General features: G+C 40.7%; 1 protein-coding gene across 1 annotated transcript; it reads right to left on the bottom strand.

Annotated features, from left to right (window-relative positions):
- Positions 1-245: 245 nt before the first annotated feature.
- On the bottom strand, positions 246-89,872 carry kcnb2b (potassium voltage-gated channel subfamily B member 2b). Its single transcript, XM_031749966.2, has 3 exons — positions 89,434-89,872; positions 87,628-88,338; positions 246-6,057 (listed from the first exon to the last, which is right to left on the bottom strand). The coding sequence occupies exons 2-3, from the start codon at positions 88,210-88,212 to the stop codon at positions 4,078-4,080; spliced, it is 2,565 nt and encodes an 854-aa protein (XP_031605826.1). The 5' UTR covers positions 88,213-88,338; positions 89,434-89,872; the 3' UTR covers positions 246-4,077.
- Positions 89,873-118,998: the final 29,126 nt, after the last annotated feature.

Here is a 118,998-nt window from a genome sequence, read left to right on the forward strand (position 1 = left end):
TACATTAATTGCATCGAACGGAACGCATTTCCGTTCAGTAATAAATCATTTATCAACCAGCCAAACTGCTGAGTTGTCCACACTTCTGTATACGGAAAACAACTTTGCTTTCTTGCAGCAAATGCAACATATTATTTTAATTGGTGTCCTGATTCGAACTTAAGTCTTTTTCCCCCTCTTTTTTACTTGGCCTACAATCATCATCTGATATGCAGAGCAAGGAACACCAAACACAAACGCAGGAGTTATACATTTATTTGTTATTCTGCATATGCTAATAGACGTAATGAGGAACAATGCTCTACACAAATGTTGACATACATACCATAACAAAGTGTTCTGTGGTCACATAATTGTTCAGACTACTACATGCATACAAAGATGTTGCTTTGTACAGAAACAGTCTGTAGGTCAGGATGTGTCTTGATGATAATGCTCTCTCAAAGCTGAACAGAAAAAAGAATGGAGGAGGCAGAATATACAGAGATATAAGGACAAACAATGATGCTGTTTGCATTTTAAGGAGCAAGGTAAGCACGTATGAGTGACACGGACAATACCCATTCTCTCAGAGAGGGTAAAGACACGACGTTTCCACTCTGTACAGCATCACAGATGAATACGCCATCATGAGACAGTAAGACAGAGCACAGTCCTTTTTGCTGTCAGTTCACAGAATTAGCTGCAGTATCCACACAAACTTTATCCCGAGGGGATACAGCTGATCAATCCAAATCCCTTGTTTCTCTACCCTACCTGTCAAAATGAAAGATTACTCGAGGCTAACACAGAGACATGATTACTACAAACAAGGGATGAAGGATTAATTGGAGTACAGAAAAAAAGTACAAGCTTACAAACAAGAAGGTTATGATCTAACCTCCCTTTATTATAAAGAAAAAAAGAGAGATGAAAATTCAAACGAAGACCACCGCTGACCCCGCATTTTACTTCAGAGAGTACCAAAGAATCTGAGCTTCTGATGAGGGATCGGTAATATCACAAAGGTAACTCCATGAGGTCTCACATGAATCTCTGAACACTGAGTCAGAATATGCTACTTTGGGCAAATCGTATGTACACAGACAAAAGAAAGAAAATATGGACCACAACTGACACAATGTAACCATTTGGGAAAACCATTTCTTTTCTTGTCCTCGCCTTGTTTTTACCCACTCATAGCTATTCCTGAGGGCATGCCATGGGGTTAGAGCTTCTGAAGCCGGAGGGACCGGAGCACTCACTGGTGTCAGCATGGGAAATAATCAGATGGATCAGCTCAGAGACAGCAGGGATCTCTTCCTGGCTGTAGCCGCGCTCCCTCTTCGCCTCCCTTAATGGTCAGATGTCCATCCCTTTGTTTGTACTTCTTCCTGCCTCTCCGAAGACTGATGGGAGTGGATACTGAATGTGGTACACACATTACTCAGAAGAAGGGAGAAATATTGCAGCTCCCTGTTCTGGAAGCCAAGACATCGAAGTGGATTTTGACGACAACACTTCTCAAAAAGTACAGAAGCAGCTAGCTGACATTAGCTGTTCAAGAAAAACAAAACAAAACAGATAATCTATCCAATCAGAACATCAGAGAGTTATAGAAAACCTGAGAACTCAATATCATTACTTGTTTCTATTACATAAAGACCTGATTTTTCCTATAAAATTAGAATTTTTTTCTGTACAGTGCTATATGAACAAAGCAAAATGACTCGCTACCTTCTCATAAACAGCCGTGTTATGAAAAGGCACGCATCATTTCAACCACCATATGGCAGGAAATTGTGGTCGTGCTCCATTTTGGTTTAGAAAAAATAGACTCATTCTCCACGATAATTCACAAAAAACAGAAAATTGTTTGTTTGTGGCCATTAAAATTAGATAATGTTAATATCTTCCACACATTTGCTAGATTTTTTATGTAAATCTAACAGCAGTATAAAAGGCCCTGGTGGTCAATTTGGATTCTTATTCCGACAGATAATCAAATTTGAGGTCCATTAATACCTGGCTTTAAGGTGCTCAACAGCATTTTGCCAGTCACGCAATATGAAAAAGTAAAAGTCAGATTCTCATTTGCATTGTTTGTGAGATCCTAGTAGTCGTAATACTCTTTTTGCCTCATATTAAAGATATAACATCTGAAAAATACAAGTAAATTTTGCCTGTACACTTACAAATTCCCATAGACATAAAATAAAGTGCCACAATTCTTGGCCTGCATAGATTGCAGTATGCGGTATTGCACATTCCACACCTTTCAGTAAAACAAACAAACAAACAAAATATGATTAGCGAAAAAGAATGATAACAAGAAAGAAGACAACAAAGTAATTCACCCACGTTCCTTCCTATCATTGCCATTCCGGTTTGTGTGGCTTTCACAAACACTTCGCTAGTCTACGCCGACATGTGTCACGCTGAAAGAAATAAACAAATATTCCAGCAATAAATTGGAATCAAAGGCAACGTAGAACAGATATATTTTCAGTCAGTGTAAAACAAAAGCAAGAGAGACGACGAGAGAAAAAAAAAATCCTTTGGGTTTAAGTTTGACTGAAAATTGTTCACAATAAAACACGATAAATTACAGTCCGAGACACCACAGATATACAAAAAAATGCCTTAAACTTATCAGCAGGATTGGGTAAAGTTGCAGTAGTATGGAACAAAGGTCAACATTGACATGAGGCTGCTGAGGATGCAATGAACACAATGCAGGTAAACAAACTATAATGAAAAAAAACTCCAAAAGCATACCTACTGTCAAAATACATGTTATTACCATATATGTTATAATGCAGTTGAGATAGAAGAAAGCTTGTCAGTGTGCTTGATTTGGTCCATTGATATCAGAAGGAATACTGTCATTTTTTGTTGTTGTAATCTACCCCTTTTAAAAAGCCAAAACAGATAATGATAGTGTAACGCATATATCTGTGTTAATGACCAAATCTACTTTGGTGAATAATAAGTCTTACCTCTTTTTTTTGTTGTTTTTTTAAATGGAGTCTCACCTACATATTGTAGACTTTTTCTACAACCAATCTAGCCCTACTTATCACATTTCATTCTTAAAACTACTTTTAGATAGATAGATATATTTATTTATATAATTGATGTTAGAGAGTAAATAAGATCATTTCCTCTGATTTGGATGGAATCAAAAAGCTGAACGAGGAGCATCTTAAATCTCTAACGCCTGAAACTGCGTGATAAATATTGTCAGTAGCTTTAGTGTCTGATAGTTCATCTTCTTACTGGTTTGATAAATACTTGGCAACTACAGGTGTTTTTTGTTTTTTTTTAGAGAATTCAAGGTGTTTTTATCCTTCTTCAAAGATTCAAAGATGCTCAAACTGAAAGTTCAACAGCTGCTATGAAAAACAAATATATTAATCTCAACGTTACAGTTTCATACACCGCTATTCACGAGAAAAAAACCAACCAAAAGATAAAAAAAACGAAACAAAACAAAGAAACAGGGCCATCATGAGAACACTTTGCATTGCCACAAAAGGTAATGATATGTTTCTTTTTTTAAATAGGTCGCTACGATGCAACACCCAATCTGAGGGCTGTCTATCCAAACCCCTACCCCTTCCTTTTTACATTACAAATATTAGTACCCTCAGTGACTGTCTTCCTTTGCCATCTTGTGCATTGTCATTGCCTTAGATGTCCTAGTATTTACAGTGGAGCGCTTTCAGCAAACTAAGCACCGTAAAATATCTGTCCTTTGATTTTTTTTAAAAAGCATGCTTTTACAGTTCCTCTGTGCATTCCCTTCTTTTGCTAAAAAAGGAGACGTTATGTACATCTGGAGGACCTGCGTGTACGTGATTTGATGAATTCTCTGTTTCTCAAAAGTGTCCTCTTTGAGCCCACTGTTTCCCAGGATCTGCACAAAGCACTGCAGTTTCTTTTTCTGCAATTCAACAACAACACAAGTATAAGAGACTTGTCATGCCATGCAAAAAGATCTTTCGCCACTGCTGCACCCTTGACTTTCCTCCCTGCTCTCCCAAACTTCAGGCTGAGGTTGTACTAGGTCTGTTGTCCCTCAAATGTCCCTTACATTCACATGCTGGTTTCACACGTTGGAGAGAGGCTGCCGTCCCCGGGTATCAGGTGGATATCGGATGTAAACATGTGGTTCTCTACTTTGTGTCCACTTTGGTTGCTGTCAGGCTTAACCTCCTCGCCTGCCCCAACCACACCTTGGGTGCTATTTTGTGCTGCTGTCTTGGGTGACAATGGTGCAACCACTGCTCCCGCCACCTCCATCAGGTGCTTCTCTTCATGATTCTCTGTGGATTGTGGATCTTCATCCCCTGGTGGGGTGTCCACCACCAGCCTCTTAGGGGCCAGAGGGCAGACGTCTTCCATTGTGACTTGAAGAAGCCCCTCTGAACTAGGGATGAGTGGTGATGTCTCTCCCACTGGAGACTCATCTTCCAGGATGCTGGAGCTGATGTCTCCAGGAGAAGTAGTACTGGGTGGTGTCAGAGGGCCTTCGGCAGAGGTCTTTGTATAATTGACCTTCAACCCTTTGTTTTTTAGAGGATTAATCCGTCTTGGAGAGCCCTGGATATTCTCCGCAGCACTGCAGCTTTCCCCTTCCTCTATGTAGAGCTCTGATCCATCACTTGGGTTGACGGACTCATAGAGACCATCTTTAAGAAACCTCTGGTCATCACTGGGCCTCAGTAAGCTAAGATTCAGAGGTGGCGGGGCCCTGGCGTGTCTGATCTGACATGATCTAGTATCCTCCTCGCCTGAGTTTGAGCCCTGTTTTTTGATGCCCGCTGAACAGCTTCCAAAGTTTTCCGGCAAGGAGGGCTGGACTTCCTTCATCTCCATCCCCACCTCCTCTTTTAATGCAAATTCAGGGCTATGGGACTTCTTCGGTGATGCCGGGGCAGTCATAGTTGTGCTCAGAGTGCTCATGGAGCTTGTAGTGTTGAGATTGCTGAAGGACTGTGACTTGGTTATCTGACTGTACATCTCCTCCAGTGTTTGAGCACTAAGGTGCTGTGGGGTCCTGCTTGTCCGCTGTGGACTTCCAGTTGTAGTGATGGTTATGTGATGGGGAGAACCTTCCGGCAGAAACTCTGGGTTTCTTTTGTCAGGTGATTTCAGATGGGTTTCAGAGGAGGCATGTCTTGTATGGCTGCCCCAGCGGCTAGGCGACAGGTGGTTGTCAAGAGGCGTCTTGTTTTCTCCTTTATCTACCGCTACATCCATCAGTTCCATACTACGAGCAAAGGCATCTTTTAGGTTCATTGACACAATGCTACCATTCCTTTTGGCTCTCTCCAGAGCCTCCCTTCTCTTGATGGCTTTCTCCTGCCTCTTCTGCTCTTTGTAGAACTCAGAGAAGTTGTTTACAATGATGGGGATTGGTAGGGCAATGACAAGAACACCTGCAATGCAGCAGAGTCCACCTACAATCTTTCCAAGCAACGTCTGTGGGTAAATGTCACCATAGCCCACTGTAGTCATTGTAATGGTGGCCCACCAGAATGAGGCAGGAATACTGGTGAATTTGGTGGCATCTTCATCTTTTTCAGCAAAGAAGACCAAGCTGGAAAATATCATGATGCCCATGGCAAGAAATAAGATAAGTAGCCCCAGTTCGTTGTAGCTCCTTCTCAAAGTAAATCCTAGAGACTGGAGCCCCGTGGAGTGCCTGGCTAACTTCAGGATCCTCAGTATTCTCATGATTCTGAATATCTGCACCACACGACGCACATTTTGGAACTGCAGCACGCTCCTATTCGACTCTGTTAGGAATATGGTGACATAGTAGGGCAAAATGGCCAGCAAGTCAATAACATTAAGTGGACCTTTGAAGAATTTCCACTTATTCGGAGAAGACAGGAAGCGAAGGAGGTACTCCATGGTGAACCAGGCAATACACACGGCCTCCACATGGGCCAGGTTGGGGTTATCATTGAACTGGCCAAACTCATCCTTGTGCTGGAGCTCTGGTAAAGTGTTGAGAGAAAGTGCGATGGTGGAGAGGACGATAAACAGTATTGATATGATGGCTAGAATCTGAAAAGAGAGCACAGAAATGAAGAAAGTATTAGTTTAACAATGGCAGAGGACACACTCTGAATAATCAGGGCTGCCTGATTTGCATTAAGGATTTTAAAAGATGTATAAATAAAGGTCTTCAGTATATGATATGAATCTAATGGAGGGTCTGTCTTTGGTTCAAAGGCACTGTGGGCGTGCTCTTGAATATCAGAGCTCCATTATCCATATAAAGAATATAGAATATGCTAGAGTATTACATAAGGATAGGTCAGCAAGATAATGGAAAATGACACAAGGAACCAATGAGTGATTAAATGAATGAAGCATTGCAGACCTTACTGAGTGAGAAGTTAATTTAAATAAGGGTAATAAGTAGGCCAGACATCTGTTTAGACAATAACTGTGAGCGCGCACGTGCGTGTATGTGTGTGTGTGTGTGTGTAGTCCCATCTACACCAGATAAAAGAATAAAAGGATTTTGGCGCCACCTGTTGGCAAATGTCTAAAACTTCCCCTTTCATTCATTACTTTCACTTTGAAAAATGCACAAAGCTTTAAAATATTGTTTCTTCTTATGAAACATACAGTGAAAATATTGTTTCCCGTATGCTCATCTGAACAGTGAGGGGACGGGTAGGAACATCCTGCATAATGCCATGAGGTCAGCACAGCATAAAGCTGAGTTTTAGCTGCAGCTCTTTATCTCGATGAGGATTTATTGACACAGATTGATTAAATCTGGCCTTAGATGCTCTGACTATGGTTTAATATTTATAAAACAAGTGTGTCATTTATATTTGGCAAAGACATTATGTTACGTGATGAGCTGAATATCTTCCCTCTTGCACTGTAACCACAGATAAAACTCCTTACAGTGCTGCTGGGGTTAGCTGATGTCCTCTTTTTATTCCTCTCCAGTTCAACTCTGCTCAGCTGAGCGTCTCTTCCCACACAGGTGAAGCATGCACACTCGGTGCAACCCTGCATCAAAACATCGACTGAAATCCAGGACATGTGAAAAATTAGCATTCTTTTGTGCAAAGTCCTCTGTGACTCGAGCAATATAAAGCCTATTAAAATCTAATGAAGAGAGATTGAAGCGACTCAGTCAAATAGGAAAACAAGGCACGCTGAATACTAATCACAAATCACATTAAGTTGCAGAACACATTGATGATCTTACATAAATTTACAATGTGTAGTCCAGAGACGCTCACAGTATCTCCGCAGAGACTTCATTAATTTAGCAAATATTACATATTAGCAATACTCTTTTTCTTTCTTGCAGTGGTTAGGGGTCAACCACTTCTGTAGTGCATCCATTAGCCTGTGGCTAACAATGACAAGCTGGAAAAAGTGGTCAGATGGCTAGTGGGATTTCCTGAAGCAAACATATATAAATGCATTTTTTTGTTGCTGGATCCCTTCTACTAATGCAGAGGAAAAATGGAATCATAAAGCAGAACAAAGAAGGTGGTGTCATGGCTCAGCAGAGGAAGTGTTATCGCTAAATGAATGCTGGTACTGATTAGGTTAAACCTATTAGCAGCTAAGTGAGGCAACTCAGGGCAAGCTTGGCACTGAGCTGTGGAGTCATAGTAAGGACGCAGATTGCTTCCATAACCCTCAACTTTTTGGCAAGCGCATTTCAGGCTCACTCCCTGCTGCCAAACAATTTGATCGGAAGACCTTTGCTTGTACTCCTGTTTCTGAACAGCAACAAGGTAGACGAGCAGATAAGAGCATGAGATAATAATTTTGGGGGTATACTGTGTCTTACACAGATGACTTTCTGATGTGGTACAGCATAGAGTGGACTATATGTAAATAAGATTTACTGACATGCAGGCAAGAGGTAAGTCATTCTTCAGAGGTCGATTCTTTATTTAGATTTACATTAACTGCCTCAGAGGACACAGTTAATCTTCTGCTGTTCCACACTTCAAAAGCTACACTATGAACAGCTGAAAGAATGGACATGCGGGCACGCACACAAACACACAGACAGAGACAAACCGATTAATGTTTTCATTGACCCATAGCCCCGCTGTCTCACTTTCACACACCCAAGCAACCTGTGTTCAGCAAATGCCGTATAAGCTCGGGGATAAGAAGCGCTCAGGTGGCTTGCATTAACCTACTGTTATTGAGTGGGAGTAGTTAAGAAGATCAATTACTTGGACTCCTCTTTTCTCATGATTTGCATCCGCGGTTGCATTAAGTATAGCATCAAATGTCATGAGTGGTGGATTAAAAAACAAAATAAAAAAAAAAACAGAAAGCACAGTAAAGCCGGTTGACCTAGATGTGACTGTGAGGACGAAGGGTAACAGACACAGGAAGTGAAAGAAGATTTTTCACAGAAGCGGCCACTTTCTAATCTGTGGAGCTCCTCTCTGACCGTGAGTTCAAACTGTTAGATAACTGAGATTAAACTATCTGTCAGTTCCACCACTGACCGATGTGCCTGCACGCACCTTGGCTAAACTGTGTGTGAATGCGTGTTGTGTTAAAATGAAGCAATTTCATTTAAAAGTAATTAAGAAAGTTAAATATCAAACTACTGGTAATTATAGCTTTATTATATACATAAATTTTATACTCATCTATCAAAATATATTTAGACTTAATATGTAAGAACATTTATATTTTACGTCAATTTATTTTCAAGTACAATTTATCAATTTATTTTTAAAACACACCAGGTTTATGAGTACAATTACCTTATTATTACTTTATAACTGATTTTAAGCATTAGGCTCCTTTTTTGAGTGGACATTAAACTTCTTTCACAGTTTGTTTTAAATTTTTCTCTTCTTCTTGTGAACGACTCGGCCTCAGTATCAGGATACCAGTCAGGTCATGGTCAGGCTACTCCTGATTGGCTTAGACGGGCGGTCAATGCATTGAGATGATTAGCTGGTGTTTCACATACTTTAGCTGCCTGTGACCAATTGGGCTGCTTTACTCTATCTCCACTGGCTCTATAGTAGCAGACAGCTTATTGTGCTCTGAATAATAAGAGCACAATCAGGCCAAATCGTACACACAAGTGGGTCTGTACGGCAGACTTTTGTTGTAATGAAGGATTCCTTCTCTGTGCGTCACATGGACTTTCAGATGTATGCAGAGAAGAGTTGCCTATCCTTTAAAACCCCATAGAGTCCCCATCAATTCACAGCAGAGGAGTTTGCCCTGATGTCACAACATCGATTTTCCTTGAGCTCTCTCCCTTTGATCAGAATTGTCATGTTGCTCCCAGAAAGAAACATTTGAATAATACCTGCATTTTTATACTGCATTCTTTTGGTTAGTATGTCACCCACTCGCCCATGAGGTGTGCTCATCTTGGATCACCTAATGTGCACTGCTCTTGCATTCATACATTTAAGGATTTTTAGCAGATCACCCATGGAGAAAAAAGCAGATATCTTAGCACGGCTGCACTGGGAAGCCGGTTCACTTTGAGATTTACAATCAGGGAGACGACTAACAAATTAAAGTTCTTAGTGTCATGTCTTACTTTTGGAGCTCGACTGATATATGGTAGGACTATCACAGTTATCCTGGTATTTGGAGATAAACTATTTCCTTATATGAAAAGTTAATACATAAAAAGATGTTTGGGATAATTGAAACATGAAGCCATCATGTGGTTTTTCACAACAAAGCAGCTCCAACTGTAGCACTGTTGGCTCCACATGTATAACAGCTGAGCAGAAGGTGCTTCAGTTCAATTCAGTGCAATATTCTTTATATAGCGCCAAATCACAACAACAGTCACCTGAAGGTGCTTTATATTGTAAGGTAAAGATCTGACAACAACACAGAGGAAAACCCAACAATCAGATGACGATGTCAAGAGGTTAAAATTTGGAACAGGCATTGTCACCAAAAAACTAAAATAAGCTGATGAAACAAAGCAAATGCTCTTTTGCCCGTAGCAAACACACTCTCCTCATGATTTAATTCCACAGATCCTTAAAAGTAATTTAAGATATCCTGGGTGGACTGAGAATGGGGAGTGAAGTTGATCCAGAGGAGAAAACATGCAGGAGTCATGGCATTAAGAGCCCTCTTGAGTCGCTCTTCTGTGCCTCTCTTGAGCTTTATCTTCAGCCACCTGTCATCTCAACCACTTCTCCTGAAATTGCAAGAATCACCTTTCTACATCCTCCTCAAGAGGTCGTCAATAGAGGCACTAACTCTTCTATAAGTGCCCTGTCATCAGTGGCAGCTCGTGGTTGCACAACTACGTTCCATTTATTGCGCTACCTCCTCTGCCTGCATTCGCATCATTCTTGACTTTGAGAGGGAAAAGCTCTTGTGAGGAAGAAAAATATTCTGCACCACACCAGTGGCCCACCTGCCAGCTAGGTGGAGGCTATTGATTGTGTACATGTCAAATTATGGACACTGAGCCAAGTCCAGCAAGAACCTATTGATAACCCTGCCCGAAGCTCTTATGGACTAAGATCCACCCCATAAGTCCCCATTGGCCAAACCTCCCCCACTTGGTTCATCAATTTGTGCTTGACAACTTGAGCCTTTCCTCAGGTATGATAATTTTTGCTGCAGAATCAATCCAGATCATTATGGCTATGGTAATGTGGATTGATTTCAGGAGTTGTGTGGTATTTAATCTTCTTGGTCTGTATCTCTTCCAGTGTTATGACCCCATCGAGGAATGTAAGATGTTGGATGGCACATGACAACTTGGCTTTGTGCAAAGTCTACTTTGCTAATGTAATGAATTAAGTTTACATGTGCCCATTGCTCTATTATTCACATTATTAGATGCACATGCAGGATATAGGTATAATCCCCCTTTGTGCATAAATTCTGCTAATTAGCAAATTGACAACAATTAATGGAAGCAGTGAACAAACATGATAAGACACATAGCTGGAATATGACTTAAATACACACACCCATAGAGAGACCAAATATAAATCAGCAGCAAAGCAGGGGGGGGGACCCCACCCTACACCACTCTGTCTGGTTGAGTGCCTTTACTATGGCCAGTTTCCAAGGCATTCACCAAGAGAGGAAGAGCAAGAGAGAAACAGAAAGAGATGGTGATATTTGTTGGCCATCAAATGTTTTGTTCCGTAGATCCTCCAAGGTTCAGAGAGGTTTGGAGAACTGCCCAGCCATTACGATTTCAGCCTCAATTCTAAAGCCATTAGTCTGCAGACAAAATTACCGAGTTCATAAAGCACTGGGGACAAAAAAAAAAAAAACGATGAATCTGATCCAAATGAATTTCTTGAAACTGGTACAACACTACATGTGTCCAAAACTGCTTTGTTACAATTTGCAACAAAATGAGAAAAATAAACCAGTTCAGTGTCCGTCTGGTCTACAGTTTTTAGAACTCCAGAATTGGATGCGTGATAATGAATGCTGATTATTTTCTGAAATCTACTGAGCTATTCATAAACTTTTGACAGCTCAAAGTGCAGTCAATAACTGCACTGGATATGACCACTGTGTCTAAGCATAATGCAGTATCACCGCTCTGTGTCACTTACAATTTAATTTGTTATCAGTCAGCTAGAATATATTATGTGCCCCAACTGAGCTCGGGAGCTTTCGCCAGAAGTCACGTTGTGATTTAAGTCACGTCTTCAGGGTCAATCTCAGTGAGGTGTCTTACAATCAGTGTGAGAGACGATCTCTGCATGTAAATATTTTATCTTGTTGATTGTTTTGCAAAGCACGGCAACATCAACAGGAGATGCAGAACTCGCTGTCACCTTCATATTATCCTTGCTGGAGGCATGCAGCACGAAGAAACCAGAAGGTTTCAGTCAGTGTTTATGTTGAAACTGCGCTGGGTTCATTCAGCAGCACAAAAAATGCTCAAGTGGGCCTGACAGTGTATGAGAAGAAACCTTAATCAATAACCAGGACTCATCTGCCTGTAGGCCACCTGCACGTTTTGTTACCCAAGAGCTAAAGTTAACTTTTAGGCAAAATATGACAGGTGAAAAAATATTGAAAGACCCACTAAGACCCACTGGCTGCAGTGTCGGAACTCTTTGCTAAACTTCACTGTTTCCTGCTTTCGTCTTGTAAAACACACTGTTCTGCGCAAGCTTTTCACACTCCCCCTCAAAGCCCTTTCACTTCTGTCCAGGCTTTATTTATACTGGAGGGATATTTGTTTGTGTGTTTCTTTCTTTTTTTTCCTTTTTTGATGAAGCAGGGAGGGAAGTGGGCTAGTATGAAATATTTATAGAGTACATTCATCCAGTAGTCGCACAAACACGCCTGCACAGAAAAGGCAACACAGTTATGGTGTGTCAGCATGTGGTGCTCGATTACAGCTTAGAGGCAATTTGGACTGAGTGACATGCCCATGATTAGCAGTTTGAAATATCATACATAGAAATTCACGCATTAGCTGACACAATGTGCTGACAATTCCTCCTTTGGTGTTTGTTCAAACGACACATTAGGCGAAGCTCATTAAGACTTTTACTAATTCAATTAAACAACAGCAATAAGAGAGAAGTGCACCAGAGTCTTCTTTTGCCGTGTTGCACTCTCGAGGCATGGATATGCGGAGGGATGGATATTGATAAGCTTTCACTGAAACCAGTGCCATTATTGATTCTGCTTATAGGTCCAATTCTTTTATAAATCACTTCCTTAATGATTCATGAGCAAAAAAGTAGGCCGCCATAAATTTTCCAATATGAGCGTGGCTGTTTTATTATCTCTGAACCCTAATGCAGTGCATAAACAGAGCAGAAAATAGGCCTGCATGTAACTCAGGTGTGCAAAATCTCCAACTGACATGAGTTTGAATCACTGCTTTGCAATGCCAAACTATCTCAAAAGCATATCAACAATGATCAGACAAATTCAGGCATGATCACTGTATTTCACTGCATTTCCATCTGCTAGTAATTTATATTTGCCAGCATGGCTCTCTTCTGGGACCTTCTTGTCCTTCCATGACCTCAGTGACATTAACTAAACCAAATACAATGTAAAAAGTGAAGGTGGGTTGCAGAGCAGCTTGCACTTGTGCTGCAACTATAGGAGAGCTGAAGCAGCTTAAAAAGCTTGCCCTATATGAGACAGCCAATTAGACTCGTAGACGGGTATCTGAGCCATCAGCTTATGTGGTTTCAGCTGCTCTACTGGGATTGCAGATGAGCCTGACTTCGAGGGGTGCCTGAACTAATGTTATGCTCAATTTGATTAGCTTGGAGGCATACAGCTCTGATGGGATGGATGATTTGTGGATTGCTGTCCCCAGAGGAGAGAGCATAGCATTTGGCTAATGGTAAGTGCAGCCTACTTTCAACTTTAGGCCAAAAGATGATTTTTCCACACTGTGGATATAACAGACTTTCTCTGACTCTGCTCAAAAATCGAGATATTTTCAATGACCTACATTTCTATAGTTAGAAAATTATTTACTGTTGGTATCATTGTAAAGTACTGATAGGTTACTGCTGTAGATACTAAATTAATTAGCTGAGAATGCTAACATTTAGCTTGTGCTTTTGACAATGAAATGTAATTTTCAACTTATGCTATCAAGTTAATATCGAGTTAATAAACATTATATTTTATTAATAAGTAAACAGGGAAGCCTATTACAGCAAAGCCGACCGGTGTACCTTCACTAGGTCACAATGTAGCACAGCACTCAGGTAAAATTCAACATTTATGAGTGAAACACATTTGCACACTTACAGTAGCACCATCTTAAGATCATGAGACATCATGAGTCAGCTAGGACAGCTAGGTCATGTTTCTCTCCCAACTTTGAGAGAAACTTTGTAACTCTTCTTTTCAGTTAGGGCCTGAGATGGATTTATTCAAAGCTCAGATAGCATCCTTGAGCTATCTGCTGACTGAAATAGATCCCTAACGCATATTCCATCCTGTAACACAGTCATCTACCTAAGTTATCTGATCTCTACGTCCAGTACAGTCTTCAGGAGAGATATGATTGCACTTGAACAATGCTTCACGAGTCTATTAAAAAAAGATGTCCCATAGCGTGGTGCTATTTTGGTCGTCGACTCAGCAGTTTGGCGAATTAATAGTTGGCTGCAAAAGTGTTTCCCGCAGAGACCGGGCCTCCCAGGAAGGGCAGCGAGGAAAGACATGCAGAAAGCACCACAAAGACTTTAACGTAAAGAACAAACTGAGTTTCAGGTCAATGTCTTAGAGAGATCAACGCTTTCAGCTTTCTCAGTTCTGGCAAACTTCAAAATCGCACCAATCTTTCTTGCACTTTTCGTCTGGCTCTCTCTGTCCTTCCTCTGTAATCAGTCCAACACTGCTGCCCTCTTAGCCACTTTGCAGCCAAACATGGCCCATGACTTTCACAAGACAAATGTCAGGAAGAAAAAGAGACAGAGAGCGAGAGAGAGAAGGCGGGCAAAGTGCAGGCTGTACTGACTGTGAGGCTGACATAAAGTTGTATTTCCTTACACAGTGGAAATTACAAATATAGCAGAATCAACTTATTAAATTATGCCAAATCCTCACAATTTTTAAACCTGCAGTAATAAACAAAATATACTACTTCTATCAGGAGAAAAATCCTATAAAATGAATTCCACTACTCGTAAAATATGTAAGAACTTGCCATGAGCGACGAGACAGGCAGAGCTGAAAGTCTGCATGTTTTTATGCCTTTTGTCTCCTGTTATCATTACTTTGTTGCTGCTATGGCAATTTTTTGTGTGTGTGCATTTCTGCGATGAACAAGCCTTAGGCCCTTATGGTGTGACAGCATTATTAACCTATGTGCCTCTGACATCCTCCCCCCGAGAGAAGAGAGCAGAAGGCAGTCTACAGATAAAGCCAGTACCTACCACAACACACATACACATTTACTATACACGTGATCATTTTCATCTTATCTGTAGGAGCATATGACGGTTTTTCTTTCTTTAAAGAAAACAACAACAACAACAACAGATGACTTTCTTATGTTTTTAATAATTTTCAGCCATGTGTCCTGCTTTCCCTCAGCTCTGTGTCTCTTCAGGGGGTTACAGAGCCAAGGCTGGAGAGAGCTGTCAGCAGGGCTAAGTATAATTACCGCTAAGTGTGCTAGCCCCTGCGCCTGTGTAGTGATCAGTGTGTTAATCACACCGGGCAAGGCACCATAATCAACACTTCCTCGAGGTATAGACCAGAGGGAGGAAGCAGAAACAAACACTTGGACCATGTAACAGTTAATATTCATGATGCGCTGAGTGCTGCAAATAACTTGCAGGGGAGCTTGCCTGTATATATGCAGATAACAACACGGAAGGATCTCTTACAAGCTCCCTGCTCCCATCTTCCTCTCCCCCCGAGTCTCCTGATAACATCATCCATCTGAGTGTGGAGGCTGCGGGAGGAGGGAAAGGCGGGGCGGCGGTGGAGAAGATGCATAAGTGTGTGCGCGTGTGGTGCTTTCTCTCCTGTCACCTCTCCCGGGTGCTTCTCCTTCACAGATAAGACTGGGAAAACCTCGCAGCAAAAACTCACTCTTCCACACACCTCCCACACGCATATGCACACTGGCCAACGCCGCCACACAAACACGCTAATATATACAGTAAAAATGCCTTTCCTACCTCTCTTAAAAAGACGCACAGTGTCACACTGAGCCAGCTCTTATAGTTTAGAGACTACGCCCTCTTATTAAAAAGAAAATCCCTCCCTTTCTCTCCCCCTCCGCCTTCTCCCTCTCGTACCTCTGTCTGTTATCCTCAATGACTACGCGTCACCTTGCTGTCTGAGTCAAACTGTGTAACCATGGAGATCTCTCCGAGCACTACTAACGCAAGTCGAGTAGAAAGCAGCTTTGTGACTTAAACATAGTTTTTCCTGTGATGCTGAGCCTCTTTACCATTCTGAGCGCTCTGCAGAAGCCCTTTGAGCAGCAGGTTGACAGAGACAGATCTCAGGGTAAGGAGAGGTTACTTGGCGCATTGTAATTCAAAGGAAAAAATTCTGACAGCCTGTACAAATGCTATGGTGAATGCCAACAATATATATATAGATAACATTTGCAGTTTGGGGGAAACTTTTTGTTTAAAGTGGAGGTGCTTTAAGGACATTTTTAGGATATTTCAAACTGGAAAGAACCCTGACACCTGGGATTACTAGTCCACTGGTCATTTGCTGTTGTTTTAGTCAACTCAAGAGTGACTCTGCCCATAAGAGGGAGATTCTCCACCATCACGAGCTGTATTAAGGAGGAGAAAATGTTTGCAACTTTGTCTTTTTTGCTGCAAGGAGGTTCATTGGAGTTGGGTTAGAAAGTTTTAAGCTTAATTTTAATGCCAAAAGAGCGAGTTGTGATAATCCCTTAGCTATCCTCTCCATCCTTCACACACTTTGTGTCTGTCTTTCAGTGGGGACTGCAGAAAGACTAGCGGTCACCGAGGAGTCAGCTAATCCCAATCAAGCGTAAGGAGGAAGAAAGAAGAAAGCACAATGCTGAGCCCTAAGTGGCACTCCTCTTCTTTTATATTCCCCACAACATCAGCATCCACCTAAACACCATCATTTCAAAATGTGGACTAGTATGTGTCTACTGGCTTCAGATCTGCACATTATGCCAATTGCAGTTGTTGCTCTCGCAAAGTCTCTTTCAAGTTATATGCTGACACTGCAAAACTCTACACTGCTTCACTCTACCTTGTTGACTTACTGTTTCACAGCTTCACCTGCAAGGACAGGCCAGTGCCTTCATATTTGTCTTCAGCACTAAAATATTCTTAACTTATATATCACACACACACAAAAAAAACCCCCAATTCTGGAGGCGAGATTCAGCACACAGCCTATATTTTTGCCTCATTTTTTGGAATCTCTTTTTCTGCCTTTCTGCTGGGAGTCTGCAATAAATATAAACCAAATTCTGTTTACCACAAGTCAACTGACAACATGGGTTTTCTTTCTAATGAGATGCACCCTGATGATGTTTGCATGAATTTATTCATGAGTGAGGCTGACACGGGAGGAGAAACAAGACAGGCACAAGAGCAGCCAAGTAAGTGAATAAGTAAATAAACACTCAAACAACAGACAGCAAGAGCAACAAACACAAAAGCCAATAAAAAACTAATTTAAAAAAAGCTTGAAATTTGATGAAATTACAGAATACTTGTTTTATGTATCAGCTCTTAATAAAAAATCATCTGGTCCTTAGCAGGTGTTAAAATGAGGTAAATTCAACGTCAGAGGAACAATAGCAAAACATGTCATTTTACACTGTATCATGATATATTTGACAAAGCTGAAGCCAAAATGCTGAAACTGTATGTGACAAACTAAGTACACCATTACTGCTTCCATAGAAAATTAAGAGGGTAAGTAGCAGCCAGGTGCTCATAATGAGATGCACTTAATTAACTGATCATCAGGACCTCTACAAAAGCAGACGTTATGGCAGTTTGCTGGTCTGCAGCATTGCGTGTGGGAAGGGTTATATGGATATTTCCAAAACAGTTGTAAGTCCATCATTCTAAAGTGAAGATGATTAATCACAAGTGGAAAACTTTTACGGCACCCGGAGTGACCATCCCAGCAAATTCACTTCAAGGTCAGACTCTGAAATGCCAAAGAACAAAAAAAGACCAAAGAGCTACATCTCAGGCTCTACAGGCCTCAGTTAGCATCTTAAATGTAAAAATTTATGACATTAGAATTAGAAAAAGACTAAACAAGTATGGCTTGTTTGGAAGGGTTGCAAGGAGAAAGCCTCTAAAAAGAACATGGGTTAGGTTTGCATCTGAACAAATCAAAAGATTTCTTGAACTTTTAAAATTCTAAATAACCTGGCCCCAGCTACTTAACTGATCTCCTCTATCCGTAAGAGCACTAAGATCCTCCAGCCAACTGCTCCTAATGCAACCAAGGTCTCGTTTAAAAACCAGAGGAGACCATGCATTTGCCATCGCTGCCCCTAGACTCTGGAATAATCTCCCAGTCGAAATCTGTACATCGGAATCAATTCAATCGTTCAAATCCCGTTTAAAAACACACTTTTTAACTTAGCTTTTGAAACAAATTAGTTTGACTTTCTTTCGGCCTGCACTACACCATGTAAATACAATTTTAAGTATAATTGTACTATTTGTTCTTTGTTCTGCCTGCACTGCGGTTTTATTGTGAAGCACTTTGATGTACACTATTCTTTTAAATGTGTTATATAAATAAACTTTGACTTGACTTGGAACAATGTCCTCAAGACAAATGAGACCAAAGTGGAGATGTTTGGCCATAACGCACAGCACCATGCTTGATGAAAACCAAACACAGCATATCGGCACAAACACGTCCTGCCAACTGTAAAGGACGATGGTGGAAAGGTGGTGATTTGGGCTTGTTTTCCTGCCACAACAACACCTCGTGACTGCAAAACACCTGGACACCTTGCAGTCATTGAGTTCACCATGACTTCTCTGTATACAAAAGTATTTTGGAGTCAGGTGTGAGGCCATCTGTCTGACAGCTAAACTGGGAGGTGCAACATTTTTGGAGCACAAAGGGATCATCCTTAGATCAGACGACAGATTGTTGACTGCATGCAGACACAGATACGTGTGAAAGTAACACACAAATATCACTAAAATTCTAATCATTAAAACCCTGGCATGCCTTTTTTTTTACAATTAAGCGTGCAGCAGGTGATATTATTTGTCAGATGATTTCATAAAAAGTGCTCCAGAGGGCACCAACATCACAGTAAGGGTTGAATCTGCAGAGGTGACACCTAGTATGGAGCTACTGGGCTAGTTGGCATCTACCTGTTACTCATAACTCCCATGCACCAAATTTAAAGACAGAGGCAGCCTTATGTGACTATATGAACTTCTGCATTGACTTATCTTTGCTGCTTTGCTGCCCTCGTTGATGTTTTCACCAAAGTTCTGGTTTATACAGTACTTTCAGTTTGGCCCAGTCACCATATAACACCTTGACTTTGCTGTCTGCTTCTGGGGAAATAGAGAAGCTTAGCAACCATGGTGTCAATAAGATATTGACGCTTGTCTCTGTAACCATAGAAACTTGTGAATGGGATCTGTGGTTCTCATGTGTGTAATGTCTTCACAAGAAAATAATGGAAATATTAGTGGAGGTTTTGTGCTTTGATATCTTGCTTTGCAAATGAAAGTCTATAACTCAAACCTACATCTGCACATATGAGTACACAAACACACACCTTAGAGCGATTTCCGCAATTATCTAAGCCGGGGCAACCCCTTTTACGAAGAGCAACACATGCTGCTCTCTCCCTTGCAGTTTGCCATGATGTTTGCTTTGGTAATGACTCATACTGGATCATAGTGAGTGGTTGTCAGCAACAAAAGAACAGCCAACAGACCACAATAGAAATGTGATATTGAAAAAAAAAAGTGGTATGAATGACTGAGCAATTGAGCTCAGTGCTGCTTCATGGCTGAGACAAGCAGGGAGCACTGATAAGGGAGCTGTAATAGCAGTCAGACGTTTACCAGCCTTTGTTCCACAGCAAATGAGAGTGATGATCGCCAGGCTTGGGAGCGGCACTGGGTGACTGTTTCCATGGCGTTAGAATGAGGTATGCCTGAGTGTGTGTACATCTGAGTGGGTGGTAGCGTAGGTTGGGGTGGAGGCCTGGGTATTATTGATAAGTTGCTCGTCCTTGAGAAAAGCCAGATTGGGACGCCCCCGCTCTTCACGGGAGATTTCCTTTAATTAATCCAAATGAGGACACACATACACACACACACACACACACACAGAAATGCAGGCACACACAGATGACTGCGAGCAGTGAAACAATGAAAGTGTAGGAGAGAGAAAGAGCAAATTTTTAACAGATGTTATTCAAAAAGTCCCAAGCTAGAATAAATTAATCACATTTTATGTTGTATTTAATAGCACAGATAAAAGTTTACAGCCATCGGAGTTGTGAGGATATACTTAGACAGTGTACCGCTTTGAGTTGCCAACATGTTCACAGTAAAATCTTGTGTGTGTGATGTTTTTATCAAGCTAATTACCACCAAATATAGCGTACACATCAGGTACAAATTGCACTTTTGCAGGTTTTTTGTCAGAAAACAAAGGATTAGAAAAGCATTTTTAATCCTTTGGATAGGATGCCTCATCCGAGAACCATAAACACTTAACATCTTGCCTGCAGCGGTATAACTAATAATCGGTTTTAGCTCAGGAGGTAGAGCAAGTCATCTACTAATTGTAAGGTTGGTGGTTCGATCCTTGGCTTATACAGTCTGCATGCCAAATATCCTTGGGCAAGATACTAACCCCACATAACCTCAGATCAGAGTCTGAATGTTAGACAGAAAGCACTTAAGGATTGGTGGGGTGTGCTGCATAAGGCAGGAAGAAAAGTGCTATATAAGAACCAGTCCATTTACTTAATTTCGAACTTTACTTAACTTTCGAAGTACCGCTTTTTCTGTGTAGAGTTTTGTGTGTATTCTGTGTAGGTTGCTTGTACAGACGTACATTTTTGCATGAAATGAGTCAGTGTGACCATCCAGCTTATGGTCCAGTCAAATCAGTTGATCGCCACAGCTGCATTGGAACAGGTATGGGATTATCAAATCGGTAAGACAATAAGCTTCCACAATAGTCCCACAGCCAAAAGAAGCTGGACGCCTACCAGATTGTGTTTGTATTATTCCTCATGTGGGGGAAAAAGTAACTGCTTACAGCCTCTTTAGATCCTTACCAAAGATAGACTTCAAATCCTATTACAACTATTCTGAATCATACACAGAGAGAATGATGTTAATGCTCGTGCAGATTCAAAAACCCAAACTACAAGCCCCTGCGGGAGGCTGAGGAGGCACAAAAAGGGGAACTTCTGGTGCTGCACGACCACACAGATGGTGAATCCTGAATATTTTGATGGTACCTTTGTAGTACATAGGTTAAGTGCACCACAGCACAGTTTTTACAGCCGAGTGTGTGGGATGATGGTGAGAGACGAGATAATTAGAGGGTTGAAGATACACGAGGAGATGCAGGAAGAGGCAAAAATTAAAGGCAAAAACTTGAAGACAATAATATTGTTAACAGCCCCCAGGAGGCTTGTAGATGCACAAATCCAAACGCATAAAAAAATCTACATGCGGGCCATGAAACTGTTTAGTCAGAAGAAATGCTGCACTTCAAGCGGAAGAGCCATTTTTAACCAGCACGCTGGCAAGAATTTGCCACGCTGAATGTGCAAAGCACAAGCTCTGCGGATGAAGGTGACCTTTGAACTCCCTGTTTAGAAGAGTGCTGTCAGTATTAATAGTACAAACATAATTCCACGTCCACAGTATAATACATGCAGTATAATAACAAACCGGCTTAAATGCTGTAACACTTTAAAAATCTTTAAACTGAGCATTAGCTGAAGCTAATGAGCTAATGAGCTAACTCTCATTAGCTGAAGAGTTGCTACTTTCTCACATTTATATGATTTCATATGACTGAAAATAGGATTCAGTAAGCACAGGAATTCAAATATGACTCCCTGGCCTTTCAAACAAGTGACAAGTGTATTTACTATTTTCAAATGTAGGCCTACAAATTCTTAAATAGAGTAATTTTTGGTATAAATCTGTAATGATGAATAGAAGACTTGTATTACTGCACCCTTGCTAAAATTTATGTGACAAGCATGCTCTTATTTAGGCACAGCAGAATACAGAATAAGGATTTATCCAAGTAAGACAAAATGAAACAAGTAAGAGGGTGATAATGATGCTGGAGTGACAAAGAGGAAGGATAAATGCTATATTGTGCTCATACCAAAATCCTGTAAAGAGCGAATAAACAATTAAACCTTGACTTGTATATAATCCTATTAAAATTGTGCTACACTGGTGTACCAGATGCACACGCTGAAAGATCATTAATTTATTTCCTTAATTAATAACATTGGCTCCTCAGTACTGTTTGTCTTTAAGAGAAAGGAGACAAGACAAAGTTGGGCAGAAAAGACATAATGTACTCACAAGAAATGAGCTCTGTTCAGGCTACTTCTAACACAGCTAACCTGTGAACTTTAATCTGAGGTTTTTTTCAAGTCTATCTATCTATCTATCTATCTATCTATCTATCTATCTATCTATCTATCTATCTATGAGTGTCTGGAGTTGCTAATATATTTAGTTGTAGCTGCAAAGGTTCTAAGTGTCCATTAATCACTGTTATTACAGAGTAATAAAAAGTAAACACTGTCACAGGCTACATTTTTAAAAGCCTAATAATTCCCATGTAGCACAAGGAGAAAACACAATAAAACTGGCAAATTATATCTTGATTAAGAAGGAGCCAGGAGTATTTCGTCTATGGTTGCATAAAGGTTATAAAACAGATATGTTCTCCGATGACCTAATCTTCCCATTTTTCTTTCTTTGATGTAAGGGTCTTAGAAAAAAAGCGGTCCTTCTCAAACACCAGAGTTAAGTTATTCCCTCTAATAAAAGCCCAGTGGAAAAGAAGCTAAAGAGTAAATCTCTGTGCGTAAGCAGTCTGATTTTGCAGATGTCATCAAAGAACGATGTCTTTGTTTGGTTTATTTACGGTTTTCTTGATGTAACTTGGAAAACAAACGGATAGGCTGTATTCTACAAAAGCCGAATCACAGTGTTGTAAGACCAGAGTTGACAACAGAAATCTTTGTGCTCTCATGAAAGCTTTAATGGTCAAGTTTAGCGAACTGGCATTTATAATTCATAACTTTAGATTTTAGTTCTTACTGAGCATGTGAAAAAGTTTGAGAATTATTAGAAAGAGTTTGCAGGCTTTCAGAAACTGCTCTGCTTTTTGAGCTTTTATTTCCTACTTATTTACCCCAGCTCTGCAAAACTGAGTAAGAAAACATTTGAACAACACTTCCCACTGTGATGCCTGCTCCAGCTGCCTATGCTGGAGGAAGTCGAGGTCAAAATAATTGGCTGTATCTCTTACGGTGTCACTGATCCCTTTCCCTTTTTCTGCTATGTCGGCTCTGCTGTGTGGCAGCAGGTAAACAATTTATTACAGTTAAGTTTCCCCAAACAGCAGGGGAGCTCTTCCTCTACATAATTTAAGCAAGGGTACAAGAACATAAGTCCCCTCTGTCTCACCCTGCTAGTGGTGCACGTCGAGCTAACACCAGGCAAAGTGATTCTTCGCTGAGCAAACAAACATAACCACTCTCCACAACACTGCTTAACACGATTGATATGCTTGGGGCAAGTCTTAGGAAATGCAGGCTCTCTTGCACACACACATAGAAAGATGACTAGGCTAATGTAGAATATAACAAGTGTTAATCGCCGCTGCTGGCTTTCAAGGTCGAATACCTTTACATACTATTAGGAAAACTAGCATAGCAACACATTATAGTGCAACAAATACAATTACAGAACACTTCTCATAGGATCTGACAATACTGTATAATTTTAACAGGATGATCATGTAGAGTTAAATGCACAGTATCATCACTGTCAAGTGGGAAGAGAAATGTTCGCTGCTGTTCTGTTAGGGTATAAATGTGACTGACAGGAAGAAACCTGCGGTAAATCATGCAGCTCTTAGTGACTGGCCCATTAGCAGCCAATGTAATGAGGAGCATTAGAAGCCTCTAACTTTCCATGTTGACCTCCCATCAACGTTCGGCCTCGTGCTTCAAAATTTATGGCACTAAAACGGACTGCCGAGGTACCCTGTGCTCTCAGAAAATCCCACAATCAATGTCAAATATTGATTCTCTTTCATTAATTCAGGTCACACGGCCTCCCAGTGTGGGGCTTTTACTTTGAAAAGCCTGTTTGAAATTTTCATCAGAATTAATGGGGAGGGCTTTGCGGGGAAATGAGCTCGCATAAACTGGGAGGTATGTTTGTAATAATGGATTGAGAGGTATGAGCGCTCGGATGGACCAAAGGGATTAGTGGTGCAGCGAGTCAGATTTCTTTGTGCTCAACAAATCGAGTTTAATTCTTCTCGGTTTTCTCCTTTTGCATCTACGTAGTCTTCCTCTTTAAGGATAAAAACACTAGCTGGACTTTGGCGCGATACCAGTGTGACACAAATATCGTCTTGCAGCGCATAAAGACGATATTCCTGAACGGCTGTCTGCTGGTCTTTGTGTAACGTGTGTGTGCATGTCTTGGGTTTAAAAGCTTTCCGGTGCATCTGAATGATGATGTCATCGCTGGCATCAGTAGTTTCTGCTTGACAAACAGGAACAGTGGCTATCGTGGCTGCCAGCAGTTGTGGCTAAATTAGGCTTGGGGACAGCAGACCACACTCTGATGTCACCGGTGGTCTCAGACCAGTTGCCACGTGAACATCAGTGGCTTTAACCTTGGCACCTAGATTACATTGCATTCCATGACTGCATTCCCCTCCGACTATCCCCTCACTTTCTCCGTCTCATTTTGCATGATGAGAAAACAACACTGCTCCCCCCCCCCGCCCCACGCTTTAGCGTTTCTGCTTTCCCTCCGCTTTGGAACTGTGGAAATCCCAGATAAAGTTAAGACCTCCACATACATATTTTTTCAGTGTTTATTGTCAGAAAGAATCACACGCTAAATAAATACCCAGTAACATGCAGAGACAGCACTACAGCTTAGATGAGCCTTTGAAGTCTTGCAGGAATCTGTGACCTTGCTTTGCAAATTTATGTTTCAATATGCTGGAAATTGAAATCCTATGGCTAGATAACGATATGGTTATTGGAAGCTTTTGCAAAACCCTGCGTAACATCAAGTGGCAATCATGAAAGCAGAAAATGAAAGGGATCGAAAACTTCTTAGAGTCACCAGTTGAGGATGTCAATCCTCACAGACTTGCTGAAAAGACCTAACTTTTGGACAGCTACGTTTACAGCTACATACAAAAAAAAAGTCTCTACACAGGACTTTCCTCTTTGTGTCACCCATGAAGGAAGCAACTTAAACTCTGCTTAAAAGTTATGCATGATCAAGGTGTGGCTTCTTCGAATAACAGGTGGCTACAGCTATCATTTATATACAGCGCACGGGTGACATACCACCCCTGCTTTCACAATGTCGACAGTCCTTGTTGCACTTCTAAAAATAATCCTAAGAACAATCTGCAGCATCAGAGAGCATACAATGAGAATCACTCGACACCACACACACACTACAATTTACTTTCCTGACCGACTGGCGTCATCTGGAGCAGACTTGATCCAACTCGGTCTGATCTGTTTTAATTCCAGCAACGCAACTGTAATGAGCTTATTACAGCCATGCTTTGGTTGTCACGTAATGCCCACCCCTATTAATATTGATATTTGCCTTCATTGCCTCTGGCTCTTCTCCTCCTTTCTTTCCTCTCAATTCATCTCCTTATTTCAGCACAAATCCTGAGAGCGGTGTCTTGCACCCATCTAACACATCGTCACTTGTGAGTGAATGACTGACTGGATGGAGAATCAGCGCAGTGTGACGCGGTCTTTGTTTTCTCTAATGTCTCTGTTCAGGGAGAGAAAAGAGACAAGTTGCTGAAGCCATCTGTTGGAGGATTAGGAGTAATCATGCCCGACAAGCAAACTCCCAAATGATTCTGTGTGCCACAGTCAAGTTTATAACCACAAAGCAGGCAGATATTGATGATAGCGAGCGGCACCCACTCGTATGCTGCGTTGCGCCGGAGCATGCGGCGTCACTGTGGGCTGCTGGATAAACAAACAATATTTTTCTCTTATGTCTGTGCGATGATGTTTGAGGCTGTTTTGGGAACACACAGAACATGTGTATGCCTTTAGGGCAAAGAGTGCTGTCATATTTTATGCTCTTGAATGCCTACATACCACATGCGGGAGCAATTATACACAAATGTTATTTGTATGGACACCAAATATGCTTAAACATTAATTTAATCTGTTGTACTCATTTAATTAGTTAAACTTATTTTTTTAAACCCCCCCTCTTGCACATAATGAGGCTTATAGAATTAAAGGGTTAACCCCTGTGGACCTTTAGAGGCTCAGACACTGACCATTAGAGATAAATGACCACAATGCATGACACGGATCGGCGAGGCATTTCTTGCTGAATCAATCTCTCTTAATAATTAATCTGTAACTTTCTCTCTTTGTTTCCCAAGTGTGCCATTGCTTTGATCTTAATGGATCTGCCGACACATAATGCTGATCTGTCTGTAAAGAATTGTTACAAATGCCCTCCACTTACTTTATCTTTATTTGGAGCTGCCTGTTCTGGGTCAGCACTTTGGGCAGGTAGGCTATTTAAAGGAGTGTAAATGTTCAAAGACTTTTCATAGGTCCCAAAAGGGAGGCTGTAGAGGATGGATCAGGTGAGTGTTTTGGGGGGAAAACTGGCCATAAAATTTCCACAGAAAAAACTGCAATAGTGAAATGCTTAAAAAGGAATATATGGGAATATTTGCATTTCACTTATTCGGTTATTGGGTGGGTGTTTATAAGCAAGAGTACACTTATCTATGAATGAAATACACTTATCAGACACTTTATTAGGTACACCTTTCTACTACCAGGTTGCCTTAGTTCTTCGTTTCACCACATACCTAAGGTGCTCTATTGGACTGAGACAGCTGCAATAATCCTCCGGTAAGCAGTTGTATTTAAACAATGCTCATTTGGTAACGAGTGGTTCAAAGTGTGCCAAGATAATATCCCCCACACCATTACACCATCATCATCAGCCTGAGTGGTTGATACCAAGCAGGATCGATTCATATTTGATTTTGTTTACTTCGAATTCTGATTGTACCATTCCAGCAGAAACCTAGACTCATCAGACCAGGAAATCTTTTTCAAATCTTTTACTATTGTCCAACTTTGGTGAACCCATGTGAACTGTAGCCTCAACTTCTTGTGCTTAGGTCTTGTGCTAACCCTAACCCTTTCCCAGGAGTGGAACCTGCTGTGGTCTTCTGTTTCAAAGTTCCTTGTGTTCTGCTTTCAAAGATGCTCTTCTGCATAACTTGGTTGTAACAAGCAGTTATTTGAGTTACCATTGTCTTCCCATCAGCTCAAAAAAGTCTGCCTGTTTTCATCTGACATCAGCAAACTCCATTTCAGATCATTCTCTGTAAACCCCAGAGATGGTTGTGTGCAAAAATAGTAAATAGCAGTTTCTGAAATACCCAGATCAGCTCATCTGGCACCAATAACCATGCCAAAGTCACTTTAATCACCTTTCTTGCCCCATTTTGATACTCAGTTTGAACTTCAGCAGGTCATGTTGACCATGTTAGATCTTGTATTAAAAAGCAGCAGAACATGTGTACCTAATATAGCAGCTGTGAAATGAAAAACAAGTAACCTTTGAATGTTCTTGTGATAAAAACGAAATGGGTGGAAAAAACAGAGCATCAACAAAATGAATCAGAGAAGGACGTAATAAAAGAGAAGGGAAGAACAAAGGAAATAAGGTCACATGTCTGACTATCTGAGGAACTGGGTAAAAATATCCTTTACCACTACCTCCTTCATGACTAATGAGCTGCATTCACACACACTTTCAAACTAGGGGCTAGTAATTTATTTATTTCTTTATTACAGCTTTTTTCCTCTTTCATTTTTAGATTCATTTCCTTTGTAAATTCCTGAGAATTCAGCTACAGGGCCAAAAAAATCTGCATATACAAGAGCTCTCCAGCAGACGTGAAAGATTAGCTTAATTTTACTGTTCTGCTTGTCCTGTCTATGTGCATGCATTCACGTAGACACAGTGTGTGTATGTGTGTGTGTGTGTGTGTGTGTGTTGGTTGGGAGGAGATGGGAGTCAGGCACATTGACACAAAATACTTCAGATGGAAGTAGATGTGGGAGGACCAAGGAATCTCCCCAAGAGTCTTTGCTGCATCCATGCCATATTTGGTGCTTCTCCGCTTCACTGTCAGTCAAGCCAAGTTTCAAGCACAGTGTGTACATCCTGTGGACCTTGGATAAAAAGCTTTTCCAAATAATTTTTAGTGTTTGTTTTATCTTGCTTGTACTGCCCAAAGGTTGGCATTTACGCTATCAGCACTATAAAGATGTGCCAGATGCTGTTGTTCACAGAAAAGTTTAATGAATTGGCTTTAAAATAGTTTTTGCAACTCAAGTCAGTGCTGGGTATGTCTGTGAGAATTCTAACCTATTTAACAAACTACACCAAAGTCAACTAAAGTAAATCATAAGAACTCTTGTGTGACAGTAAGCCACCTTCAGCTGTAAATAAGAGGCTAGTCCAAGCATGCCGGCCTCCCTGAAAGAGCCACCGTCCTCCCAGCTGCTAAAACACCCCAGGCATCATGTACCCTGGCTTATGATCCCTGACCAGAAAACAAGCACAATCTTTTTTATCCCCTTGATAATCTACACTCCTCAAGACACACACACACACATATATATCCACACCCACATACACCCATCTCTCTGTCCCTCACTGCTTTCACTTCAGAGCAATAGCTGAGTGTAGGAGCACAATCTGTATTTGTGCAAGTGTGTGGCAGCTTCTCCTGCCTCTCTCCACTGATCTGCAGCAGCGTTGGTGGGGCCGCCTACACACCTTCCACATCATCAGTTGCATCCTGACTCCTCTAAAGTAGTAAGTCCTGTGAGTGAGTCCATTACCGATGCCAACATTTTGCCACCATAAGCCTTCACAGTGGATGTTTGGAGGGCTGAGAGTAACTTGACATCGGGGGAACTGTTCCATTTTTAGACACTTGCATAGTCACAGGCCATTGCTGCTTTTCATGAAGGATTATTTCACAAGGGGATACACCTATGCAGGCAGGAACTGAAACCTGTAACAGGAACTCCAAGACTTATCTCACACAGCAGCAATGAAAAACATCCAGAGACGGCTACTTCTGCCTTGCGTTATAGCATCCGGTTAGATGGAAAACACGAGATGAAAGATGAACCCACAACAGCAAAGGACAGATTCCGACACAGACACAGACATAGACGGGTCTTCTGTGAAACATGGGATACTAAGGCAGAGGAAACCTTCTATTAACTTCCCTTGGGCCTGAATGAAGACAAAAAGAAATCCTCTTATTATTTCTGTTACCCATCCCAGACTCCTCCTCTTCTTTTCTTTAAGAGACCACCTTTAACCCAACAGCAAAAGAGGATCCATTGTTTTCCTCCCTCTTCCGCCACACCTGTCACTGTTTGTGTGAACAAAAAGGCCTCGGTGATGGGGAGATTGGTGCCTTTCATTTGTCTAGCCCATTGCAGTGCTTACTGTGAAGCTGTAATTAGTGTCAAGAACAAATTTGTTGGTGCTAATAAGGCTCCAAGCTGTGGTGCTAGCAAGCACAACATGGCAACACACAGAGTGGAGGGACCAGATGTATCTGCTGTTGGCTGACAAATAAGTAGGCTGGAGAGCTAGAATCGGAGGAAGTGCCTGGCATTTTCTATCCAAGCTAGAAAAGTGTGGCTGTAAATGTGCCAGTGTTGGTCTCCTGGTGTTTTTGTTGGTTATTTGGTGAATACTGAAATAGTTCAAGAAATAGTGGATGCAACGCTGACTTTCATGGTGCTCAAGAAAGTTTGAGCACCATGAAAGTCTCTTCGTTCCATCGGCAAGTCACATTTTTCTTTCATTCACTGAAGTCTATTAGTATCCACAAGATTGTCATAAATACAGATTCAGGTGAAGTAACCCACTAATCCACTTTGGAGATTTCCCCTGATAGCTCTACCATAGGGCTCACATTTATGGTTTTGTCCTGGATGGATTGATGTGAAATTTTGTAAATACACTCGTAAGAATGAACCTCATCAACTTTGGTGATCCCCGACTTTTTACCTATTACGCTTTGTTCATTCCCATCAGACTTGGCTTAACTTTTAATTTCATGCCAACTAAAAACTAGTGCGAACAACAGAGACAATGAACGATGTAAACACTGTGTCCACTAAAAATCAGCCTGACTGTGATGTTTGTGTTATCACAGATGACACAAACGCATGGCACCTGCACTTTATAAGAAACATGCAACATGTAGGGAGAAAATTTAGAAGAAACAACATGAGGAAAGTGGTAAAGAACAAAGACAGAGACAGAGGGAATAACAGAAGAGGTGTAGCCGCCTAACGAGGACCAGGTGAAACCAATAAAAAGTAATCACAACGCAGGAAAATAAACAAAGACAGGAAGCAAAGGAACTGAAGGCAAACAAGGGAGTTAATACTTTCAAAATAAAACTGGAAAACAACCAAAATCTAAGAAACTGTTGAGAAAATACTGTTAACCTTAGCTTTGACCTTTTCCCTGCTGCAGACTTTTCGTATCGTGATAAAAATTCCAGTTTTCTCATATAACATAAACCTATAGCAGCTCTACTAAACAAAGTGTATTTACAGGTATGTGGTGCCAGACTACACAGAGCTATTCCTTCATTCGGATTTGACAAAAAAATGTGCAAAGCAACAATCTTATCAAGCATAATATGATTGAAACCCCAAAGAGGCACCACAGAACAGCGAATAAGAAATAAAAATAACAATGAAGCCACAGGATGACGCAATAATATTGCTGATTTACTTGATCTAAGATTATACTGTGGCACAGCATAGAAAGCCTTGATGAAAAGATTTATGTACACTGAGATAATCTCTAATCCATAAAATGATCCAAAATGAGAACACAAAGGCTAGCTGAAACCACGCGACACTAATGGAAACCCTAAAAGGAGGAATTTTCCTACAGGCTGGGGCAGAAAACATAATTTCATTTCCTGTAGGATATAATAGCCAAATCAATCATCCCCATTTGCAATGGGTACAAAAATTCTGGATTAATCTATCTCTCTTAAGAGCTACCAGTTCTTTCTACTTAAGATACTCCTCATCCCTCAGTGGAGTTCGCCGAAGAACTAGATCCCCAAATACCAATGCAACACCTAGGCTGTCTCACAGAAGCATGTTATCAAACAGGGTATTACTCCAATATATTCAGACAGAGATAATCCATATACGGTAAGCTCTCAGCAGATATATGCCTATCAGAATTTTATTGCTAATAACTGAAGAACTAAAATCCTTTATTGTAGACTGAGGTATTAGATAAGCTCCTGTGAGCTCAGAGAAAGAGCAAGAGTGTTGGTGCAGCTCAATTCACCTTGTTGTTTAGGAGATGAATGTAATTCATAAGTGAGAATATAAACTCCAATATGGGGAACGATTCTTCAAAACAGGGCTCCGCGTATTGGTTAAAGCAACTCAATTACTGTAGTTCACAGGGCCCATTAAAGTAAATAACAGGGGATTCAGGCAGTTCCTCAAACTGTATAAGCCCACTGAATATTAGATTTGATTGTCTATTCCTTTTGCTTCTCTTCATTCCACCCACCTCTGCCTCCTGTCCTTGCCTCCCTATCTGATGTCCCTGTCAAGACTGTCAACCAGAAATAAAGTTAGCCTGTTTATCAGATAGTGGACAGCATGCCAGTGTTGATTAAAGCGCTGCTGAACAATCTCTATTTTTTAAGAACGCAAATTGAGCTATATATTACAGCAAGACTCCCTGCCAACGAAGAACAGGGTTCCCAAAATATAAGAGACTTCTGCTGTTTGTTAAATTACACTTCATGTCAGAATATAATGAGGATAGAAGCTTCCTACTTTTACACACACAGTGTGACTCATCATCAGCTATTCATCATTACAACATTTTTTCCTCTTACTGATTAAAGTCTGAGGTAATCTTGGCTAGGTGAGGAAATGGACTCTGCTGCTTTGCCTGTGCTTTTTTTGTGGTTAATTGGAAGGCTGAGCACCTAAGCATCTAAAAAGAGGAAGAAGCCTCTTTTTGTTGGGGAAGGTAAAGCAAATGCACGTACTGTTAAGTTAATCAGTTTAAGTTAGAGCACAGAGTGCACTCTGTTTTTAATCTATCTGCTATCAGCAACAGATGCTGAAAAAAATGTTGTGTCTACTATAAATGGGATACATATTATATAAAAGCAAAGACATTGAAAAATGAAGAAAAGGAAAGTAACGATAGGGACAGAACAGAGCTGGGGCAATGGGGGGGATTAAATCTCCTATTATGGTATATACAATCTGACTGGTCTTTAGTACATTTACAAGAGAAACCTCTTTTTTTTTCTTTCTCTCCGTCTTTTTTTTTATTTATACAAATGGCTCACACTCAACATCTGCTAAACATGGACTCATCTGTTTCACCCCAGCTGTTCCCGAAACTAAACATTTATGTTTAGGCAAATCAAAGCACTTGGTGGAAGTAAGATAAGGACCATTGTTAATGTTAAAAGCTGAAACTGTCAGTGTCTGGAGTGCAAGGGTGGGGGAGGCAGACTTCAACAAGAAAAAGCAAGCTCTTAATGTAGGTTACAAACAGAAGTAAAAAAAAAGACACAAGAAAAAGCACAAGAAAACACAGGTATGGACACAGGGAACTTTATGGTAAAAATATGGAATTATAAATTACATTGAGTGCTTAGTCCATTTAAATCAAACTCTGTTTTTTTCCCTCTCGGTGTGGTTAATTTGTGCAGGCGTGAACACAGTGACTGCACTCAGGTGTGGACAAAAGCAACAGGACCGAGACCCTTTAGAGGAGTTGGTATCGGTGCGGTTCCAAATGAACTCCAGAGCGGTTCGTTTATGGTGTGAATGCGATCCGACCCAACTACCATGTGAACATTGCAAGTTTGAGCTAAAAAAACTTAGCTACGCATCATTCAGGGATGCAGCAAGGTACTACAGATGTGCAAAGTCAGTAACTCACCGTGAAATGAATGAACTGATTTGGACCAGAGTAGATGAAAATGCTCTTATATATACACAGAGGACTGATTAAGAAGGAGGATAATGAAACACTGGCGAAGACAATCAGGAAAATAAAACAAACCTTCAAAGTAAAACAGGAAATAACCAAAGTGATAAAGGCATGAATTCTAACACATGGTGAACTTGGAGCAAAGAAGACTCGCGTTAAACATAAACACAGATCAAGGGAACACTGGAGGACAAAAACATTAACACAGAAAGATGAGACAGAGGGAGGAACAGATACACTGAGGCAACCTGAACTACTACTAATAGAAAATAAGACATTATTTCAATGTTCAGCACTTAGGTCAGTGGCTGTGTTTTCAAAGTGCTCTATAAATGAAATTGTCTGGACTTAGATTGGCATGAACTAAAGCACAGGATGCAACACTTAAACTTATGACTGGAATAACCACAAGGTTAACACAGGAAGACTTTCAGCCTATATATCTTATATAGACATCCTATATCTAAATAATATAGGCTATTATGAAATATATCTAAAACAAAATGCACCCTAAAAACTATTGTTATGAAAAATTATATTGACTTATTGTCAAGCTCTTTATGTAATTAAACAACAAGCTGATCTTATGATGCACGCTGACCGTAAGGTGTCAAGGATAAGCTCCAAGCAGACTCTGAGCACTAGCGGCATCACTGGTAAGTTATTTGTAACCCCTGAAACCAGATGGTTGATGTAGATGGGAAAAAAGGAGACCGAAGAAACAGACAAGACAAGGTGGTTGGAAGGGCAGAAAAGATTACGTAGAGGTCTGTTGCGATGAAGTTCTCATTTCTGTTTTTTTCACTCTTTATTCCTCTTGTCTATTTATTGCTCTGACCTGGGCCCTGCTGCTGTCTCTCCACAACATCTGCCCACCGGGGAGCTAAGCAGATTAATTGAAAGATTTGGATTTCTCTTCATTTAGCTTGCCTCACTCTGAGACTCTCCTTCCCACCACACACACACACACACAACTATCCTGCTCAAAATCGCTCGACCTTTTCTCACGCAGTCCTCCCCGCCCGCCCGCCTCCCTCAGCTACACGTATCACTTCTCAGACTGAGATGAAGAAAGACAAAAATAATGTCACAGGATTGTTTATAGCAACATATCCGGCTGCAGTTTTGGAAGCCCTCTTCTGCTTTGCGAGGAGAGTGGTGAGTTATGCTTATCGTTTATGGAGGAGATAAAAACAAGCTGGCAGCAGAAATTACAGGCCTGTGTGTGAGATGAGGACACAATGAGCTAAATAAAAAATATCAGTCGACAGGGACATAAAGTTAGGATCAATCCTCATGTAGGTTTCCACATTTGCTGATGTGCTAATGAGATTTTATGCAACAGTATTACTGATCCTGTTACACAGAAGGGGTACTGGGGTTGCCCCTGCAAAAAGACGCCATTCTCAAGACTGGTATGTGACATACACACAGCATTCACTGAGACTGAAAGATGCAATTCCTAGGAGCAATTCCTGCTTTCGATGATGTGATATTCCCAGACAGCGAGGTGATGGGTTTTGAGGACATGCATGAATTACAGCAGAGGTAGATGGAGAAACTGGGGAACAGGGGAATAAAGAGAGTGGAGGAAATCAAGAGAGAGAAAGCAGTAGGTACAAGTCGTAATCAGGAGTGTTGAAGGTGAACCTTCAAGGTGGCTATTACAGGCTGTGGGTACTTGATTCTTCCAACCTGTACATGTGCACACATGATAACCCCCCTTCCCCCCCAAAACCCCCCCAGACCTCCCGTTTTCCATGAAAAGGTCAAGTTGCTTGCTTGTTTCCGAGTCAACTGATTGTCATTCATTTAGCATTAAACCTGAAAGTGCTTAAACCTGAAATTTGCTGATGAACTGAAGACCAATTTCAAAAAATGTCAAATGTTACGGCTTATAAAAATGACATTTTGCCTGAAAACCCCAATTTCATACCATATTAACAGCACTGAATGTCTTGAAATGTCAACTGAGACAAATCCAGCTTAGGTACCTTAGAGTGCCTTAATTAGATAAGACTATGGTTTGCACGAGCTAATGACTGAGCAAATAATTGCATTACTAAAGATAGGTATAAACATGTACTTAATGTACACACAAGCGCGCACACACAAACACACACACACAAACTCACAGAGCTTGACTAACATGAAAGAAAAGCTCTCTTATATAATAAACTACATCCTGCACAAAATTTTAATCCCGCTGGCCACACACGGACAGACCCAGACAAAAACACACAGATTCTCAAGAGTGCCATAATGCGACTGTCTGATTTAGAGTATTGATCATCTGTGGTAAGAGGGTCCTTGGAGAGCATGGCATCACATAAAAGACAACATTACAGCTTATCAGCAGGGGCCAAAAACAAGGTGACCTTCACTTTACTGCCTCGTGGTTCCAGCATCCACCAGCATCGATGGAGAGATAACTGTGTGTTCCCGGGTTTCTCTGTGCATGCAATTTATGTGCACATGTAAAGTGCGTCAGAGCATTTTCACAAGCCCAATAAGAAATGTCAGTAAACAACAGGCCAATTATAATAAAATGTTAGATGATTACCAAGAAGCCTGATCATTTAATGCAGATTTACCTATTTTAGCCGAAGCCTAATAACAATGGCAAAAATCTGAATAACGAAGGTTCAAGTAAAACTAAAACAACAAAAAAAGCTTTAATAAAAGTCTGTATATTCTTCCATTTTTAGGACTCATTTTTTCCTTTAAAAAATTATTATATTTTTACTTGCCTGCAGTGATTTTGCAAGCAACAGTGAACCATTACACACAAGGAATTTACTGTACGCATATGGTTTTGAACATCCAGCATCATCCCAGCACAGCAGCATTCCTGCTCTTCCGTCGTGCACAGACTGGGCTGAACAGCTTGTCCACACAACAAACAGCATAAAGCAGAATCATTAGCTTGCGACTGCAGGAGGGCTGAACACTTTTGCTTCCATTCTTGTATTTCTAAATAACCATATGGCTTATGCATATTTATGTACTGTATATATTTTGTATTTATCACACCAGCAAAGCGATCCCATTCCTCTTCCACACTGTGAGGTACAAGACTTTTCTACTTATTGAACTTCTCTCTCAAATTGTTGCTGTGTGTGTGTGTGTGCATGCGTGCGTGTGTGTGTGTGTGTGAGACAAATACATTCAATGTCAGGCAGCAGAGAAGTGAGAAAAAAGGAATCTTATATAGACATATAATCCTCCCTGTGTCGTTTATCGCTGAACATCTAGTAACGGACGCAGCTCATAGATGAAAGAAAATACAGGGAGGAGAAATGTATCTCTCTCCTTGACCCTGTGCTCTGACAGGAGTTTGGAAGTGCATCACTTTATAATCCGTCCTCAGGAGATGACAAATCTGAAGGGTCATCAGGAAACAACATTTTGTTGCAGTGTGATAAAATGCTTCTGCTGCCAAAGGGAGTTTTATACATTGAACAACTCTCTTTTTTAAAAATTGCACAATGTGTAAAATGTAAAGAGTTCGTAACAAAGATACTACATGAAATAGGGGAAATGTTTAAATTTTATCATTCTTTTTTCCCAAGTGCTCATTTAAATTAGTTTTCAGCAACGAGTTTTAAAATAAATGGGAAAGAAGAAAACTTGCATTTCTGTTTTAAAGTAACCAAATAAACACTTTTGAATTGAGAAAACAAACTGCTGTAGTTTTGAAAGTTAATTGTTTGTTCGTTCATTCTCATCTCTCTATTGTCTTCTTTTCTTTTGTTGCGCTATCGGGGTTCACTCTAAGATTTTGGGATTTTCAGCTTTAAATATGAAAACTTTTGAGATGACTTTTACAGAGATGACAAATCTTTGTAATAGATCTGTGGATAGAGCCACAGCAGCTACACTATACGGACAAAAGCACTCTCTGAATTCAGGTGTTTTCAGTCCCGTTGCCACAAGTGGATATAATTAAAGCATGCAGCCTGCCTTTACAAACATTTGTGAAAAAAATGGTTGTTCTTAAGAGCCCATAAACTTGAGCATGGTATTGTAATAGGATGCTACCATCAGAAGAAGCTAGTAAGTGAAATTTCTTACCTACTGTAAGCGGTATTACTGCAAAGCGGAAGCACTCAGGACCGGTTACAAGTTACAGAGTGGTGTCGCTCGGGCTCTTACTTCATAAAAGTCTCCAAATATCTGCAGAGATACAAACCTCCTCTAGCATTAACATCAGTAACTAAACTGTGCACTGGGAGCTTCACACAGCTCCTGTAAGTGTAACGTGTTGGTAACCCAGAACTTTTGTCCATAAAGTGTATTTTAACCATTTCCAGATTTTATTCTCACCTATGCTTAAACAGCTTCTTGCTCTAGCACCGTATTAAACACAAACAGATAGAAATAGAAGTATTTGTACATTTATACAATGTTCAGTTTGACTTTTGGTGTGATTTTGAATCAAGCCCTCATAAGGTTCATGATTTTGGTTTCTATGCCTGTTCTATGCAAAATTAAGAATGTAATGGATGTACATATTTCCAACTTGAAAATTTCATTGAAGATTTGAGATCTGATGTGTGATTGTAGTGTTCCCTTATTATTTTATTTACTTTTTTGAGCAGTAGTTTTCCTGGAAATCTCAGCAAGGAAGCTACTAAGCATTATCACTGTTTTATACAATATGAGCATGAAATTCTTCAACTAAAAAAAAGTGATAACGCACGCTACTGTGTGCTAAAGATAACGAAGATGTCCAAATAGAAATTGTATTGCCTTTCCATTGATAACGTGGTTAAAATGCACTGACACATACTGCGCAAACCTCTTAGTAGTTTTCTACTCAGTAGTAATTTTCTTCAGCAAAAAAAAGTTGCAAAGTTTTCTGCTTCCCTATTTGCCCAGAGGGGTTAATTAAACTTTAATCTAACCTAACGTTGGTGAGAAATATAGACATTTCTTCAACCTTCATCCATCTTCATTTCCCAAAGCCATTCAATTATTTATTAGTTGTAGAGTAACTGTGGAACAACTGGGGAGCAGGCTCATATAATGTTGCATCCCTAAAAGAAGCCACAAGTTCACATTAACATACATCAGTCACCTACAACCTCAATGTGTATCATCTGCAGCTTTCACACCAAGCTGACACTCGACTGGTGTAGTCCTCATACAGATGTTAACAATGATGCTAAAATTATTTAAATAATAGGATATATATATCCATTTCTAATAGAAACAAACTAAATGATGATGAAACTGCAGGCTCCTTTTAAGGAACGATTATGAAGGCCGAAGGATGGTATATTGGGGAAACACTTTCTAAGTGCTCTGTCATCCAGAATAAGAAACTGGTACTCCTTGCCAAAAACCAAAGAGTACCATAATCAATACTGCCACAGCTATTCCAGGAACAATGACAAAGTGGGTGTATTGAATTTTCCACATTTTGAATCAAGAGAGATGATACTTTTCCTGAAAAAAAGTAATTCCCTGGAACATTTTAACAAAACTTTTCTTTTTATACGCTTTGAAAAACGCCATGCCGTGGTAAGAGATGATCACCCTGCTTATGATAATATACTCGTTGAATAGTATCCAATTGATATGCGTGAAATATGCCTGACCAAAGGTGACATGGCGGTAACACCACTACTTTCAATATGTTTAACCGCTTACTTAGAATAACTCACATTTAATACTATGGGAGTCATTTATGAACTCTTAGAGTGCTTGTGAGTGTGTAGGTGTTTATGGGTGAGTATGTGAGTATTTTGTAGCGCTGTAATGCTGTCTCTTTTGCCATGATTCTCCTCGCTCTTCCTCTTCTCCTTTAATGAGGTGACCAATGTTATGATTTTCTACATCCCACAGTATGAGAGGATGGATAAGGTGACCATAGCCTAGCAGCATTTTGTATTTTATGAACTGGTGGCCATAGACGGACATTACAGCCTGTAAGGATGACCAAGTATCAGGAATATTGGCTATGGCAGTCATATTTCTTTATATAGTCAACTTTCTATTGCTTTTTCCTCCTATATTGTGCTGATGGCAAGGTATGTGTGACTATGAAGCAATCTACTCTGCTGGGCTTTAAGATTAGGTGCTTTTCTTCCCTCCATACTTTTACCTCTTCTCATTTTAACAGAAGTAAAATGCGCCAACTCCGCTTCGATGTGTCTTTTGGGCTGAGTGGGACAATCTCCTTTATGGGCTCTTGGAGTGTTTGCTCATTTCTCAGGGTGTGGTAGCCCTCAATTTCACTTGGCCCACTGAGCTTTATCTCCTACGTATATTACATTTTACTTTAATCCACAAAAAGGACACCGTATCCTCTGTTCTGCAGTGTAATATTGATTGAACATAGTATAATATGCAATATGCAACATAAAATGTGATGTGAAACATGAATCCTAGAAGCAACGCAGTAAACCTTGCTAATAAGATCATAGCAGATGAAACCTGCCACGGTGATTTAAAAGGCATGTCATAATTTTACCATATCCACAATATGTAACTGTAATAAACTTGCCCACAAATGCCCCACTGTAAAATGGGAGAAGACTGTATCGGCTGGTTCTGTGATAGTCGGCAGAGCTGGATAAGGTGTTTAAAAAGAAATTATGGAAAATGCTGTTACGCAGAAAATTATCAATCTCTTTTAAGAGTGCAGCTGGTGGACCAAAGAATAGGTCAAAAAAGATATTTTTACATGAAGCGAAAAAATGTAAAAAAATAAAATTAAATAAAAATCTTGGAATGGTTATTTTTCTGTCAAAAATACAGCAAAGTTCATTCATCTGGCCAACCTGTGAAAAATCTGGAAAACCTCATTCAGTGGCTCTGCAGAAGGTTTTTAATCATGAGACTTATCTGGCTTTAAGGAGTTGCAAACTGCACACACTGACAAAGTATTTTGTTAAAACCTAACAAAATTTAAGATCCAGTGTGAGCTGAGGCTTTCTGCTTACTTCTTAAGAGTTTAACAATTCCTTGTGAAAATCTACTTCCTGTTAGTCTCCACACTTGTTGGAAGTACTAAGATGCTGTAGTGCCCTGTGCTGCTGTTTTCCTGCTGCCATTAAACTGGATGATGGAGTTTAGTAACATCATATCACTGTGTCATAATGCAATAAGACAGTTATAACAAATGCTAAATTAAGCTATTTAGTTATAATACTGCATCCGTTTCGGTAACAGACTGATAAGAGTACCAAAAAGTAGTGTCTCAAAGTCTGGCCATCTTTTGTTTTACATCATTAGTCTGTCAAGCATGTTGCTTAAACGTTATTAAGCAGTTTTCTAAAGACTATGGTCATAAAGACTACAACACTCCCTGGAATAACCCTTATACACACCATCAGCTTAGCGTCCATCCAGTTTATGTGAGCGTCTGCCCTGTGAGCGTCTGCCCTCTGAGTGGCTGCCCTGAACTTTATAGGAACTGGCACCAACTTGCTTTGTTGATTTTTACAGGGAGTCATTGGACTCAGTCTTAATTCAGAAAATACAGCTTAATGCGGCTTTAAATATCAGAAATCGCTGCCAAGATACATCGTGCCCCCAGGTTCTGTCAACACGAGAGCAGATGGACAGACAAACAGAGCTCAACCCTCAACTCAAGGCCCAGCCCGTCATAACATTATATTGTAGCGATAACAGTCATAAATACAGATTTGTAGCCGTACTCCCTCATATTTTTATATCCTGCTCACAGTATACTGTATCTTGATCAGTGTTTAACTCATGAGGCACCATAAGGCAAAACAAAGCACTCAAAGTGAGCTTGTTTATACTGAAAGGATTTTCTGCATTACGTAACATTGTATTTCTCCACTTGGCACGGTGTTGTTTCAGTTTAAATCAAAAGTGATGGGTTATAAATATTACACGCAGAACTGGCTTTATAAATAGCATAAATATAATGAGAAGGCACAGCTATGACCCCCTCGTGCTAACCTGATTTGCATAAAGTGCTGAATAAAACAGTCTTGCTTAACGATGATATGCTTGTCAAACGAAGCTTGAAACATGAGAAGGAGATTTAAGTGAGGAAAACAGAATTCGAGCTGAAGTTGGATCGATAAAAGAAACAGGGGCGGCTTGGCTTTCTTTTTTAACTTTGCAGGTGTTGAATCCAAATAAAATGACTGCTGGTGGCTTTCCTGAGTGCTGCAGCTTTCTGATACTTGTAAAAGGAGTGCGTATGCTCTGCTGCTGTTACTCAAAAGCATATTTTCACAGATGCCTGTGGAAAAACAGTCGGTGACAGAGGAAGATAAGGAAGGAGACAGAGAGTTGGTGGCAAAGAATCTCAGAGGTGAAATCAACCCTCAGGCCAAGGAGTACATGACAGTTTGGGAGGTCGAGGCAGGTCAGACTGTCAGGGGCACAACTGCAAGGTAGTGATTAAGAAGAAACAGTCAGCAATATGGAAATGGGATTAAGATGACTTCAGCCATGCTGGTTGGGTATCTTTAGGTAAGGGTTACAACAGAGTGGAGGTGAAGAGAAAAGGGAGAATATGTGGGAAAAGAGAAGATACTACACCCAAAGTTAAATATTATAAAAAGAACAGGTTGAGTCACACAGCCTCCTTTCCTTTCCTTTCCTTTCCTTTCCTTTCCTTTCCTTTCCTTTCCTTTCCAAAACACACCAGAAGGTGTCGGGGGGAATTCTTTCAAACATGTTCACATAAAATATTTGGTTTGAGAAGCATTGTCAAGAGTGTGTTTATACCCAACTGTTTTTTAATCACATTGTCACCGTTCACATGAAAAAAAAAATTCGAGTGGAAATGGAGTAAAGTCAGTTTTGTTCGCTTGGCTGATGCAGAAATTTGATTTAGACTACCTAGAGGAGTACTGCACCCACACTGATTTAACACACATAAAGAGTGGGACTTAAATGTTACCCATAACAGATGAAAAGTGGCAGCAGACCAAAACTGTGTGGAGAGGCCAATTCCAGTTTCTGTGTTTTAGAAGTCTGAACTGTTGATTTCTTTTGGGTGTTTCTGATTTTCTTTCTAACTATAATTGATTCATTTTGTGACTTTTCGAGACTCTAACTTGTTCTTAGTCTATTGTTACCTTGATTAGTTTTATAGTTGGGATTTTATTTGTTTTCTTTATTTAACTGAGTATGTTTTTATTTTGCAGAACTAATGTAAGGTGACATTGAAGGTCTTTAACCTCCTAAGACCCGAACTCTTCCACGGCATGCATTTTTAATTTCTCTTTGATATTTGGGCATATTGGGGCCCGATGAATGTAAAAATGAAGAATTACCAGATTTTTTTTTTTTTTACTTTATTTTTGTTTTTAAGAAAAATGAGAGCCACATATGAGGATATTCGTTTAAAATTTCGATAGAACAGTAGCAGTATAATGTCCTCGTAAGTGGATATCAGGCCCTTGTAGAGCAAAATTGAGTATTTTGGTCTAAATAACCCAAAATGTGATGTCCACGTATGTGGACGGCAGGTCCTAGGAGGTTAAAGGTGCTTATAAATAAAATGTATTATTATTACTTTTCACTTAATGTTCACACCGACTATTGGATTTTGTTATATTTCTGCTGGCATTCTGCTTTCACTACAGCAAATAAAGTGTCCCAGGTTGCTGGAGAGAGCTTTATTGTAAATAAGCTGTAGTATATCCCCTGTAATCGAATTGAATTCTGACACAGCTTTGTAGGCGTGTAGAGTGGGACCATTAAAATTCGGCTTACATCCACCAAGGTTTTCAAGGCAAACTTAGAACTTGGAAACTGTGACTTTTACAGGTGTGTTATATATTATAACATACAGAAAGCAGCATGTAAAGACTTAAAATGTCATGTCACAATTGACCTCTGACCTCAACTTCAAGGTCAAAAGATTGATCTGAAGGTTAAATGGACAATAATGCTAAAAGAGCTGTTCAGAACAATGTTTCTTACTGCCATTGACACCATTAAGGTGACATATATGTAAATATCATGTTACTTTGGACCTCTAATCTCTTCTTAAAGGTCAAAAAGGTCAAACTTTCATAACTTTCACTCCTTTGTCTTTAAAACTATGCTTACATTTCTATTGCCTTTGTTTGCATTTGTAAAATTTAGGAAGCAATACTGGTGTATAGTGATACTAAATATATCACAATATAGTTTGCATCCAAATATCACATTTGATCTCTGATGTCACTTTTACATTTCACATTTCTTTCAACCTCAGCCCAAAATGTGTAATTTTTACTGCACTACAAACTTAAATTACATTTTAAAAGAACAAAGAAAACCAAATAAATATGTAAAACATAATAAAATTCTCTTAATGGTAAATACTGGTTTAGATGCATCTCTCAGGTCCTGTGTCCGGTCTTTCTTTTTCCCTTTTTCTTAATAACATGACTTTCAGATAGTGTTCATCTGCTGCAGATAGTTTTAAGCCTGCCATTTCTTTATTTGTCCTCCATTTGTCCAGTTTCCTCATCTTTTTTAATAGCTAAATTTGCAGAAGTAATAGAAGGAAGTGCCTCATCCTGCTAATGTTTGCTATATACAGAAAAACAAGATTGCATAGCTCTTTCAAAATCCATATTTACACTATCTCCTTTTTCATAGCTGTCTGTATGCTTGTGTGGAGCAGTTACTGTGAGACATTACATTAAATAACACCGAACAGTGTAACGTGGCTAACAGCTATGATAACTTGCTTCATTTGGAGCTCTCCCGCTCTCAGTTCCCCTCAAAGGTCATCTCTGGGAAGTCAGCTAGCAATTGATGTGATTCAGGTTGAGTGATCTTGCCACAAAATTTCTGTAGTTTTCAAGCTGAATTCCTCTTTGACAAGTGTTCATTTAAGTTGAAGTATTATCTCTTGTTCACTTTGTTTAGAAACTCCGTAAACTGTAAAATGCATGTCCAGAGAGCACCTACGAACAAACCATAATTTGCTGGGACACACAGCAGATTCCCTCAACCATAACCCAACGGTTATGTGGTTACATTATCTCTCATGTATGAGATTAAATTAAGAGCTACTGTCACTTTAGCTTTGTTTCCTCTGAACTTCACATGGCAGCTTATGAGACTTTGACCTAATAACCAGAGGGTGATTAGCTTTTGTGTGAGGGAACAACGATTTCTCGGAAATCGAGCAAAGGCAAACATTTTCCTCTGCCTCTGAATGACGGCAGGACTGTGATCATGTCACACTGATTTTTTTCCGAGGTCTGAATATAATTTTAGACATCTCATGTTTACCTTTTTGTACTTTTTAATAGTGCAGGGTATAAACAGAAATACATAAAAGAAATTATTTTGTGCTTATTCTCCATAAAATTGACAAATAAATAATTAAACCGCTCAGGATCCAATCAGTGAGCTTAGAAGCTGGCAGAGACAAGTTACCCTGGCTTCCCAAACTGCCACCTTCTAATAACACTGCTACTGTGCTGTGACGTGAAGAAGCAGCGGGAATATCACGCTGTCAGCAAGCACTACTACACACCCAAGTACATTTGCACACACACAGACAGACACAGACAGACACACACAAACTTTCAGACCAGAATTAATGAGGTAAGAATGCCAGCTTAAAGCTCACTTGGGATAAATCCATGAATAGATGAAGCAAAGCTGAGGAAATTCAATCTGTTGTCCTAACCTTTACTGCTAAGGCTAACGCCGGCTTCACACTCCTGCCTGTTTCATTTGCGATCATTGGACACTGTAGAATTTAGCCGATACAGCTTCCATCCATCACGTCCACATTGGCGATGATGATGGAGGGGGCAGCAGCCAACCAAAACAAGTACCTAAAACAGATCTGAATGCATTTAGACATGGCATAATAAGAAGAAAACACCACTCTACATCGCTTGATCTAATTGTAATTATAATATCAGAGTTTAGAGAGGGAGAGTTGTAGCTGAAGCTAAGAAGAGAGCAAGAGTAAAAAGAGGAAGGGAAAAAAAGAGAGAAAATAACCCGCCTGCCTTTTATTTTTCAAGACAGCAGTTCAAGTACACTTCAGGTCAGCTGCATAGCGGGGTCTTATGTAAGTGCCATGTTGTCAGAAGTCAACAAGTCCAACATCGATTTGCTCTTGCAAGAGTACAAGCAGTCAGCTGAGGAGTTCTAGACTACTGAAGTGAATCATAAAGTCACTCGGCCGCTCTGGGAATGTTGAAAATATTAACCCTTAAATGCACACGATCGAGACAAAAATAAGCTATTCTAATTTGGTTCCTGAAATACGATAACCCCAAGTTGTGTGAAAAGATTCAAAACCTTCTCTGACAAGTGATCAGTGTCAGAATTCAGGTTCACACTGAACAGGAAGTGAGCCGATTATTCGAACCACAACATATTAAAAGAACTAAATCATCTATTACATCCTCTCCATCCCAAGCGTCTTCAAACCCCATCTCCCACTGATATGATGTAAAAGTCACAAAGACTATAGAGTATGGTACGGCAGATGAATCAAAGTAAATTAAATCCATGACATTTAAGTCTTTAAGAAGCTTAACGCAACACTGAAATGTTTACATGAGAAATCCATCCTTTCTGAGAAGTTTTCCACAGACATCTGCCCACACCGGGCCAGGAGGAAGGACTAAGCTTTTGCTTTATGCATTCACATTCAGTACGCAAATGCTTGCGTGCAGGTCAGTGGGTACGCAAGCACAGGTAAATGCTTGTGAAACAAACCACTTGCACAGCCCACAAACCCCTCCTGCGAATTTACACATCAATTTACCTCATGCTTTCTCACACCACGAGACAACCCTCTCGATCAACGCTCCGACAATGCAAGCATTACTGTTTAACAATGAGCATTTCATGGTTCCCTACTCCACTGTGGAAACAAAGTGCTGCACAGCATCTCCCATGTTCGGAAATCAATGGTCCTCTGGGTTCATTTCACCAATCACCTTCTTTTCACCCTCCTTACTGCTGCCCCTCCCTGCTGCTGGAAAAAAAAGAAGCCTGCGCCACCAAGCATGGCAACAGTTGCCTGGAGCTACCAAAGCTAAGAATAACTTGATTTTGGAGCAAAGGCTAGAAGAAAATCATTCACAAGAAAACCTTTGTAGATCCAGTTAATGAGTCCCTGCTCTCATACGCACCGTTCATTTTAATGCGATGCGGTCCTTTCAATTTACATAATGATCCCTTCACAACAAAATTAATAACAATTGTGCAGGGAATCAATCACTTCTAATTATGATATCAGAACGTAATTCAACCCCCCCCTTTTTTAATGTAAACATCATTACTTATGCAGGCGGTTTCTTTACAGATGAAAATTCTGACCTCATAAAAAAAAAATCAAAAGCGCCAATCTTGAATTAAAGCCTCTCAAATTGTTTGTGTGCCATTCAGAATTGAAGACAAGCGGCACACGAGCGGCAGACAAGTCCATGAAGCTCCGGACTTAAACACAGCTGTCAAGGAGTCACTGTGTCCTGCAGTCAGTAAATACAGTGCTCGGCCATGGCAACAGCTAAATGCCACAGCACAAGTGGAGCACATTTTACCCACTGGGAACTTACACACAGATCCAACAAGTAAATGTCAAAAGAATATTCATATAAAATATCTCAGGGGAAATAAAACAAACAGCTGTGTCCTTCTTAGCCGTGTTTAACATATGGAATGTGAGAACATCGATTTGGGAGATCTCGTCAGCGTTTTAGGTGAGATGCCACTAGGATTTTTTCAAGAACACACTATTGTGCTGAATGCATACTACGCTGCAGTGACACCGCAGCTAAACTTCAGCTGATAATGTGAGGAAAAACATCAATCCTTCCTTGTTGACCTTTAACCATCTGTCTCTTTCTCTGCCCTTCTTTCCCTTACACCCTCTCTCTTCCTGCATCTTTCTTGTCAGTGTGTGTAGTGCCTTTGCTCTGCTGTTTCCTTATGGCTTTCTACTCAGTGGGATGCTCCATGTGACTGTGGATTGTGTCCCGATGTGCACCGGTGCGAGGAGACTAGGTGGGGACACAGCCGTGTACCTGGCTCTACTTGTGTGTCTGCGGTGCTATCATTAGCGCCAGCGCCTTTCCAAGAGAACTCTCTCTTTCCCCCGCCTTCTTACCCCGCTCTCCTCTCCACTTTTCTATCATTCGCTCACCCACCTGGGAGCGACAATTAGGGAGGCATTAGAGTGGTGAGCCAACCCTCCCTCCATGACCTCCCCCATGGGGAAAAATGGAGGGAGGCGAGCTGTAAAACCGCAAGCGCACGGCTGCACCCCTTCCTCAAAGGCTCTACCCTCTAAAAAGACACCCAGACGAACAGGACGAGAAGCTGGCTGGAACAAGTGAGGAGAAGTCATGACTTTTTGTTTGTCCAACTGTGGAAGGTTAGCAAGTTGAGGGATGAAATATGTTACAGCAGCCTCAGTCTATCTGGTGTATCTGTGAGTACACCAGCTGCAACAAAGCTGACCGCAGCCTCGCCCCCCAGGCTTACGGTTGTTTCATTTTTAGTGTTGTTTAGATCTGGTATGGCAGCATAGCTTTGCCATGATCCTAAATGACAGAAAATAAAATAAAAGATAAGATGAAATCAGTGCAAATACTTCCTTTGACCTTATTCTTCAGTGCTAGTTATAGTCTAATTATAGACTTCATTCATTCTTAGAATAATACCAGTGTGAAAAGAATATATATGGAGCCTGCTGGCAAAAATAGTTACAATCACAGTGTTGAAGTAGTCATAAAACAAGGCTTGAGTCGGTTGCCCAGGTGAATGTGAGGTGCTTTCTGGACACCTAATGGATTAAATGCATTGAGCTGTAAAACCTGCATGATTTGCACCAGGTTACAAACTACCTAGATGCCAGATTTCAGGGTAAAATGCATCCCAGCACTGTTTGAAAATAATAAAAGGGCAGGCCCCAACACACGCAAAACTGCAGAACAATCACAGACCTGGAAACTGTGAGTTAACATGCCAATATCCTTATCTGATAATAACACGTGTCATTTTTGTTCTGCTGTTTTGATATGCACTATTTACCTTTATTTTTCTGCTTAAAATGAAAGGCTCATTTTTTAATCTATGTATTTTTTTCTTTTCTTAATGAAATCAGCCTTGAATGATTACAAATGTATGCTTTCTAATTGCATGATGTTGTGGACCGCGCATCGAGATACGTGTTGCAGCATGCCGGAGTGCTACGAAACCTATTTATAAACAAAAATGGCCATGACTAATTGTCGCAATTAGCACTGAAGCTAAAGCTTAAATAACTGAAAATATAGTGCGGTGAGAGGAACTACTTACTATTCTACAACCGAACGTGGCCCTGGGGCTCATTTTCCTTCTCTGCACGGCTCACCCCTCTATTATTAGGGCAGAATTTGAGCAACATCTAAAGATAATTTCAGCAGAAAGCTTTCCTTATCACCTTGCTTTTTCTTTCAGTGGGGAGCATATGATCCACAGGGATCGTCCTCTACTGCTGTTTTAATTCTCCTCAGTATTACAAGTTTAGCACTGATTGATTTCTGATATTCGCCCATTAAGCTCTTATCAATGATTACATAACTCATCACATTTCCATATTGTAATCAACTCACAACCTTAAACAGCATGTGTAAAAAATCAGTAATCATACATGTGACTCAATCCCCCCATGTCTTTAATAAGCTGTGAGGCACATGTATTCATATACATAAACATGAGCACTTGCCTAGCCATGTGCACACATCCCACTATACAGATTTCACATCCTTTCCAGCCAAGGAACTTGAATTCTCTTCAGCGATTTGGAAACCGCTCAAATGCCCCCTGACTTTTGTGTTGACTCTGTTTGAGTTTGAGAGTGAATAACGAAGACGCAAATCAGCAATAAAGAGGAATCTGAAGGCAAAGAGGAGGGAAAACTGACAGCCAAAATGAAAAGGACGACGATGGGGCCAAGAAATGAAGGACAGAGAGGAGACGAGAGGAAGAGAGAAGTGTAAAAGAACATTGGAGAGTAGTTAGAGGAGTAGAGTGGGTACAGTAAAAGCTCTCCTTTGGTTGGCATCCTGCCAGCCCCTGGACAGAGATGCAGCTCGCTGCTCTCCGCCTACTGACCGCCTCCTCATCTGAACGCTCACTCTGCATTAAGGGCTCCAATCAAATATTCATTCTCCAAAACCGGCACTTATATAACCGATACAACAAGTGCGTCTCCGAGCTGACCTGACTGAGCAGAACAATGTGTTACACCGAGCGAGGAGCAAACAATCAACCGTGCAGCAAACAAAGGGTCGGCAGCATGGGCCCACTCAGAGCACAGGATATTCTTGTGCAGCAGCTAACAACCTTTGCCTGCAGAGTGCTCTGTTGCTGCTAATTAACAAATGGATAATTTCAGAGGAAAAGCAGGAGGCGCCGTTTATGGAGCCGAAAAATGGGTTGCTTTTAATAATTACGGGAGCAAAACAGCTCTAAATAAATGATAAGGACGCAGAGATTAGAGAGTTATTTGCTCTTACAGTACAGGCAAATGTGCTTTCTGTTATGAACTCAAAACCTAGAAGCTAATGCGACTACAAATGCACTGTGTGCCGAAAGCACTTATACAGCAAATTTTAATACACTTACGTCCTTGTCTAACATTTCTTCTTTGCTACATTAGGAAATGTTTAACAATTACAGCTTAAATTGGCTGATTTTAAAAGAACAGACCAGACAAGGTGGAATTTAGACCTACAAAAGGGCATCCTCCTATACTTTACCCAGTGTTACAGTGAAGTGAAGTCATGTGTCTATCACATTCAGCACACATTTTCCTTATGAATTGAGTTTTAGCTCTCCAAATGTTTACTCAGTCATTCTACATCCCACAGATTCAAAGTTTTCTCAAAAGTTTTGATGGCAGGGAAATATATTACTTGTACTTCCTGACCTTGCTTCTTGGCATTTGTGCAAAATGATCCCAAACCTGTTGACGTCACCTATGCAACAATTCATTTTTCTCATAGAGCAGTTCGTCAGCGCAGCGGCATTTTGAATTATGTTTAGCAAACCAAAGCAAAAAGGTGGTGCTTGGAAAAGACAGGAGACGAGAGCGGGATGGGAATATGTTGTCAGTGACTTTGCTGAGCACAAGGCCTGAAAGATGACGTTCTGATGACTAGGTAACACTGTTACCTCGCACATGTTGAAAATATGCAGTACGTGTAAATGATACATCTAAAAGCTGGTCTGCTGGAACTGATCGTTGAATAAGGAAATCTATAAATGAGTGACCCATTCAGTCAGTCTATGAGGATCTTTTCTCCTCTATTCCTTGCCAACAGACATTATAGTAATCACAATAATAAGTTATTTTAGCAAGGCTGAATCTATTTTGGACTTGCAGTTGCCTAGTTCAAGAAGATGGCGTGAGTTTACAGCATAAACTTAAATAAATGTGTCTATTCCCCCCGATCTCTGACTGCAATTTTGCTGATTATTAATTATTATTAATTATTGCTATATATTTTGCACTTATAGTGTGTGTATGTGTGTGTTTGTGAGAAAGAGAGAATATGTGAGAAGCTGTTTTTGCTCCAGTACGAAAAGCATCTGCCCCGGGGGGCGATCACAGAGTTGTTACACCTGTGCTGGAGTGTAAAACACCTCTGGTGAGGTAGTCCAACAGGGCATTGGAACTTGAAGAAGTACACGCCACAGAATTTATCCAATCTTAGCAGTAACATCAGGAACAGGTGTGTGGTAACACGTCTGTGGAGGTTCTCATGTTAATCTAAGGAGCTTGGAAAAAAAGTGACAGGACATCTTAAATTTAAAAGGCGTTAATTTATTTCAAAGAAGTCCAGTAATTTTCTTTCCAGGAAATGGACACTTACCTGATCCATGTGAGCTACCAGGAAGTCGGCCTGCTTAAAAATAGGGAGTCCTGGTTTGGATGGGCTCTGAAGCTCATAGAGACCTATTCACCTCTTTGAAAGTATTGAACCATCCCTGACTCAATCTTATCACCATCCCAGTAATTACACCAAGGGCAGGACTCATCAAGGATTCACTCTTTACAACTCAAGGGCCATTAAATGTTGTCACCATGGTAACTAGCCTTATCAGCAGACACCATCGAATGCCTTTGTTTTTTAGGGTTGTTTTTTGTCAGGTTTTCTTTTCAAGCATTTGACCGCTACGCGATGCCATCTCAGCAGAAGAACACTAACCCAGGACAGGAGAGGCCTGGCTGCACATGACAGCATGTAATTAAGCAAATCATACTAAACGCACTTTTCCTACCAGCTTCTTGCTAATTAAAAATCACAAGTACAGTATGTTTAAAGGGTATTGATGTCAATGATTCTTCTGGTTTCTGATCTTCGCCTTTTAGGCCCTTCTTCTGTGGAATCAGCTCCCAGTTTGGAATCAGCAGACACGCTCTCTAGTTTTAAGATTAGACTTAAAACTTTCCTGTTTGATAAAGCGTTTAGTTAGGGCTGGATCAGGTGACCTTAAAGCCTCCCTTAGCTACACTTCAATACTCCCAAGTTGCTGTTGGCTTCCCACTATGCACTGTTTCTTCTTCCCTCCCCTTTTATCACTCTCCATATGTTTGCATTTAATCACTAGTTATTAGTCATTTCTGGCTCTCTTTCACAGTGTGTCTTTTGTCCTGTCTCCCTCTCCTCATTTCAAACGGGGACAACAGATGGCTGCCGCTCCCTGAGCCTGGTTCTGTCAGGGGTTTCTTCCTGTTAACGGGGAGTTTTTTCTTCCCACTGTTGCCAAGTCCTTGCTTAAAGACATTGTTTTAGCATTGAAGTTTATTTCAACAGTACTGGCACCAAATTCCAAATGTATGATATTGTGGCCTCGGTACCCACCATAGCTTTAGCTCTGATGCTTCCTATGGACCGTCTTCAAGGTTAGTTGATTTACGAAATGAATCAAACCTCCACACTTCATTGAAATGTTTACTGCATTTCTGACTTTTATGCTACATTAGAGAGTTTCAAGTCCCAACAGTAGACTTTGGCAGCTGGATGTGTTTTTCTAAGTTTCCTGTTTCAGACCTCAGTCTCCAGGAAGTGAAATAGAGTGCCTACCATCAAGACTTTCATAACCTAGATGTGACTGTGTGAGGGAATGCCAAAGTCTCCACTGTTAAGTGGTCAGTAATGGCAAAGTAATTCAATCCGAGTGGGTTTTTCTCTTTCCACTCAAAACTTCCGGTACAATCGCTTCTTGTTATGTGGGTGAGCAGCTTTCCGGAAAACACACCAAGACATCTTAGTGACTCTGCCAACAAGCCAATAATGCAATGGCAATTAGAACACAATTATGGCTTCAATTGTTCTTTAATTGAATTGTGTTACTGCCTTACAGGGCTGTGAGAATAAAGCATATAGACGTAATGTGCATGCTGCTACTTGCTGAGGCATCACGAAGATGCTGGGGTTAAAGTCTGAGATTGTGTCTCATTTAGATTAAGGCTGTGTAGGATGGACTCTAAGGCGTGAGAAGAGAAAGAAAGAGAAAATACAGACATTGAGAAAAAGCTCCAAGCTTAAGGAGAAACAGAAGCAACTGTGTTCTAGCACTGATGAAAGGTCATGATGACTCTTCTCTCACTCTTATTTCTCCTGCATAAATCACATATCCACACAATCATCCAACTTCTTTGTGTCCATTACGGTCTGCAGCCGTAATAGAAGAAGCAGTCAGATCATTTATTTAAAGTGGACCTATTATGCTTTTCGTTATTCCCTGCCTTTAGTGTCACATTAGTGGATGCTGGTGAGGTCCTAATGAGGTCAGACCTATGTAGAAGCAATTCCAGTGAGCCAGACTGCTTTGAATGTTCCTTTTCAGACAGTTTTTCTTCTTCTCTAGGATTAGTAACACATCAAGAGAGGGACATTTCAGAGTGTGAGCACAACAGCCAAACGCACCTACTGTTCACAACTCCTGTTTACAATCGGCAGCCAATCAGAAGAAAGTTGGCTAAACAGAAGGTGGTCTTTAAAGAGAGAAGAGCTAAAGTGGATTGTATAAATTATCCGTTGTATAATTTAAATTAGGATATTTTTGAACTGTAAATCATGCAAAGCTACTCTAGTGGATTTTAAGAATAAAAAAATGAGAAAACTTGAATATAACATAACAGGAAAACGTAGTCCTACATTTAATACTTAAAATATCACATAAAAATGACAACAGAAAGTTATTGTAGCTCCATAAAGAGGAGCTGTTTCTATACTTTGGTATTTCCCAAAGTAGAGGTTTGGGTGTGCTCTATAACGCCACAAGATAAATTTAAGGCTCCTGAGTTGATTAATGGATAAGAAAACAAGAAGGAAGCTGTTCAGCTACACACATTTATATTAATGTTCATTTCATTTGAATTTGCTTGCTGTTTCAACAGCAATATCTTTAAGCAATTTGTCATCGTTGCCGACTGCGTTCCAAATTTTAAGGCAGACTGCGAATTTATGGTGGATTCATCTGACTCATATATATTTAAATCAGCATATCATTCAGGTGTTTGTAGCAGAGTATCAAGAGGTCAGCGTGAAACAGAGATGGTTGCTAGAGAGGCACCAAGGTCGTCCTTGTTTGCTTGATAGTTCATAGAGCACAGGTCATATTTGGCTGTCATTAGAGAAGGTTTATTGGGTGGCAAAATGTCACAGCATCACTGACACTTCCAGCTCACTGAGCTGAAGCGTTGTGAAAACCTAGAAGAAGCGGTCGGATATCAAAATTGGTGCCAAAAACTGCACTGCTGTGTAACTACAAAGCATATCTTCCATGATGAGGTTCAGGGGGTAACCGAGCTCAGCTCCCCTCCACTTTGGTTTCTGTAACTGGGGACACTTTACTCCTAGTTGCTGTACCTTCCAGGGAAGCAGGCACAAAACTTTTTAATGGATGAAGTTGCTGATAGCAAACCAGAGAGATTCCTTTATTATGTGATGAAAAGCACAAGAGCATCCAATTACACACTTCACCGGTTACTTGTCATTTATAAATGGTTCCTCAAACAAACAAACAAACACACACAAAAAAACACTCATTAGGTCAGAGTGTTTCTTAAAAAATAAGTCAGCTATGCTGTCTTCTAGTCATTTTTTTAATTATAACTTTTGATCATAAGACTGGCTTCTTGTGCATATTCAAAATTCACAAATAAAGCAGTGGGCTTATGGACTGTTTGTCGTTGTCTGCTGCAAACACCTTTATGTGACTAACACTTAACTGGTGTTACTTTTTTACAAGACACAGATGCACCACACACTGCCATAACTCAGATATACATATATATATATATATATATATATTTGACACATACACTTTCTCCCTTTTAACTAGATTACCCTCTGTCAAACACTCGGTGAACACTGAGTCAAAAAGGCTGAAGAACATCTCTGAACATACTGCTTGTTAAACACGCTCCAACCGTCTCCCTGCCAAACGCAAACAAACACACATGCAGAGAAACCAAAGTGAGTGTCTTGTATATATGTCACAATGTTATGAATTATGTATGTCCTGCGTTGATATCTATAGGTGGAAAATCTTATGCAAGCCAGCTGTGGTGTCATATTCGATGAAGCGGGACAGTTCTTTAGAAAGTCTACATCTTTATTTTGGTTGACGCTTTACTGCATGCACAAGTGTAACTTACATATGTGTGTACCTCAGCTCGTGTGTCGGCACACTAAACACTGCACAGAATGCATTTGGGTGACTTTGTTGCGGACTGTGCACCTAACACTGTTAGGTGTCGCTCAGTAAAGTGATAGGTAGGCTGGATGCCAACATCCATCCAATTATTTACTGTCATTGTTGTGTTTTCCAGGAGGGCATTCTGACAGTACACATAAAAGACATGATGAACTTGGAGACAGCACTCTTCACTGACCCTGCCTCAGCAGTTGAGTCTAAAACGAACGCTGTGACATTTTTATAAACTGTTGAGAGCATCAATAAAGTGAAAAGAACGCCACTTCATAGAGCTTTTAATTTAACATGAGTTGATAACCAAATAGTTAGACCATACAGTACAATCGAGAGCAGTTACACCAAGGAAATAACCAGGTAATATGTATCTAATACTGGGACAATATTGTTTTAATAATATGTAATAACAGCAACAATGAATTTGTCTTTGACTTTTGTTATAGGTAGGAGCCAAACATAATCATCTGGCTTTACAATTCCTTATAATCCTTTTTTAAAATCTACTCCATCCTAGCAACGTGAATTGAGACAAATGGGAGATACGAGCAGGTGATGCTACCTGGAGGGTGTGGATGGAAAAAAAAGCAAGTCTGTAATCGAACATCATCAGGTCCAGACCTCCAGAAACACTGTATGTTTCATACACACTTATTTCATGGTTGTGCTGTAGATCACTTCCTGTTAAAAGGGAGTTCTTCCTCCCCACCATCGCCAAGTTCTAAGGATCACTGACTTGTTGGGGCTTATATATTGTAGCTCCTTAAAGTGACTTGAATTGAATTAATTTAACACTTATTTTGAGTTTACTTTGAATCTCTGAATCCCGTATTTATGTGACTTGGAAAAAACCAAACCAAACCAAAAAAACAAACAGTGCTTTATCTTAGCAACAACAATGCTCAGTGACAACAAGTGCTTACGAGAAAGACATTAAATACCTACTACATACAATTCTTATCATTATCGGCCTCTTTAATTGCTGTATGGGTGTTGTATTACAACCAACCATGGCATGCCTAATTCCACTTTGCAACCCATTAAAATATAAAGTGGGTACAGCTAATGGTATAGTTTTAAAATGTGTAATGCTCCGCATCTATTGAGCTCAACAGGCTCTCTTCCAACAAGTGTATTTAGCTTTCTAACTCAAGAACACGCTAGGGACTGAGGATGGCCCTTTGTGGTAAGAAAGCCTTCCCTGGTAATTGCAGTAATATCTAAGGGCTTTTACCATCTCTATTTCCCATAATACACTTTATAGATGTTTCAGTATCCAACAATTAGTGGCATCCTCCCACAGTTTAACATTAAGGACCACAAAAGCCAGCTAATGTGAATATCGTGATGCTAACGCTTGTTTTACCCTAATGTACATCCTTAAAAGGGGATTGTCCGGAAACCCAACAGGACAAGCTGTATCTGCATTTTCAATCATTTTTTAGTATTCCCAATTAAAATTATACAAAGTTAGGTCCATAATTTGTTGGACAGAGACACAGTTTTTGTACACCCCCTTTGTACACCACCACCGTGGCTTTTTTATTCAAGCGGTCAGGATGTGATTGAACTGCAGACTTTCAGCTTTAAGGGTTTTTACAAAAATGTTGCATTAAATGCTGATTACAACCATTTTTATACACAGTCAACCATTTTCAAAGCCTGAAATATAAATGAGCAATTGACTGACAAGCAGTTTCATGGCCAGGTGAGGCCTATTTTCTTGTTATTTCATGACAAATTAAGCAGACATAATATCTCAAGTTCAAAGAGTTTAAAACCAGTTATACCTACCACTGGCAAAATCGGCAGTCAACAATTTTGAACAAGAGTGATTGCACTGGTAAGCTCAGCAATACCAAAAGGCCTGAAAGAAAAACATCTCCACAATATCTAACCAAGTCAAAAACACCCTTGAGGATGCAGGCATAGCACTATTAAAGCCATCATTAGACGTGCTCATGAATGTAAATACAGAGGGTGTGCAACAAGGTGCAAATCACTGGTTACACTCGAGAAGGGAAAGGCCAGATTAGATTAGGCCAGAAAGTATCTAAAGAAGCCTGCAAAGGTCTGAAAAACACCTGTGAATAAATGAAACCAAGATGAACTTGATGAAGGCAAGAGAAAAGTGTGAGAAACGAGAGAAGCAGCTCATGATTTGAAGCATGCAACATCTGTGAAACATGGTAGAGGCAATGGCATGGTATGGGCTTATATGGCTGCCAGTGGAACTGGGTCACTAGTGTTTGTTGATGATATGACTGCTGTTAGAAGTAGCAGGATGAATTGTGAAGTATACACAGCTATACTTTCTGCTCTCTCCTCAGATTAAACCGAATGCTGCAAAACAAATCAGACATTACTTCACAATACAAATGGATAAAGATCCAAAAAATACTCAGAAAGCAACCCAAGAGTTTCACAAGGAAAAGAAATGGGATATTTTTCAGTGGCCGAGTCAGTTACCTGATCTCAGCCCAACAGAGTACAGTTTACAGTTATTGAAGAGAGATCCAAAAAAAAAACAAGTAGCAACTGAAGGTAAAGTCCTTCCCTAAAGGCCCAGCAGAGCATTTCAAGGGAGGAAACACAGCATTTGGTTTTGTCCATGGGTTTTAAGCTTCAGGCACTCACCGACTGCAAATGATTTTTATTCAAATATTAAAAACAATACTTATATTTAAAACTATGCAAGTTTGAACTATTACTGTTGAGTCTCTGAAAATGGAGGACTATGTATAAAAATGGCTGTAATCCATAAACAGTTTATGCAATATTTTTGGAAAACTTGCTTTATAATCCACTGTGGCATCTTTGTGCAACAAATTATGGATCTAAATGCACACACTTCTTTAAGATGAGTCCTGACGGTAACATCTAAGATAAGACACATTAAAATGTAGTATGTCAAAAACACCGGGGGACGATGCTACAGTAAATGGCAAGAGGTATAAACAATAGCATAAAAGCAAATCAATACATATGATACATGATTTATGAATGCAGGCAGTTACAGGGAGTGTGCCAGACTCTATGCTTGCTGCATGGGTAAGGATAAAGTAGAGCCATGAATCATTTTCACATGGCAAAAGCCATGGATAAATCACAGCTGGCTTGAACTGAGTCATGTGCTGGTGGTGGCTACTAGACTGGATCTGCAAATTGCCAGCGCGATGGACATTATGATGATGGCTTTCTTCTCTAACTTGCTGAAATGAGTCTCATCAGAGCACACGGACAAACTCTCTGTCTCAGTTAAAACAGCCTTTCATGCAATGCCACACCTGCTGCACTGTGCGCTGAACGGGCCGGTGCATCCTATATGTCAAACCATGACCACAAGAAACAAAAAGGAAAGTCATCAAGTCCTTGACACTTGCAAAAAAATAGACCTTCACACACACCCACACACGCACATCTGTGCTCAGTGTCCGTCCCATCCTGATAAGCATCGTCAGAGATAATGGCTTTGTTAATGAAGTGAGACCTGCTTGAGACCAGCGGCTGATGCAGCTGATGGTTATCAGTGGGTGGAGCTGTCAATGGTGCAGTAATAAAGTGAATATTTCCTGAGGCACACTTTTAGGATGGAGATGTGCCTCACTATGTACTAACACGCTTATCTCTGCAATCAGTAATATATTGATCGTGCGTCTGTCTGTTTAACGTTATAATCGGGCATGACAGCGACGTAATGAACATATGGTGCGTGTTCTGTATTTGCACGTGAATTTATAAAAAGCTTTCAAACTGATCCCGCACCGCTTCCTGCAGTCAGCAACATCACTGAGCTGTTAATGATGGCTTTCACATGGAGCCCTTGCAAATTAAAACATGCAACTGTAACAGGAGATCACTGCAGGGCTTTTTGACCATTAGTAAGCCTACCTAACACATATCACACATATTTAGCTGCCATCACAGAGAAACAGCACGTCTCGTAATAGCCAGCAACTTGGTGGTATGTGAGTGTGTGGAACGTTCCATAATGTGTTGGTTATTTCAAGCTCCACATTGATCCTCGTTACATCTCTTCACCTGTTGTTCGCTGACAGAATTGCTAATAGCGCTGGACCGGAGAAACTGTTTACGGGCTTTTGTGATAAAAGAGTGCATCAGTGCTTTCAATAAAAGCGAGCTGGCTCAAAAAAAAAAATTCTGCTCACGTTCTTTTATCCGCCGATGAAACCCTTCAGGTGCGTCAGAGTGTCATAGAAGCAGCTCGCGTTAAATTAGACCAAGGCTAATGTCACCCCAATCTCAACAGGCTGGCTAATTACTGTCATCCTTTCATGCCCCGGAGATGAGAGGTCACAGAGAGGTTTGGGAGAGGGAGTCGGTGTAACTCCTCCAAAGAAGGATCTTCCAAAAACAAGTCAAAGGCTGCCGTCTTCAGAGTAGGAAGATTATCTCGTAACACTGAAGCGACGATCAGCCCTGGTCAGTGTGACAATAACAATAATTTGTATTTCGATTGTGTCAAACCTGAGGCAAACACGGCTTTACCACAAAGCTGAATTACACTAGTAAATTACACTGATAATTCCCATCTATCTATCCTTCCCTTTTCAAGGTGACTGACAGCCGTCTGCTCACACCCACTCCTAATTCCCATCAATCACAAATGTTTCCGGCATTATGCCCATTATGTGTCATCCAAAAAGAGGCAGTGACACAAATCATTCACCACATGCTCGACTGTTTCTGTCAGATAGAACAAGCATAGAGAATTGAATGAGGAGATATGGAAAACGGGGAGAGGAGAGGGATGGAATGAAGACAGGAATGGAAGGAGGGAAAGAAGGAGATCTGCACACCCACATAAAGGCCCCATTAATCAAAGGGCTGTCCTGCATGCCTCGTGACAAATGAAACAGAATAATGGTTTCCGTGACGAGGAAAATATGGGATAGAATGGCCCTCACATAGTAACGATTCCCACACTCTTCGTCTATATCCGGATATCAAATTAATACCAGCGTACTGAGTGCCTGCACGACTCCGTTTGCCACATCAGCCTATCTTCATAGATTAAGCAACTACTAAACACGTGCAAAAGAATTTAAAAATTAATTTACTAGTTTGGGTTTTTTTCCCGTCAATTTCCAGCCTAGATCAACGACTGCATTACTCCCCAAATGCAGGCAAATTGGCGAGCACACTGATGATAACAAATTGCTCATCGCCTCAACTTTTCCAGAGAGGGCTGTGACATGAAGCTATTACAGCAAAGAGGCAGGTTGTACTTCATTTCATTGCAATTCACTGAGTTGTGAGAGGTCTCACGAGATACACAGTGGATCTCAGCATTAATGATGTTATGGCCTTGGGCTAGAAACAAACAAAAAAAATCTACACCAAAGTGAGGTTTGCTTACTTTGAAACACTCAGTCTGAATATGAGGAAGACGTAACAGCACGTAAAGACTACCCAGCTGATGACTTATATAACCTTTGAGCCTTAACTCTAAGGGTAAAAGTGAAAAGTACATTTTTGTGATCTAATTCAATCATATCATTTTAAACAATGCTTTGACATTCATGTCACGTCTGAACTCGAGCCACATGCGTGCACGGTTGTATATCATTCACACAGAGGCAGGCAGTAACACATTAGTTCGCAAAATGTTGCTGTGCTGGTTTGTTTCTTTAGTAACGACCACTGCAAGGTATTACTCTTTGAAGCTGAAATTGCATTTATTAATCCCAGTAATGCAAACATCTTTCAATGTTTTGAGGGGGCTTTTTTTATCAGCAGTTTAAGGTAGTTTTTTATTAATTCGGTCTTTCCGTGTTCACTGGAGAGACAGTCCAGTACTTCTAGCTCGGGGCTAGAGCTCTGTGTGGGGTAGTTAGCTTTTACTGAATGGGAAAAAATAGACAAAAAGTGAGCTTTCACCAACTCTAAAGTTGTTTTATTTATATAATATCTGGGTAACACTTTATATAAAACACACAAACCTCAGTAATGATGATTTAATGCATGAATGCAGGGTTAATCACAGACTTGTGATCGCCCTGAAGAACTGATTAAGTCACTATCATTTTATATTACTGTTCACACTTGATAGATCATCAGTTAAGGGATGTCAATTCACAGTTAGTTCATACATGAAGTGATACAGAGCCAAATTAGCTGGATTAGAGTTACATAACTTGTCATTTCAGTGCCTTTTTTCTCATAATTATAAGAGTATTGTTGTTGTTTTCTAAAAGCAAACTAGTCACCAGAAGCAAGCGCTTACCAAGTAAACCTAAATGAATCCTTTTTAATTAAAAAATAAAGTTTGTTTTGCTAAAATTAAAGCAACCCACATATAAAAGAATAATTGAACTGCATGGTTAAATTCCTAAAAAATAGAAAGCTCACCAAAAATTGCATCCCTTGCTCAGCGATATGCAAACATCTCTTTAGCTCTTTAGCCGAGTAAGTGTGTTACCAGCATAGCCACTGTGCATGTGAAATGCATGCAGATAGTGGTGAAAAAGTTACTGAAATCAACCATGAAACATATAGATATACCCAAGCAAAGTTTTACAATAACAGCTTGTTGTGTGCTGTGTTCTTGGTGCAAAAGAAAGTAAATAACAGCCTTGTTCATGCGATGTTACAATGGAGAGTTGGTCTAAACAGAAAATGAGCTAACAAGCTGGCAGCATTTTGAACCTTAAAAAAGAAAAATGCAGAAACTCTGGGAGCAAAAAACTGGTTGGTCTATTATTTAACAACAAGGCTAAGTTGCATAGAGATGGGAGATGTTGCTCTGCAGGCAATGCTGTGAATGATATTTAATCATTTATTTGTTTATGTGTATTCCTAAAGCAACATTTTAAAAACGACAAATATCCTTGGCTTCCAATGCGACTGACAGAATACTGATTTTTTTTCCTGATTCCACAGTTAAATTCACATTCTTTACATTGCCCCCGAGTTCCTGCACGTGGCGAAACTATATGCAGAGGGGCAATTCCTCCACACCGCCCGAAAGAATAAATTTGCAGATTTTCCTCATCACGTACCATATCCAGCTGCACAGCACCCCATCAAACCCCTGCATTTGTTCATAATTGATGGTCTGCAGTCTGTGGGACTCAAAGGGGAGGATACAATACTGCGTTATTGCTTGCTTAAAGTATGAGGACGATACACACAGCGTGTTTGGACTGTGCTAACACCACAGAGAGGTGAGGAGAGAAACAGTTTCACATTGAATTTTGTATTGGATGAGGAAATAAAAGATATTACTGTAGCCTCACACATGGTTCTCAGCTCAGGGTTCTGCCCTTCATCTGGGGGTTTCACATGAAATGGATGTTATGAAGTTTGATGAGGTAAGGGGGGCCCTTGTGTGACTGCTAGCCTCGATGTATGAACATAAAAGAGAAATATCAAATATGTATTTATTCATGGAGTATGATTAGATGATGTTTAAAGTATATATTTATCACAATAAGTCTCTGTGGAGCATATTTTTCTGCATGGAGGTGTGGGTGTACATACTGTACATCTGTGCATATCTGTGTGTGCATGTGTTTGTTCTGGCTATCCAATATAGCTGTTGTTCTCTGCAAAGTAAATATAAAAGACGGGAATAATCCAAGAGAGACTGCCTTTGAAACCACCAGCATCATCTCACAGAAAACAGGTTTATCCTCTCAGTCAGGTAGAGTTTAAAGACAAGAAAAGCTCCCTTTTCTGATTGTCTGCTCAATTTGTCTTTGGTTACCTCAACAGACTCCCCCCCCCAAAAAAGTGTGAAAACGAGCCAATGATGAGCCAATGATGTTATGATGTTGTAAATGTCACCAAGTAAACAGTGTGCACATCCACACAGATTCCCTCTGAGTGCTTCCTTGCACTCCCACAGAAGTCCATTAGCTTGTCATTCGCTTTCTTTATAGTCATTCAGCTTTTGCACATGGCCCGTGGCAGTATGGAGCAGCATGATCCACATGAATAACAATATCTGATTATTCAGACAGCAGCCAAGTGACTCAGCTGTCTCTACTGTATTCTATCATCTCATCTCTTCCTTCCTTTTCCTTCTGTCGTTCTCTTGCATCTCTGTCCAGCTCCTTTTCTTTCCCTTCTTTCTTCCATTTATCTCCCTCTTTTATTAATCTCCTAGGTTATGGTCCATGTTGTTCATTTCACATCCTGTCTTCTTTTCTCTTCCTCCCTCTACTTGTGTGTGTGTGTGTGTGTGTGTGTGTGTGCATTCTCTTGTGATGTGGAAAGGCTAACTTTGCCAATGGCCATGTCGGCTTGCTGTTGTGTGGGCGGAATCACAGAAGGATGAGGGGGAGTCTGCCACATTCATAGGACAGGTAGAGCACAGTGAAGTTAGTCCTGCTGTCGAGACAGAAATAAACCCTGGGACAGCGTTCCCACAGGGACCCCCTTGTCTGTTTCCACCTTAGAATACACCTCCAACTGGATATATTTAGACTAAACGGTCTTGTTCATATTTCTCCACATATTTCTGCCTTAAACTGTGAATGACTGAAGAAACAAACCAAGTCAAAAATACAAAAAAAACAAAAGCCTGTCAAAAGTTTAATAAGAAATAAATCAACTAAAACAGTGCAGACATGAAAATTACAAGCTTTTCTCAAAATCAGTAACTTTATATTCATAAAGATTTCAAAGCCAGCATGAAGCTGGACGTCTGCAGCCTGCAGCGTGAAGTTCTTTATCCGACCGCTTCTCTTCATCATTACTTCCTGTCATATTTAAACGTATGCATTTAAACAAATCAAAAATACATAATGTTGCTTGGATCTGTAGACATGTTTTTAAAGTCTCTGCAGCCAAAACCTGCAAAGTAGCAGCAGTAGGATATGTTTGGGTGCACTAGCTGTAACTTAATCCACCTCTTGCTGTATGTAAAGCAGGTATACAGTAAACAGAGAGGCTGATCTTAATGAGGTAACCTTACACCATGCTAGAGTCTGCTGCCACCAGTATGAAAACAACAATACGGGCATTATTCAGAATACTTACTGTATAATGGCTATTGACGGAAAAAAAGGATGACCAATAGTACAAATTAATTATTTGTGAAGTCAGTATTTCAAATGCAAACAAAGAGCAGCAACATGGATTTACCGGCAAGTTAACAAAACAGCGAAAGCAGCTTTTGGTGGTCCACGATTGCTATGACGTGAATGGAAATGTGCAAGACGCCCATTTTTTCTCCTAACCATCACTCACAAAGTCAGCCAACATTGCAGTCATGCTTTCTAAAATGCAGTGGCCTTTGATGAAGGAAATAAGCACCACAGAACTCCAAAGAGCTGTCCTAGTCAGCTTGTTTCACATCTGGGCAAAGTGCACCTGAACAGTAAAGGTGGTCCTGTCACACGAACCAAACCAACTCATCAAAAGAACTCTGTCCTTTACTTTGCCTTTCGCTGCCACTCTTGCGTCTTTACTCCCTCCCTCGCTATTTTCAAAGGACTAACTTTTCTTTTTTTCTGTTTCCTACTATCAAGAAGTCCTTTTTTCTCCCCCTTGATGAAATAAAATCCCCTCCCCACTCAAATACTGAGAAGTAGAAGCATTTTCATTAGCATAAATGCAAGGACAGATAATCCCCCCCTTACCCTTCAGAGCAAACCCACATTCTGCCCATTTCTCCCCCAGTGCTTGCTTTCCCATGAGCCTCTTTGTGTCTTTCATTTCACCTCCTCTGAAGCGGGAGACCTGTCAACCTGAAACATAAAGCTTTAATTGTGGTGATGGAGCACTGCCCTGTGATGATAGGGGCCACAGGGATCACAGTTGCAGCAGGGTCACTGTGTTGGGATACGGTGGCACTGATCGGGAACACGCGCAGAAATGCAGGTGCCATTAGTTGCCAACAGGACACTTACTTGGAAACCATTAGAGCGTTTAACAAAGGCTGAGTCAGGATGTGTGTAATTAATGTAGGCACGATAACTTAGCTATCCTACTGTACCAAATGTTGTGCTACCAGTTCTGTGGCTTGGGGCTTTGTTTGATAATTACCCTGTTAATGAGAGTAAGAGGGGAAGCAGATCGAATCAGTGCAGATAACCGGGGTTAAGTGAATTCTAAAGACCAAAATGTCCTTTCGTATTCTTCTGATGTACTAATTACAACTCAACAAACCCATATGATAATCCCTGTTGCTGTTGCTCTTTGCAACAAAAAAAGATTACAATCTGGAGAATTAGGATCTATCTCAAGGAGATCGAATGCCACAGAAGAATAACAGATTCAAATGATGATTTCACTCAAGCCCAGATGAAATTTAAAACACGATATGAAGGACATGCAGTGCCTTCTGCTGTGAAGGATAGTTGGACCTGTTGTCCACAACCTTCCTCTATCGTGTTTGACTGTCACTCACAGATCAAGACCAGCTGGCTGATAACATCATGCCATTCCTCTGGGGAAAGCCACCCTTAATAAAAAGGAACAAGGTGACGAGACTAGTAGGTTAAACAACATAGTTCTGCAGCATAAACCATGTGAGGCTCTTCCCCCTTCGTTTTTCCCCTAGGTTACTTTTCATAGGAGATTCAAAAAAGAACAGATGGAAATCAATCCGGGTAAAAACAGACAGCAGGTGCTCTGGCTCTGTAGAAAGGCCAGGGATTGATCGGGGGGGAAGTGGAGGAGAGACCGTGGGCACGAACCAAGGCCTGGGCCAGTGGCCAGAAAGTACGCAGCTGCACAATTGCCACTGTCCTGGCCAGAGCTGCGGCGAGGCGCCTCCATCTTGTGCTCGGCGTGTCTAACGCGCTTGATCTGCCAAGTGCTCCTTTTAATTAACTACTCCATACAGCTGCATAATTACTCCTCTAACCTCCCCTAATCAGTCGCTCGCTGGTGCATACCATATTTTTCTGCCCTTGTTCATTGTTCATTACCTGGGTGTTGCTCATACTCAGCGCAAAGCCAACAGACAACGCAAGGTTGACTCTTTTGCACAATGGGGAGTGCGGGCTAAGTGAATGTCAGCGCTACTTTGGCACAAACCTTATACGCAGGAAGAACAAAGACCGACACAATCACAAGAGTTATTGTCTGAGTGGGTTACAAGCTGCACGCTGTGTTCCCCGGTCGCTTCTGTTTGGATGTATTCACCAGCTTGTGCATGTTTTGTCTCTATAATCATGCAGCTGTATCACAGTAAGGAAAGAGACATAATTGCATGCTTTCTTTTACATTCAGCCCAAACCAGTGGGAAGTGTGAAAGTATCCACTGTTGTCTTGGTTACATCTTCCGTCTTGTCTTTTCTTGCTCTATAAATAACTCTAAGGGGTATGAACTCAAAGGAAGCCCCCAGTGATATGAGTCAACAGTTGGAACACAGAGTTAGGCACCAAGTAGGAAAAGATAATGACAAAGTGTTAAAAACACTGGAAACAAGGAAAAGTGAATGCAGCCTTACAATGCGTATTAGGATTAGGAAATGAGGTGGACACGGGAGATTAACTTGAACCACACAATCTGTCAGTATATCAATAATCAGGTCATGTTAATGAACATTACCCTCGTGTGCGTATCAGCAGACTAATACACAAAGCAACACAACACAATGGCTTGTGATTCCCATGCTTGTGGTAGCATGACCTTCTCTTAAGCCTGTGTAAGAGCAATCTGACACTGGAACAGAGCCGACGTGGATTCCAGTGTGTTGCTGCTGATCCCGGCTGGCAGGTAGGACTTAGCCCAGAATTTTAACTGCATTTTGTATTTAGATACTCTGTTTTTAGTGGAGGTGTTGATGGTTGCATGTGTCGCACCTGTTTTCTCTGAAACTTATAGCAGTTCGCACCAGTTATATACAGTGTGTGGGTGAAGATACAGTACATTTAAGATGACAAGGTGACACATAGAGGCGACTGTGCACAGAGGGCTTTTTCAAGATTTCTGAAAATTTACACAACTTTTCAAGGCACAATTACCACAGTTGATCCACTGCGCCCCAATTTCAATGATAATCTGCTAAAAAAGAGTAAAGGAAGACTTACTACTCCAGCATCAAGTCAGTAAAACTTCTGGGATATTGAGCAGAGGGGGTTGATAATCAACATTTCCCTCCTCATCTTTTCTGACTGTTTTTTCACTAGTTTTTATTTGGCTATTGTCAGTGTCACTACTGATATTACGAGGCGATGCCTGGACCCTATAGAGGTTGCACAGGTAATCCAACTTCTCCAGGATGGCACATCAATATGTCGTATTGCCAGAAGGTTTGCTGTGTTCCCGGGGCTTTCCCAGTCTCAAGAGCATGAAGGTGATTCCAGGAGACAGCAGTTACTCTAGGAGAGCTGGGCAGGACTGTAAAAGGCCCTTAACCCAGCACCAGGTCCAGTATCTGCTCCTTTATGAGAGCAGGTTCACCGTGAGCAATTGTGACAGATTTGAAAGGGAAGCCATGGAGAACGTTATGCTGCCTGTAACATTAATCAGCCTGATCAGTTTGGTGGTGGGTCAGTGATAGTCTAGGGAGGTATATCCATGGAGGGGTGCACAGACCTCTACAGGGTAGGCAATGGCACCCTGACTACCATTAGGTAGGTCTACCTACATTTTTACCTAGATTCCTCCTGGCACACCACAGTGTCCAGCCTCATGTGACGCGAGTATGCAGGTTTCTATAAGATGAAGGAATTGATACAACTGACTTTGAATTGATGCTCGCCTGAACTAAATCCAGTGGAATACTTCTGGGACATTATGATTCAGTCCATTCGACGACGCTCTAAACTATTTGTATGTCTTAAGGTCTCATCTTGGTCTTCCCCACAGGTGAAACTACATCCGTGCGCAGAAGAGTGAAAATGTGTTTGTGTGGACACTCCTCAACAAGTATTACTCCTGATTTCTACTGTAGGTTTTTCTAACTCACAAGCATGTCGAAAAAATTATCTCACGTGTTCTTCTCTCTGTGTCACATGTAAAAACATGCAAAGGAGCGGTAAAGCACACCTAACCCACAAGCTGTGGCTGTGTCATACTGGCTGCTCCCATCCTTCCCTCTGAGAGTTTTAACTGCCTGTCTGGGATGGCTGGGTGATGTCACTGATGCTTTCCGGTGCACTGCTCTTGTAATGGAGTCAATTTAGCTTCATGCTGAGCCATTTCTGTCCAGCCCTACCCCATGAAGGACACATTAGTCCCCCTACCCCACCCTCCATCCTTCAATCTCTTGTTTCTTCATCCCATCTCTATTTCACTATTTCACTTCCTGCTGCTCCGTCTCCATACATGCCGCTCTGCTCTTTTATATCCTTTACGTCCACATTTACATTTTGTTTTTCACGCTACAGCTCATCAGCTTGTTGCACCCCAACCCAATCCGATAAATGTGCTCCACCCATCAAAGATGCGGCCCTGCATGAGAATATAAACGTAATTGCATTAAAGTCAAATGGAAACTGCAGCAAAAAGTCTTGATTAAATACTAATCAGTGGCACTGTGAGCAGGGATAGGGCTTGTAGCAATGTGTAGCACACACTCAGACAGAGAAAGAAGCTCACACACATATCCTCCATAGTCTGCAAGTGTATTTTGGAATAAAGTAAACATCACTCTCCTCGGGTTGTTCAGCTTCTTGGAAGCAGTTGTGTGGGAGTGTGTTGTGTTTAAACACCCCACTATCTGAGTCGAGCACTCCCGCTGCTTCCTTTGAAGCTACTTCAACTTTCATATTCTCTCTGAACAAACACACACACAAAAACTTTAGCTTTAACCACAAGCATAAAACACAAGTTGCTCTCCATCACTTTCAAAGTCAGTTGTGGTCATTCCCTCTCCACTGTCTCTCCACCTTCCAGTATCTCCAAAAGTATGCAGTATTTTCCTCTAGTTCAGTTTCAGTTTGAGGCATCAGCTTATTATTACGTACTTACACCCGTCCGACCGCTCGCTCCATCCCTTCAATTTCTGCCTGCTGCATGACTGCACAAAGGAGGGATTAAGTTATCAGGATGATAAAGTGATATTCATACACTTCTGTAGCTGCGCTAAATTTAACCTGTTGCAGTGGAGATTGAACTTTAAATAGCCCCCTCTGTGTTTATGCCAGATTAGTACTGGCGCATGCACGGCTCACTTGCTAATTTCCCTAATTTGCCTTGTGAGGTGGCATCAGATTAGCCGGTGTGATGACTTGCACTACTGCCACGGTGAGTTTGCCATTTACAGTCTTCCCAAAGGATACAAGCAGAAAAAAGGCCACATTTAAAAAAAAAATAAAATATATATATATATATATATTTCAAGCACCGGTTATGTTCAACTGAAGTCAGAATATATAAAATAGCATACAATTTGGGCTGACAGGTTATATGTGGTCTCCTTCCCAAGGGATGGGTAAAACACAGGGCTGATTTCCCAGCTGGGTAAAAGAACAAGAGATAGGGGGCAGGCATGTGGGTGGATGCCAGAAAAAGCCACTGTCATCGAGGGGGAAAGGAGAAAGTCAGATAAAGTAAGAGGTTAGAAAGAGGTGAAAATGTGAATAAAAATGGGGAAAAACATCTATTTTTAGCTAACAGTTTTAAACCTCACCAACACATTCCAGATCACAAACTTCCTGGTAAGCGTTATATCCCAAACCAGACCTGACGCGCTTACTAGGGCTTGTTTGTGCTTGTACCTACTGTACATTATGCTCTGTCACAGTTTCTGCTCAGTCGACTAAAACGAAACATGTCCCCTCATGTATAGATATATTTATATGAACAACATAAACTCTGAACTTAATAATACGAGACACAAGTCAGGTCAGGTGAAAAAGTGTTCACACAAAGCATGAGAGACCTCTGTGATGGGAGATTCATGTCAGTTCATTGATAGCTGATGGGGGAAGCTTTTCTACCAAAAGAGCAGAACATATGCTCTGCAAAAAAAAAAGAAAAAAAGTGCCACACTTCAATGCACAGGCTGAACACACAGGGTCATTAAACATTTAGCTCATTTTCCAGTGGACAGGGAAGGGGGAAGTCACCAGCAGCATTGCCAAATATAACATTATTTCATTTGACAGCAATATTGATGAAACTTTTAGATTGAGCCGAACATCAAGTAAACTGAGTTAGGAAATTATTTAGGAGCTATTGATTTTCAGAATTGTGTTTTTCTTCCATAGTCAGTCTACTATGTGGCCTCACAATGAACACTGTGTGAGGCAGTCTGTCTCCAGCTGAAGGCAGCAGCATTAGAGGAGAGGAGCCCTGAAGTTATCAGTAACATCTCACAAATAGGAGATAGCCTTCTGTTACGGGCACAGAGTCACAACCTCAGCCACAGCGCCGTCGCTGTGAAGCTGTGTCGACTCCACTTCTTCATAATAGGCTTTTATCCCTCCAACTGCTGCAGTCTGTTACTGTGACACAGCGTAGCTCACCTCTCGCTCTGTGGCTCTGGTAGTTCCCTGTTGTGGCTCCATATTTCATTTTTTTTCCTCTTACCCCAAACTTCCCATTTATGTCTGCTAGCACTTTGTTGTAATTCAAGTAAATGTCGTGTCCATCAATATTTTATATCAAAGTACATCCTCCTTACTAACTCCTTTAGAATAAGACTTCAGTGTAGCTGCCAGACACAAATGAATGTGTTCTCAAAGCACAAAGCAGATATCGCTGGCTAATAAGATTGGAGACTTCATGATTACACTATTTAAGTTCAGAGAAAAAAAAACTGTCTCAGCAGAACTGGAACTCATCTAGAGTCCAAGTTAAAGAACAAAGGAACTGAAGGGAAATTTGTTTGACATTTACTAGTTAGATGGTATTTAATGTGTTCTTGTGAATGGAGCTCACACTTTCTGCAGAACACTTGAATTGCAATGAGCTTCAAATGATGCTGCCCATGCAATGTTCTACATGACTGGCTGCAGAGTGCTACATTTGCACTCCTACACAGTCAGGCAGGCATGCACACGCGCTATACGCACATGCAAGCAGTGTGCGCTAATGTAATCTGCAGGCTCTGTACACTGTGTCGTTCGGCACAGGCCCCTGTAGGGGCCAATAGGAATGCTCTTATACATCGTCTATTACAGCAGGTAAGTGAGGTACGCCTGCTGAATACAGGCAGAGATGTAACCACGCATGCACGGAAAAACACACTGCAAAAGCATAAAAAGAAATGGACCCAATATATTTTCAAATGACTGCACGTCTGAAGAACCTTTTACAATAATGCAAAATTCACAATTTCTTCAATAGTCAACCACAGAATGCACATAAAGGAAAAACTGTGGTCATAGCAAATAAGGTATGATTCAACATGCCAATGACTCGGAAAATCAGGCAACTCAAAAAAATGTCCATTGTGTTAGTAAATATTTTACCTCTATTCTAGATTCAACATTAACATCAGTTTAGAAGGCTGTTACATCCCATCCATCCATCCATCCATCCATCCATCCATCCATCCATCCATCTTCTTCTTCTTATTCAATTCAGGGTCGCAGGGGCACTGGAGCTGACCACAGCTTCCACTTCCACTGGGCAAGAGGTGGGGTACACCCCAGACAGGCTGCCAGTCTACTGAAGCACTAAGACAGGTGAGAAAAACAACCTTCCCATTCACACCTATGGCCAATTTAGAACCACCGGTTAATCTAACATGGATGTCTTTGGAATTTGGGAGGAAGCTGGAGAACCCAGGGGGAACACACAAACTCCCACTACACAGTATATACTTGCATCAGTATTTACCTACATCAAGCGAAAAAGCCACTTTTATGAATAAATCATAAAATGAGATGTGCAAGTCTTATGAGATATGCAAAGTATGTTATATATTGCATGTAAATAAGCTCTGTTTTACGTTTCCAGTTACTATAAAACCAAACTGATGCTAGAAAGTTGTGCAAAATGAATGATCAAAGGTAAATAGCTGATTGATATTTGCATGTGGGGTTTGACACTACAAATTACTGTTTTCAGATGACTTATGTAAGTCATCCAACCCACTGTTAACATTAACATACAAACCAATTCCTTCTTTAAGTCCACTTTTAACCTCTCCCCTTGCTGAATTTTTCTACAGAGACAAAAACGTTTCCTCCAGATTAGACTGTCAACCTCAGCAACCCATAGCGTCCCTACGCGACTCCAACCCTTCCCCATTAAGCCTCTCTCAGCCAGGCCACACAGGCAATCGTTTTAATGAGTCCACCTATGGCCTATTTGGACTTAATCAGATTTATGTTAGTGATGCTAATTGATTCCTTGCCATCACGAGCGTGTGATTGTTGTGACAAGCAGGCGACTGGGACGTGGCAGCTGATACTACGTAACAGGGCTTTTAATTTCTGCCCTTAGACTTTGCTGTGCCGTCACAGAGGATTAGGGCAGCGGCACATCAGGTTGGTGGTGTGTGTGCTCGTCAGGCAGACACACACGAGGCTGGATTTATACCTCGCCACGCCAGACTTAATCCTCACAAAAACACAGACTTGGGCTTTCAATTAGAAAAGAGTAATTTGTGGAATTTTTTGTGTTCAGTAAGACAAATTACGCCACTATGATTAAATCAGTGTGACTCTTACACAAGGCAAAATGGTAAACATTTTTAAATTAATATTTATTAAACTTTTAAACTGTTAAGCATAAACAACATTCCTCTGGCACAACTTTCCACTGGCAAAGTGTGTTTGCTTCTCCAGACACATTCCTCTAACTCGGAGGAGATCCATCGGCTGTATAAACCTGTAAATCAGAGGGTTACTCATCTCAAGAGGAGAGATGAAGCAATGCTAAAGCAAGCCAAAAAACAAACAATAACAAAAAAAAAATCAAACTAAGTTTTAATGTAAAATATATCAGCATGCAAAATTGAATGTTTATGCTTCAATCTTTGTAGAATCCTGAGATAAGTGTAAAGGGGTTTAGAGAATTGAAATGGAACTGGAAAAATGTTATGTTTTTTTCTTCTTTTTGATCGGATTGAATAGTCCTCAGTCAGAAGTGCCTTCACATACACTCCATTAGGCCACTTTAATAGGTACACCTTGCTAGTACAGCATTGGACCCTCTTTTTCCTTTACTGCCTTAATTCTTTGTGCAGATTTTTGCAGATTTCTCAGCTGGTATCAATGCAAATTTCCTGTTCCACCCCTTCCCATAGGTGATTGACATCTGATCTGTGGAGGTCATTTTTACATGGAGTGAACTCACTGTATGTTAAAAAACAACAGTGAGATGATTTGAGCGTCGTGACATGCAGTGTTATCCTGCTGGAAGCAGCCATCAGAAGATGGGTACACTATGGTCATGAAGGGATGGACGTGGTCAGCAACAATACTCAGGTAGGCTGTGGTGTTTGAATGATGCTTAGGTGGTGCTAACAGGGGCAATTTCCTCCACACCATTACACCACCACCATCAGCCTGAACCAAATTCTAAACCTACCGTCGACATGTTGCGCAAATCAATAATTAATCTAATTAGGCTGATTAGAAATCTTTTTCCAGCTTTCTGTTGTCCATTTTTGGTAAATGTGAATTTCTGTTTATATCTGATAGGAGTGACACCCAGTGTGGTCTGTGCTGCTGTAGCCCATCTACTTCAAAGTTTGATGTGTACCGTATACCTTGATTGTAATGAGTCAGTATTTGAGTTACTGGTCCTTTCTTATCTGCACAAAGCAGTCTGGCCACTCTCTTCTGACCTCTGACATCAACAAGGCATTTTCACCAAGAGAACTGCTGTTCACTGGATATTTTCTCTTTTCTCTGTAAATCCAAGAGATGCTTGTGTGGAAAAAATCCCAGTAGATCAGCAGTTTCTGAAACACTCAGACCGGTCCACCTGGCACCAACAACCATGCCATGTCCAAAATCATCTATATCACGTTTCTTCCCCATTCTCATGCACTGTTTGATCTTGAGCCGGTCGTCTTGACACACTCAGGTTCTTGAATGCATACCTGGATTGCTGCCATGTGATTGGCTGATTAAATATTTGTCGTAACTAGAAGTTCAGCAGGTGCAGTGGCTGGTGAGAGTATGTGCGCATGGATCCGTGCTTAAAAACTGAAAATAAGTATTAGTCTGCAAAAAGCAAAGAAATGCAAGTGAAATTCAAACAAGGTCCCCAGCTCCTGAAAAATTAAATTTGGATTTATATTAATTCAATTCACGATGTACTAATCTTCGACCATCTGCATCTACAGAAAAAGTCACATAAAACATGACAATACTGCACACAAAAAAGAGCTTCCCAACAAATCAGCTGTTCAGGTTCTTAAATGCAAGCTTTAGTTATTTCATCAAGGAAAAACTGGATGGCCTTGAATTTGATCAGAGGATTACACACACTCACAAACAAATCTATACATGCATACATAAGATATTGCCTCTACAGTATGCTCTTATGCATATACAGCCAAAAGGTAAACCTTCAAGTGCATCACTTTGTAAATTGCATTGCCTCCGCTGAAATTAAGTTTAAAGGGCACGGTTTCATCGGCTGTGACATGTGAAGAAAGAGAATGAGTGCGTACTGAAACAATAACAGATATGAGTCATGCATCCAAATGTGGACGAATCAATGCCTTACTTGATCTAATGCTTCACATTATAATCCGCATTAGCCTTTGCCCTTTCATACTGCCGCTATATGTTTAAATGAGACCTCTTAATCTTTCCCCGTATTCCCAACTAGTGAAGAGAAAATCAAGGTTTTAGTGTGTGCTTGATTACAAACGGGTCTGTACTCCTCCATGTGTCGTAATGTGGCGGGACTGGCAGTTTTGTTGGTATTTTTTAGAGATAAGCTTCTCCTTACTTCTCTCTCTAATAACGTTAAAATGTAAAGAATTTTAATACTGAGCTTTATGATGTCCATCTGTTGCGTGGAATTAATTTTATGGCAATATTAATGCAGCTTTTAGGAGGTTAGTGTCACTCAAAAAGGGCAGGACTGTTGATGGTATAGTTGGGGAACGCAAGAAGACAGAAAACGTGAGAATAGCGAGACTGGGAACGGGACAAAGGCGGCTGCTCCTTTGCCTCGTATCACCAGTCATCCATCAACATTAGTATTGTTATTTGCTTTTAGACACCTTATTCATTACCTTGTAATAGGAGGCAAAGCTAAAAATGCTTCAGAGTCTTAGGTGGCCTTTAGATACTGTCATGCTACTTAAGGGGGATTTATTGCAAAACAAGTATACTTTAAAAATCTTTATTTGGGCCAGTGCCAGGGAACAGTGGCCAACGCCAGTAAGTGTGGGTGCGAGGCAGATTAAAGATTTACAGCAGGTTTGGCTTATCCTAACAGAATATGTGGCAAATTCAATGAAAGGCAAAGGGGAAAAAAATGGCTACAAGGTGACATTTCAAAACATAAGCGAGAAATATGCATCTTTTCTCCTCAAATATTATTTCTGCTGAGTCAACACACAAACAGGCTTCATTTACTCTTTGGGGAACTTGAGGAAAATGACCTCTTTTATTTGCACGTGGCACCTGCTCAAGTCACTATTATTACTTTATAAATCCGGGGACTTGAATAGCTCACGTGCAATTTTCTGCTCATGTTTAGAGTGTTATGCACAATCAAATCACGTCTCACACATTTGCTTGTTTGGGGTAATTTTCACGATTTATGAACACCCCAACACAGTTTCAGAAAAAATAAAAAAAAATCTTAAACTCCAAAAAACACAAGTGTAACTTACTAGGTTTTAAGACTTTGTGAGATAAATCTAATAATATCAACCCACCACCTGCTTTTGCCTTCTGGCTCCTCCGTGATTATCAACCTGCCTGCATGCGCACGGCACCAGAAAAGATGAGAGGAGGAGAGGCTGTGCCACCGCTGACAGACCTCACAACACTATTGTGTGTATGTGAGTGTCTTCAAAAAAGATTCAGGGGCTATTTTAGCTCATAATTCATACTTATATGTAAGTAGTAGAAACAAATAACCCAAAAGAGCCACCCCTGTTGAAGCCATTGCATGTATATAACCTTGCTTATATTCACGATGTGCATGTTTTAAAAGAGATATAACACAATATAATCAGATCTAAATGTGAATCTTCACTTTCAATTCAGAGAGAGGGAATTCCAGCAAAATGTTAGAGAATTTGCACTCTAACAGTACTGGGTGCTAAAGCTTCCTGCTATGCTTGCTCTCTATGCAGAAGCAGTAATGTTTATAATAACTCTGAAAGATGGTGGGTACAAATTTTGTAGTTTCACAGCCCAGGCGGGATCCCACCATCACCCTAATCCATCTGAAATCTCATTTTTCTTGTTTTCCTTCCCGCACTTTAAAGGAAACAAGTGATTTGGGAGCAAGGGTGAATGATTGCAGGACACTAAAGTATGATGCAGGGCAGAGAAAAAGAGGCAAACAAGTATATTTTACACAAGAGATGTGGATAATCAAAGGAGGCTGTAACGAGAGTCAACTTAACAGTGAGCCACTGAAGGTGAATCGCATGAATGAAGGAGCTGAGATGCTGTAAAAGTAGCATTAAGTTTGGAAAAATAAACAAAAGGATCTAGACATAAAATACACAACATCGGTCGCAGCTGAGGGAGAGAACCGGCAAACATCAGAAAGGCACACAAGTCTAGAAGCAGCACTGTTTTTGATTGGCCACTGACGTTGCATTGTTTAAATAAAATGAGACTGGTGGACCTTTCAGCACACCGGTCAATACCTGAGAGTCACCCTATCGATTGGCAAGGTGCTGGCAAATGTCAACACCCAAAAGACCAAAAGTCTTTCCAGATCCTGCAGATGGAGAACAGATCCTTCTTGAGCTGGCAGCAGCACATAAAAACACCAAGAAAAATTGTGCTGTTATGTCTCTGACAGCACTTCAGATAAGGCACAGATTTATTGGGCTTTTAGACTTTAAGATGAATGCAGACCTCTTTTAAATGTTTGCCTGCTGACAGTGGAGAGCAGGCATCTGCACCTACACACAGGGACACTGTTAAATGTGACATAGGTCACGTGGTCTATGTGTAGTGTGTGTGTCATCATCCCTGTGTGCACTCTGACCAGCTGGGGTCACTCTCTTCATTGGCACTAAGCTGATTACAATCACACTAGGGAGCCAAAGAGCTGTATCAATGCCTCTTGTCACTTTGCCTCACTAGATACAAACTGTCCATTCCTGCTGAGGGCACATTAGTGATTTGTGTGAATGACTTATTGCTTCCATGAATGGCCTGGGAATTACATAGGAACAAAACCTTGCCATTCCTCTTTGCAACTTATAGAGTCATGCTGTGCTTACTGTATCTTGTTGTGACAGAAAATGGAAATAAAGTATTCAGATTAACTTTCTCAGTAAGATGAAATTTCAGCATTCAAGCATGTAAAGCAAAGGGAAGTTACTGTGGTCAGCAATAAGGCACTCTGGTGGTGAGGCAAAAGATGTGGGAGGCTTGCGTCGAGCACGCAATATAATCATTTCTTCTGTCACTTCCTGGAGTGCGGGGAGACAGCAAACAGCTGGCAGCACTTCCCACAGAGACGCCAACGGCATGATGACACAAGGAAAAAAAAGTGATAAAAAGAGGGAAAGACGGATATGAAAATGGAGGCGGTCCAACAGAGAAGCTAAAACAGGAAAAAGGCAGAAAAAAAGCTTAAGACTGGAGAAAGGAGGAGGTGGTGGAGATGAGAGGGAAACCCGTTTGCCCGGTCACAATCGCTTCTGCTTCATCAAACCAGTATCCATGAGGCAACGAAGGCTACCAGGTTGCTTCAGCCTTGCTCTGTCGGTTTCCTTTTTTTTCTATCATGTCTTCAGAGGCTCCTTCATAGAGCAGAGATTTCTAATACATCTCCCCTGTCTTGCAAAATCAAGCCCCTCTTTTGTTACTGATGCTCTGGAGACCCTGTGATTGCCCTAGATAGGACTTTCACAAAAGCCAATTCCACTGCTTTACTAAGTTTTGAGCAGAGGATAACTAATTTTTAAATCTCGGCATAATTGAAAGGCAGCGTTTTCCCTGAATATGTGAAAATGTGAACTCATTTAAATGCTGCAGTGCAAAATAGGAAATAATATTAGTGTCAGCGAGAACTGTTAAAGCATCTGTTATAAATGATACAAGCAGAAAATTAAGGAAGACACCTAATTGGAAAAAAGAAAATGATCCCAGTGGGGGGAAAAAGTATTTTGAAGGCAACTTTTAATCAGTGAGACCTGAACCGTGCTGATAATGTAGAGCAGAAGCGTTTCCCTTAAATTTGCATCAGGGGTTGGCTGTGGGGGCTGAGGTACCAGCTGCTCTGCCTCACACACAGCCTGTATAGAGATGAATTGCTCCCTGGGTGTCGATAAGTCACCATGGCACACCATGGTCACCATGGAAACAATGCAAACACAGCATTTCTGAGGAAACAAGTAAAATGAAGTTGATTACACACTTCTTTCTGACTGAAAGGGCTCTTCCTCCTTAGGAAATCCCCTCTTATTGTCAGGATTTTCAATGCATATTCGATGTTTTTGTTTTTTTAAAGCAGCGATTCTGCTTTTATGGCACCTCAGATATCCCAAGAAATACTAAGACAATGCACAACTGCAGTTCCTGAAGCAGCCACCTGAGGCTGTTCCCAAAAGCCAAGTCAATCCCAGCATATCTATCTATAACAAATTTTCCCTTCATAACCGCTGAACTGAGCTAATTATTTAAATGGTGTTAAGTCTTAAAGTTATGCATAGGGGTATTGTTGCTTTGAGTGACTGTATCCAGTACGCTACGTAGGTCAGGACAATTAAATCAAATCAAATTTAATGAAAAGCGACATTCAGAACATCTAACTAATCTCACCCACGTTGGTTTCTGTTTCTTTTTTGGTTTTTAAATTGTGTTAATACTTCCTCTGTTATGTAGTCTCACTTGTAAAACATTGTGAAATGTCTCATCAGGTCACTGAGCAACGCTAGCAGTTTCTACCAAATAAAAATGCAGTACTTGGAAACACTTTTGCCAAACAGAAAAACTAAAAAACTAAAATAGTTTCAGAGACCAAAGTAATTCCACAAATCTGTTACTACACACAAACGCCCCAAAATAGCCCAGCTGTAGAAGTTGAGTATTTACAGTACAAACCTACTGAACTAGGAGTGAACTAGCTCTAACTTTGAGCCATGTGTACTGTTTGCAGTGTTTTCGTGCATTTCTGTGTGTTTGATTTTATGAAACGATATAGCCCGTTGTGAAGTTATTATAATAATAATGTATTCAAAAAGTCCACTCTCTGGTTATGCTGAGTAAAATAGTTTTTACTTGTATGTTACGTAGCACTACTTAGAGGGGTCTGTGTTTGTAATGCACCTATACAATCTATGGATGAACCTTACTAGCCATTCTTGCTAAAGTTAGCTGACAACTCTGGATCCCACCCTCTCATCTAAATGCTGTCCAAAATAACATGCCTGGGGTCACTTAATAATATCTAAGAGTCACAGCTGGATTTCAAACAAACAGTAGGCGATATGTTAATTTATACCATACATCTGTTTTCTAGGTAGAACCAGTAGCATACTGTCCCGCACCTCTGGTATTACACAAAAAGTGGAGACACTGATCCAGTGGTCAGGATGCACTTCTCTGATGACTGGTAGTCAGTCACACACATGACGGATTGAGAGCCAAATATAAACACCACAATGAATACTAATACACTCCCATGTCAATGCTCCCAAGATGGAACAGCAAGAAGGATCACAATTCAGCTTTCACGCTGCAGGGAAGCAATGACAGAAATGTGGAAAGAATGGAAAAACAGAGCAGAGAGAGGAAAGGGCGCGGGAGGTATATAGGAGGAAATGGATGATTGTAGGGTGAAGGTGATAAAAAGAAATGTAAAGGGAGGCTATGAAGAGGGTGGGGAGACTATTGAATGGTATGGAGACAACAGCATCTCACTCGCTGTGTTGTGAAGCTCATAGAAAGCTGGCTCAGCAGCATTTGAAGGTTTTCAGATAAAGAGGTGTGTTATTGTGTGTGTGTGTGTGTGTGTGTGTGTGTGCACATAGACATGTCTGCTTGTGTGTTTACTGAGGGCAAAATGCGTGTCTTATTCAATGTATGTGCAGAGATTTGGAAGGCTGGCTGTGAGCTCAGCATACACAATGTGTGTGTGTGTGTGCAGGGGGGACTACTGGAGCACGTAAAAGAGACCCGATGCTCATAGAATTTAGAATGATGACTCTCTTCTCTCCCCTGTCATCTCTCCATCTCTCCCTATTCCTGATCTCTTCTGGGACAAGAAAAAAGAACAACAGACAGGGTGAGCAAACTTCCCTGAGAGACAGCAGTGGAGGAAACAGGGAGGAGATGAGGAAGGCAGGAGGAGGAAGGAACACATTAACCTCTTACTCGGGGCGTCACTCGAGCTGCCAGCACTAGGCAGCGCTAGCCCTCGTTGGTGGTCCATATGCAGCCGCTCCCAGCATTTCAGTGGGGTTTATGTAGGAATTTGATGGCAGTCAGATCTGAGGTATGCCCTGTGCAACGTGGAATATATGTAAGAAATTGTTTATTGCAGAGCTTTACAAAGCTTTGCAGCAGAAGGCAGCTGTTTTTGGCATACAGACTCTTACCCACTGTTGTGCACCACCTGTCGTGTACAAAAAGGCAAGAAGGAAATGCTAATGATGTGAAACATTTGGCAGCCAGAGAGCCAGATATTTTCCATAGCAGCTGGTAGAGACCAAAAATGAAGCAAAAGGGGTAGTAAAAACATTTGGGTCGTAAAAACGATTTAGATTTATTACGACACACACAAAAATTTAATTAGAGCCCAATCAATACAGTGTTTTTAGGACTGATACAAATACTTTTTTATTTTCGGTATTCCAATAATTTTCCAATATTCCATTTTTTTCTTTCAGACACACAAAACAGTTATGTGGCAGGGGTGTGGTCTCTGGCGTGTTGCAGTGGAGGGGCGTTACAGTGAGTTCTCAGGGCAGTGCCGAGGTGTGGCAGAGAGGGCAGGTGTGACCGCTCTAGGTGCTCATTTTCTTCTTCTCTGTATGTTTAAATAGTGATGGCGGGGACGGAGAGGAGGAGAAGGAAGCAGCTGCTCCTGTGCGACTGGTGCCAGAACATCAAAATACAGTTCCTTAAGCGAAAATAAAAACGAACCTTTAGTGCATGAAATCCAGTCTGCGTTTCGGGTCCTTACCACAAGTTATTTATTTACTTGCTTACACTACTCCTGATTTTGCTCAGATCCGCTCTTTGTTGTGTTCCAAACATGGTTTTCCAATGGGAAAGCTGCAGAGTGCCCTCTGGTGGAGAAACTATGCAACATCAACACTCATGATATGGTTGAAGGGTGTTTCTTCCATCTCTTCATTACTTTTTAAATATTAAATGATCAGCTATTATAAATGCTGATACTGATAGACTTGCTAGTAGCTATCAACTAATAATATTGACCTGCTGATAAATCAATTAGGTCATAGTCTAAATAAATTTTTCTTTGTTGTTCAAGATTTTTTTTTACTTTGATTTTAAGTAAATATTTCTCTATTTTTTTTCTTTTTTTGGAGGCAGTGTCCAAGTGGTAATAATTTTGTTATTCTGCAATTAAAGTATAAGATTAGGGAAAATTAATTGAAATGTTTAAATCTTGACAAAGTACTGAACACTCCCTATTATATATTTTACTATTACTATAGAAAGTAATTTACAGGTTGATTGAGTAAATATAAACATAATGGAAGAACAGTATAGCCGTACCAAGCTTGCTGAGTTGTAGGTGAGGGTAAATTGAGGGTATAATACACCATCTGGCCACTCATTAGCTTTGGTTTGTATTGACCTTGTTGTTTATGCTTTAGACCAACCTAAAAAAAGAGGATTTGCTTGTTGATCTTCTCCTTTTCTGTATTAGTTAAATTGTGTGGCTAACATAGTGAGGATTAGACGTGCCTCACGAGTTTCACTTAATGATGTCTTCATTCATGAATCACTACACGCATGGTCAACTGCAATTAGCCGTAAGACAGGCCCCTGGGCTTTTTTGGGATGCCATGGCCACTGAGCTGCATTCAAACTGTAATTCCTTGGCACGCAAAATCCCACTGGTGATCATAACTAAAGAAAGCAACACTGGGTTGTCACAGAAGTGTGTGTCACAATAAACACATACACTGATGGAAGGGAATTTTTGAAATAAAATATACAGCAACAATTTAGTACTGAGACAGATGAACTTTATGTGCCGTCCCCCTATTTGTCTTCCGCAACCTCTTTTGCCTCACTATAAACGTTCCCTCGCAGATACAAGGCTTTGTTTGGATCAATAAAAAACTGCAGTGTCCTAACCTCCCCCTCATTTTAAATATGACCCTGGGATACCTCTGCTGTAAAATCCACATGAGATCCAGTCTGCCTCTTAACAGTGCGGGATAATCTGACACAAGCTCAGTTTTCGGAGCATTTCAAATTAAAAATTGCTTTTACGTGATGAAATGTCAGTGTAATGTTATCCGTGTGTATTTTATGCCACACTTACCTCTGTTTTTGTTCATGTAGCGGTCGATTAAAGCAATCAGAGAAAATCAAACACACCTAAGGCATGAGTGTAAACGCTTATAAATAAATGCAGAGTTACATTCGAGCTGCAAAACACGATTTCACAAGTTTTAATGCAATTTTATTCCTACAGAGCCACGTGAAATGACGCTGTCAACAGATGTCATAGTACTCATCAACGTGGAATGCTTTTGTTAGGAAAGCTGATATTTGCTGCTTGGTAACATAACTATAAATTCAGACAGCACTAACAAAACAAAGGACAGTGGAAAGTACTCTACTGCTTACAGCACTAGTGCCATTTGTTGTCCATGTGTGGAAATTCATGTTTAGAGTGATTAAATAGCAGAACAAACTGGTGAGGATTCACTGTACATACAACAAATCAGCTACTTCTCAAAGAAAACAATAGAAGACGCCATCAAAAAATGCTTTAAATGAAGGAACATAAGCGCTTCTTTTTATAGATGAAACTGATCCAGAGTATATTTTGAGGGAATGAAAATCCATTGCTTGTTATTGTCAGGGCTTTTGCAAAGTTTTTGTTATCCCCAAAACAATATTTAAACTTTTTGATCACTACACAAGTGATCGCAGCCAAAGATCATTTCAAAAATTATATTTTGTTGCAGGTGACAGAGAGAGAAGAAAGGCAGCGGTGGATGGGTTAAAGTTTTTCGTGGAACATCCTGATGACAAATGCTTCTGCCTCGTCTCATGGCGGGACTATAAGAACTCATACCACCTATAATCTAGCAGGTTCTTTCTTATCTGATTATGAATGCTGGGTAAAGAGGATTTAGGTGCTGGTGCCTAAATGCTAGGCTGTACTGATTAGAGGCCTGATGGAAGGCTTATGCAACGAGGAGACTACACGAGGAGAGAAGGTGCGCTCTGCCCAAATGACAAACTCGCTTCGGCTATGCATCCTGATAACTTCTTAAAATGTAACACGATAACTCCCATAGATTTGAGTTACCATTAGTTCCTGTACATGGATGCATTGCTTGAAAAAACAAAACAAAACTTGGAGAGACAAATAGTATTTGCAAAGTCAAGGTCGGTATTAATCAGAGAGGCTTTTCACAACACAGGTAAAAAGTAGCTACAACGCACGTATTTCCCCAACAAGCTGAGTTTTTGTCAATAATATGCCAGCACTTATAGATTTAAACTTCTGAGAACTGACCGCGAGTCAGGCAGAGATGAAAGAATGATTATGAAAGACAGATTAGCGGGTCCACCTGCTGCTTGAAGCTGACACAGAGGCGCATACGTCGGAGAACATTTGACTTAATGCTGACGAAAGGCCACGCTCATTTTTCCTCTCCCCATCTCCACTCATCTTTGACTCAGCCAATATCAGAAACTACATCAATGTACACACAAGGCCAAATGCTCACTTCAGTGCTATAAAAGCCTGGAAGGAAACAGATGGATGGACGGGAAGGGGCTGTCTGCGCTGATGTGAAACAACGGGCGGCATCAAACGCCGTGGAGTCGTGCCACAACAGTATGCTAATTGAATTTGCTCCTATCACATCCAAAGCTACGCATTAATATTGTCACTTCTGCCGTCTCACATGTCCCGTTCTATATGCGATTCTATAAATGAGCCAACAAAGCCAAACGGGCAGTGTGTACTGTGGATTTACCGCACCACATAGAGACGGATGATTATGACAACACTGACATTCACACAGTGGCATTTAGGATGTGTGTTACAGTAAGGTATTTTGTTACAGCTTCCTTATACTGTGTCATCATCATCATCATCATCATCAACAGTGGACCGACTTTGGCTGCTTCCAAGCGTGGGAGGACCAAACAGCACAAGGCTGCGCCCATGCAGTCCCACTGCTTACCATTTCCACTAGCTAGACTAGCTTATTAGATAAAGGGGAGAGTAATGTTGCACATCCACATTAGGAGCAAGCATAGGGCTGGACATGGCCTGTGTGTGTGTGTGTGTGTGTGTGTGTGTGTGTGTGTGTGTGTGGGTGGCTGGCTGGCTGGCTGGGTAGGGAGGGTGGGGGAACAGAAAGAAACACTGATCTCTTTAAAATGCTCTGAATCCTCTGCTATTATTTTCCGGGGCTGCCCATATAGACTTTCTCTTTTAGAGTCACTGGTGTATTAAAGCTCTAATACTGTGCATTACATTATTAATATTCTGAAAGGTTTGTCTGCAAGCACCGCATGAAACAAATCAAGATAAAGAAAAGATGCTGCTCTTGCATACTGCACTATTAAAACTGAGCCCTGTATGCACCCATGTCACGACTAATAGCAATAACTTTTAATACTGACTAAACCGCTAAGATCTGTAGCAACTGTTCGTTAACATCGTGATACTTATTACACAATTTGTTTGTTTTTTTTTTTGCATACCATTGTCTTTATTTGAAGGCAGAAACAAATGCATTGGCGGCATCTAATCACATTTTCCATCTCACTGACAAAAAACACTTCAAGTGGAGAAACACAGGCAGGTTACAAACTGCATGCACAAGTTACATTTGCCATCTTGGCATCATGACTGTTAAAGTGCATTTACACAGAGAAACATCAAGGCAAAGATAAATTCATATTTCCCAAAGCAATCCAGCAATTTTAATACGAGTTCCTTGTGCGAGCTAGTGTTAAGAATATTTGCTGTAGAACTATACCCATGACTCATTATAAACAAAAAAGGTCGGGGCAGCACTAAGTCCTTCTGGCTCAATATCAAGGATGACACGTTCTACCGGATTACAAGAAATTATAGCCTCAAGGAGGGAAAAGATGCAAACACCATCTTAGGTTTTATTTTTCAGAGCACAACCGCCACTAAATTATTATATACAGTATCTAATTGACAAGTAGAGATAATATAAAAAATGTATACACGTGTGTGTTTGTATTTACAAAGAGAGCGCAGTGACAACATTTTATGTAAGAGGTGGAAACTATTATCTGTAATGTAAATCAAGCATCTATACTGATTTACTAAACGATATCAACGCTGACAAAAAGGATCTTTTACTTTTTTGCGCTTGATATTAAAATGTACTGACTGCACATCTGTTTAGAAAACAGCGCAACTTCTTGTAACTCCCCATAAAGCTAACCACAACTATGAGCGCTCACACACATGAAATTCTCGCACGCCAAACACCCGTCAGTGCCCTCCCCTCCCACCCACCCATGAGAGAGGGCACTAAACCAAAAGTCACAGCAACACTAAGAAGCCACCGCACTGCCGAGTGTTCTCTTTCTTTGGACCATTCATAATTCACCGAGAAAGATTTGCAAAGATCCAGCTCAGCATCCTGAGGCGTAACTTACATGACTTCATCTCTTACATCACTCTCTCTCTCTCAGGGCTTTCCTTTGCCACTATCTTGTCCACCGCAGCTCTCCCTTCACTTGTGGCTCTCTCTAAGCACCTTTTTTTTCTGTTTTGGTGCAGTGTGTGCTAGGCTTCTGCCTTTTCCCTTCCTCTGCCAGTGCTCCCAAAGCATGAATGAAATCCTGAAAGAATGAAATCCTAAATTGATTGACCCTTCTGAAAAGGTCGGCCCTCTTATGCGTTACCTTTATTTAAGGGCAGAGCGGGCCAGCGGTGGCATTAAGTGTCAGACTGGGTTCCTCGTAAATCTCATAAAGCCTGCTTTACAGAAAAACAAAGAGAGTGAAGGGAAGGTGTATATTCTATGCCGTAAGACTCTGTGATTGCATTTGACAAAGGGCTCATGTTGCTTTGAATAAAAGCACATTGCTGTGTACCAGGCTTGTAATGGCATTTCCCTGGTAAAGGGCTTTCAAGGCACGCACAATGTGTGCCCCATAAAAGGCTTCCCTGACCTCAGGGAGCTGCCATCTGACAGTCCAGCAGCCCTGGCAGGTTATTTCCAAATGTACTTTCAACTGCAGATAACCTTAGTGAAATCACAAAGCCGAGGCATTAGAGTCACATTCAAGCTCATCTTGCAAAGCAGTCTGCAGAACGTCAGTGCCATTTGAATTAGGGAGGAATTTCCCTTTCAGGTTTCACAGGCTTTCCCCATGCAATAGTGTACAGGTCAGCAATACGTAGACGTGTCTGGAGACTAAGGGACTATACTTGGACTTATCAGTTTAAAATCCACACAACGTATCAAGTTACTACACTGCTATCACCAAGGTTTGCCTTAAATTAAATATTGTCAGCTCTTTAATTAATTTAGGTGATATAAAGCTTCCCCCATCGAGGATGAATGCAATCATCGAGGTGAGGCGGGGTCCTTGTCAGTCACATATCACTAGTTGATGTGTGGGTAAACAAGCTATATGGATATAGTACAGGAAGGCAGGAAAAAAAATAAAACATCTATAGCAGCCTGTAAAATGAGCTGAACTTTATGCATTGAGAGTCATTACCATTTTTTGCCATTTCAAAGCTGAATATTGCACCATAATTTTGGCACCAGGGGTCTAAAATTGAATCGAGCACGAATTCCAAACTGTCCCAGTCGAAGTGAAACAGCTTTTGCTTTAATGGAAAAGGGCTCAGAACAATGCATCATCCAACGTGCACTATACAGCACATCAGACGGGGATGATGTTTCTTGGGTCACGCACACAGGTCCCTGTGTTTATGATCGTCTGACGTGGAATATAATCCCGATGAGCCCTGCCCCGCCTGCACTGCTTGATGATGGGATCAGGATACTAAATTACCAGTGATTGGATTTCATCAAGGCTGACCAACCTAATTGAGGACTGAGTGAGGGTGGAATGAGAAGGTGGAGGAGGAGGAGATGTCATCGTTTTACAAGGAGCAGCCATGACAACATGGCAAGACAGTCACTTGATGTCTGTAGTATTTATCATGTTGATTCAGGGCATGAATGAACACGGGGCTGTATGTGACTGATGCAGCATTTTTTGTAAACATGTGGAAAGGTGGGTAGCAGCTGCACCGATGACTACCTCAGCCCTCAGTCACACCGAATAAAGATGCCTGTATTTATATACAAGTATTTATAAAAAGGGCTATAGAAACTGTATTTATCAATACATATGCAAGCACCTTATGACATTTTCCTGACTCACAGTCTGACTGAGAAAGAAGTACATCTAATCAGTAAGACTTACGCATAATAGAGCCACATGAGAATATATGCTTGTACCGCTCTGTCCAAGAAATGTACCGTTTTACAAGTCATGAACAGATGTGGTCTATTTTATCCCGGCAAAGAAAGCCAGACCAGAAGCTGACACTCCTACCGATTATTTCATCAAAGCAAATGAAGTCAAACTCTTTCTACTCCAGTGATTCCCACTCATACTAGAACTGTGCGTTTTTACTTAAGGATGATTTTTCATCCCTATATTCTGCTTTTCCTCCATCCGTACAAATTGTTATCCAAAGACAGCAGCTTTCGCTACATTTCAAACCGATGAACTCATCAGTATTTTTGTTTTTACAGGATAGATCTGGCCTTTGATAACCATGCCTGCAATGTGTTGTGATCCAGGGAGCATGTTCAGCTTTGAATGTGAACATGAAATGTGAGACGGTGTGATCGCACTTCCAGTTTGGGTTTCCTACCTTGGCAGCCACTGAGGAGTTGGGTTTCTCCAGGAGATCCCACAGTTTCTTCCTCTTGTCCGGGCAGCAGGTGTTATCAAACTCTCCCTCTCCCTCCCTCTCCCTCATTGTCTCTGCCTCCCTCCGCAGTTCCTCATTCATCTGCTCTTTTTTCTGGTGGTAACGGGCCTGGCAGCAAGACTCCAGGTAGATCTCATCAATACCCCAGTAGTCTAACTCCTGGCCAAATGACAGGGCGCACATCTCCTCCATCATGTGCAACTTGCCTGTGCGGTAAAAGTTCAAAATGGAGGTGAAGGCCCCCGGGTGCCGATCGAAGAAGTATTCGTTCTCGTTCAGGCTGTAGTCGTCACAGATTTCCATCAGGGACTCGTGGCTGTTGCACTCTCGAAGCTTGCCAAGCCGGGTCCTGGGTAGCCGATCCAGGGTCCGCCACAGGACTTCATGGTTCAGACCCCCGACGTTAAGGCGGACTCTGCGGGAGCGGGCTTTGGTGCGGATTATGTCGATGGGCTCAGGGGGAAGCGAGGGAGCAGTTCGGATGTTGATGGGCTTAACTCCGATTGGTCCGAGTTTCTCAGCCATGGTGATGGAAAAGGAGACTTCTGGGAAGATGTTACACTGACCTCCTCACCCCCCGAAATATGGGAAAATAATTTAAAGCTCTTATGTCGGTTATGTCGGATCCTCTTTAGGCAAGTCCCTCCATGGCTGAGAAAACAAAAGAGAGAGGTGTGAGATGAGTGAGTGACTGATGGCACATTGGTTAAATCAATTTCAGCATCAAAAGGGACACATTTCACCTCCAAAATTAGAAAACAAATGCGCTCTCTTCAGTTGGGAACAGTCACCTGTTACTTCATATGGTCAAAAAATAGTATCAGCCGTGCAGCGTTATTGATCCCACATTTCTATGAAGGTGTTAGGCAGAATCAATGATTTTGTCAATATGGCTGCTTTGCTTTGCATTCCACTCCAGCAGCGTTGTAGTGAGGAAATGAACTCCTGCTACTTTCTGTGCAGCCGGTCGGCCCAAATGGGTCAAATAAGCCATGAATTACATTCATGTGCCATTATTGTTTAGATGCACCAATCTGGAGGCATGTGAGGCAACAATTTTTAACTTCTCATTATCATATATCATTAGAGTCATATGTTTTCAGTAAAATTTTACTCCCGCACATGAACAAAAAGCTCCTAAGAAAAACAATTTTGACTAAGGTGTATTATATATATATATATATATATATATATATATATATATATATATATATATATATGTGTATATATATATTAAAAAATCAATATTTTATAATTAAAAGTTGTAAATATAGCCCTTTTACTAATTAACCGCACAAGGGTTAAAAAAAATAAAAAAATAATAATGAGAAATAAGTCTATGTAGCAGGGAATGATGGGAGTGCTCCTGGATGCAACAGTTTTTAGTTACATTCCCAACTGCCGTATTATCTGTATCACGAATTTGCCACCAGGAAGCCAATTTTACTATATACATGGATGTGTATAAGAGGGGGATGCACTGCGAAATCACGCGGATAATATAACTGTAGTATAATCTGAAAACATCGCATACCTGTTACACTGCTGTGTTTTTTCTTATCTGTGTTCAGGAAGGTTTTCATGCCTTCACAGTCCACCACCTACCTTCAATCTAAATCAGTCTAACAATCCCTGCTGCTCTGGTAGCGCACATTCGTTTTCGACTCACTTCAAAGTAGAGTTAAAAAAAAGCAAAAGAAAAAAAAAGAAAAACAGCAGAATATATGGTGTAAAAATGAGTCTCACCTTGCCTCGACAAACCACCTTTTGCATGCAAACTCCTCTTGTTCCTGGGGGAGCAGAGGACGAAAAGGGAGCCGGGATCTCCCCTTCAGTCAAGCGGCTATTGCTGTAGGAAGCACTCCGCCGCGCAGAGAACGCGCGCCCCACATTTTGTGTGAAAACGAGTCGAAAAGACAAGAAAAAAGCGTCAACGTCTTTCTCTGAAAATGTTCATCGGGAGAACGGACAGTGTCGTTTCGCCATGGGAACGCTGAGGAAATGAGTCCTGCGCCTTCATCCAAAAGCTTGAAGACAGGGGCTCTGAATCACTGTAACTGCAGACGTAGAGCGCGTAAAAGGCAACGAGAAGGAACGGGATAAGCGAACTGCGGAGTGTCCCGCTGTATACTACATAAGGAGGAGCAGAGGGGCGCACATGGGCTGCACCACATCCTAGAGGTGAAACCAAATCAGAAGCGGGCGGAATATTATTTTTCTAAAACAGAACAAAATGTTCAGTGAGAAGTGTTTGATTTCTAATCACGGAGAGCGGAGATTTTCAAAGTTACTGAGCGAAATCCTGGATCATATCATCCTACAAGAGCAGTCACGCACGGAAAATCAAAAGCAAAATCTTTACAATATGTCTATAGTATATAATACACCACTGGCCCATCGTTGCTGTGCGTAAAGTGTTGGTAGCAAACGATAGGTGCACTCCTTGCCGTAGGTGTGACTGTAAATACTGCGCTATATTTCCTGTTTCGGTGGAGATTTGAAGTTGGATTATCACAACACGCTGCTGTGAATAATCTCCAACAAAATTTCTCAGAATAGCAGTTTTTCAATTTTACCAAACTACTTTCGGTCACTCACACACTAGCATGGCCGCCACCTATCGTAAGGAAAACAGCTAAAATCTCACATGTATTTGGCATTATACACCAGATTGCTCCCGTTTCTCCATCTCTCGCTCTCTTAGTGCACAGGAATATTGTCCAGTGCTGCGGTGATATTTTCTTATAGAGTCTACACATGTGTCAACTGAACATTTCCCCCTTAGCTAAGCACTTTTCCAGAAATTTGATTATACGCTGCATATGTGTAATCAATTTCTCTGCCATGTTCTTTCCTTCCAGTGACAATTGATCAATACTACTGCACTGACTAAAGAGAGCCTGGTGTGCATGTAGCCTATACTATTTCTTAACTGTGTGGGCACAATGTTTGAAGGTCAGTATAGTTTTGGTGCTCTTCACAGATTTTGTACATTCCCACAGCACACTCATGGCAATCACGTATCACCCCGATTAGTTGTTTGAATGTGACCTCAGCAATCTGGCGGTCTAGTGCATAGACTAAGCTGCATTTGCTTTGGGACTTTTTTTTTTAAAAGATGGCAAGAGGATTGCAGGATTTGTGCAAGTCTACAAATGCAAAGAATCTATTATTTTACACCCCAATAGAAGTGTTTACCACTTAATCAGGTAATGATTTAAAGATGTATTCATTTAACCCCTTGTTATCAGGGGTATATTAATATGACAGGCCTCAGGTCTGCTGCAGTGAAGCATGACTATGACCCCTAAGTGACAGATGTAAAATATTCTGCTGTTGACAAGAAAACTGCTGATGACACAGGTTGTTAATGAGAGTACAGAATAATGATTAAGAGTAATCGACTGTGTCCCCTTTCATTAATTATTGCAAAACTGGCAGCCAATCAGTTATCCCACGTGAGGTAGCGCAACAGGGCAACATTGTGCACCGCAGCTTCTACAGCAGTAATTTGTGTTGCGTGCAGTAATGTGTACTTGCTGTAGATGCTTCCAGCCCTGTGCTAACACCACCTGCATGCGCGGGTACTCCAGGGAGTTGAAGGCAGCCTGCATCCATCCCACCATGTGGGTGGAATAATTCTAGTTACCAGCTTGATATCTATAATTACCAACTTTCCAACAGGTTACAAAGACTATAAAATGTTTGTTTTCTTTGGACAGTTTGCTTTTTTTTTCCCTTCTCATTCCTGTGTACTATGTGGGCATTTGTGCTTGTGTGGGCTGTTGCCATAGCAACCCAAATTGTAGCATCATGCTGAAGAAACACTTTGGGCCACAGAGCCAGATAGGCTTGGATATTTAGATAACCAGCATTGCTGCTTTGTTACCGCTGAATGATTGAATCACTTGTTTGGCCAATTAACCTTGGGTGTCTGTAGTCGTCAGATTTCCTCGCACAGTTTGAGAGTGATAGCGGGCTCATGGAAGAATTCAAAAGAAACTACTTGGCAACCTTCCCCCCTACCTGCTCTCTCTGTAACATTCTTATCAATCTCCGACCAAAGAGAAGTTGACTGACTGCACCGGCTGTCTCATCCATGAGCTGTCACTGCCTGCTGTATTTTCCCTTTTCAGTTTGTCATAAAATGTGTCCACTCCATCATCACCACCGTGGACACACTCGCACCCCACAGCTCCTGCCTCTGACGCTGTCAGCACATAAGAGAGACACATCATCGCCCGTTTGTCACACACTCATTAGACAGATACACCGAGGAGCACCACACCAATGATTTTTCAGCTTCCTTTTACTGTACTGGGTTCTGAAAGTGTGAGTGTTTCACATAAGAAGGAAGCACATGGGCTGATCTTAAAAAAGAAAATGTATGTTAAATAGGCTGCGAGTGTGTGCACGGTGAAAGAGAGGAAATATGGATGCTGTAATTTACTGTCAGCTTCTGCAGGAGTGGGAGAGCAAAAGTCAAATCCACTTAAATTACAATAATAAGCATTCAATCAGTGTGGAACACCTTTCTATTAATAGGAAGCTGTCACGGATTTGAATACTTGCGATAGAAAAAACCCACATGGGTGGATAAGGTTAAAAAAATCTATCTGCTTTCTCTTTTTTACTGCTTCCTGATCCTTGCTTTGACAGCTCGGATGTAATGTAATTTTCCATTTTTGTCACTTATTATTCTGCAAAGTTCAAAGTTGGAAAGGTTTTTGGATGGCTCGATGTGAGGCTGCAAAAATGTGAGCCCGGAGACTTTGTAAGCATGCCGTGACACAGTGCAGTGTGCTCAAATGTGCTTGTGCGTGTGGGTGCGACAGCGTCTGGTGCGTGCTTCGTTTTATTTGTGTGTGTGCGTTTGTCAATAAGAGGGAGGAAACACACCATAGCAGCAGCCTGTTTATTCTCTTTTGCTATTTTTAGCTACTGGTCATGTCAAGGTCCACACAAGCACCCACCCACAGTGGGCAGCAGTGGCCTTCAGTGTAACGGTCAGCTGCAGACTGGAATCATTAATCTATGTCATGTCTTCATTCATTCCACAAAACACACCTGTTCACCTCCGATGCTGCCAGCATCACCTAATGTGTCAAAAATACACACAACACAATGAACACGCTTTGGTATTTGGTTGTACAAAATGCATGTATGCTATGTAGGCTTGCCCTCAGGGGTTAGCGGTCTAGGTATGTACCAACTACTAAGTCCTGGTTCAAATCCAACCAAGGACCTGTGCAATATGTCATCTCCCTCTCCATCTCCCTATGTTTATTGTCACTCCTCACTGCCATCAATCAAAATAAAGAAACAATACCCTAAAAAAAAAATGCATTTATCAAAGTGTATGTCCATGGTGCTCTGGTCTCAGCTTTCTCTCTGGAGCCGATGTTAGCTGCGGACAAACAAACATGATTGATCACCCCTCTGTGATGCTGGTTATGTTTGCATAATACATCCAGGGGCATGGATCACTAATTGACTGGGTGTTGTTTTCTTTCTATATTATTATTGGTATCTCTGCAGCAACTGCCTGTCAATTGCTCTTAAAAAAAATCGGCGTGTCCAGCACAGCACAGCAGAGGATACACGCTGCCACATAGACACATAGATCCTAGAGTCTTGTTTTCCCCCCCTTACAGCTCAGCATCACTGTTTTCCCAACACAGAATGCCACATCCGGTGCAGCACAGCTTCTCCAAATTTCAGGACTTTGCACCACACTCATCTGCATTCATCGGTGTGAATAACACTGCCTTGCAGAGCAGACAAGATGCTCAGTGTCCCACCTTAACCCAAAGTGCTTGTGGCAGCATGATAATGTGAATATAATGTACTTGGCATAATTGCTGCAAAAACACCCACTCTGGCAATTTGACCTGCTACTACTGTCAAGAGACGGCTTATAAGGGTAAGCCTTTTTTTTACAATCAGGGCAGGTGTGAAAGCAGTGATCACTGCGTGTTGTACGTTTTAGTGAAAGACAGGGAGGAGAGACCTTGGAATGAATCGCAATGAAGTGGTGTGGCTGCCAGAGACATTAGGCTCCGATGGACAATTTAGCATGTTCAGTCTGCGCCCGAGCGCCGTGTGTCGTTTAACTATCGACTTCTCTGGAGAATAATTCTCTGTCACAGTCTTTATAATATCATGTAAAAAGAACATTAGGAAAACTGTTTTTATTTTTACTTGCAATGCAAGACACTCACCAGCCAGTTAATTTGGTACTGTACACTGCAAATATTTATCATGGCAGCTACTCAGTACGTTTAGGCACGTAGAAATGGTGAAGACATGTTCAAACTGAGCATCGGAATGGGGAAGAAAGGGGATTTCAGTGACTTTGAACATGGCACGGTTGTTGGTGTGAGAATCTGGTTTGAGTATTTCTGAAACTGCTGAATTCTACTGGGATTTTCCTGAAGAAACCATCACTCGAGAATGCTCTGAAGAAGAGAAAATATTTGTCTTGTCGATGCCGGAGGACAGAGGAGAATGGTCAGACTGCTGTGAGCTGGTGGGAAGGCAACAGTATCTCAAGCAATGGTTTCAACTAAGGTATGCAGAAGAGCATCTCTAGATGCACAATATGTTGAGCCTAGAAGCAGATGGGCTACAGCATCAAAAGAGCACACCGGGTGCCACTCCTGTCATCTAAGAACAGCAAACTGAGGCTACAGTTCACACAAGCTCATGAAAACTGGACATAAAAAAAATGTGAAAACACTGTCTAGTCTGATGAGTATTGATTTCTACTGTGGTATTTTGATTATAGGGTCAGAATCTGGGGTAAACAACATGAAAACATGCATCCATCCTGGCTTTTAACAATGATTCAGGCTGCTGGTGATGTAATGGTGCGGGGGATATTTTCTTAGCACACTTTGGGCCCGTTAGTACCAACTGAGCATCGGTTGAACACCACATAGTTGCTCACCATGCCTGTCCGTTTATGACCACACTGAAGCCATCTTCTGATGTCTACTGACAGGAGAATAACACGCTCAAAGCTCAGATCATCTCAAACTGGTTTATTGAAAGCAGTTTGGTAGTGAATTCACTGTACTCAAATGGCTTCTACAGTTACCAGATCTCAATCCAATACAACATGTTTGGCATGTGGTGGAACTGTGATGGATTGTTAAATGAGAGATTTGCATAATCATTGTGCAGTAACTGTGTGATGCTATCATATCAATATAAACCTAAATCTCTGGGGAACGTTTCCAGCCTCTCGTTAAATCTGTGCCACAAACAATTAATCAGAATCACAATCGCAAAAAATATATTAATTCCAGAGGAAAACAGAGTAAGGCAGTTCTGAAGGCAAAAAGGTGTCAAACCAGGTACTAGCAAGGTGTACCTAATAAAGTGGCCAATGTGCAGTGATTTATAAAAAGAATTATTCCACCCAGATGGCTGAGTTGCAAATGATTCTTTCAGAATAACTAAACTTTCAGGTGAACATGGTGAGCTGAAGAACTTTACACGAGCTGAGCTCTCAGTTCAAAGTTTCAGGGATACAGTTTGCAATGCACAGTGAAATCTGCAGTATGAACAAAATGGGTAGGTGAAGACCGTCTCAGATCCTTTCACTTGACAGATCAGTCATTTGTTCACTGATCATCCACAGCTACACAGCTCAAACTGCTGGAATAAGGTACAGCAAGTTCAAGAGTAATGATGAATTATAGAGCTTGGAAAAAAACTTCTAAGTCATTAAAAGCTCTTGTAAACAAATCATAGAGTTTGGTGTGCTTGTAAAAACTGTTCTCAAAGTGATATTGGAATGCAGCATATATCACTCTGCCGTGTTTCAGTTGAACGAGTGGCACTATGTCATTGAACCTTTGGTCCTTTGGTCCAGTTCCTCTCCTTGATTATAATCCAAATTGAGCTACATTGTGAGATATAATCCCAATCTTCTGTCACTGTACTCACATGCCATCTTCAGTTTTCCATTTTCAGAGCTCTCATAATCTGTCTATAGATGCATTTGGTTACAATGTTTTCTCCCTTTGCTGCTTTTCGGCAATTTTGGGAAAGTGCTTGTGGTTCTATATTTATATCTACTCCAATTTCATTGTGATCACCACAGTTTCTGTTGTTTGATCCGTCTCACCAGCTAATGTTTAGCTGGTGTAATGGCAGAGAGACCCATCTACCCCTCTGAGGCTTGCCTGTAGCTCTAGCATACTGCTTCATCTTCAACAGTCCCTGTAAAAAGCTGTATTGGAGTAATTCAGCAAATGGAGTTTAAACTGGAAACTGGATACTGAGTCTGAAGAAGCAGAAAAGCAAATTTAGCAGTGTCACCTAAGTGGGTGGATCAGAATGGCAATTGCTCTTTGCAGTGTTAGAAATTGGAGAAAAAAATAGCCTTTGGCTGGACAACATTATCGAAGGTCTAATAATATGATGCTAATGTTTAATAAAACTTTTTCAGTATCATCAGCTTTGATAAGCTAAGAAGAAATGCATTCGGAGAAAGATTAGGCTCATCTTTTGTATGTTGAGAAAAATACTTATGACTTAACATTTTTCTAATAATGTCTTCTAGTATGTTAAAAACACACTTATGGGTATGCTAATGATGTTAGAAATTTGATTTGCATTGGACAGAGGTGAACTGTTTCTAATGATAAAAGACTGGTTTTGTGCAACAGACTTAGCAAAACAAACACAAAGCAAACTTTTATATCATCATCAGCGGCAGCAGCATTTCATATTGATGCTGGGCTGTGCTAATCCATTTAGATGATTTCTTTTTAATTTATACTGATCGAAGACAGAGGCTCCCGTGCTTGCACTGCCCTAGTCAGGGAGTTGCATTGATACAGTTGTCAGTGGTGTAATTAGGTCCACAGGTAGTGTTGTGGTGTTATGACTCTTTCTGCAAAATAATGTGAAAGATTAATCATTTGGACAGGAAACCAAAACTTTCCCAATCCTGGGAGGGATACCGTGATGGGCAAATCTTTTCCTCGGCTTGCAAATGAGCACATAGGAGAGAAAGCAAAGTGAGAAAGTCCAAAGTCACAGTGAAAAAGCAATGTTAGTTAAATATTTCTAACATTAAAAAGTATAGAAAAAGGAGAGTTTGCTACAGCACCAGCACACATACTGGACTGAGGTGTTATAGCCCATTGTATTATTGATACTGTAGTTAACTGCTAATGTGTTGCAAGGCCAATAAAATTGTCTTTTTGAGGGAGAATCATGTCCTTTATGGCTAAAACAAGCCTAAAAGACCCTGGAGTATCCTCCTAATAGACTACCAGGTAAAGGAGCAACTGCCACAACATATTATTGCACAGCAGCTCATGCATTCCCTATTTGTGTATTAACTTTTGGTTCATTAATATGATGTTTTATCAGTACGTGCTGTGCATTTGTTTGCGTTTCCTGCTTTAAAAAGTTGATAAATACATACAGACTATAATAAGCTAACTGTAAATGTCCACACATGCTCTATGTCGATGTGTGCTGGCACACACATGTGTGTAGGTCAAACTGGGTGATCTTGTTTCCTGCGGTTTACCTGTTGACGTGCATCTGCGGTCACGTTGAGGAGGGAACTCATCGCTGAGCTGTTTCTGGGTTTAACTAATGAAGATGGCATTGGATTGACATTCAATCTCCCCTCACTTCAGCGCCACTTCCAACAGGACTCTGTGTGCGTGAGTAGGGGTGAGTAATGACCTTGAATATAGGTATTAAGTAATTTGTCAAATCAATAAAAGCCGAGCAGTTGTTGTAAATAATCACACATTACTAGACCATCAGCATCCAGAGATGATATGATTGTTATTCAGGGCTGCACATTTTGAACTTTAAAGATAATGCAAACTCCTAGAGTGCTTTTGATGGACATGCTCTGAGAAAGTGTCTTTCATTTAAGCCAGTCTGTTGAAATCGTTGCTAGTCTACGTCTTGTTTTCTGTCCTTGATAGTAGGTGATTCCTGGCACTTGTCACACAGTCAGCGACCCAGAGAAGTGTCGTATACAGAAGAGTGGAACATTTGAAGCTGGGGAGCAAGCATCAGTTAAACTGCTTAGCAGCCTTTCCACTGCAGGAACTTGTGGGTATAAAATATTTAAAGAAGTAGACTCACAAGGTAAAGTAATTTTTTGACAGCTTTAAATAAGTGCACCTATAAAGGTATGCACCTTCAAGACATTCCTCAGGAGACTTAGTAGGAAGTCAGGGCGGCTAAGAGGACTGTATTTATGCAGGCAGAGTCATTCAGGAGGCTAACTTTGAAAGGTGGAGCCCTTTTGGAGGTCAAGCAAGGGAACAGCAGCAAAAGTAAGGATCTTCTGGGGATTGAGCAGCAGTGTGTGCTTAGTGACAGAGACGCTGGAGTTCAGGGCACCATGCAGGGACATGCAGAAGGCTGAGATCTAAATAGTAGACAGCTATTAGACAGCAAAGACAGATGATAGATGGAGGTCAGTGGCCAAGGACAACTATGCAGAGGGCATCCTTCCAACTCTAAAGCTGACTGGAGGTCACTGGTTGATTTTAGGCTGTTAAGGTCATAGGCCAACTTAGGAACAGACGTGGTATCGGCCAGCTCAGCGACTGAAGCAATGTCTACTGACTTGGGAAAAGACTGGACAACTGAGACTCAAGAACAGAGAAGATATCGACTGGCTCGGACTCAGAAAGAAAAAAAGAAGGCAGAATCAGAGTCAGTCTAGGAAGTGTGATGAATGCCATCTAACTGAGGAGCAGGAGGAATGCTGGCTAATGTGGGATTGGGAAGACCCTGGACCAGGACTAAAGACCCGGGTAAGACTCAGAAATAGGAGAAACTTCAACCAACTCAGAAACTGCCCTGGAAGTGAGGATTTGAATGTGTTGCTCAGCTATTTAAGGGATCTGTACTTAAGATATAAAATAAAAAGATTATTTTAAAATAAAACAGGAAACAGACAAACAAGACCATAACACCTACTGCATAAAAATAATGTTTTTCTCCCCCCTGAACAGCCCTGAATGAGTCCCCCAGGAGCCATATAAGTAGTAGGAAACATGCACAAAGGTGCTGGCTGCTCTACAACAGGCTGCTAGTTCCCGCAGTGGGAACAGGAACAGGTTCATACTTTTTCAGGTTGTGGCAATTTAACCATTTGTTTGTGAATGTGAAGTATTCAAATATAACATGCAATGACATTATGAGGGTTTCATAATGGTGATAACAAAAAAAAAATAATTGGTTTATTCAAATTATCCACTGCAAATTAGGGGCCAGGCACTTTTCCAATACTCTACTTGTAGATAAACTGTGCACTGGTCAGAAAATATGGTGAACAGAAGTGCTGACCAGCAGGTTTGCTCTTGCGTAGTGCTTTAACCCAGACAGAGCTCTGGTTTCTCTTCTTTACTTTCACACAACCTATCTATATTGTGTAAATGTCCACAGTTAAGGTAATCTCTCTGATTTCAACTGAAAAGTGCAACAGTGCCTCCCCTCTCTATGCATCCATTTCTGTCCCCCTTTCTTCCTCTGACTATACAGCAAGACACAAGTACTATACAAACACAGTGAGACTCTCAGGTTCATTTCACCAGAACACTGTGTGTAAGCATTTTCACTGTCCATTAGTTTGGAAGGCCACTGTTGTGATTCAGAATGGGGCCGTTGCAGAAAGTGAAGTTACGAGACAACCCGAAAAGGAACTTTTGCTAGAAAGATTTTATTTCTTAGAGAACGCAATGCAGTATATCATCCAATTGCCTTTAAAGGTGGCAGTTGTTCTACAAAGACTGCAGTAGCTCATTCGGATCTAAAGACGACACTGTGGGTCTAATAAAAATCTGGACTCATGTCTATATACAGAACGCAGAGTGCAGCTCATAATGCCAATGCACTTCTTAAAAGGCTGACATAAGCATTTGTTGTGGCTTTTTTCAGGTTGGTCTGCTTGTGTGTTGCATGTTGTGTCGTACACGCACACACACATGCACACGCAGTTCTTTATTGCCTGGTATTTCAATATACTTAGCCATCAGGAGAAGTCAATAAGGTTTTTCCTGCCTCTGTAATTCTAAGGCAGGCTATACTCTGAGTGTTTTCCGTCTTACCCACACATTCTCACATACCCTGTCCTGTCTGTATCAGTTACATTAGGAACTACCAACCCTTCAAACTGAGCCAGGGGAAGACCTGGGTGTATAGATTTTCTTTTTTCTGAAAGGAGTCTAGATATTTATCTCCTCTGTGAAGAGATTGGAGTGAAGAGTGGAGAAATGGAGTACCCATTTCTCAAAATAAATTTCAAGTAGATATCTAATTTCTACTAAGTATACATAAATCTATTAAGCTTAGGCACTGATTTTGGGAAACAGTGTTATGACTGATTTTTAAAAAATGTATATTTATAAATCTGACACATGTCCCACACTTCAAATCCCCACTGACAAGGAAAGCTCAATACTAAGACTCCCCTTCCCCTCATCCATCATGCAGAGGGCTTAGCAATCCCGAGCAACTCAACGTGCCCTTTACCTAGCACACAGGTCCAAGCCCTTGTCCAAACGTGGAGTCATAATGAGAAGTATCAAAATGAGCTATTGCTGTCATCATAAAGAAGGACCCCTGAGGACAGTTGGCGGTCCTTGGATCATTGCACCCACATTAACCTTCCTGTGAAGGGATCAGGCACAAGCTTTCTTTCACAAGGGAGTTGGGTCATTGTTCTAAGAATACAGTTTCTGTTTTTTGGAGGACATTGATATGATAGAGACCTGCCTCTGGGAGCTCCCGTGGCAGAAAGCCCTTAAGGGAGAAAGAGAGAAAAGGAATAAAGCCCTCAAAGGAAACGGCAGACAGGCCTTTGGCAGAGACGGTAATGTTATCCCCGAGGTGTAAGTTACAGAGCAGAGGTTAGTGTGCTATCCGAACTCTAGCCTTTTGATTACCGTGACTGCTGCAGGTGTAATTAAGTTAAAACAGTTTAATTATGTTGAGTAGGATTCAATGAATGTTTCATTGTAAACCCTAGTTAGTGGGAGTGCTGTAGCCTGAGACAGCTGGACCACCCAACGGCACATGAAATACAGATATTTGGATGGGGTTCTTGAAATGGGACCTCCAACTGGCAGCACGTTCAGATATTTAATATGAGCCAAAAGTCATTTTAGAGGAGCAGGTGATCAGTTTGATAGCTCATCCAGAAATATCTTTTTTCTTTAATAATTAAAAAAGTCATTAACATTTAATTCTTTTCTTTTTTTTTTAAATCTAATCCTCCCACATCCTGTGGAATTAAAACTGTAGCTGTTTGATTTTAGCAAACCAATTTAAAAACATTCATCCCTCATGCTGTGACAATAGATGGGTTCCATTACTTTAGTGGATTTAAATGTTTATATATGGCAGCCACTCTGTTGTTAAGCATATCGTTGGCACATTTTTCCCACGTGCATTAATCGAGCTCTAATTGAAGGCTTTCAGCGAGTCATGGGATGATTAATTCAAATCAACATTAAACATCATCGCGCTTCTCTTGCTGTTAAGTAACACACACTGTATGACAGCTTCACCTTAAGTACACAACACAATTTTTTTTTTCCCAGCCCATTCTGCTGGCTGGGTGTTTACTGTCCATTGAAACGGTATTGAGTCCTGTCTTTTTTAATGACTGCATTCATCAGTATAAGCTTTCAGTCATTTGAAATACAGCTGGACTGCGTTCTATGCAAGGTGTTTAATTGTCTGTTCTCTAAAAGCCCTCCCGGTATTTTATTGAACTAATTTATTCTGAATAGAAACCCTAGAGGGTATAAAGCCATCTGTTTGACATTGCCAGCTGGACTCTGTCCGATAAGAGACATTTTTACAATGGGGTTAAGCTTCAGGGTTTAAAAATACACAATGAGGCGAGATCGGTAAGCACGGACCGGAAGAGGTACAAAACTGTTTCCGAACTATGAATGAGAAGTCGCTGAACGCACACTGATAAGGTTGTAAATTCTGATCTCAATCTTGTGTGTCCTAAACCAAAGATAGAGTGTTTGGAGGAATCAATAATCTGCAGGATGCAGGAAGAGACTATTTAAAACCGGCTGAGATAAAAGCCGAACACCTAATAGTAGATAGAGGGAAATTTGTGCAATGAATAAATTATCTGCCTTTTTCTTTTTCTTTTTTTTTAACTGCAAGGTCGGCTCTGTTGCCCTCCTTCTCCAGGGAAACCTCCGCCAACTCACATGAGTTCACCCACAAACACACACTTTAAATCTAGTCCCACACACTGGTCAATAGCAGGCACCCCCACCAACACATTTCACATCTTCCTACACAGGAATGCATCTTATGAGAGCGGGCGCGCACACTTGCATCAAGTTCTGTCTGCTTTTGTACACATGCATGCATTCGTGCACCCCCCCCCCAGAGAACGGTGTGTTATAATGAGTATCGAGTTATAAAAAGGGCACCTTTACAGTAAGCCTCTTGACCTGTGTATGTGGGAAGCTGTTTGCTGTGAGAGAGGAGGTGGTTAAAGGGTGAAAACGGTTCCCAGCAAATACTCTTACATTACTGCACAAAGGAGGCAGTCGGTAGAATTTTACATTCAATGTAACAGAACTCTTTTTTATAATTTCCACATTGGGGCTTTCGCACAATAATGCTGGCACAACATTTTTACTTTAATGTACAACTTCATTAAAAATCTTACACATCTAAAGGTGATACATGAGGTAAGACGAAGCATATTTTAAGACCCTGCCTTGGCTGTATGTATTTTACAGTATATATGGCCTCGTATAAATTTCTCCAAAATAAATCGGAAGGTTAGAGAATGATTAAATTTTTTTTTTTTTTTTTTTTAGAATTATTTATTGTGTGCTGAGCCGACATGCTGGGAATAATTTATTTGTGGACCATCAAAAACATTTATGAGTCTGTTTCAGCAGTATGCTCTAAACAAGAAGTCATAAATCTACCACTGTATCCTCACTCGTCCCTCTCTCTCTCTCTTTGAGCCGTCTCCACCTTGCTGTCTCTCCTTCCGCCGCTTCTTCCGCCTATTTCTCATTTTTCAGGGAGCCACATCACTCGAGTAAGTGCCTGGGCCTAAAGATTTGCCATCAATTCCAAATTCATCAGTCGTGATTGGATTTTGGTGGTGGAGAAAAAAATCGAGGCATTGGGCGGGGGGGGGGGGCTATGTTTGATTTGGTGTTGCATCCTAAACAGCAAAGTGGAACACATTTCAAAGGTAATGTCCTTCATACAGCAGTTCTGGAAAAAATATAAAAAAACAACAGCCACAGGTGCCGCGCTCTTGTGGACGGTGCTGCACTTCAGCCATATTTGCACATTTGTCAGATAAGCATTTCCTTTCCAATTAAAAAAATGGCACAGGCTGCCTGTTTAAGCACCACATAATATTTATGAAGGGCGTGTTTGAACTACAGAAACACTTCCTTCAGTTTGTCTCTCAGCATATGTGTTCCAATCATTAATCTGTGTTGTCTCCACAAGGTGGTGTCATGCTCATTAGCTCACTGTTGCAGCTCATTGTGTCAACTAGTCTGACTCCTGCACTGATGTGGATATGTCACATGAGCGATGCTACTGCTTCCATTCCCAAATCTATCTGATAGAAATAATGGAAAGCCGTGTAAATCAAGCCCGCAGTTAACTCTGATGCATGATTATTTATTTGGTTTATTACAGTCAGTTAAAGCTGTCTGTGTGGGGCCCTTGTTATCCTGCAGTGTGAAATGCCAAGCGGGTCTGTGCAAACCATTTCATCGCTGAGAGCAGTTCAGTAAAGTGAGATAGTGAAGCCAAACACTCATTACCACAATTTGGAGGGTGTAGCTGCCTTGACCCGTGCACTGACCTTCAAAAATAATAGTTGCAGTGGTGTGGATGCAGTTCATTACCCACAATGCCTGCCAGTCTTTCAGCTCACACATCCGTAGTCACGAAATAAGGGCAAGAAAATAAGGGCATCCTGGAGCGGTGCGCTGACTCTTGTGTCTGTTTCTCGCTGTCCTTCCAACCAAAACAATTCAGACTCACACTTGTACTCAAAACTTGAAAAAAAAATGCTTAAAGAGTATTTTTCTCTTCTAATTTTATGCAGTTTTGCAGAAGCAAATGTTAACTAATTACACAATGCAATTAGAGTAATCCCCTTTTGTTACCAGTGGCACATTGCCCCAGTGGCCAGCTAGGATCACAGCTAAAGTTACTTAAGCATGACCCCCTTTGGTGTTAGGGTTAACAAGCTTTGCATGTGTCAAGTAGGTAAGGCTCAACAGTGAGTCATGATCAGCTTACCGATTCACAACCAGCATTTGTAGTTTGCAAGAATGACATCACTGAGCTTTAAACGCTTGTCAGCCTACATCTCTGTGGTTATATGAACTCTGGCACAAATCGGAAGATGTTACTAGGATAACGGCCATTTTTATACTGAAAATCTGATCATTATATGCTGAAGGGGTGGAAGTATGTATGTTCTGCCCATGTACAAAGTGTTTTCAAAGCCCTAGCAACGGTTAATGAAAAAAATACATTTTATGACTTATATCAAACTGCTGTTCTAATTTATGGACAATGGATACATGATACCCTTTCATTTGCAGTTTTCTCAGGCATTTTGGTCTATTTCCTCATATCAGGAGTGTAATTTTCACCTCCCTTAATGCTTGCCTCAAAACAGTACAGGTATTTCTCATAACACATACTCAAGTGTGCAAAAAATAGTAAAGAATCGAAACCTTTTTCACATATGTCAAGTCAGTCCTTCATTTCAACTCTGTAATCAGTGAATAAAAACCCTTTTACTACCATTTTAAGACAGACACTTTGTACTTTTAATAAAACATTATTGGTTTTGGAGAATACTGAGGTTTAAGAGTACTACAAAAATGTAGGCCTATGTATGTGTATGAAGTGTTCAGATGCAAAAATTTAATCTGAAGGATTTATTTGAAATTTACACAGTATCACTGAGAAAAGCTAGATAGACATGTACAATACATGTGCAACTTTTCTTCTTCTTTTTCTTCTTCTTGCTCCCCTCAGGGGTCACAACAGAGAATCATCTGCCTCCATCTCCTCCTGTCCCTAGCATCCTCTTCTGTCACACCAACCCTCTGCATGTCCTCCTTCACTACATCCATGAATATTCTCTGTAGTCGTCATCTTCTCCTCCTGCCTGGCAGCTTCCTTGTCAACATCCTTTGTCTAATATTTCCACCATCCCTCCTCTGCACATGTCCAAACTTTTTCTACCTTGCCTCTCTAACTTCGTCTCCAAACCACTCAACCTTAGCTGTCCTGCTGATGCACTGATTTCTGATCCTGGCTATTCTGGTCACTCCCAGTGAAAATCTTAACATTTTCAGCTCAGCTATACTCACTTTCAGCTCAGCTATACTCACTCAGTCATCCAGGTCCTGGATGACTGAGAACCTTCACAGACATACTCACCCAAAAAACATTTTTCATCTAGAATAATTCTACAGTTTGATCCTTGTATGTTGCTGACTCTAAAAAAGTAGAAGCATCTCATTTGTAGGTTATACACCCTTAAATAAGTTTAGTTGATAGTTTAATGAGTAATGGCCAGAAGCCAAAAAAAGAGAAAAGCAAACTGTTGTGGAAGATGAGATGACAGCAATGGGAGGAGAATCTGAAGCCAGGCATTATGTATTATTCAGTGGATTAAATCGAGAGTTGACAAACAAAGTCAAACATTGAGGTTAGGAGTGTGTCACCCCTGCAGTGAATGAAATGAGGCAGAAACACACCCAAAACTACACTACCCCAGCATAAACAGCAGGAAAACCACTGAAGTCAAGCCTAGAAAGAAACTGAAGACTAAACTACATGTGATCTTCTGCTTACGTTATACTAAGCCTGTGTGGTCTTCTGCTGCCGTAGCCCATTTGCGTCAAGGTCTGATGGGTTGTGCATTCAGAGATGCTCTTCTGCATACCTTGATTGTAACAAGCAGTCTGACCATTCTCCTCTGACCTCTGACATCAACAAGGTGTTTTCACCCAGCGATCTACCACTCACTGGATATTTTCCCTCTTTTCAGATCATTCTCTGTAAACCCCAGAGATGATTGTGTGGGGAAAATCCCAGTAAATTCTGAAATACTCAGACCAGCAAATCTGGCACCACCTTTCTTCCCAATTCTGATGCTCAGTTTAAACTTCAGCAGGTCAGCTACACCAGTCTTTCCCAAACACTGAGAAATGATCAGGCGTGCCGTGGAAGATTATCTGGTTCCACCTCATTAGTACTCTAAGCGACCAGCGTTAGTAACAGGCAGAGTAATTACATTCTCTTCCACTAGAGGGCAGTACAACTACCTGCTCTAATTAAATGGGTTGCCAACTGTTAAGGTTCAAAAATATAGGGAAGGAAACACAGGAGGAATGCAAGTAACCACACTGGTCCAAAGGGTAAAGACGATGATTTTAATGAAATGACACGCGTGGGAGAATGAGCGGACTCCGTAAGCAGACAGCCCCACAATCTCATCCTCCTAACATCAAAATACAGTTTTATATGCATCAGAGTATATTTAGTGACGCCCCCTCATTGCGTCATCACATACATCAGCTTCAAAACCACAAATGTTCTATTTGACAGCTTAAGGCACAATTAAAAGTACACTGGCTTCCATCTTCTCCCGGTGGTTTCCCGTAAGCCAGCTCAGCTCTCGCATCGTGCATCTACTGCTTCATCAGTCAACTCTCACCTACACCCTAACAGTGTGTGTGTATGTCTCTCTTGCGTGCACAGAGTGTGCATCTGCTTTCTGAACCTTAGTTGACCTCACGTAGGCAACCAGGCTAAGGCCATCCTGTGTTGTGATGATCTTAACTTCTATGTAAAATGTATAAAACAAATATTTCAATCTACTACAACTACTTAAAACTTAATCAAAGCTTAATCAGACGTATAAATGCATAAAAGATGATAATAGCATCATCAAAACTCTGGTTTTGGTTTCACTTTTGCAAAAGCACACCGTTTCCTGTCAGCCTGCAATCAGCTTCTCCCCACTGAAGACTATGTGTAAGAATATAAAACATTCAGAAACCTTTAAATTATAGATTCAACTGATTATAACTGAACCTGTAATAAAGACTAATATAATACCAATATATTTTGAACATCTGAGTGCATCTGAATGCAACATCCCTATTAACATGAAATGTTAATGATGATTATAAAATAGCAGCAACTAATAGCAGGACAATATTTCTATTCCTGACACTCCTCTCTCTGACCTCTTGACCACAAGAGGTCACCATACTGTGTGTTGGGTCACTCCTTGGCCCATTCAACTGCTTCCCTGTCCACCCCTGACGTCATGGACATTTAGGATCACTGTTCTTAGCTCTGACTCTCTCTTGGCATCCTGTGACTTAACAAATCAGACAACCTCATGTCATCTAGGTGGTCTTAGTTATAAAATGCCCGCTCCCACTTGAGAACACTTCATGCTTAAGTGGTCTCTGCTCCTCTTCTGGGTCCCACTCTCTTCTGGGCCTCCTGCAAAGGAAACAAAACACTTTCTCCCTACTATGCTCTAAGTTACTCTGTTCCTCGATTGTTCTCAAAACATGAACCTAATTTCGTATTTGGTTTTTGACTTTTATTCCTATATAATCTTAAACATCACTCATCTCAATCTACAGCTTTCTAACAGTCTTACAGCACTGCTGTCATACGTTCCTGTTTTTCCTTATCTGATCATCAACATCCTGTACACAAAACTGCCACTGCTGCAAGGGCCTCTCATCTAAAGTCACCTTTCACAAGCAAAATCATCATAAAATCATTATAAGGGCTTATTCTACTAAAAGGATCAAAGAAAAACAACCATTTTAATCAACTAAGTTTAAGCATATAATCAATTACTCCTAAATAACTTTCATCATAGCTAAAAGCTGAACTCTAACAGTATTTTGAACTCCCATTTCCTGGGTGATAACCTGTTTGAATATATCATTTTATTTCATTTTGCTGCTTTTAATGTAATGGTACATTCTAATTATATTTTATCAGTCATTATATTTTATCAGTTTTAACCAAAATACATAAGCTTTTCCCCTTTGGACCTGGTTTAAAGCAAAAACTTGATCCCTTCAACAAGTATTTGTTATTCTGTAACTGCATTTTATATAAGAGGACTAATTTAGAACTGCATGTGTTATCTCCATATTTTACATGTCACCCAATTTAGTTACAAACGAAACTCCTATTCAGTTAAATGCTAAATGGATTTCAGGCCTTTTGCCTGGAATCAATACTGTCAGGTCTTAATGAACTCTATATGTCTGTAAGCGTGTGCAATCCTTCAATAACTCAGGTCATTCTCACAGTAGATTGGCTAATCATAACGTTAACCAAAAGTTTGTGACCCTCAAGAGACGACTCTCTGAGCCACAAAATGCACAAAAATGCAATGTGTATGAAAAATCATTTCTACATATATAATCTCCAATATTATTCATTTGAGTCAGCGAGACTTTTAACATCCTCATAAAAAGCTCTCCTCTACCCTAAAAATAAATCTATTTACTACATTATAACAACATTCTAACATTATGTCACTGTTACAACTTATCCTAAAAATCAAAAAGAAATCCCACATTTTCTACTCATAAAATCTTCACTATTTTCCCCAAAGCATATCCTTTATTCCCACAATTTCCCCTTTAAATTTGGTGTACAACTTCTTATTAACCCCAGCAATTTATCTTCTAAACAGAATTCGGTTCATTTTACTCCTTTCTTTAGAATTAACAATCTCTGCCTCAGTTTTACCATCTCTAAATTATCAAACAACCCCGATCATTATAAAATCCTAGTAAAACCCTTTCAAATTAAACAAATTAAATCTTAAATCCCTCTCTTTTTGACACATCTCATGTGGCAAAAACTCAACATGCTTCACCCAAGCTTAACAAATCAAAAGGAAAAAGGTTAGTCATTTCATTTCCCAGAACAGCTCAGCAATTCTCCTCTCCGTGTTTTGCTCCAGCCCTGAAAACCTGTGTTTAAGGAACAAAATCAATTCAATCATCATGTCAAATCCTCCAACTCGTTGCTCCATGCAAAGTCTGGATCCTTGAATTTCCTGAAAACAAAACCTGTGCCTTACATTTCATACTCAACTCTCCCTTTATGATCTAGTCTGTGTCATGACACAAAATAAACTTAAACAGAACAGTTATTAATCATGTGTTACCTCAGTTAATGGTAACTTAAGTTACATCAATGTTTCCCTTTTAGCATTTTATAATGTATCAATATGGTCTAACCCAAATCAACAAAGCAGAAATTCACCCAAAGGAACATCAGCATCCCCAGATTTAAGTCTTCCACTTCTCCTGTTTGTCAACCTTTTATTTATTTCCCCTTGGTCCAACCACTCACATTCACTCACATGCATTCACACATGATATTTTTGCTGATCTGCAGCCTCCCGCACGTCATCAGATGCTCCACATCAGCAAAATGAGCTCAATCATTTGCATTTGTTTCGTTTCGTTTTCCTTTTTAGGAAAATAGTTCTCTATACTTTTGACTGGATTGAATCGATACAACCCATTTTTAGACAGAGACTCGCCGCCAATCAGTCTCTGATTGTAATCAATTATAATTCCGTAATGCCCACCTGATTTTCGTTACTTGGTAATTTTGTCAGCGCCGTCCATTCACTCTCTTCCAGGCCTGCTTAGAACAAAAATGAAAAAGAGAGCTGATTATTAGCTCATCAAAGTACAAAACAAAATCACCTGACAGGTTTTTTCCTGAGTGCACTACTTCAAGAAATTTTTGGGGCCCCTCTCAGACATATCCATGTCTTAATTAAACACCCTCTCTGGAAATAAAACAACGGCCTCAAAAATCTGAAACAATCTTAAATTTCACCCGTTCAACACACCGAAAACCTCGTCAAAGATCAAAGACCGTTTTCATTCAGCACAAGATAAAAACCAATTTCAACAACGTATCATCCTTAAATTATAAATTTCCTGTCCAAATCTGCCCCTCTGAACAGACCTGACCACCGTAATCAAATATCCTGATACTTTACCATTATATATTTCTCCCCATACTCTTCATCAGCCCCGATCTCTCTTGAACTGAAAGCCTCCGACACACACGCACACAGGAAGTGTCTTTGTCACTCACTCACTCCAGCTAATTTGCATAAACCCACAGCTCAACAGCCAACTTAACAAGAGGAATACATGTTTAAACCTTATCACATTATTGAATTATTTTCATTTTCTTTCTATACTAATCACTTACTTTGATCAATCAGTGCAAGAGCACTCCTGAGTCACTCTTATAGAGACTTTTCTTTTGTTTTTCCATCTTTTTAAATCTTTCCATCAATTGTATTAACCATTCACACCATTTTAACCCTCATGAAATTAGCAGGCTGATTTAATTACGTATGTTTGTGTTCTTAGCCAGGTTTTAAGTCATTATCTGTTCATTAATCTTCATGAGCTTGTCTCTGTAAGGTTAGTGCATTTTCTGTTTGTATGTGTGGTTTTTATAAATGTTTCTTTTGCAGTGTTTCAAACTCCTTTTGACAGGGTGTATTTTCTCTCTCTGGTTCATCACTGGTCATTGTTAATGACATTTCCCTCCGCCTGTGCCCAGTGGCCTTACCTGTTAAATCCCGTCTCCTCCAGTGACTCCAAGGTCACTCCGGGACTTAGGTTCGAGCAATCGTGACTGCGCCTTGCCTTAGGTTGTCCCAGGGTTTCGAGGTGGGATCTTACCCGTCATGGGCTGTCCAGCCTTCCATGCCCGCCTACTACAGGAGCCAACTGGGCAAGGGTGTTATCAGACCCTAGGGGACACACTGGTTCTGGAAATTAAAGGAGTGTAAACTGCTTTCTTTATTAAACTTTCCAACAATAATTTCACATGTAACAGTTTGTGTACGTGCATTTTCAATTCCTTAATGTAATTGTTAGTTCCTGTATTTATTTCTCTCAGTCTGTCTCTTTTCTAAAACCTGTAATTAATATAATTTTATTACTTTATTACTTTTTCTTAAAACATGCATTCGCTTCATCTTCTTAGAATTTAACTCTGTCTATTTCTCTGGGTGCTCCCCTGACATCATCAGTCACACACACACCTTCCTCTCACACACACTTTTAAATAGAGCTCTTCCAAACATCAGGACAACTAACACTTCTCCACGGACAGGACCATTCTTTAGGTCAGTTTTATAGCATCAGTCACCCAATAATCTCTTAACTGGGTTTCCCAAGTACATATACTTATGTATTTTCAATCGGAAAAATACACTCAACCTGTCATAACATCTCTCATGGATTTTTGAATTAAAAGCACTTTCAAACTTTAAAACATCCTACTTTTCCTCACACAAGAAATATATTTCACACTCCTTTATTCCATACACACCTTTAAAAGTTCTAACCTCTTTAGTCATTCAGTAATCGTCTCACACACTGCCTTTTCTCTCTCAAACTGCCATTTTCCACTCACTCAGACAAATCATGCAGAGTCACTCAAATCAAATACTGACAGCATTCACACAGTTAAAATCACGCAAAATACGCTTTCATACGAGTATTTTGGACATGCCTTCCATGATCAGAAAGAGCAAGTCAAAAGAAAAAAGAAAAAGAAAACTGAAACCTCTCATCGTCTCACACCCCGCTTCTCCCCACACACACATAACTGAAAATAAAACACACCAACCTTTATGGCTCACGAAATATACATCTATCAAAATTCAGTCATTTACTATACATCCACACTAATATATTCACACTGTATTTACACTCTCATAATAAGCAAAACCAACCTCTTATATACAGGCATTTAGCAAAAAGCTCAATTCTGTCGAAGCTGAAACCACCCTCTCTGCGCGTCCCCGCTGCTCATTTGCATTTACACACACCATCAGTGCACATCCGGTAGTGCACTGGTGGTGCAGAGACGGATCTCCCACATAGATCTCATATTATTATATTTACACAAGACGTCTTTATATTTACACTGCACAGATTTTTTAGGCCTTGTCGCTCCTACAAATTTCGACAAATTTATCCATAACGGTCCAACCGATAAAAGTCCCTGACTTTTTTGCGACCAATTTTAGCCAGTATTCCGTCCCTGACGGTGGCCCGATTGCTAATGCCCTAACCAAATTTATCGTAGCCAAAAAAGCGCAAATAGGAGACTCTAACTCCTAGCAGTTTCAGAGGTTCCCAAGTTCTCTCCCGCTGTCGACGGTACTATCCCTACTGTCCTAGTAGGTCTAAGATCAGCGTCCTGTCTTAGCGCAAGCGTTACCAAGGAGAAAATGCGCTTCTTAAGGGTCCCAGACTCCTCGTCCTCAAGTAATTTTAGAATAATTTGAAACAACAATCTACACCCAAAACAGGATTAAGATTAAGGACAACCCTCAACAGTTTTGGAGATTCCCGAGTCCTCCTCGAATGTTGCCCGAAACTATCCCTAGTCATCGCTAGGTGAAGGATAAATTTCTCTATCCAGCAGGGAGCGTCACCTCCGAGAAAGTTCTTAAGGGTTGCATAACCAATGGGACTTGAACCCACACAATGACCAAATTCCCTATCATTCTAAAAGTTCACTTCGCAGTCCAACTGCTTTAATTCTCTTTTCATTCCTTTATTCTCATTACTCAGTACTGTCACTTATACTTCCTTATCATTATCATTACTTCAACCTTCAACTTTTCACCAAAATCAAAGCAGACATCTACCAGTAGTTTCAGTGAGTAGACTTTCAATTTACACAGCCCAATTTGACACACTTTGGTTCATAAGATCAACAGGTGGTGCCTACCTTTTGTTATATGCCGGCTTGTCACTCACTTTGACCACTGACCAATGCCTGAGCGCCTGACGCCTCGGACCTTTCTCCATCCTGTCTCACTTCCCCCCTCGGACGAAGCCCCCAAATGTTAAGGTTCAAAAATATAGGGAAGGAAACACAGGAGGAATGCAAGTAACCACACTGGTCCAAAGGGTAAAGACGATGATTTTAATGAAATGACACGCGTGGGAGAATGAGCGGACTCCGTAAGCAGACAGCCCCACAATCTCATCCTCCTAACATCAAAATACAGTTTTATATGCATCAGAGTATATTTAGTGACGCCCCCTCATTGCGTCATCACATACATCAGCTTCAAAACCACAAATGTTCTATTTGACAGCTTAAGGCACAATTAAAAGTACACTGGCTTCCATCTTCTCCCCGGTGGTTTCCCGTAAGCCAGCTCAGCTCTCGCATCGTGCATCTACTGCTTCATCAGTCAACTCTCACCTACACCCTAACAGTGTGTGTGTATGTCTCTGCGCGTGCACAGAGTGTGCATCTGCTTTCTGAACCTTAGTTGACCTCACGTAGGCAACCAGGCTAAGGCCATCCTGTGTTGTGATGATCTTAACTTCTATGTAAAATGTATAAAACAAATATTTCAATCTACTACAACTACTTAAAACTTAATCAAAGCTTAATCAGACGTATAAATGCATAAAAGATGATAATAGCATCATCAAAACTCTGGTTTTGGTTTCACTTTTGCAAAAGCACACCGTTTCCTGTCAGCCTGCAATCAGCTTCTCCCCCACTGAAGACTATGTGTAAGAATATAAAACATTCAGAAACCTTTAAATTATAGATTCAACTGATTATAACTGAACCTGTAATAAAGACTAATATAATACCAATATATTTTGAACATCTGAGTGCATCTGAATGCAACATCCCTATTAACATGAAATGTTAATGATGATTATAAAATAGCAGCAACTAATAGCAGGACAATATTTCTATTCCTGACACAACTGCCAGTAAAACAGAAGAAGACAAAGAAGAAATTACATAATAGTCATGCATTGTGTAACAGCAATAGGTAAATATTTGAAAAGAAAAAGTAGTCAATCTGGGTCCTGGAGAAAATTCAGACCCAGATGAAGGCCCTAGCTTGAGTAGAGGTCAGAAGAAAGCAAGAAAGGTATACTGGGGACAAACCAAACCAATTCTGCTATGCCTGGTGCGCAGAAGGTTGGGAAACACTCATCTACACCATGCCTACATGTCTAAATGCTTTGAGTTCCTGACATACAACAGGTATTTGCCTTAACAAGGAGCTGTACAGGCATACTTAATAAAATAGTTGCTGAATCTATGTAGTGTGACTTTACTGGACTATATGATGGTTGCAACTACATTCTCAGATTGTTCATATTTTCTTTGTCTGTTTTTTGATGCATATAGTTTCATGAGTATCATTTGGTTATTGAAGCTAATGTTTCCAGTCGCTGCCTGTGCTGGAGCAATGATTCTTCAGGTCAGTCACTCAAGTGTGACTATAGTGTTAACAACGTGCACAGGACACAGCAATGACAGATGGAAGAATACTGTTAAAGAGGATTAAAGGTCGACTCAGGAGAAGTGGTCCTCGGGGTACGTCACGGGATGCAGCAGAGAAACAGCTGCAATACACATTCTTCTCTTCTTCAGTCCTAATCTGGTCTTGTTGTGGATCTGTCTGTTTGGTGAGAGACTATTTTTTACTATAATCTCTTGCATAAATGTATTTAATCACAGCTGATATGTGGAAAGAATGTCATCAACTGTAGTCTGTAATACAAATAATTTTTTAAAAAAAGAAATTGAACAAAAAAAATGAAAATGAAACAAAAAGGGACTGCCGCCAAACACAATACTCTACTCCAAGTGTGTGAGGGCATGGCCTTACAAACTGAACAGATGGTGTAGCTGGGATGGAATAAAAATGATACTTTTTTTTGACAAGCAACAGCGGCAGTCTGTGTAGCTCATGATTGTTTTTCCAATTTGACTGGTGCGAATCAACACAGATAATCACGAGCACCAGGATCAAGGATTTAGACCTCAAGGGGGTTCCAGCACTCATAAGGCTCACGGCAGTCTCAAGACAGTGCAGTTGAGCTCACCTCAGCTCGTCTCAGAGCAGCTGGGGTTTGGTGTGAAAGAAAAGAAAGACAATAGAAGTAAGAGAGGGGCAAAGTATATTACAGGAACTGCAGCAGTTACATGTTGCCTGCTGTAAAGGATTCAGTAGCTCAGATTCTCATTCACTATAACTTTAACGTGTTTTTGAATTGCTGACAGAGCAGAGGCAAACTATAAAATGCTGCAAAATCCCCAAACAATACTCCTATTAAAAGCACTTACTGTTAAAACTGCTTAAAATTTTAATAATCTCCCACTGCTTCAATAGTGTTGGATTGGGGCTCTGGGGTGGCCAATCCATGACTAATAATGTGCTGAAAAATGACGCTGCTGTTGGTGAGACACTTTCCAGATAGATTTGCATGGTTGTGGTGGCTGCAGACACTCACTATGGTACCTCTCTCCTGACCTCCAACATAAATCTTGATGCAAATTTGCATCCAGTACTCCATAAGACTGTTGCCACTGATTTTCAGTCTATTTCTTGGGTGATTTGGCATTCCTCAGCATTTTCTCCCTGTTTGCCTTCCCTAAGAATAGCTTCTTGATGGCCACACTTCCACAGAGACCATCTATGATGAGGTTTCAGTGAACAGTAGATGGATCAACTGAAGGGCCACCTTCATCTCTCAGTTCCTGTGTCAGGTCTTTGCTGGACTGTGTTCCTGTTTCTTTATATTAGATACTTTTCATCTGCTTTATGTAGTTTTTTTTTTTAGACTATTTGCCTTTTCTTTTGGCCACCACTTGTCCAATCTCCTCAGATATTTTAAGGACCAACACCATAATGAGATAGGCCAAGTTATTGACTAATAGCTCTTTGGGAATCACCTTGTTGGGATAAAATGCTATTGCCAAACTGTGTTATTTTTGGTATTTTTCATATACTCAACTAAAGAAATTGAAATAAAATATATAGGGTAATATAACGGAGAGTTTTCCAGCGTTGAACCTACCCTCACTGATGCAGAAAAAGATGACAAAACAACTGAGGACTTGTCACAAGTCAACTGAATGTACTACAGTTCACTAACACTACAAACTAGATATCCCAGTGTAGACTGAAAATGACTACACTAGTATTTTAACTTAAGCTCTTTAACTTTAAGCTCTAAAACAGCTTCTTTTTATAAATTTAACCGTTATTTATACGGGTAGTCCCATTAAGACTCAATGTCTCAATTACAACAGAGACCTGTTTTCCACACAGCTTCACCAAAACCTTCGTAACACTGTTGTATTCCACCTTATTGCCACAAACACTGACAATGCAAGCACCATACATTTCTTCCTTCCAAAAGCGGACTGTATAACAATATGTCTCCGTGGCATAATTTCATATCTCAGTTAAGCCTGAAAAGCATCCTTTGAGCTCTTAATTATATGCTTAGAAAGAATCTAATCCCCAGTATGACTAAAGAGATTTCCTGTGCAAACATATTTTTATTGAAATTTGCATCCTCATTTCAGAGTCGTTTACAATGGCTGACAAGCCAGTCATTCTCAGAGAGGAAAATCACTGGAAACATCACAAAATGTTTTGTTTGTGCTGTTGATTTAATGGATGGGGAAATGACTATTTGTTTTCACTGCAGATCACTCACTGGTGGCACATGAAAAACCAGACACGCTCAGTAGGTTTTCAGCAGGAGTCAGACTGGCAGCCGTAGGTCTGCTGCCCGAGGTCACTGCCACACTTAAGAGGTAACCTCATTTATAAGTGATGGAAACACCAAAACACAGTTGCACACGTTACCAGGGCCCCATATGTGCACACACATATAAAGACGCACGCAAAAAACATTGCAAACTTCTGATGGACAGCTCTGCGCTAATGCACTCAGCATATCGCTGCTCTCAGCCACGTTAACGTTCCCTTTTTACACTTTGTAAACTAAGAGGTTTTCATTCTGCAACCGTGGCAATTTAAACACCTCCTGTACATGCATCACAGTTAACAAAACCATGCAGATGTGCAAAATTGCTAATAAACTTCTCAGTGTGTTAATAATATAGTGATATCAAATAACTGTGCACGTGGAAGCATGTATGAAATGAAGTTTTGTTTTTTTGATGGTGATTTTTCCACCCTTGGCATGACCTGAAGCAATTCTGCCCACAGGTGCCCTCCAAACACCAGAGCCCAGTGTGTGATTCATCACCTGTCCTGAAGTCATATGATGCACACAGCCCAGCTTCATCATTTAGAAGTCGCTGCGCTCTAAATACACCTGCCTGTCATCTAAATACTATTCAAATCAGTTTGTCATTAAATAACCATCACACATACAGGGACACTCGTGAATTCTGTCCCTAAAGCAAACTTAGTCAAAACACACACATCCTCATCACTTGGTCTTCCTGTTCTATCGTTGTTGTGCGCTCGCGCCCGCCGCAAATTTCCAAGACAAACACGGACTTATTGCTGCGCAATAGTGTTTACTGTACATACTGCATACAACGTGAGCCTAGAAAGTCATCAATCTCAGCTGGAGAGATAATACATGCTTTGTGACTCCACATCTGCTGCATGTGTGGCTTTTCCCTTGGACAACGACACACTTCAAAGATAACCTCGCAAGAACAATAACCGGGCAAATATTAGTTTTGCTCTGGGAGGCTTATAGGAGGAGGATGTGGTTAAAATATACCTTCTGACATTTAATACACCGGTTTGTTATTTGTTGGTGTGCAGCAAAACAGACCTTAAGGATCTTTAATTAACTAATAAAAATGTTTTGTCATTAAATTGTTCCATAAATCACAAAATGGTGCCTATAAATCAAAGCTGTGTCAGGTTTTGAATTACAGCTCATTTTCAGAGTTTAATGATGTTTGCAATAAATATTTGGTTGTTTCATAAAGTTTTTGTACATTCTTAAAGACAGATTTCAAACATCTAGGCATTTCTGTTCAGCTGTTTTCAGCTAAAGTAATAGAGATATCCATATATTAAAATGCTTCTAAAGAAACAGTTCTTTTTTAATCATAGCTCATCTTTTTAGTTGTTAATATTTGCTCACAAAATCGTCGCTAATCTGGCCATAAAGGTTTTCTGGCTGCCAGTTTTCCTTGTGCGTTGTGCACCCCACTGCACGTTCTCCACTGATTCTGTCCTCTGGTTCCTGCTCAACCCGCCGACTTCTCTCAAAGTTTTTACAAATATAGACTTCCACGGATTAAAAATTCATGCAGAAAGAGTAGTAGTTGACCTTTTCCGTGGCTGGACATGTCCTGTCATGGGGAAAATACTTTTTTAAGCACTTTAGATTTCTTTTTATTGTAGCAGCACAAGCAGTGACTGGGGGTAAATTACCTGCAAGTCTGAGTGGCTTACACTGCATCTGGGTCTATTAATCCATCCATGCGAGAAGTGCAGCAGTGAAGGAGTGAAATACCATCAGTTTGGCATGTCATGAACCGTCTCAGGAAAAGGGGTGTTTTCAGCTACAATAATAATACAGATATCCATATATTAAGATGCTTCTAAATACACAGAAAGCAGGTGATGTTTCAAGAGGTAACTCTAACTATATTTAACAGATCTTTCATAACTACAGCTTGTGGTTTTAATATTTGCTCACTAGGACAAAACTGTCACCATCGATTGGGCCATAAAAGTTTTCTGACTGCCAGTTTTAAACTGCACGTTCTCCACTGATTCTGTCTTAGACAGACTGAAATTTTAATCTAATAACACCAGTTATTAGTTCATAAATATCTGCACCAAGTTGCATGGCAGTCCATCCATTAGTGGTTGAGACACTTCACTTAAAAATGCCACAAGGTGGCATTAGAGGAAAAGTCAGGAAGCCTCAACTGTGCTATACAACTGTTGTTGTTTCCAGACGCTGACATTTTTATATGATAGAAGAGAAACGGTGGAAGTAGATGATAAGTAATATGATCTAAAAAGTCATTATGATTCATGCACTAGTGAAATGAATCTCTCTTTGTTTCCCTTGTAATTTGTTTAATAGGTATTATTTTGGGATATTTTTGGAAGTCGTAATCCGAGCACTCAGCAGGCGAAGATTGCAATCCTTGTAGCTTAACAAATGGCTAAAATTGTCTTTAAGTTTCCTTTTACTCTATTAGTTTTTAAAAGAATGGCTTCCCAGTTTCTTTTGATGTTGTTAAAGGATTTCTTTTACATGATATCCAGTTTAATTCCATAATTGGAACATCAAGCAAAACTTTAATACACATTTCATATTGATCTGAACAACTCTACACTCAGTCCCTTGATTAATGTGGAATAGAAATGCTGGT

Source organism: Oreochromis aureus, linkage group 9 (assembly GCF_013358895.1).
Source record: "Oreochromis aureus strain Israel breed Guangdong linkage group 9, ZZ_aureus, whole genome shotgun sequence".
Classification (NCBI taxonomy): domain Eukaryota; kingdom Metazoa; phylum Chordata; class Actinopteri; order Cichliformes; family Cichlidae; genus Oreochromis; species Oreochromis aureus.

What these genes read in the sequence shown, in the direction of transcription:
- kcnb2b (XM_031749966.2), bottom strand. Translation starts at nt 88,212, where the DNA reads ATGGCTGAGAAACTCGGACCAATCGGAGTTAAGCCCATCAACATCCGA. An exon ending in ACTCCTCAGTGGCTGCCAAG is followed by an intron (nt 6,058 to 87,627) that starts GTAGGAAACCCA and finishes CTCTCTTTTCAG; the next exon opens with ATTCTAGCCATCATATCAAT.